The sequence below is a fragment of the Colletes latitarsis genome, chromosome 2, assembly GCF_051014445.1.
Source record: "Colletes latitarsis isolate SP2378_abdomen chromosome 2, iyColLati1, whole genome shotgun sequence".
Taxonomy (NCBI): Eukaryota; Metazoa; Arthropoda; class Insecta; order Hymenoptera; family Colletidae; genus Colletes; species Colletes latitarsis.
The window spans coordinates 8,267,316-8,410,322 of record NC_135135.1 but is presented as its reverse complement, the minus strand read 5'-3'; the positions used below and the strand labels follow the sequence as shown (position 1 = coordinate 8,410,322).

Below are 143,007 nucleotides of genomic sequence, written 5' to 3'. Positions count from 1 at the left end.
GAGGCTTCGTTAAAAAGTTATTATAAAATTAAACTAAAAAGTTTCATATCGTTTTGAAAAAATTATTTTCGGTTGCAGGGATCGATTACAATCATTTTTAGTCAACACGTATACCTCCGAAATCCTTCGCACTTTCAAGAAAAAAATTCAGGAAGGTGGACTTCGTCGACAGAATTAAAAAATTTCAAATCGTTCTAAAAAAATTATTTTTAGTTGCAGGGGTCATTTATAATAATTTTTGGTCAATAGACATACCTCCGAAATCCTACCCACATTCGAGAAAAAAATTCCTTTCCGAAAATATAATTCCCGGTCAGAAATGTCACTTTAAAATTTTTTGCGTATTTTTAAAACGTTATAACTCCTGAACGGATTGGAGGATTTTAATGTTTCAAAAGGCAAATAACGCGTATTTTAGTGAAGAATATGTAGAAATTCTAAAAATATTCGAAAAATTGATCCTTCACCTTGCAAAATAAGAACAACCCCATAAAAATGGTCCAATTTTCAAACGGTCATAACTCTTACAATAGTGAATAGATTGCATTAAAATTTAGTATGGACTTAGAGTTCATAGATACCTACAAAAAAGTATTAAACAACTTTTCTATAGAGCGTCGAACAAACTTACTAGAAATCAAAAACGAATTTTTAAGAAAAATCGACAGGCGGTAGATGCCTAAATTTTTCGACAAAATTAAAAAATTTCAAATCGTTCTGGAAAAATTATTTCCTGTTGCGGGAGTCAATTACAATCATTTTTTGTCAATAGACATACCCTTGAAATCTTACCCACTTTCGAGAAAAAAATTCCTTACTGAAAATATACTGTGTGATCGGAAATGTTTCTATAACTTTTTAACGAAGCCTCAATCAACAAATTAGTATTCTTGATTATCGTCTTATTTTGGCCTCTAGAATCTCCCATTAAAATTTTTCCTACTGATGGCCGAACACCCTGTATACATATAAAGTATTCCAGACGCACGATTTTTTTTTTAACAATTTGCGGCCATGTAATAAGGAAAGTTTGAATAAAAATTTATCGGTATCGAATGCATAACAAATGATGATAATAATAATTTAAATCAAGATTATTTTGAGTTTTTCAAATAGAATAATGTGTTTTCTTTTTATATTCTAGGTCCTACAATGAATACGAAAAGCACATTGTATGATATTTTTATTAACATAATAAATTGTTCGAACTATTTGGTCATGAATAAATTGCTATAGGTTGATCTTACTGGTTAACTATTATTCGAATAAAGTTTTACAAATCTCTGGGGGGACAGATATTCTGCGTTTGCAAACAATACCAATTCCTGTGACTCAATTTAATATAATTTCTAAAATTGCCGTTCTTAATAAAGAGATTGCTCCAATTCCACAAGGTCGGTACTTTCGTTCGTTGCATGTGAATTCCTATTCATATACAGATGTATCCTATACCTCGTCTGTAGAAAAAATATACATGGACGGATAATGAGACAAAACATGTTATGATATTGAATTTCACCACTATGTGGCGTCTTATTCTCGATTTAAAGAATGATTTCTTAGAATATATATAGTGAGATATGTGACGCCAACGTTACATTGTTACAAATCAGCTCGCCAAAAATTATTAATATGGATATGATTTTTCAACACTGAGTATTGCATAAATATGATTGATTTTACGATTTTTTTTTTCGTAAAATCATTATATCCATTTTCGTTTGAGTAGAACGTGCGGTTCTACTCAAGGGAATTAATTTGATATTAATAAATATCAAATGTAATTCCCACTATACTAATTCAATAATTAATTTAATTTCATATACTGAATTGTTGATGTAAAATATTCCAGATACAGACATATCAGTTAAATAATATTATATAAAATTAGTTATCAATTCTTTATAACAGTTTGTACTGCATTATATTACAACATAATTTATATTAGATTTTTGTATTTGGTTTAGAAACGATCTTGTATATTATACATTGTATAATAAGCAATGTGTTCTAAAGTGTTATCAAAAAGAGACAATTTTCATTCGGAAATTACTATGAATTAATTATTCCTATCATTATTATTTATAATTATTGTGTTTGTGTTATAATTCCAAACACAACTGTTGTAACTTCTCTCTTTCTTTTTTAAAGAGTAAATTTATTATTTTGAAAATTTTGCAAGATTAAAATATAAACAGATGATAACTACATATGTAGGTGCCTTGTTTGCAGTAGACAAAATTAGGGATCTATAACAAAAACTAATAACAATTTTATTTGCATGTTGAACCATTCTTCATTGTAAACAAACGTTACAAATTTAATACCGCACTGTATTGACTCTTTAAATTAGTGTTTACTATGTCCATATGACCAGAGATGCCAGATTGAGCACCGGGTGCACTACTCACACTATGCCAGATCACGCGTACGTGAGCTCGTAGAGTTTCGGAAAGTCGACAAAGGGAAACTAATGCATGCCCTCTTTCTCGATTCTCTAAAGCTGCCCGATGTAATTTCGGACCGCCTTGTGGGAGTCGAGAGAGAAAGGCTAACATTTGCTTCTCGCTCTTGAGCAATTGAAATCCGAACTCACATCAACGGCATACGATTTGGAATCTCGACTGTCCAGGCATTTTTACTTTGTGATCTATGTAGGCTAACATAAGCAAAGTACTCCCTCCCCCATCATATTTTAACTATTGAAAAAAAAAGAAATTTTTTTTTATTATTCCTATGTATGAGCGTACATATGTATATTATTAATACGATTTTTCAAAATCAAAATACTTTGAGTACTTTTGAATTTTCTTGCAGGCCACTGCTGACCATTGCTGACCGCTGCTTGTATTTCTGACAACGTATAACGATTACTACGGACTTCTGCCACCCTCCGTTGGCTTCTGCTGGCCTCTGCTGGTTCCTGTTGACCACTGCTGACCTTCATTGACAATTACTTACATGATCTATATGTATTAAAGATTTGTATAATGTAAATCTATAGCAATAAATGATATAATTTAAAGAATTCTATGTGTTCTCATCATTTTCACCTTTCTTTTTCTCTCCTCATTATTCCCTTAACTATAAAATACATGCCACCTTTTTGCAAGGCCGCTAGCATTTTGGAAATGTTCCGGGCACTTTGGAAATCCGGATGGCAAAATGTTCAAATTTGTCGTGGTATAGTTCGTTACTTTCAACGCTAGATGGCGCTTATTTTTCGACCTCAAACCCTCTGGTGCTAAAACGCCCAAGTTTGTCGTGGAATAGTTCGTTACCTTCACCGCTAGATGGTACTTATTCTTCGACCTCAAACCCTCTGGTGCTAAAAAGCCCAAGCTTGTCGAGAAATCCATCTAGCGTGGACGATACGAACTATTACACGACAAACTTGGGCGGCTCTTTCGACTCCTACAAGGCGGCCCGAAATTACTTCGGGTAACTTTAGAGAATCGAGAAAGATAGCATGTGTCAGTTTGCCTTTAACCCTGTCAGTTTTTTGCCCCTGCTGGTCTCTACTAGCCTCTGCATGCCACTGCTGGCCACTGTTGACCGTTGCTGATAACTTCTGACATGATATTGTAGGGAAACGTGCCTGTAAAAGCTATTAAAAATTAAATTATGAAATCGCGCACGAGTTTTGGCCCAGCAACGAATCGTTCGCTGTCCGACACGAGCGAAGACTGTTAGACATTGTCGAGCGAGTCGAGAGAAAGAGTAAAAAGCAGCGTAACGTGCGAGTAAAGTATAGTTAACGACCAAATGAATTGATTAATTAATCGAATCATTGCCACTTAGATAAATCCTACAATATAATATAACATAATACATTTATATGTATTAAAACTTTGTATAATGTAAATCTATGGCAATAAATGATATAATCTTAAAGAATTCTATGTGTTCTCATCATTTTTACCTTTCTTTTTCTCTCCCCATTATTCCCTTAGCTATAAAATACATGACACCTCTTTGCAAGGCCGCCAGCAATTTGGAAATGTTCCGGGCACTTTGGAAATACAGATAGCAAAACGCCCACGTTTGTCGCGGAATAGTTCGTTATTTTCAACGCTAGATGCCGCTTATTTCTTCGACCTCGAACCCTCTGGTGCTAAAACGCCCAAGTTTGTCATGAAATAGTTAGTATCGTCTACGCTAGATGGATTTCTCGACAAGCTTGGGCTTTTTAGCACCAGAGGGCTTGAGGTCGGTAAATAAGCGCCATCTAGCGTTGAAGGTAGCGAACTATTCCACGACAAACTTGGGCGTTTTAGCACCAGAGGGCTTGAGGTCGGCAAATAAGCGCCATCTAGCGTTGAAGGTAGCGAACTATTCCACGACAAACTTGGGCGTTTTAGCACCAGAGGGTTTGAGGTCGAAAAAATAAGCGCCATCTAGCGTTGAAAAGAACGAACTATTCCACAACAATGTGACAATGCTCAATCTGACACCTCTGCATATGACGTGCAATTGAAAGCACATGAGAGTGATAAATTTGAAGTAAAAGTTTTGATAACAACAGTATTAGATAAACGCGTAATTTAGCTGGGACATAACGAAGAATTTTATATAGCTGCACAGTTTTCACGGTAAATTTGGAAGATTTTATTTCATTAGTTTATCGAAAGAAATGCTCACATGTAACCTTAAAAGATACCGGCTGTTCTGTTCATTTACAATGCATTAATCATTATTATGTTACGAATCGTTCTACCGATTATTACGTAGAGTATAAATACTTTATTTAACTTTTTATATTTTTATGATTAACTATAAAGTGTAATTCTAGAATCTGGACCATGACAGTGGAACAAGATTAATATCATTGCTTTACTTAAGATTCATTATTAAATTTTTCTTATTTATAACATAAAAGTACTATTTTATTGTAACATTTTTATAGATGCTTAAATATCATGAACCAATATCTGCATTTGCTGTGCATGCTATGAAACGTAAAAATACAGAATTATCTGCAAAGTCGAAGAAATTAAAGAATAAGCATTATCCTCAAAAAAAAGTAACTTTAAGAAATGAAACAAAACAGAAGGCGAAGCAAGCACTTTTACACGAAAATTTGAAAGAAACAAATAAACCTTTAGTAAAGAAAGTTCAGAATGTAAATAAAAAGAACAATGTAAAATCTAAGAACACTAATTCTTCTGCCACTAGCAAGAAGAATAAATCTATTCAAAAACCAATATTTAATAGAAAAGATAAAAAAGTAACGATAATGTCTAATTCGAAAGGTTTGGCGTCAAAGACTCAATTAAAGAGTTCTGTTTTAGCAATACATACAGGTGTTGCAAAAATAAAACATGTTAAACAAAAGCAACAGAAACAAACTAAAAACAAAAAGATAGCAAAAGGAGTTGTTCAACAGCCTAGTTGTCCTGTTACTGAAACGACTGAGGAAAATCATGAAAATCCTTTGGATATAAGTCGTTCAATGTTTCAATGGGTAATACATCCCATGAAGATAGAAGAGTTTTTTGAGTAAGCATGGAATAATTAAGATTCATTATGTTATAAATTTTATGTGCGTTAATTGTAAATATGTAATGTTTTCCAGAAAAAATTGGGAACAAACACCGGTTCATATAAAAAGGAATTGTCCCAATTATTATAAGTTACTTATGTCTACTCCAATGTTGGATAAAATATTGAGGGATTCTTGTATTCTATTTTCGAAAAACATTGACATAACTTCGTACGAGAATGGTGTTAGAGAGACACATAATCCTATTGGCCGAGCAGTTCCAACTGTTGTTTGGGATTATTATATGAATGGATGTTCCGTTAGAATGTTAAATCCCCAGACATACATACCAAAATTACATTCGTTAAATGGTAGGTATTTTTAATTTCGAGTTAAATGAATTTATTTATACATTTTTCATGCTCCTAGTTAATAAAAACTATGAAATCTATTCTCTGCTTCCAGCCACGCTTCAAGAATTTTTTGGTTGCTTTGTTGGTGCAAATTCTTATTTAACACCTCCTAATAGTCAAGGTTTTGCACCTCATTATGATGACATTGAAGCATTTATATTACAAGTTGAGGGTAAAAAGAGATGGCGACTGTACAGACCAAAAAATGAAAACGAATATTTGCCGAGGTATTCTTCGGGAAATTTCACGGACTCTGAGATTGGAGAACCGATATTAGATACTATTGTAAATGCAGGAGACCTGTTATATTTTCCACGAGGAACAATACATCAGGGTGAAACTATCGATACGCATAGTCTTCACATTACTTTGAGCGTTTATCAAAAAAACAGTTGGGGTGACTTCTTAGAAAAGTTACTTCCAGAGACGTTAAAAACTGCCATGGAAAGTAATAGTGAATTTCGGAAAGGTCTACCTCTTGATTACTTAAGACACAGTGGTTTTGTACATTCTGAGAATCAGAGTAAGACCAAAGAAGAATTCAAGGAAAAAGTTAAAATTTTTCTTACAAAATTAGTTGACTACATTGACGTAGACAAAGCTGCTGACATGATGGCCAAGAATCATATTCATGATTTTTTACCACCTGTTCTATCAGAAAGGGAACAACAATGTTCTATTGTTCAAGATGGTGAACAAATGACTGCAAATGGAATTGTTGAGAATCGCGTAGAAATAGAACCTGACACGAGAATACGATTAGTAAGATCTCATTGCATAAGGTATGACTCATAATAGTTATGTTTGATTGTTCTTCCGAATGGAATCCGTGGCCAATTTGGGAATTGATGCGGCGTATAAAATTTTAGCTTCGGAAATTTAAGTTTCCAAGAGAGGTTAGGTTTGGCCATTTTTTATTTGGTCTGTTTAATTCTCTAAAAATTAAGAAACTAAAATTTTATATTTAGCATCCATTCCCTTTCCAAATTTCATGTCGATCGATCGCGGGTGACATTCAGAAGAATCTGTAATCCTTTAAAGTTTATTACTTATTATTTACAGATTAGTCAACGAGAATGACACGTTTAGGGTATATTATTCTAGTGAAAATACTAAAGAATATCATGAATACGAACCACAATTTTTAGAAGTTGGTGAAGTATTTGTACCTGCGATTAAAAAAATGATACTGCAATATCCTGAATTTATACGCGTAGAAGACTTGCCAATTGAAGGTGAAGATAATAGGGTAAGTTAACTGAATATGCCAAGAGTTAGTTCGACAGAATTTAATATAATTACGTTTCTTTAACAGATACAAATAGTTAAAGATCTATGGGAAAAATGCCTTGTTGTAACAGACAATCCACTAGATGCATTGGAGTAATTGTAAATTTTATTTTTAAAGATTTTGTAAAAAAAGTCGATGAAAAATTAAATATTAGAACCTAAAATTTCCCGAATCATTTACTATTCTAATATGATATTTATGTCTTAAGTGTGTATATTAACAAATTATTTAAATGCACATTTTTAACATATTGAATACATTTACATAATTGTTTCTTAATCTTCTCCTTTCCACTGCTGCAAAGAAACATTGCTGGCAGACCTCCTAGATTAAAATTAAATTAACACTTTTTTAATATATTTTCAGACTGATTTTTAAATGAATGTATTCGTGTTTTAAAACTATGCATTTAATTTGTATGATTTTATATTCTTTAATTTGAACTTTTTATACGTTGTTTATTAAAACAATGAAGAAAATTGGCAAACTTGTACGGGACTTTTCGAGATGTATTATTTACTGATAAATTGATTTTTTGTATCGAATAGTACCAACAAATTCTAATTATTTTACTTTCGAGTAAAACGGTTTTATTGCAAATACGTTGTAATTTTTCGATTAGAATTTAAATATTTACGCTAACGGCAAGACGATGCAAGTCCGAGTAGCATAAGGAAAGGGAGTTGGAAAGAAAATATTTAGTTAGAAGGGTTGGTACATTGTAATATATTTTGGTAGAAGAAAACAGTTTTTTTATAAAGAAATCGATCGAAAGGAAAGTATATCTTCTTTCATACACATTTTCCGTAGATGTAAATTTTTGTTGCGTAGGCTTCTTTTTTGTTTCTCTTAATACACTTTGTTGATGAGAAACTTATATCGGATTGAATTTTATTTTCCGATTCTCAGATTAGTATCCCTCTTAGCTTGAGCAGTATGATCTCTTTGCCTTCCGAGTACGTATTCGATATATCCAAGATATCCATCGTTATCTAGATCATCCTCCTTCAATACTTTGTCTATGAGATCTTGATAATAGCAAATAATAATCATTATTGTTTCACATTTGTACAATTTGAGTTTAATTAATATTTAATATATTAACCCCTTGCGGTGGAAGGCCGTAATGTTTATGATTATCACTATTTCTATCGCAGTTTTATGCATACTTATTTCGACCGAAAGTTTAAATGGAATTAAAAATTTTAAAAGGTGTCTTTTAGTTGAAATACTGTTAAATATTGTTATTTATATCAGTTACGGTGTAACTGATTTTCGTTGACAATTTTACGATAAAAAGCAATAAAATGTAAATGTTATTAACTGCTAAATAAAATTAAAATTTCCGTAATAACATTTCCACCGATAAAAGGTTAATTTTATCAATGATAAGGCAAGACGAATACTGTTATCCATAAAACCAATCATTTGCCATGTTTATGTGACCAGTAACCAACTATATTCCAACTAAAATAGAACGTGATTTTATATACACGAAAGTTTATTAATGTTTGATCGTTCTCATCAATACTCATAATAGTAAATCACATAAAAATGTAAATTCTTTTTCTAGACCTATGGATTTATGTTACTATAACAATTTTCACCTTGTTTTTATTATAGAGTACGCTAATTCAACTAGCAGCTCAAGGCCACTGAAGTCCCTACCATTGGGTGTCCCATTTAAACCTTTGGACGCAATTGTATTCAAATTATTCGTTATTCCAAAAAATATTTCAAGTAGAACATACTATTAACTCTTTTTTTAAACGGAACTATGTATTTTTATTTAGATACAGAGTGTTCGGCCACTCTTGGGAAAAATTTTAATGAGAGATTTTAGAGGCCAACGTAAGATAAAAATCAAGAATATCAATTTCTTGATTGAGGCTTTGTTAAAAAGTTATTCAAAAATTAAATTAAAAAATCTCGGTTGCGGGGATCGATTATAAGCATTTTTGGTGAATACACATACCCCCGAAATCCTGCGCAATTTCGAGAAAAAAATTCCTTATCGAAAATATAATTTCAGCCCAGAAATGTCACTCTAAAATTTCTTGCGTATCTTTAAAACGTCATAACTTCTGAACGGATTGAAGGATTTTAATGTTCAAAAATGCAAACAACGCGTATTTTGGTGAAGAATATATAGAAATTCCAAAAATACTCGAAAAGTTGTTCCTAGACCTCGAAAAGTGAGAAAAACCACGTAAAAATGGTCCAATTTTCAAATGGCCATAACTCCTACAGTAGTGAATATATTTCAATGAAACTTTTTTTTTAAGTAGAGCTTATGGATACCTACAAAACATTGTTAAACAACTTTTCTGTGGGACGTCAAACAAATTTATTAAAAATGAAAAACGAATTATTATGAAAAATCGACAAGGAGGTAGGTACCTAAATTTTTCGGCAAAAAATAAAATTTCAAATCGTTCTGGAAAAATTATTTTCGATTGCGGGGATCAATTATAAGCATTTTTAGTGAATAGATATACCCCCGAAATCCTACGCACATTCGAGAAAAAAAATTCAGCACGGACGGAACTTCAAATGTTAATAACTTCTTAACGAAGCCTCCATCAACAAATTGGTATTCTTGATTTTTGTCTTATTTTGGCCTGTAGAATTGCTCATGTAAATTTTTCCAGGGGTACCCGAACACCCTGTATAGTCTAATTGCTTAGAGTGTAATGGGTTGATGTCTTATCAATCGGTCAGTAAAATGGTATATTTGCAGACTGTGCTTATGGTATCAGTTGACATTAATTCGACCGTGTGATCATCATAAGGTGTCTCCCTTTAAACAAAATAAATTTTACTTGATACATTATTTTTAAATAATACATAATTTGGAAGATAATTACGTTCGAATGTTTAAACGGGACAGTCAGTATAGTGATGTTTCATCGCTCTATCTTTCGTTGCTTCTCGCAAACTTGCTCTCTGTCTTTCAAATATGAAGGTATGCAACGATACCGTAAAAATGGAGGCACTTGTGCACGTCGTGACAGTCAGGAAAGGGATCTTGAGGACCAATTGAATTTTCGTTTGCTATAGTAAAGCAGATCGGTATATTTCTATCGTTTAATTCTGGTACATTGTGCGTTATGTTAACGAGAGTAACCGAAAACTAAACGCTTGGTCTACTCTAGTTATCGATAAATTTATTCGATCGAAATAGCATAGAATTTTAATTACAAACGATAAATTTACATACCAACAATCCAAGGCAGATCGTCTTCGTGTTTCGCGTGTTCCGCCTCCTCGATTATACTTTCACGTTCAGCGTCGGCGAGTCGATTTTCATGGAACGTATGCTGAATAGCATGTAGAATCTCCAATCCGTCCAATTTGGCATTATTATCAATATCGTGAACTCTACGAGTAATACAGTAATTATAGTTCCGTGATTAATGCAATTGTTAATGGTAACGCTAGATAATAAATTAATCCTTTCAGTGCTGGTTTTGGATGTTGGACGATAGATTTATCGAAAATTTGCATACATACATGGAATTAGTGTCGCAAATAGAAACTTGATTTATACGTTTCCAGCAGCACGAAAAGTATTTCTGTGGCATTAGGGGGGAACAAGGATTTCGTTAAATGCGTGAACATACTTAAAGTAGTGGAATTCTATTTCCTGTTCAGTCATGTTTGTAAAGTCCAGTTGGTCTGCCATAGATCCCATATCTTCTTTCAAATGGCTGAAATTATATACTTATGTTTCTTATTTTTGCTGCGTTATAGGATTCGAAAATAGCGACATTATTATGACTTGTATACAAAATAACTTGTGTTATGCAGGGTGTTCGGCCACCCTTGGGAAAAAATTTTAATGGGAGATTCTAGAGGCCAAAATAAGACGAAAATCAAGAATATCAATTTCTTGATTGAGGCTTCGTTAAATAGATATTAAAAAATTAAATTAAAAAATTTCAAATCATTCTGAAAAAATTATTTTTGGTTGCGGGGGTCAATTACAAACATTTTTGGTGAATACACATATCCCTGAAATCCTACCCACTTTCGAGAAAAAAATGCGAGTAGGTAGTGAAATTTTTAGACAAAATTAAAAAATTTCAAATCATACTAAAAAAATTATATTTAGTTACAGTGGGCAATTACAATCATTTTTGGTGAACAGACATACCCTTGAAATCCCACGCAGTTTCGAGAAAAAAATTCATTACCGAAAATTTCATGTCTGACCATCCATTGATATGTTTCACTGAAATTTCATGCAAATCTTTAAAACGTCATAACTTTTGAACGGATTGGACGATTTTAATGTTTAAAAAAGCAAACTACGCGTATTTTGGTGGAGAATATGTACAAATCGCAAAAATATTCGATAAGTTGGTCCTTGACCCCGCAAAATGAGAAAAACCCTATAAAAGTGGTCTAATTTTCAAACAATCACAACTCCTACAATTGTGAATATATTTAAATGAAACTTTTTTCTGAAGTAGAGCTCATGGGTACCTACAGAAAAGTATTAGGCAACTTTTCTGTAGGGCGTCAAACAAAATTACTAAAAATGAAAAAGGAATTTTTAAGAAAAATCGACAGGGGGTAGGGTGCCTAAATTTTTCGACGAAAAAAAAAATTTCAAATTGTTCTGGAAAAATTATTTTCGATTGCTGGGGTCAATTACAATCATTTTTGGTGAATAGACGTACCCCCGAAATCTTACGCACTTTCGAGAAAAAAATTCGAGAAAAGTCGATAAAATTAAAAAATTTCAAATCGTTCTGGAGAAATTATTTTTAGCTGCAGGGGTCAATTACAATAATTTTTGGTGAACAGACCTACCCCCGAAATCCTACCCACTTTCTAGAAAAAAATTCAGTACGGGCGGAACTTTAAACGTTAATAACTTTTTAACGAAGCCTCCGTCAACAAATTAGTATTCTTGATTTTCGTCTTATTTTAGCCTCTAGTATTACTATTTTTGAGAACAGTAACTGCACTATATTATATTCTACGCTTTTTATTATTATCTATTTTATAAGTTATCATTTAAGTAAAATTGCGTTATAAATATGACGTTGATCGTTGCAATTTCATCTCAGATATTAAATATTTATATTATACAATAAAGTATAGAGTACTTAGAGTCGTATACGATCACGAGATTATAAGTTGAAAGATAACTAACGTGGCATCCTGTAGAAGATTTGCATCCTGTGTTATTTTAACGTTTTTCTGCGGAGCATAATGGTGATGAGAAATGGCGCTTCGTGGATGATGCGGGCCACGAAAACCATTAGAGAATGCGATACATAGACTGATCAGAACTGCGGTTATCATTTGCGCGCCTGAAACAGTTTAATAACATGTTTTTTTAAATTCTCAGCGAACTAATTAGAATGGCTCTACGAAGGAGTTAGATCGAGCAAACGTGTGGGTGGAAACGTCACTTTGGCTTATTCTGGACAACTATCTATAGCTACCTTCGATTATTATACAGAGTGTAACGGAAAGAGGTGGTGAAACTTTTGGAGCGTGGTTCACACTTCTTAAGGATAAGTGAAGGTCGTACAATTTTTCTTTCTGAGAAACACTTTTTGTTTAGGATAGAATTTCGCAAAAATGTCTACCAAGTTCTTGTTCTTTTATTCACGAACATTGAAATTATGGTACGTTGCATTAAGTATGTAATTTATCAGTTTTTATTTAAGTATCGAATTCCACAGGTCCCCATTAAACTGTTTAGATGACTCTATAAGAAAATCCCATAATTCCCAAAATTAGTAGAACGGTATCAGTATTTTTTACAGACAAGGAAAAATTTTGGCAAGATTGAATAATAAAATTTCATAACAATCATCGGTAGATTTCCGATTCGTAAGATTTATGCCGTTTTGTGTGACAAACTTGAAAAAACAGTAGTCCCTGTATAACTGGAACGATGTTTCCCCGGATAATTGAAATTATCTTCGCCATTGTTTATGTTTATACAGCATGAAAGATCCGTCGACTCGCGCAGCCGACGGTTCCAGCCGAAAGCAACAAGACAAAGCAATTTCTTTATCTAAATGAAAAAACGAAAAGTGTTCGTATCTTATAAATGACATTTATTCTTTTATTCTTAAGGCGTGTACTACGCTCCTAAAGTTTAACACGTTGACTGCCATGATGGCCACTGGTGATCACCAATGAACAAACTCTAATAAAACAACACACCGTTGAATTATAGAATATCTCTACGTTTGACACTATAGTTTAAACAAATGTAGACATCTTTAGAGACGGAAAATCGACAGTCATCGTGTTAATCGCTTATTTTAGTTACTTGTCTCATTAACGCCAGAATTGAATTCCATCACTGGTTTTAATGGTCATCGATTTGTTAAAATTGAGTAGCTTTCTTTTTAAATTTCATGAATATATTTTTTTATTTAAATGCGTGAACGATTAATGACGATGCGAATGAATCAACAATAATATTTACTGTATAAACTGTAAAATTCAAAGTCAATTACAGATTTTCAATTCTACTTTTAACGTCCATTCGAATGGAAAGGACAGTTCGTAATCTCCAAAACAATGAGCAATATTTCCGCCGACGAGAGCTACAATTCAATTGCTCAAACGCATACTGTCCAAACGAATTAATTTCATTACCGTTAATAATATGGTAAACGTTGCATTTTAGAATACATTCGAGATTTTACAGTATATTTTCGATCCCTTTTACACGGATAAACAGGATGTGCGAACGTGAAAGGAGGTGACAACTGACGAATGACACTACACGACATTTCTTACTATGCCCAATAACAATAGGACCTGCTGGGACACTTTCATCGCCTATGTTGCCGTAGTAGTGCCTATTACCACTTCCAGGGGGTTGAACACCCCTTAGCTAGCGACAGATGGGCGGTAGAGGGAGTCCCAGTAATTATTATGCGATTACCCACAAGCCCATTGATTTAGATTGGACCCGGGGGGCGCAGTGCACGGCACTGGGCCCGTCTTCAAATTTGCTACGCATCACTCGTCAGGGACTTCAATAGATTTTCAAGAAGGTACCAAAGAAGAGGTATGTCACTTTTTTAAAAAGAATATTTCATTAATTTTTTGCCTCTGTCGCGCAAAATAACGTTTCTATCCAAATGCATTTTACGAAGTATTAAAATTATCGAAATCTTTCGATTCTTCTAGCTTTAAAACACCGGAAACGAGCGTAACGCGCTGGGGATAGATTTTAAGGATCATGGCAAGAAAGCAAACCGCTCTGTACGAGGGTCGCAAACCAGTTTTGGAAGTTGCGAAGCCATGGAGGAGCGAATAGATAGTGTCACTTTTTGTCGTGTTTGTTCTCGAATTTAATACTCGACGCGTTGTGTACGGAATAAACGGAGATAGGTGTTAAAAAACACGCAAAGACAGATAGGAATCCGGGGTACTTACGAATCAATTTTATATAGGCTTACGGCGGTTGAGTGAGAATGCATATGTTGAGGGTGCCTCAAGGGGCTTTCGATGCAAGTGGACCCCCCGGGTACGCACCCCAGTTGGAACAGAACACTCTCGGTCCCCCTTCCTCGCTTTGGTGTCGAAATCTATAAATAATTTATATCATTTGGTCCATTCACCGAGAGAGCCCATATGTACCTGTGTCGCCTTACAGGGGATCTGTGACCAGTTCAGATTTTTCAGAACATTATTAAGAACCTTCGATCGGAGTCTGGTTATGTTTGCTTTACAAATCGGGGACACTCAGTAAGAAGCAAAACCGAACATATAAAATTTTATGTAAAATAATATTTCATTCAACCGTTGCGTACGACACGAAATGAAAATAGCTTCTCAAGCTAGATTCTCGAACAAAAGGAATCGTGTTTTCATTATTATTTAAGTCTGTATAGATTTTTTCTTAGAATTTTGGCAATCAATAGTCATAAACACAAATGTTGTCAACGACCACTTTTCGTAATCGAAACTGTATATATATCCAAAGTGTTAGTCTATCGTAGTTTTTTCAGTGGTAGATATCAGAGTACCTGAGTCATTTAATAAAACATGCGTTCAATAATCTTTTCGATATACACAATTTCTATCGTTCATTCAACAATGTATCATTGGAAAGCAGCGTTTCGTGATGGGATTCCCGGTTTCACGAGATTCTCAAACCATCTGAAATTTATTTCTAAGTGTTTATACAGTACAGTATTCCTAGTATAAATTGTGTTCATTTTTACAAGTGGATCGAACAAGAGTTACCTATATGCAATATATGAGACGATCAATTGAACCTATTCAGAGAGAGCCAATTTGTTGAAAGAACAGGGCTTGAAAAGGCATAAATGGCCAGCTCAAACGTAATTAACAAATCTTTGACGAAGTATGGGGACAGCAGCAATAAGTATGCAGAAGTGTATTTGAGACATTATGAAGACTAAAGGGCTTAAGTCTCTGAGAAATGAAAAATCAGTTGGGTAAAATTGATTCCACGAAACAAATATATATCAGCTAAAATAACAAGAATAACACGATCGTTTCATTTTTCATTTGAGAAGCCATTGAAAAAAATATCATTTACACGTGTTGTGTGTGTTTTCTTGCGAGTTTGAAATTGATAAATACTTGGCCAATTGACACACTTTCTTGCTCATAAGCGTGGATATTAAAATAAATATTTGCCCGTGAAACGTTTTCTTTTTAAATAAAATTGCATACAAATATAACATTACATAAACGAACTAATTTCCTCGAATATCAATTATAAGTTACATCGTCCAATAGGACTGAAAACTTAATATAGCAATTAAAAATAAAACAAATCGCAAAATTTTGAAAGCAAAGACAATCGAAAAACAATTTACAGCCACGATCGAAGACTTAAAAGTCAGACTTGAAAAGTTTTAAACGACCTGGGAGGATCGAAATCGGGGGATAACGTTGTATATTTTTCAATTTTGATTCAGTCGGACTTTCCTCGATCGTTAAATCTATTCGTACGAAAGGCGTATCGAGCCATAAATTCGGATAGCGATCTATCCGACGAGTGTATCTTTAAATAAACCGCGCTCTTTGTCTTTCGATATCTGGCATCCGAGACTATCGGAGTGCGATCTTTGGCGCACCATCGAGAAGGGTAACTACCCTCGTATCCGCTTCAGCTCGAGTTAGGTTAGACTAACCTAACGCCGAGACGAAGCCGGAGTTCGCTGTTCAACTCGATTCCAACGGATTCACGTTCGCGTGGACAAATTTTAGAGTATAATGGGACTTTACCTGGGACTCGACGGGTTCGATCGGCCGATTATCGATCCTCGAACGTAACTCGAACTGCCGTTCAACCTTTTTTCGTCGATCTTTCGGACGGTGTTTTCGACTGGGCTTCTTCTCACGGGGAAATCGCGTGACATTTATCGACGTTCTTCGCGGAGTTTGCGTATTCGAAGAGTTGCTCGAAACTGTTCCTCCCTCGAGCGGGTCACTCGGCTTTCGAATTTTCTAAATAAACGAAAAGGAACGCTCCAAATAAGATTTATACGCTACAGCCATTCTGCTTGCGTGAAAAATTGTTAAGTCGTACCCTTATGCGATGTAAAGAACGCGCATATGCGTTATTAAAACACTGAGACGAAGGCAACCGTGGGTAGTTTAATTATTTAAAAAATTATAGCAGTTAGGGGGTAACTTGTCGAGCACAAGTTGCACGATAGACTGTCGTTACAATGGTAATGATTATTTTTATATGTTGCTTTGGGATATAAAGACACTGGGTTCTTTTTTTAAACGGGGTATTTTTATTTTTACCTTTCGATAATAACGATTAAGAAACAGAATATCTAGACCAATGGAAATGGTCAAAATCTAAATAAAATATAAACGATAGCTTATTCGTTGCTCGTATAATAAACATTAAAATTGAATGAAAGAAATTAGAGAATGCAACAATAGTAAATATAAGTAACTTATGGTTTAATGAATTATCTATGTAAAAAGTGACCAATGACTTGAACCAATTAAAAGGAGGGTTGTTTGTATAGCATTAATACAAATATTTAGTATATTTCTGATTTTATTCAGATTTTTAAAAAATAATAGTTGATTCAGAAGATCTTTTTATATAGATCTTTTTAAATTTTCAAAAGTCAATCTAATTATTATTAACACTGGCAAAAACGAATATGTTTAAAATTGTATTATTCTTTGGAATAAGTGACAAATTAAATACTTCTTATTTTATGGAAAAACTCTTTTCTCAATTTTTAATAAAATTTCGGTATTATATTTATAACGATCACTTGAATTATTAACGATATTAAAAAAATATAACTTCTTCTTTTCCTGAAAAATTATATATTCAATTAAATCAATTTTATTAATTGAAAAGTGATAAAATGCGTTTTATGTTTGCCACTAACTTTCTATTCTGCTGTTTGGTTAAAGCTTCAATTTTCATTCCGCAGGTTAAGAAAAATAATCAACAAACATTTATTGTTAGAAATGGTTAGCATAAAATTTTCGGAAGCATTTTGATACAAAATTCAATATATTTTACATTGTACTGGATGCACTTCATCACATAAATTGCATTATACTCCGGTTTTCTATAACGCTTCACTTTTTCGAATTTTGAGGTGCGTTGAAGTCCATCAAGATTAAAATTAGTTGAAAATTGATGGGACAACCCCTTTTCACTCGTTTATTTTATTAAACATTTATTAATAAAATTACAATTTTCCCTTTCAATTTCTTATTATTATTCAAATGAACATTTATTAATACAAACTGTTGCTTAATAATGGCATGCTGTTGTTATTCATCTATAAAAGAGTATCGAAGTAAAAACAATTAGATAATCAATCATCGCGCGAGTCATATTTGGTAAAACGGTAAAATTCAATATTTTCTCGAGAAAAAATAATTATAAACATTTCGTGTTTTTCTACAGAATATTTTTCCATATACAGATTGCATCTTTTGTCATATTTAAGTAACATAATTTTAACGCGAAATAGCATAATTTTCAATAACACAAACAAAACTTTTGAGCGATAGCGTGTATGTTTATTCCTTGTTTAGTTCTGCATATACTACTATTACAATTAGGACAGTAACGCGTTACACTCCATTCGTTCCCTAAGGACCAACACTAAACTTTCCATTTGATCCTTGGAAACCAACAGTATTAAATTTAAAAAATAATACTTTACAATTTATGTAACACTAAAAAATAAGTCCACGCCTTTTTAATGGATTGAAACAATTTAAATAGAAATGAGTCTTTTGTTTATACACAGCATAGAATTTGCTATATATTTACATATTTACATAACTTCTTCAGAGATACTAACGCAATACGAGTGTCTTTAGTTTCCAAATTACTATAAATATCATAATATCGAAGTAATTGCTAAATTTTCAAATAAATATTCATGGTTGAGTTTCCTAATGGTACAATGATGCAACACTGTTACAAAATCGATGCAATTTTTATTTGTTTCAAATAGAACCAATTAATTTGCAAAGGGGTTGTACAAAAAAGATTTCGAGGTAAGGTTCGTTGAATACGTTGCCACGGAGCGTGGTTTCCGGCTTGATTTAATAAGGATTCTCTATGTTTTGAACATTAGCATGAATCGCTGACTTGAGATTGTTGGGTCGATGGGTCGATTTTCGAAGTTAGCGCGGGAGATTCCGCTGAATCGTTGTCGAGTTGCTAACAATAAGACCGAGTATCGCGAACGGGATGTAACCCGAGCAAGATTGCTGAATTGCTACCCTGTAACACGAACGATCGACGGAAAGGAGCAACGTGCATCGAGACACAACACCCAAATCGTCGTATCTTTGCCAAATAGGGTAAAGGACCGATTTACTACCACCTTAAACTGTTTCACGTAAAATACCAAACAAACCATTCAAAGTTACACACAAAAAACACTCCAACATACAATAAGCACAATATGATAAAGAAAGCAGCAATTAATTTTATTGTTATTACTATTTTTTCCCAAAAAGATAACAAACTATATGTTTTACACTATTATTGTAATCAATTTTTATTTACAGACACTTGCAGTACAAAAGTATCGATCATTAATACACGAATTTGATTTTTGGTTTAGGGAATACATTATTCTTAAATTATTGAATTTATAAATGCAGATAGAGATAATGAAAATGGCGATATTTTTTACCTCAAATTAAAAATGTTGGATAATAGCAAATTGGAAAAAAAATAATTATAGTATGTAATCAATTTTCATTTACAGACGCTTGCACTACAAAAGTATCGTTCATTAATACAGGAATTTGATTTTTAGTTTAGGGAATACATTATTTTTAAATTATTGAATTTATAAATGGAGATAAAGATAATAACAGTGGCGATATTTTTTATCTCAAATTAAAAATATTGAAAATAGCAAATCAGAAGAAAAACAGTATTGCCAGGGCTGATCGTTCAGATCACAGTGATTGGATTTTTTATCCTAGATCAGCACAATGGGGAAGACGGTAAAAGTTCGCAGGGTGTTTCGTAAATACTGTCGAGAAAATTTTGTTTGAGGCAAAACTGTTTATAGAATGTAATGTAAACTTTGTGTATAATATTAATGTGTAATATTTTTTTTCAAATTTCGTAATTCTCGGAGGGAGAGGGCCAATCATCCCCCCTCTCCCCTGTAGCCCTTTCCCTGGATCCACCCCTTCACCGAAATGGGAACCACACGTTATGAAACACTCTGTATTTACATGGTTTAGAGAAGGTATACAAACTAGACATATCGCACCGCACGATTTGATTGATAAACCACAAAAGCCAGAGGTGGCCGCATGCATTTCACCGCGTCGCCTAATGGTGGATTTTCTCCAAATGATAGCATTTTAAAACACGATGAAAATCCGATAAATACCTTAACACTAGATTTAGAAACTCGTCATTTTGACAGCTCCATTAAAACGCGGATAAAAGTCAAAATAAATTGCTAACGAATAATATTTATGAATCTGAATCAAATTTAATCGAATTGACGGATGATTATGCATTTATGGGAAATTTTAATTGTCGAAAAGCTACAGAGTGCACTTAACATGCAAAAATATAAGCAATATTTAAAGTAAGATACAAATTATTATATTTAGGGGGTGATACAACCCTTTACAAAGTTTCCACTTCATTAATTCTATTAATAAAGATATGAATTTGCACAGAGATTCAAAGTCTATTTATAATATAAGTGAGTTACAATATTAATTGTCAAGAATTGAACCAATGAATAGAAAATCTTTTATGTTTTCGTTGGACTCCTGTTGGAATCTCTCAACTCTTAAAACAACAATAAAATCGAAAACGACAATAGACCGTAATAGTTTCAATTTTTTCAAGAAAACAATATTTGTGAACATCTAAAGATACTATAGGATCTCTAATTACTATTTGGTGGAGTATTTTTGCAAAAACATTGATTTATTTTAAAAAGTCCTTTCGAGAAAGGTTAAGAACCACTGTTTGAGAGGATTGGAAGTACAAAGAGGAAAAAGGGTCGAAAACGGAAAATGAAAAAGAGATATGCGTATGGACGATCGAGGGGCCAGAAAATAGCGTGCACGCATTTGCGTTCATAAGCCCCGAAAGGGGTGAATGGCGTGTTCGGAGGAAAAAGAAGAGGCAACCAAAGCACGGATAGACAAAAGGAAAAGACGAACAACGGGGTGGGAGGGGGAAAGTGTGCGAAAATGGAGGCAGAGAAGAAAACAGAAAATTGGACAGCATGTGTACAAGGACCAAAGAGTCAAAGAAAAAAACAGAAACACAGGAGGGGGAGGGGGTGTAGAAGGGGGAGGGTGGATGGAGGGTTGGAAAGGGCAGGGATACGAAAATAGAGAAAGAGGGGTGAACAGAGATGTCCGTGAAACGGGAAAAGAGAGCGTAAGAGGGAATAGACGGGGTACGCGTGTTCAGAGAGAAACTGAGATGGAATGAGGAACTACGAGAACGACAGAGACAAAACAGGGGGTGAGAGAGTAAGCGATAGCGAGAGAGCGAGAGGAATAGGGTACACGGATGGGTCTCTGGTTGCCATGACGACTACCGTCGCCTAAAGCTATGCTTTTATTGATTCCAAGCCACAAACAATGTACAGGAGTGAATGTTTCGCTCTGTTCTCTCTCTATCCGTCTGAATAGTGAGGTATTAACGTACCCCGAAATACCGATATCCATGGGCACGTGCCCCAGAAAAGCAGGGTCACGCGAGGAGCCCTTCGATTAATTTGCAGAGGAGCGAACCTTGTTGCCTATCCTTCGCATTAAAATGCACCAGCTACAAAGGTAAAGGATGCGCGGGGATGTATACTTTATGCCTATCGGCGTACAATTCGCGGCTCGAGACTCGATTAGGAATGCCTCCGTAATAGACCCCAGTGACGTCTGAAGCGACCAAACGAACCAACGAATTCCAAAACAGCGCGAATCTATCTTTCCTCGCTCTACGAGTCATTTTCGCAGCGCTGACAAAACGATAGGACACGTATTTTTCGATTTTATTTAGTTACAAGATCGCGTACACAAACAGAATTACAAGATTCACTCGAAAGCTTAGAATAATTCTAGTTAACTTCGCCTTCTTTCGTTGATAATCGTTTAGTTCTAAAGAAGTGTAGACTATAATTGTACGAAATAGGCGGAGATTCCCAGAACTTGGGCAAAAAATGTGAATAAAGGTACTTTGTTAGATTATACAATAGTTAAATTACAATTACAGTAGTTAAATCGCTGTCAATCGAAATATAATTCATATTTTTTGTATTCAATTTCTGTCAAACTAAAAAAAAATTAGCTATTATTTATGTAGAATAGATTACGAGTCTACAGACATATTAATATGAATTTTTCCAACCTCTCCCTTTTTTTTCTGAAGAGGACTACAAATAGTCATAGAGTCAATTTTATAAATTACAATTACAGTAGTTAAGTCGCTGCCAATCGAAATATAATTCATATTTTTTGTATTCAATTTGTGTCAAACTAAAAAGAAATTAGCTATTATTTATATAGAATAGATTACGAGTCTACAGACATATTAATATGAATCTTTCCATCCTTTCCCTTTTTTTTCTTGCAAATATGTTTGTAGATTTTTTTCTGAAGAGGACTACAAATAGACGAAGCGTTAATTTTATAAATAATTGTTCTGCTTCTATCACTTAAAAGCATCTCATTTATTTTATCGAGATTTCCAAGAGGATGCAATAATTACAATTACAAATTATTAGAATAGAATATTTGATTCTTCGGAATGTAGAAATTCTTTCTAACGAATGTTACAATATTTTTACAGACGAAATAGGAGAAGAAAAATCGAGAGGAGGAAAGTAACGAGGAATGCGTGGGAGAATAGGAGAAAGAGGCACGGAAACTTAGGACGCGTGATGGACAGGAGCAGCGAGATTAGGTGCATGCCTATAGTAATAGGCGAGAGTTAGAGTGGCTCACGAACGTAGGTGGGTACGTTAGATGAGAAAATTATGACGTTTCGACGGAGACGAGAATGTATTTAATTATGAGAGGGAAATTTTCCTAAATGCAAAACTGATAACCGTTGGCGGTCTGTGGAGCGCCAAACAGCCGAATCAATCGACGGATCTTTTATTTTTATCCGTATCCATCAATTTAAAATCGAATCAATAACAATGAGTGGAACCACCGATGCGAAAGTCAGATCGCGATTGAGTTTTCTACCCGATTACAACGAACGGGACCTCCTATCGAGATCTCCTGGATGAACGGTTTACCGCCTAGGGAATGCGTTTCATTCGTATGGCGAACGAACAGCCTTTCCTTCGAGTTCTCATCATGCTGAGCATTAGTCAAAGTTCCGAGCTCTCGAATCCTCCGTTTCCTCTTCGTCATACTTTTTCATTTTTTTTCTAAGAGCGATTGGACTCATTTTAAAAACCGAACTAGTATCAAAAAATACCTATATTATATTTATTTTAAATGAAAATATTCAAATCTCATGTATCTTGATTTATTTAATAATAACAGAAATAAGATTTGGGTTTGATCCACGAAAATTGTAATTCAATAGAAAAGCTCTAAACACTGATAATTATTTAGATATCTTAATGTGTTTATAGTATTTGTAACTCGTACCTATATTATATTTATTTTAAATGAAAATATTCAAATTTCATGTATCTTGATTTATTTAATAATAACAGAAATAAGATTTGGGTTTGATCCACGAAAATTGTAATTCAATAGAAAAGCTCTAAACACTGATAATTATTTAGATATCTTAATGTGTTTATAGTATTTGTAACTCGTACCTATATTATATTTATTTTAAATGAAAATATTCAAATTTCATGTATCTTGATTTATTTAATAATAACATAAATAAGACTTGGGTTTGATCCTCGAAAATTGTAATTCAATAGAAAAGCTCTAAACACTGATAATTATTTAGATATCTTAATGTGTTTATGGTATTTGTAATTCGTATAATCGTTATACATAGCCAAGTGAGAATCAAAATTTTATAAAAAAATATATTTTAGCTAAAATTATAGACATACAGTGCCCAAAACAGGCTATCCGAATAATTTGTTTACTTTTATACAGGAAAAAATGAAACCAATCCTACTTGGTTTAGAATGGAGTAAATATTATGTTACACAGAAATTTGCATACATTTTCAATTTTTAGACTAGGCTCGAATTTGAATTATGCAAATACAAAATGGCAAAAATAAAAAAAATAGACGGTTTAACAAATATAGGAGATATTGGTATTTCGAACAGAATGGCGTATCATTGCGTCGACCAAAAACTAAATTTATTAACCGATAACTGCAACGAATTTCGAGCACGATAATTTACGGCCTTCCGCCATCGTTCTGAAAGCAATTGCATTCCTTTGCAGCGCCATGCCCGGTTCTTTGGACTTAAAAAATTACGCACATCCACGTTTGATGTCGTCATTATTATTGAATCGCCTCTCTTTCAAAAGTCCGCCATCGCTCGGGAAAGTCGGACGCGACGAAGCCTGGACACTGGACGAATTGTAGTTTCATTTGTAGAATTATACTTTATGGAATTATACGTTTCCAATGACGGCGCGAAACCATTGAAGATTGAAATTTTCGCGAGTCATTATGACGATTAACCAAACGAACAATAAAATCGCAAACGAACGCAAGATACATACGTTTTCGTAATCAGCACAAAAATAATTCGTACGTCACGTTTCGACGGGCAATTTAAAAATAATTAGTGAGCAAAGTGACTGGTAATCCGAAATATTGTCTGAAACATTTTAATATTAATAACTTCGACAATTATTTAAAAGCAAAATTACGAATCTTCTTTTACGACACGATGCGAATACTTGCATAGCCAATAGTTTCGAAGAAAGCACCGGAAGGCTGAAACTTTGGAGGGTAGTTTCCTCAAACTTGATCTATTGTGATCAAAAAGGAAGTATTGACGTTTGGTTTGCTTTATAAACTTACGAAGTTTCATCAAAATCAGGAAAGGGGTGCAAAAATGACGAGAAAGCAATCTGAAAAAATTGGTAAACTATGGACATGTCTAGCAACGAAAGATTTTTAAATGATATGATTCTACAAGACGATGGGAAAAGTTGGTAGAAATTTGAGAACACCATCGTTAATAAAATTTGCTGATATATCAATAAAATAATCATTCAGAAAATCGGTAGATTCAGTAAATTGATGTCGAACATATTAGAAAAACTAAAAACTGTTCACCAATTTTTCGAAGGTAGTTTGAAAAGTTTGAAATATTAATGTATAAAAAGTTTAGATATTGTGTTTGTACAATAATTATGGTTACATAGTTGAATCACGTAAAATGTGAATCATGTAAATAGGAAAACATATAATAATGTTAGTATGCATATTAGTAGACTATGGATCTTTATACAAATTCATATTTCTATTAATAAAATTAATGAAATGGAAGCTTTGTATAGGGATATATCAACCCCTTGATATAATAATTCGTATTTTACTTTAAGTATTTCTTATATTTTTAAGAATTAAAATTTCCTATAAGTGCATAAACATCCACAGCCTACGTATCGGACATATAATTTGGTTACTCATTTTCCAAGTTACGATCTACTATCAACTAGAGTAAATCCGTTTCTCAATTTTCAAAATAGCTGTTTACGAAAATCGTCGAGCAGGAAGAGATTTTTTCAATTTTAAGAACGCATGAAAGTTTGGGGGTACAAAATTTGGCTAATAAACAGACTTTGGAAATAAATAGAACTACAAGTTAGCACTGTAAGAAACTTTTGTCGCCAGCCAGCTCGAAAATTGGTCAATTTCTAGCATTGTCCTCTCCATCGTTGCCGTTCTTGGTGTTTCGAAGGGATCACCGATTAGGCGAACCGTTGTTTACGCGTGCCCCCAAAAACATACGGGGTGCGTCGCCCCTACCTGTTGACCTACCGTCGAACCCACTCGTCGTGTAAAGTAAGTGTACACGGGGACTCTGTATATTTTTAGATCGGGCAGGAATCAGGTTGCGCTCATTCCCTGAAAACTATACCGTTCGTTTAATAGTATTTTTGTTTTCATTTCGCAGCAGCCGCTCGATCGAGGTGTGTCGTATTTGACGCATGAAAATGGCCCAAAGGGATGCGCCAGCCATGATCGACGCTCCATCCGATCGGAGACTACCGAAACTGCCCGTCAAATAATATATTCATAGCTTCCGGATGGTTGAACACGACTCTCGAAATCCCCCACTCTCTAGCCCAGCTCGGTAACTACCTTTCATCCCGCGTTTCACTCCGCGCGCAAATCGACTGTCGAATAATTATCGAAAATACACGGACGAACAGTTCTTGCTATCCCCCCTTTCCCCCCACCCCACCCACACCCACCTCTTTTTTCCATATTTTCTATGATTCCGTTCCACTCGCAGCCACGAATTAAAACGAACATCCGATGTTCGATCGACGATTTGAGGGCGGTCGAAGCGGACTCAGAAATTCGAGGACCGGTGGCTCACAAACCCTAAAAAGTACACAAAATTAATTTTTACCCCGGACATAGAGATAATATTCGAGTTTTTTTTGTTTCAAGATCTATTAAATATTGCAATGCTTGACCCCTTAATTTGTTAGTTGTGGAATTTATTGTTAAAAGTCTACTCTTGGGCGAGGAATTAAAATCAGATTATTTCGAATGATAGTTGGAATATCGGTGGCTCAAAAACCCTAAAAAGTGTACAAAATTAATTTTTTCCACAGAGATAGAGATAATATTCGAGTTTTTTTTGTTTCAAGATCTATTAAATATTGCAATGCTTGACCCCTTAATTTGTTAGTTGTGGAATTTATTGTTAAAAGTCTACTCTTGGGCGAGGAATTAAAATCAGATTATTTCGAATGATCGATTATTGGAATATCAGTGGCTCAAAAACCCTAAAACGTACACAAAATTAATTTTTACCCCGGACATAGAGATAATATTCGAGTTTTTTTTGTTTCAATATCTATTAAATATTGCAATGCTTGACCCCTGAATTTGTTAGTTGTGGAATTTATTGTTGAGGGTCTACTCTTGGGCGAGGAATTATAATCAGATTATTTCGAATGATCGATTATTGGAATATCAGTGGCTCAAAAACCCTAAAAAGTGTACAAAATTAATTTTTTCCACGGAGATAGAGATAATATTCGAGTTCTTTTATATTTCAAGATCTATTAAATATTGTAATGCTTGACCCCTTAATTTGTTAGTTGTGGAATTTATTGTTGTAAGTCTACTCTTGGGCGAGGAATTATAATCAGATTATTTCGAATGATCGATTATTGGAATATCAGTGGCTCAAAAACCCTAAAAAGTGTACAAAATTAATTTTTTCCACGGAGATAGAGATAATATTCGAGTTCTTTTATATTTCAAGATCTATTAAATATTGTAATGCTTGACCCCTTAATTTGTTAGTTGTGGAATTTATTGTTGAAAGTCTACTTTTGGGTGCGGAATAAAAATCAGATTATTTCGAATGATAGTTGGAATATAAAATGTAAGGCAAGAGTATAACAGAGATTTAGAAAATATAGATGATGGTAATATTTTATTCAATAATTCCGAATACGTTGCCGTATGGCTACAATGGGAATGAAAGGGTTAGCTGTATGTCATTTGCCTGCACTTTACTGGAGGACGAGAATAAAGTACTATTTTGTTCCTTGAGTACATACTTCATAGTAACATTTACATAGACTCTATTTTTCTTTTCAAATGTATAAACTGTAAATACTTGTTCTCGAGCCATTATATTCAACATCGAATTAGTATTATTCTTTTTCTATAAACCGTGACATCAAAAAATACTGAAGAGCATGAGTTTATTTCCGCAGCAAAAGATTCGAACAACCCTTAAATTTCAAGCTTGAAAATGAGAAATACCTCCGAAAGGAATACTTTAAAAAATATTTACCAATTCTTTTGAAAATTTGTTTTAAACTGTTTAAATAAACTTCAAACGCTTTCAAAATCCTCATTTTCAACTGAAATACGTATACAGGTGTTCAGCCACCCCTGGGAAAAATTTTAATGGGAGGCTCTAGAAGCCAAAATAAGACGAAAATCAAGAATATCAATTTGGTGATTGACGCTTCGTTAAAAAGTTATTAAAAAATTAAATTAAAAAATTTCAAATTGTTCTAAAAAAATTATTTTCAATTGCAGGGGCCAAGTACAATCATTTTTGGTCAATAGATATACCTTCGAAATCCTAACCATTTTCGAGAAAAAAATTTCTTTCCGAAAATATAATTTCCGGCCAGAAATGTCACTCCAAAATTTCGTGCGTATCTTTAAAACGTCATAACTCCTGAACGGATTGGAGGATTTTAATGTTTCAAAAAGCAATCAACGCGTATTTTAGTGAAGAATATGTAGAAATTCCAAAAATATTCGAAAAGTTGTTTCTTGGCCCCGCAAAATGAGAAAAACCTCATAAAAATGGTCCAATTTTCAAACGGTCATAACTCCTACAGTAGCGAATATATTTCAATGAAATTTTTTTCTGAAGTAGTACTCATGGGTACCTACAAAAAAGTATTAAACAATATTTCCGTACAGCGTCAAACAAATTTATTAAAAATGAAAAACGAATTTTTAAGAAAAATCGACAGGGAGTAGGTGTCTAATTTTTTCGATGAAAAAAAAAAATTTTAAATGGTTCTAAAAAAATAATTTTTGGTTTGGGGGGTTAATTACAATCATTTTTGGTGAATAGACATACCCTCGAAATTCTAACCATTTTCGAGAAAAAAATTCATTACTGAAAATATAATGTCTGACCATAACTGTCTGTTACCCTGAAAGTTGAAAAGTTTCAAATCATTCTGAAAAAATTATTTTCGGTTGTACGTGTCAATTTCAATCATTTTTGGTGAATACACATACACCCAAAATTCTACATACTTTCGAGAAAAAAATTCTTTACCGAAAATATACTGTGTGGAAATGTTTCTATAACTTTTTAAAGAAGCCTCAATCAACAAATTAGTATCCTTGATTTTCGTCTTATTTTGGTCTCTAGAATCTCCTATTAAAATTTTTTCAGGGTTGGCCGAAGACTCTGTATATTTAACCCTCGAATGGCAGACTCTGGGTCCATTCCGACCCAAATATAAATTTTATTATTTCACATTCCAGTACAAGGTTTACGATATAATGTTTGCATTATTGTATTTGTAACTTTATTTAATAATGTCGTGAATTTTGAAAAATTTAGTATTACTATTATAATTTATTAATAATCCAAAACCTGGCGACTCTGATAGAAATATGTAGATTCAGAATCCGTTGGGTTAATAACAATATTGTTTCGACAATATCGAGTAATATAAAACTTGTTCTTACATCGTGCTTCAGCTCGCCGTCTCATTTTTCAGCTAAATACACGTAAGAGGGTGGAACCGGGGGAGGAGCGGGGGCGTCTATAAAGCTTCGTCCTCCCTTTTTTGTTTCGCCGTTCCTCTTCGACTCGATTCACAGGCCATTTCTCCGTCCAGCTTGTTGCACCGAGGTAAGTACACAATTATTTTAAAAATATTTCCTTAACCACGTTACTCTGAAAGCTGACCCCATCCACCCTGTGCGTACGTAAAAAGAGGGACGTTCGCTGGCAAAAAGAATTGAAAATGCCGCATCGCGGTTTCCGACTTACCGCGGTTTTTATACGCCCCTCTTTCGTTTTTTTCTTCGCCCTCACGAACCTTCGCGCGACCTTTCGCCGTTGTGCGCGCGGAAAACCGCTGGATTTCAAAATAATCTTTCGTAGGATAACCACCAATCTTCGGGGAAGTCCCAACCGGCCGACATGTATAATCGCTGGACCGAGGGTTAAGTATCCCCCCTGGATAAAACGCGTTAAACCTTCGAGTGTTGCGCAATTTCAGGAAGATAGGACGCTTGCAAGTTCCGTTATGGGTATTTTAAAAATAGCTGGGAGCAATTTATCCTACTAAAAAGTGTTACGCGATTATATTACCGTAAAGAAGATATATTAGATCCCGATCAGTAGGGTGTAGGTACCTAACATAGCAAAAGTTGAAAAAAGTAACATCGCTGTCGATCGAAATGTAATTCATATTTTTCCGTTTAATTGGTCTCGAAGTAAATACAAATTATTCGAGTTTCGTAGAGAATAGGATGGAATAATCCTTTCGACCCCTTATTTTAGAAAAATTTATTTTACTCGAGCATTCGTCGATTGCTCGGAAATCGTCTTCGAATGTTCGACGAATGCTCGGTGTACGTTCTGTATTTCGCGAGATGCGTTTGTAATAAAAAATACAGTTTGAAACCACCCTAACGACGAAACAAATTCCTGTTCAGGTCCCACATTTTTATCCATTTTTTATAAAAATATGCATTGGTACGAAGTATTCGCGGTCTCGTAATAACAATAGTAATTGCAATGGCGCGTATCGAGAACAAATACAGTAGGCACGAAGGGGTTAATCGTGCACCAATTGATATTATCGCTCGAAAGGATTGTTTCGGAAAATATGGAAACTCCGAGATTTCTTTTTCTAGTTTTTCCAATTTTTCCGTATTGTTTCTTTTCGTTCGATGCCCCCGCAATTGGTTTCGAAACGAAATATCTATTTTCTCACTATCGATCGATGTACAGGGTGCGGCTGAATTTACGATATCGTCGGAAAAGGGGTGATTTTTTCTACAAAAATAAGTCGAAAATGACGAATGAAAGTTTTTCGTCCGGGGGTAGGCTTCGTTTTCACGGAAATCGGTTTTGAAAATGTACTACGCGTGGACGGTGTTCGAATTAGTCGAGCAATTATTACTATTATGTTCGTATATAACGTTTGTATAATATTCGCGAGTGGCTAAGTTTAAGAAAATACGAAAGAAAAATTTGTTCATTTCCTCGATTAAGAAATTGGGGAAAATGTAATAGTAATTTGTAGAATGATTCTTGAATAAGAAATATCTTTATCTAATCTAAAAAAGCTAATCAAGTTTAATGGCGTTTTAGGAATCGAAACTTTGTCCATCGAGGGAATTTTGCAAACAACGAAACAGGTGATACAAAATTCTTATTTTAAACAAAAATTTCTGATGCACGTGTTCTTCACTGGAATTATCACCGTCAGTTTTGCATAAATTTTTACACAGATTTTCCTTTTCAAGATACAAAAGCATATGCTGAAAATACTTTCTTTAGTCGCCCATTTGTACAATTACAAAACAAATTCAATCTTAAAGTTTGTTACAATACACAGTTAAACTATTAAATAACCATGAGCTCTTAATACTCGAACTGAATTTAGATAGCCAATAGTAGTATTTAATAATTCTTCGAAAAAATGCATACTTGTCAAAATTTTCACGTAACGTATCAAACTGATTTCAATAGACTGTTTATTTACGTAAGTTTATATTTTTGCAGTAGTGCCCCGTACATCCTTCACACACCTTTCCCATTCCACGTACTTTTAAACCATCCTCTCTCGAAACTCTGCCACTTCGATGCTTTTTACGGCGCACTTTTTCTCTTATTTTGAACCTCTCGTTGCTTTGGCTAAGAGTTTTCAGTCAGCGTTACGTAGAAAACGTTGAACTTGTTCGAGAGTTCCTTTTTTTTTTCTAGAAAAAAAAGGCAGTAGCAGAGGAGACGAGAGATATGGAAGGAAAATGTCAAACAAATTTATCGCGTCTTCGAAGACGCTAAACTATAAAAATTATCCTCCCTCCCCGTTTGTGTGCAACATTATTTTCGAACGAACGAACAAAGAAGAATGTAATTGCAAACGTGCAATTATATCAAAGGCTGGACATAAATCAACAACATTATCATTACGGTTAATGGATTCATTTCCTTCGGGATATTGAAACAGAATTCGTATCCAATTGAATAAGATATAATTAATGCTGTACCGTTCTAGTTAAAATTAAGCTGCAAATTGTGCTGGAGTACAGTCATAAATTGGTATTCGCGATATTTGACTAACTTTGGAACAAAATATGTCTGCAATCGGTCGATATACCAGTTTTTATACCTTCATATTTTTTCCACTATAATCGCCATGGGAAATATTGGAATAATGAAATAAGAAATATAAAAGAATAAAAGGTTATAATTAATGGACTATTATTTGTCACCAAAATCTTAAACGTGAAGAGAAAGAGCATTTATAACAATTAGTTCTTCCAGGTTTGGAAAATAATTAAAAAAATGGTGAAAAAAACAAAAAGTGTTATTTGATCCAATACGAATGTTAAAAATTATTCCCTTGTTCGTTATGACACTGGGATAGGAAATCAATTAAGTTGATAGAAAGGATATTTTTGCAGATTTACACGAATTATTTATTTGCGAAAGAACTCGATTACCTGTGCTTCCGATTTATCTCAAGAGGAAGTCCATCTATTAAAATCAGTTTCACGAACGTTAATTTTTGTCTTATTTATAAATGAAAGATATTCGTTAATTATTTCTTTTTAAAAGAATTGATATTTTAAAAAATTTACACTTTTTGCGATTGTAAATATCTTTTTGTATTTATTTAATTTCATGTTTTTTTTTTACCAAATTTATATTATATATTTTATTTTCTTCACTTCTATATTTTTATTCCAGAATTAATATTTTTTAGCGGGAAAGGATCTAAATTAAAGGTCGTAACGTTTTAATAGAAAAATGGTGAAAACGGGATTCTTTATACTTGGGTATAGATCCATTGGTGAATATCAGTTTCATCCATAAGGTCGATCAAAATATCTTCATCGAATACTTAATTACTTCGATATCGCTATCTTGTAGATGGCTTGCTCTAACAGCCATATACATTATATACCATGAAGACTTATGATGGGGTTCCAATTTGCCGCAGGGCGCCGTCAGGCTGCGTTTAACAACTTTTTAATGGAGGCTTGGCGACCATCACCCCGCCGCCAATGTTGAAACATTAATTCTAACGGGTGTCGTCTGAAAAATAAGTTGCTAACTTTTGTAATTTTTTCATATTCAATTTCAATATTTCCAAATAAATATCCAGGTAAATACGATATTAATATTAATTCTTCTAAAAATAATAAGCCTTATAGTTAAGGTTCGATGACAAATTTTTTATTTCATAAAATTTGAAATGTATATTAACAACTGTAGGAGATATTTTCAAATTTAAATCTCTACTAAGTCTTTGATAATTATTTTATTTGATAACAGAAATTAAAATCACAAGATAGGAGAAATAATTTTTTGGTCGTAAGAGATTCTTCTTTGGTCTACATTGAAAGCCTTTCTAAGGGTTCTATAACAATATAATACAAATAAAAAATATATAAAATACAAAAATCATAAAGCTTGCTGCGTGCAAAATAATTTCGAGGCAAAAATATTTACAAAGTCTCTTATTTTACGTTTTTAAAGTCTAATCTCTAATAATCCTAATAAACCCAGCCTTCGATCTCGTCCGTAAATAATTTCTAAGCCTAGATATAACAAAGTGTATGATTCTGTATAAAAAGATTTGATTGCTCGATTTTATGAGCAATTTAAAGAAAAGCAAAAAATAGAAAACAGAATAAATTTGATTCGAAACGTTCTCTGAGACAGCCACTACATTTGAAACGTTCAAAATGGAGTATGATGTACATTCTTTCACGGTTCATGCGTTCGTAAAAATTTTAGGAATTCCTTTCGCGACATCTCGAGTTTAATTCTTCGAGTGTTCGTCTCACAGTTTGATCTTAGACTCGATTTACAAAAGGAGAAACTGTGAACCCGATGGAGGGGGTTCTCTTCCATTTACATCCCTAGAATCATAGCTGCCCGAAGCTCTGTGCGTCGAATGTACCGATTGATTTTTCGTGCACGCACGCACAGATACGCGGAGGCACACATTCGGGCCGAGCTATCGCTCCGAGCTCTCGCAAAATCAACCCCGAACCCGACCACCCCCGCGTCTATGACAATTCTCCACCCCTGATAAGCGTTCACCTTCTCTCCTCCCCTGTCCCGAACGCGGTTCCCTCCATCCTGTTATCCGGCGTACCCATAGATGGATACCGAGGTTCCAGAGCCCTGCACTTCCATCTTCTGTTCTTCTTTGGGAATTTTTAACGTATCTCTTATTCGAGGTTACGTTAATACAGCTGCTACCTTCCCTTTGTACCGCGCGTATACTTCTTCCTACTCTACAATGCTTTTCTTCGTTCCTGTCTTCATTCGATAATGCATTCCTTAATGCATACCATTTTGATCGAGTAAAGACGTATCGTTATTATTGTTATTATTTTCTGAGTTATAATTCTATAGAAACGTGTGCTTCTCTTTCTCTATCCCGTCGTTTAATAGTGGATTTCTTGATGTGTAGAATTATTATTATTTTTTGGGGCATAACTCGATAGAAAAAATTCTTCTTTTCTTTGTTCACTTACTACTACATTTCTTGTTATACACAGTATTATTACGACATATTTTTTGGTGTATAACTCGTTAGAAATATTTCTTCTTTTCTTTGTTCACTTACTAATACATTTCTTGTTATACACAGTATTATTACGACATATTTTTTGGGGTACAACTTGATAGAAATATTTCTTCTTTTCTGTGTTCACTTAGTAATACATTTCTTGTTATATACAGTATTATTACTACAAATTTTTTGGGTTATAACTCGATAGAAATATTTCTTCTTTTCTTTGTTCACTTACTACTACATTTCTTGTTATACACAGTATTATTACGACATATTTTTTGGTGTATAACTCGTTAGAAATATATCTTCTTTTCTTTGTTCACTTACTACTACATTTCTTGTTATACACAGTATTATTACGACATATTTTTTGGTGTATAACTCGATAGAAATATTTCTTCTTTTCTTTATTCATCCAGTACTACGTTTCTTAATGTGACCATTATTGCTATAATAAATATATTATTTTCTTTTTTTGTGTTATAATTTAATGGAGGTGTTTTATTTTTTTTATTATTTGTTTATTCGATACTGCATTTCTATTTTTTTTATTATTTGTTTACTCGATACTCCGTGTACACAATCCTGATCTGACGAAAACATGCCATTTCAATTAAAATTATTTTCTAGCTTATAACTCGATGGAAATCTTTTTTTTTATAGTTGCAATTTTGGTATAATAGAAACGTATTATATATTTATATTTTTTAGGGTATGTCACGATAGAAATATTTTATTTCCCTTTTCTTCTGTCTGCGCTCAATAGTAAATTTTGTAACATACACAATAAAGATGTATTATTATTATTATTTTCTGGGGCATAGCTCGAAAGAAATAAATAAATTGCATTTTTTACCAATATATTATAATATATATATTACAGAAGCAACGTGGAAAGGAATATAAGTTTAGTTCCGATAATAATAATTTACAGGTTTATTTACGTTCTCTGATACAAATAAAATTATATTATTATACGTATTGTGCTCTGTCTATAATATATAATTTAATAAATTAGCATTCGGTGCTTTGTGCTTCAGGTAGTACATCACGTGATTGGTAAAATGGAATTTAGCAATGCTGGAGTCAAACAGTTGCTATAGTTTTTTACACGATTTGGTTTAAAAAGTGAATTATGTATTTTCAAAAATACAAAAAAATAAAATAAAACATAAAATAATGGTAGAAACGATACGTTGTTTCAAATGAAATGAATTACAAAACGGAATGGTCAATGCTATTAATATTATGAAACCAGCTATAAATCACCATAGAGTACGTGACTGTGAACATGCTAATATTTTATTGACATAAAACGTAAGTTAAATCAGTTAATTACTGACAGAAATTGTAATATTATTTAAATATATCTATATCGCGATTCTGCAGTTTTAAAAGTTTTTCAATTTTTAATATTTCAAATAATTCGTTTTTGCTTTTTAGTTTCTTGGATTTCAAGATTTACCACTACTAAACAATCATTTTGTACTATATTCGTACGAATATCAATAGTAATTTTTCTTGGATCTACAACCGATAAATATCGAATCTTACAATTTTATTTAATTATTGTCTTTTTAGGTCGATCGTCTTTATACATTTTCTAAATGCAATCGTTGAAGAAATTGTTTCTTTGATTGAATAAACAGTCTGCTTCCGGAAGCTTTAAACGTTGAGATAGTTTGGATATTGATTCCACGTTTGTTAGGCTATCAATGATTTTCTTTTCTAAATTTCTATCTCGTGCCATGTTAAAATGGATTTAAATAAGGATATAATACAATATGGTGCAGATTGTAATCTATGCTTGCAAATGAATGGTCCGAATACTTTCGTCCAGTTGTACAGGGTGTTCAGCGACCCCTGGGAAAAATTATAATGAAAGATTCTAGAGGCCAAAATAAGACGAAAATCAAGAATACCAATTTGTTGATTGAGGCTTCGTTAAAAAATTGTTAACGTTTAAAGTTCTTTCTGTAGAACGGCAATCTGCGAACAGCTGCGTGCATACGATAGTGGTTCTCACTCAGCATGAGAAATTCTACTTACTGACTCATCGACAGCCTCACAGTTTTCTGAGTGAGAACCACTATCGTGTGTACGCAGCTGTTCGCAGATTGCAGTTCTACAGGCGGAACTTTAAACGTTAATAACTTTTTAACGAAGCCTCAATCAACAAATTGGTATTCTTGATTTTCGTCTTATTTTGGCCTCCAGAATCTCCCATTAAAATTTTTCCTAGGAGTGACCGAATATATTCAATTCATTCCCTGTATATAAACAAATTTATTTTATGCAAATATGTTATGTTTATCCGATCTCTACGATAATTAATATCGAATTAAGAAAAGCGATAGGACGTTTAATTGTACAACATTCAATTATGGTCAAATGTACATTGAAATATAACAACAAGCATTAGCATTTTATTTCAATTCAAAGTTCCCCTCGTTCTCATTAGAAAACAGAGTAAGAAGTTCATAAAAGAGTAAGGAGAATATTTTTTCAAATTTTATTCATTTAATTCTAGGCTTAGGATGACTTCCAGTTTACATGTTTACTTTTTCTATCTACTGAGTTATATTCCCTTCTCAACTCTATCCATTATTTACAGTACGATCAATGATTTAATAAACTCGAGTAAAGAGAATAAATACCAATAAGAACGTTTGTCCAGTACAATAAAAATCTTGGAAAAATCGTGCAATTCGAGGCAAAATCGCAATTTTATTTGTACAGGTAATTTTGATTGGTAAGGACCCAGCAGCTTGGAAGATTATTTTCTTCGCAGAGGGTAGAGCGAATAATTTTTAAGCCTAGCCGTTATATAGATTCAGCCCCGAGCCAACTCTCTTTCCCTCGGTTCTCTCTCTTTCCTGTATCCTCTGTTGTCCGCATCCCTCATTCCCCTGGTCCACCCTTGCTAGGCATCCTCCACCCGCTCACACAGCGTTCTCCACCCAACCTAGCGCAGCATCCGCGTTCTGGAGCTGCTCTCGCAGCTCTCGTAATCGCATTTGACGTCGCTACGTTTTTGTTTCAGACCTGTACGTGACGCTTCCGCCCGTGAGGGCTCTTGGCTAAACACGCGGCCGGGGAAAAAAGAAAACGGGAGAGCGAGAAAAGGGAGACCGAAGGCGGAGAACGACGATGACAAAGGGAGGCAGAGCGGAGGAAACTATTTAGAAACCGTGGAGGATCGAGGGATCGAATCGGACCTTCCCTTGGATCGATTTCGACCCGCCACGGAGTTCGATGATTTTTACAGACATAAAAAAATAACGGTTATCCCCAAAGGTTTGTATGAAAAATCTTAACATTTCGACGAATGGCTATTTCTGGTTTCGAGTATCGCAAAACTTTCGACTCTTTTATCGTAGAAGACAAAAAATAGCAATTCTTGGTTTTTGAATCTAATGGCGAGAATCAGATATCGAATTTATTTGATGCAATTTTGTTAGGTTGAAGAATTAATTATTTTTCACTTCTTCCTTGATTAATGTATCGTGGCATATTTTCTTCATAGAATAATGTAATATTATTAAAACCAAGCATTTTTAGTACATATCATTTATACCTATATGATATAATAGGATTATTACGATTTCGTATGCATTGTTCATTTATGTTGTTATTAACCTAGCTTTGATACTTTGCAGTCAGTTAATACGTTTATTTTAACCAGGTATGAGCAAAATTCTTGTCTAACTTTTAAACACTTATTTATCCAAGAAAAATTGTAATCTGAATTAAAAAATGAATTTATATTTTATATTTATCGAGCAAAAGATTTGCGAATAAAATTCTGCTCCTTTTTGATTACAATAATAAATATAATTCGTTAAATATATTGTAATTCTAAAGGTGTACTGATATCTCGTATATTTGACTATTGTATACAGGGTGTTCGGCCACCTCTAGAAAAAATTTTAATGGGGAATTCTAGAGGCCAAAATAAAATGAAAATCAAGAATAGCTATTTGTTGATTGAGGCTTCGTTAAAAAGTTATTAAAAAATTAAATTAGAAAAATTTCAAATCATTCTAAAAAAATTATTTTCAGCTGCGGGGGTCAATCCCAATCATTTTTGGTGAATAGACTTACCCCCGAAATCCTAACCATTTTCGAGAAAAAAATTCATTACTAAAAATATAATGTCTGACCATAAATGTCTGTTACCCTGAAAGTTGAAAAGTTTCAAATCATTCTAAAAAAATTATTTTCAGCTGCGGGGGTCAATTACAATCATTTTTGGTGAATAGACATACCCCCGAAATCCTACCCACTTTCGAGAAAAAAATTCCTTACCAAAAATCTAATGTGAGGCCAAAAATGGTACCTCGAAATTTCATGCGTATCTTTAAAACGACATAACTTCTGAACGGATTGGACGATTTTAATGTTTCAAAATGCAAACGACGCGTATTTTAATCAAGAATATGTAGAAATTCCAAAAATATTTGAAAAGTTGATCCTTGACCTCGCAAAATGAGAAAAACCCTATAAAAATGGTCCAATTTTCAAACAACCATAACTCTTACAATAGTGAATATATTTCAATGAAATTTTTTTCTGATGTAGTGCTCATGGATACCTACAAAAAAGTATTAAACAACATTTCCGTATAGTGACAAACAAATTTATTAAAAATGAAAAACGAATTTTTAAGAAAAATCGACAGGGGGTAGGTGCCTTTTTCCGGCGAAAAACAAAAATTTCAAATCGTTCTAAAAAAATTATTTTCGATTGCTGGGGTCAATTATAATCATTTTTGGTGAATAGACATACCCCCAAAATCTTACGCACTTTCGAGGAAAAAATTCGCCTGTGTTCGCAGATAGCTGTTTAACCTTTTAAGCTTTATTAACATTAATAACTTTTTAACGAAGCTTCAATCAACAAATTAGTATTCTTGATTTCCGTCTTATTTTTATCTCTAGAATTTCCCATTAAAATTTTTCCCTGTAAAACTTACAGGCTAGTTGTAAATTTAAAAGAAATTTAAAACATGGGAGATCTATGGTTATATACTGCAGATTTAACAAAAGATTTACTGTATACGTATTTACTTTTATTTACAATACTTGTTATTGGGATAAAAATTTTATGATTGTCCTACAAATTTATCAATTGCCATTTAAATTATGTATGAAAATAAATTTTTGTAACGTGTATATGTAATATACAATTACGAATTACGGAGTCATTCTTTAATAAATGGCACTGATTGAACAATGTTTGATATTAGCTTTAAAAATCCTGATACAGTGGCCACGTAAGGGGCGGTTCACACTTAAGGGAACGTTTAAATTGAACAAAAGCGGCCATTATCGGAAAGTTGAAGGAGTCAAGCGACACGTGCTTGCCAATTCGATCGCCGCACGTGTCACCGATAAAACCATGTCAAAATATTGCTCGCTATTTGAATAGGCCAATTATGAAAATAGAGCCCGAAATACGCCCATCCTTTTCACGATATAAAAAAATATTAACGTCACCGACGCTCTGATTTTATTTTATCATGTGACTTATGTGCACGTTGGTACACTGTTTCGACCACATAGTTACAATGACGTCTACCTTTGGATTAAAAAATATCCAAAAAAGAAATTTGCAAAAGATATAACTTTATTTACGATCGAAATCAAAGATCAGAGAAGTAACTTAATTCTTCTGTGGCTTTGCGTTTAAATAAAATAAGATTTTAACGTGAAATCGTCAGCACAGTCGGTTCAATGAAAAGGAAAATTATGTTAAAAGAAAATACAGGAAAATAATTTGAATCCACTACGATTTTTCTCTTCACCAAACTCTTGTAAAGAAGAATACAAAACATAGGAAATTGTAATTATTACTAATTTAAAGCAATTTCAACATACATTTATACTTATATTTTCATTAAAATAACTGTGTTACAGTCCTCTTTCTCAAACTATCCGTGTGAAAAAAATAAACACATAAAAAAGAAAAATAAAGACTTAATTAATTCTAATCGTTGTCAATTTTAGGCTATTCTAATAGACTTTCGTTAGACATTATGGATTGCTCCAAGCCTGTTTACGGGTAAGGTTTTGCGATATTCGACCGTAAATGACGTTTCTACTTCCGTTGCGGTCCATCGCGCATGCAAATAAGCCATTCGATAAAACGGAGAAGAAAGTTTGCGTTGGACGTTTGAACGTCTTTGACGAACATTCGTCGAAACGGAGACATCACGTACGATCCTCGAAGAGGCACTGCGTGCAGATAAAGGCTAGTGAATTTCCAATGCACTGATCGAGGGTGCAGGGATATTCTGAAAAGGGGGGTGCACACCATATCGACAGGGCGTGGTCGAAATCTGTCACACTAGCCACGAACAAACTGATGCATTGTCAGCAATAGTATAGAATTTCTTTCAAGGAGTACGCTTCCCTCGCTGTACGCTGTAACTTTCGAAAATATGACGTACGAACGAACCGACCTTCCAATCCAAAGTACCAACGACAAGATTTTTCTATCGTTAAAGCATTTTTTTTTTTATCGACTTTTTATCCACTTAACGAGTCACGCTTCGAACGTATAGTTTTTCTTACCGTAGCTATTAATTTTAACAAAATGTTTGAAGTAATTTTAATCTTCATTTATTTCGACAAAGATACTTTCAAAACTATTTTCATTCGATCACGATGATCTTATTCGTTCGACCTTATAAAAATAAAATAATTCAAATATGTGTATGAAAAAATAGTTTTATTTTATGATAAACGGACTATTTGTAGAAAAGTGAGAGAATTCAGAATTTAGATGGATAGAAAGTTAGAATATGAATTATTGGAGAGTTTCGTGACAACGTTGACCATAATTATAATACTTAATTCACTGTCTAGTTATTATTCACAAAACATCTAACTTTGTTTTAAGCATACGTATTAAGCATGTGCTATGAATAGATTATAGCGTGAATATATAATATTTTCCGCTTTGCTGCATAAATATAGAGTATATAAGGGTACATATTTCCTGGCCAATAAGCTATATAGACTTATAAAACGAACGAGTGTACTTGTGACCGCGCATGCGCCACACGAGGAAATGAGTGGGCGGATATCCCGTATGGGCGAAGTATGATTATCAGCCAAACCAAAGCACGATTTCAATCAACGATCAGCAAGGTATTTTTACCCCAAAAGTACACCCCATCTGAGATATTTGTATCGAAAATAGCAAACAAGTGACTCTTATTCCCCTCTAACTAACATTATTATACATTAAATGCTCTTATTTGCATTTTATTATTCATCGACTAAGAAATAAATATGCTTACTAACGACCAATATCGTTACAATACACAATAAGAAATTACTATTAAAAATTCGGTCAGTTACAAGACTTTTCAAAACGAAAGGAAGTATAATCTGCTTAGAAATATAGTCAATAGCAAAAATTAGATTTAAAAAATACAAAATTTTAATATTACATGAAACGTTGAAGTTTGATTTTTAAACTTTGATCTCGAACTTCGAAGTTCTCGAAATCGAGAATTTTTTTTTACCTTTTCTCTTTATTTTTCAAGGAGTATCTATTTTGCGAGGATTTAAAATCTTAACATATTTTCAGAATGTTGTAGAATGTAAATAGACAGTTACGTGTGATTGTGTATTCGTTAAATTTATACAAGATTTGTACTGGAAAATAGTTAGAAATATTCGTAATAGAAATTTTTCCTCCGCGAAAGAAGGTTTCGAAAAATTGCGTAAAGTTTATCTTCACTTTTGCATCTTATCGATTAAATAGTGCGCTCGGAGCACCCTTATAAAGTACAACCTGCATATGGTCCATGTAGACCGTCGGCTTTCCAATCGAAAAGATCTGATCTAATCTAAGCGATCTACCCCTTATAAATTAGATCCGTGAAACGGCGATCATGTAGAAACAGTGGTTTGACGTTACATGGAAATCCATGTGGAATTCGCGTACGATGAATTTCAAATGCATGCATATTGAATCTTTTATTCTCCTACTGTTTGAATTATAAATTATTAAATTTTTAAGTACTTCTGCTCTCGACAGACTTCAAACCATTCCGCTCTGAAAGAAACATCATCTAACAACCTTTTTTTAAATTTTATAAATTAAAGACTTCAGAGTTCTCTCTGACATCTCCAATTAAGATTTGTAAAAAAATTTTCCATTAATACCATTTAAATGGACGATTTTCTTTAACTTACAAGCTATACTGGAACCGTGTAAACGTTATTTATAAATATAAATTACAGATTGTAAAGTTAGGTTCCATGATATTAATATTTCCAAAGTACATAGGGTATAAAGAATGTTATTTTATTTACTCTAGATTCAAACTCGATATACTACTTTTGGCTCAAACGCAGTGATACGTATCAATGTATAAGTAGCCATACTCTAATTTCGTTCAAATTACTTTTTATTTCTTATTTATTATGTTATCATTTTAATTTACGTTTCACGATGTTTTTGAGAACGTGCTATCGAATTAGATTATTTAGCTTTGTTGCGACTGGAAAGACAACTATGGAACTGAATTTCGTTTGGAATCATGAGAAACGTCAACAAAGAAGCGCGTAAAATAGATTTCAATGAATTATTATCAAAAGAAAAAGAGAAACCTCAATGGGGACGTTTTGATCCTCGAATTGGCCAGCTTTTGATACTGTCAGCCCGTAAGTTTTTTGGCTATTGTCAATAGTATTGCCGCCTTCGAGGACCGTGACACGTGTGGTGGGCGTTCTGTTTTCAAAGTGCGATTCAAAGAGATTAAATTGCTGTTCTTCGACGCGATACTTCATCTTTTATATGCCGTCGACAAATGGTGCACATTTGCTGACGTTGTACACTTAAGGCTATGTATAATACTCGACGTCGAGTCTTTGTGGAAATTTAATAATGAGAATGTTAATAAACAAGTAAATTTCACTTTAACTAGTTCCTATGGTCGTTTAATCAAAAATTATATAGCAACTACCATTTGAAGGTTGCAAATGAAATGAAATATATTTATAATGTTTATTAGTAACATAGAAAATAGGCAATTACGTATAACATATTTACTTAGGTAAGAAATTAATTTCTGCTGCAAATAAAAAATTATAAAAAAAGATTTCATAACTCGACTATGAGGTCTTTTGAGTTAAATTCTTTACACTTTTATTTCTTTCATTTTATTTCCAACTTAAATTCAAAGTAAAAAATTGAGGTTCGAAAGGATTGATATTGCCAATACTGGGTATTTATTAATCCTTAAATGGTATCGGGTACTTTAAAACATAGCTAGTGTTGTGGGCCATCTCAAAATATATCTACTATCGAAAAATAAGAAGTAACGAGTTCCTCGTATAATTGTTTCAATTATAATAAATTTCTGGGATGTCGAAGTACCCCACGTTACTAGTTAGAATTTAAGGAGAAATATTTTGCAGAAATTATTTAATATTTTATTTTATAAAGTAATTTAGCGTAATATTTCAATAAAAATAATTAAGATATTCGTTAACCGCGTGATGATAGTGTGCAGGCAATCGCGTGTTTTTGTCGTCTCGTAAAATTGTATGCTGTAAAACAAAATACGAAGAGTTTCAGGTAAAATATTCGACGTAACTATGTAACTGCATTATGTTACAGTGATGTGATACGTGGTAGACGCGAGCAACACGAAACGTTATTGTGCTTCTAAAAATGTGAAACATTTTGTCCCTTGCGTACGAACATTTACACGCGTATTTATCTGTTTCAAATATACATCTAAATTATGATCGTAGCTTTCCAATATATTCAAATTAAATTTTATATCATCATGACAATTAGAATCTGCTTTTTTTTGCCAAAATACATATTCTTCAAGTGTCACGAATTATTCAGAACCCAATAAATGTAAATCTCACCTCTATTGTAATTCCCATTAGAAATATTCAACAAATTATTTTTAATTAATCAAGTTTAGAATTAAAACTAAATTTCATTATTTTTTTCTTAGGGGAAAAGCTATTATCGCCTGCTTAATATTATCGTTTAAGTATTTAGGAGTCGGAAGAACAAAATTTGAACGAGTTTAAAAAAATGACGATATTCGATTAATTAATTAATTTCGGTGTACATACGGCCGAACAATGCTTTTATCGCGTGACCCAGATATGGAAAATATAACTAACGAACTGACTTTTGCTATCACTGCGGAAACGATGACCAAACTTCTTTTTCTGTCTTTTTTTTTTATCAAACTTGGACAAACTTGGAAGACGCTGAAGCTCTCGAAACTTTGCGTTTCTCCTTCATAGCCGTTCTTTCTCATACTCTTCGGTTGCACGGTTGTTCGATCTCACCCTCGGGCGAAGGAACTCTCTCGCCACGTTCTGAAGGAGGGTCGAACGAAGAGGGCGTCAAGTAAGTAGACGAATCGAAGGGTTTTGTGGAAGTTCGTCGGAGAACGTGGAACCACCTTCGACTTGGGCTAGCCTGAGCACGTGAATCATTTCGGATAATGGAAGGGGTCGAAATTACCGAAAATCACTATACCAACATTCCGATAGTCCGAACAGTTTACTTGTAAGGGGTGAATAACGGAAAAATTCTGTGCTAGCGGCTACTGAGCTATTATAGTTTCCAACGTTGCGTTACACTCGAATAAAAATACAGGAATCGAGAAAACATCCCTCAAAGACGATAACTGTTACAATCAAAATGAGAAACCATATTGTATTCTTTTCAAAATGATTTTGGTTACTAATTAATTTTCATAAGTAAATATGTTTTCATTTCGTAACATCGAGCAACGAATTCGTAAATAATCTCGTTCTAATTTTAATTATATTTTTATATTCGTCATACGTCGAATAGGTTTGTGTTTATAATAATTATCGATATTGTTACAATTTTTAAATATAGTACACTATATTATGATACAGCAGAGTCGAAGAACGAATAAAGATTCCAAAATCATTCCTGAAATCGTAAATTACTATTTATTAACGGCTTTTTTTTAATCGAAAATGAATAATATTATATCGTAAAATGTGCAACTTTATTCTATTACACTTTTCATTGAATTTGACCGTTTTCAGATTCATAAGTAATATTTAACTGCTCGAAATATAAAGTGAAGTGTTTTCGTATCGAGCTCCGTTCTCAAATTTATGAAAATTTGCTTTATGCGCGATCGGGTCTGTTACGCATTACTTCTGTCTGCGTGGGCGTTTGTAAGCATCGACGACGGCACGCTATTATATAAAAATCTGTTTTAATTGGTTTTAACTATTCATAGAGTAAAATGGACGGAAAACGGATAGCATCACGTCGGCGATCAATTTTTACGCACACTGATAAAGTCGGGACGAGTAATAGGCACAGCGAAGTCATACTCAACCGAACACGTGGCACACGAAATTTGAAAATCGATTTCCCCGAAAACGAGGCACTGCGCGAAGAAATTTTATTTCACATTTTCGATTTATTTTCAGTGTTATGCTACAAATTTCTACCTAACATGTATACAATCTTTTATTCATGCAATCTGTCAATCATATCTGCAGACTCCAGAGGGTATCGAGAAATACAAATTATATTAACAGGAGCACATACTATCGATCGAAGAATAATTAATTATAAAATCATCTTATAATCGGTCATCCATCATTTTAATTTGTATCTTGAACATTCATTTCGGAAAATTTTGTTATCGTTCGTATTAATTATCAAAATTTTTATCTAATTCTAATCATATTTTCAATCTGTTCCCTCTTTTTTTCAAAATTTCTTTATTAGCGTTTATCGTATTCGTATATTTTATGTTTCCTCGCGGTTTATACGAACTAGTTTTTTACATTCGTTTAAGATTTTCCCGAGGAGGGTCGAAAAACATGGCCTGGAACGTACAGGTAGAGGTAGATTAAACTAGTTACCCTCATCACGGCTTTGTTCTCCACGACCAATCCTCTTCCGAGTCAGATTTTATTTCATTCGTCGCTACTATTATTTATTATATTTTCCTCCGTTGAAATTTATAGGATTGGAAGTTGTTTCGAAAATAACACGATAATTAAGAAATACTCATCTTTCCCCAGTGGCCACCAAAATTTCCACGTTCTTGTTTCGGCCAGCAGCTCATAATCTAAACGAGTAAAAGTTGCACGATTCACAATCTGAATCTCGACCTTGTCAATCTCTAATGACGTACGATTTCATCACTAGAAATTTTTCAAACGTATCTTAAAAGGTTTCGACGCATTTGCATTGACTGTGGAAATATTAATATAAATTATGCTATTTTTAATATCGTGTTATCCAGGAAAACTGATGAAACTTGAAAGTAAATACAAGTTAAAATTTACAATCTTGTATTTTAGAAAAGGATTATAGATCCATCGTTGTCGTAAAGGAATCACTCGTAGAACCGAAAATAACAACGAATCTACAAAGAGGCTGGAAAAAAATTAGCGATAAGACAAAAAATTCTCTCGTGGCGCGATAAATTAAAAAAAAAAAAGTACAATCAACATCCACGGACACCTCTTTGCGGCGCGGAATGTAATTTCCCTCCCCCTCCATACTTTGGTATCAATGAGAGCCTGGAACTAGAGAGACGCAGAAACACGTACGTTGCAACGAAATAATGAAAAGCACTGTTAAAAGCCTGCCCACGATGATGGAACGAAGAGAGCCTAAACAAAATAAAAGAAGAAGCTAGAAGGAAAGTAGGAAATAAATGTTCACGCACGATACGCGTAGAGGCGCGGGCGAAAACGGTGTGGCTCACTTACCGAATTACTAGCGAAAAGCTGAGTCCGGTGATACAAAGACGGTCGGGGCTGAAAATTCGTTAGAAAACCTATCTTTTTCATTACTAAGCGCGAACCGAATGCGGTCTCTCGCGGATAAACGATGCGCCGTATAACAAAGGGTTGCTCGCTTACAAAAGTAGCCGGATCAGACGCGCGGGGTGTACGTTACAATCAAATACCGAAAACGGCGGGCAGTCCGGGGGTAGGGGGATAGGGGGGTTGCGTGGGGGGTCGGGCGACGGTGCAGGTGGGCCGAGGGTGGCGTAGGGTGGTAGGAAAAGAATTAAAAAAGCTATCTGCCGCGGGATAATAAAAAGGAAGACGGCGCCGGGTACGGTGGAAGAAAAAAGAGAGACCGAGCGTATAATGTTAAGGGTTGGGAAGAGTGTGACGAGAGGAAGACGACGAAGACGAGGTCGAAGCGGAGGGATAGGACCGTAGAAGCATAAACGCGACGATGGTAGAAGGGACGTCCTTCCCGTGCGATGATGGTGGTGACACGTACGCGGACGATTCGCTCGTGTGAGACGTTGGAAAAGCTAGATAGCAGGGTGGAAAGAAAATCGCTCGCAGGTTATTTTCCAGAAGAATTTTTATTGGTAAGTCCGCCATCTTGCCGCGTGGGTAGGGGTGCAGCGAACGACCGGCGAACGGTATTGGCGGTCGTCCGGGCAACGCATCCCACCGTCGTCCAATCGGTACGAGGGAACGAGCACCTCGTGCTTTCGACGCCGAGGCTGACTAGGGGGCGAAAGGGAGCGCTGGTTACAGCCAACGACCCCCTACCACCGGTAGCAACCCCTCTAAATGCTCTCTGTCGCCCACTCCCGTCCCCTCCTGCCCCTCGTTCTCGTCCTTCTCCACGTTTCCCCCGTACACCCCCTCCCTCTCCTCGTTTCTCTACTCCTCCGCACCCCCTCCCCCCCGCGAAGTCACCGGGATAACTGCATTTCGTGGACAGAATCCCACAAGAACTCACGGCGAGCGGTCGCCCCTCTAACACGGCCGATTCTCGTATCGTTTCGGCTTTTTCCTCTGCGTAACGCGTTATCCTACGGCACGAGAAGGAAGGGCGCGGAGTCACTGGGTGGACGCTTCCACTATTCGTTGTCGTTGTCTTCGCGACGCGCACATTTTCCTCGTAACCGGTCGCCAGGCCGGGCACGCGCCATTTCACGACAATTATTTCGATATTTGAATTTTCAAGAGCGGTGCCCCTCGTTCCTCGTGCTACTTACCGCGCCCCCCTCTCTCTCCCACTCCTGTGTCACCCTCTGGTTCCGACCCATCTAATTGCATTGACGAGATAATAAGATTTAAATTTCGAATCGAGGCCACGGTAGCGATAACGTCCGCCCGTGATTAACTGGCCGCGCTTCCTCGGCCCTTCCCGGTCCGTTCCCCGTTGTTTCCCTTTCGTACCGTCGCGCGTTCGACGTCCGCCGCGTACTTCGCGGAGCAAAAAGGCAATAGAGAAAAGAAACGGGACCGTTCCCCACACCCCCGGTTCTCATTTTTCTTTTCCGCTTTCGTCGATCCGCCGATCGAACGTCGAAGAATATATCGCGAACTTGGGAAACGGTCGGATCGTCGGAAGCCCACCCTGCGAGGATCGAGATCCAGAAGTACCAGGGACAGTGAAAGCACTGACGCCATAACCTTGCCGCCGTTCGAGGGACGAAAGAAGGACCCAGTGATCTATAACATTTGGAAGAAGACTCGATTAATGACGTCTCGAACCGCCAGGCAGCAAGATTAGTTCTCAAAACAGTGTCGTCAATATTGTGTTGAAAACGAAGTGAATCCTAGGAACATGTGTAGACTGAAAGGAGTTCTAGTTCGCTGTTTGTAGAAGGGATCGAGCAGCCGTAATGCTAAGGACGAATTCTGATACCTCAGAATAGGTAATACGCCTACCACTCGATCTTATTTACCAGAATTGAGTAAACTTTAACGGAAGTTTAGACAAAATCACCTTCTTCTTAAATCCAAGAGAGAGACATTGAATTGCCAGTCGAACGTTTGCGATGCGATCACTTGAAATTCGATCGAAATAACGAATCAAACGTAATCGATCGTTGAAGGTTCACGCTGATCGGGTGTTGGACGAAGACCGATCTCGGTTACTCCAGATTGGGGAGCGACGAAGGATGTACTGGTAGGTCGTCGAGGAACGTCGACAGCATTACGAACGCGAGACCTCGACAAGGTCACCCCGGCATCACCCTGGCTAACGATTTATCAGGAGGTACCGGGGGCCCCGGTGCAGGCGTCGGTTCCGTCGGGAGCACCTCCGTCGGCGGCGGCGGTGGCGGCGGCTCGTCGTTGCCGACGACCGCCCTCAGCCTCGACCATCAACAGTTCAACATATTCCCGGCGATTTTCAGCAGACAGCTGAATTTCTCGGCGGCTGCCGCTGCTAATTGTGGCCAGAACAAGCTGATGGACGAGCTCAGGCCGAATCTCGGTTTGCTCGGCGTTGGTCTCGTCGAGAACGACAGTTTCCATTTGAATCACAACCAAGAGAAGAGGAAGTGCAGCAGTACCAGCTCGAACGAGCAAGATTTCGGTCTCTATGGGGTACACCAGGGCCTGGAGGCCAGCCCGCCAACACCCGCCGCGACGCCCGGAAGGAGCAGCGTCGGTGCCACTTCCAGCGTTGGTAAGCATTTTCTTTCGTTTTCCTGCTAGGAGAGGATAATGGTAGAGATTGGTGGTTTTTCGCCTTGGTCCCGGAAACGGAACGTTCTTTAGTGGAGGAGGATATCTGGAAACATTTGATAGCTCGGTCGACCTAGCAGGTCCAATACTCAGATCACCAAATTAACACTAGAGCTACCAAAATGGTCAAAATAAACCATTCATAATTTCCAATAAAAATTGACTTTTGAAAATTTACCCTAATTTTATTATACGTTTCTTCCAGTATCTATCGTTTTAATTCCTTTGGTATAAATAAATACACCATAATTGTCGGTAGTTCTAGTGTTAGTAGAATTAATGAAATGGGAGCTTTGCAGAGGGTTGTCTCGACCCCTAAATATAATAATTCGTATTTCTTGTATTTTTGCATATCAAGTGCAGTCTATAGTTTTTTGAAAATATAAATTTCTCATAAATACATACATATCCGTAGTCTACTGACAACTAACATAACTAGACACGTTTGTAGACTCGGAGGACTGGAATTGAGTGATTCTAATTAGCGATATTGATTGCATTAATAAACGTCAATAAGAGGAAGCATGTTTCTACGCATCCTTAGGAGCAAAACAGTGTAATATGCAGTGGAAATGCATTTAAACATTTTTTTTAGGTTTCTTCTTTAATTTTCAAATTCTCACGATCTCACATACACCTCTCTGTGATACGATAAAATATCTATATTTTTCTAAATTAATTGTGCTGAAATTTATAGACCTAAATTTTCAAAAAGGTGTAATAACCATCGATCTAAGAATTGAGTTTTTGAACAATGTAAAAAAAACTATTTTTATTTCATCGTATTCTCCGTTGAAGAGCCCCTGTTGTATTCGTAAAAATAAGTAAAATACTGTTAGTAAACAATGGTATTTAACGACCTCTTCTGTTCTTCTTGGTTGTGATTGTTTTTCAAATTTCTCTTGTTACGAAATAGAAGAAAAAAAAGACGTTTCCAACACCTACTGATAAAGAAATGTGAATTTCCATAAGAACTCTGAATCTGTCGAATTCTAGATCGATGTTTACCAACACTCTCTTGCTCATATTGATGCATACTATATGTATCCAATGTATGTATTAGTACACAAGAAAGTTTCAATAGAGAAGGGGGGAGAATATTGAACAAAGATCCACTGTACTCAAATAATAGAATCATAAAAAAGTTCTATTATATTTTGTTTTATGTTGTTACTCAACCGTACTTCAAAACAAGACTTTCCTTGTAAAAAGTCTATTTTTTGTACTTAACGCCGTCCCCAGAGACCGCACAACTGTGGTTAAGGGTTAAATACAGTCCTAATTAATTATAGCAACCATCACGAGACCAACAAAATTTTCTCGGTATAAATATTAGTATATTAGTAACAAATTAGATCTGTCTTTCATCTATTTCTATTTTTAATAACTGGATAAAAAGGCGAATTTCAAGTAAAGAAAATAATTTCAAGCAAAGAGATAATATAATAAGTATCATAATCTTGTAACCATAAATTTATTACTGAACGCAATCTGTTCGATCTGAATACAATATTAATTAGTAATAAACACTGTTGCAATTACTTCTTTTATTCAAGATGTTCGGAATCGATGTTTCGAAGATTTTGCTTTGATATATCTCAAATTTCACTCATTAATTTGTTATATAAGTAAATAATTGTATGCCATGGAAATTACACGTGAATCTTAACGTGTTTTTCGAGACCACTTAATTACTAACTTAATATGCGTAATTTTTATGCAACTGAAAAAGGTCTGCCATTTTCCAAAATTGAATAAAGATAGTTCAGAAAACAGTCTGTAGAAACAAAAATGTACAGTTTTTACAAATGGGATTTCGACATTTCTCACTATTTTATTTTCGAGTAAAGAGTCAACTTTTCCTTAACATAATGTTTATGAAAATTTATACTTCAAGAAATACTTATAGTTATGGTATAAGAAAGAAATGATTGTTGGATCCAACTGTAAAAGATAACACAGCAACGTATACAAGAATTATAAAGTAATCTGACAGTGCTAAAGCAAATGCAGCATTTTAATATTTAAAAATAAATATAAAATTAATTATGCACCTATTGCAAACTGTTAAGATATTTACCGTGGTTATTTATGCATGATCTATGTTCTATAAACAATGAAATATACAAGGTGTTCAGCTACCCTTAGAAAAAATTTGAATGGGAGATTCTGGAGGCCAAAATAAGACGAAAATCAAGAATACCAATTTGTTGATTGAGGCTTTGTTAAAAAGTTATTAAAAAATTAAATTAAACAATTTCAAATTGTTCTAAAAAAATTATTTTCGATTGCAGGGGCCAATTACAATCATATTTGGTCAATAGATATACCCTCGAAATCCTAACCATTTTCGAGAAAAAAATTTCTTTCGTATCTTTAAAACGTCATAACTCCTGAACGGATTGGAGGATTTTAATGTTTCAAAAAGCAATCAACGCGTATTTTAGTGAAGAATATGTAGAAATTCCAAAAATACTCGAAAAGTTATTCCTTGGCCCCGCAAAATGAGAAAAACCCCATAAAAATGGTCCAATTTTCAAACGGCCATAACTCCTACAGTAGTGAATATATTTCAATGAAATTTTTTTCTGAAGTAGTGCTCATTGGTACCTACAAAAAAGTATTAAACAACATTTCCGTATAGCGTCAAAGAAATGTATTAAAAATGAAAAACGAATTTTTAAGAAAAATTGACAGGGGGTAGGTGTCTAAATTTTTCGATGAAAAAAAAAAATTTTAAATGGTTCTAAAAAAATTATTTTTGGTTTGGGGGGTTAATTATAATCATTTTTTGTGAATAGACATATCCCCGAAATCCTACGCACTTTCGAGAAAAAAATTCAAAAAGGTCGACAAAGTCGACAAAATTAAAAAATTTCAAATCGGTCTAAAAAAATTATTTTTGATTGTGGGGGTCAATTATAATCATTTTTGATCTATAGACATGCCCCCGAAATCCTACGTACTTTCAAGAAAAAAATGTTTCTATAACTTTTTAACGAAGTCTCAATCAACAAATTAGTATCGTTAATTTTCGTCTTATTTTGGCCCCTAGAATCTCCCATTAAAATTTTTCCCAGGGGCGGTTGAGCACCTTGTATATTATTTAAAAAGAAAAAACAGAAATTAGAGAGAAACAAATACGAAATGGGTTAACGAATCTAAACAAAAATAGTGTTATAAAATATTTGGGAAGATCGTGAAATTTCTATTTGTCCGTAACACTTTTTGATAAAATCAACTTATTATGAAAATTTGATAGACAAATACAATTACCATGAACTTCAAACACGCGAAACAAGATTTCTGAACAAAGTACTTGTAACAACATTTGGAAGAGTACAAAAGAACATAATTAATTCTTCAGATTATTATATTATTATTCATTTCAAAAATTTTATAATTGTAATCATTACTAATTTTTATGTTTCTCAATTGTGAGTTCATGAAATAATGAAGACAGTATTAACTTTCAATCGGTTTACTATTACAAAATTATTATTTATTAGTGTTTTGTCATTTTATATAGTAAGAATAGAATTTTGAAGCTTAGATACAGGGTTGAAATACATAATAGCAGACGAATATTTTTTAACCTGTACGATTATTTCTATTCTTGACGAGACAGTTACATTTAAAATTCGTATTCGAAATTGTGAGACATCTTTCAATATTTTAATTGATCGTAAAAGTTCAATATTTTTAGGATGACTTTAGGAGAAAAATGGGCAACGTGTCATCTCGATATAGATGAATTTTCCGCTTGTTAATCCTCGAGTACACATGTACATTGACAGAGGATTGGCCAAGGTGTCGACAATAGGGTGCGGGGACTGGACCATATGGTAGTACCTGTTCTATAGGCTATTATTATGTGTTCATGGGGTTTAAGAGAGCTTAGTGCTAAGGGTGTCCTGATGGGGGTTCGCCTATTATCGTCAGACGCGCGTCTGCGTCAAGTACTGTCACCGAAGCGTGTTTTGGTAAATCGAAACAGTGAACAGTCTCACCTATTGTTATCTCCATATCTATAAATTTAGTGACTTCTATCTACAGTGCTTCGAATAATTATACACTCCATTACGTTCCTAAATTTTTATATAAAATTAAAGCAGAAGTTGTGGAAACCAACAGTACTAAACAAAAATGTGGAAACGATAAACAGAAATTTTCTCCCAAAATTGTACTTTGTACTGTGAAAAGATGTAAACTCAATATTAATTCTAATTACTTTTCATTTAATATTTAGCGGGGATCTTTTTAGTTTTGATTTTATTTTGTCTTGATTGTAAATTGTGAGTGACAGAAACAGGAAAACTAATAAGTACACTCTCTTAGTCTAATCTAATGGGAAAGGATGATGTCAATACAATGTTTTATGGAACTCTTTATAAAAACTTTTCAACGCAACTTCACGTAAACACCCACGCCGCCATACTTTTCTTTTTGTCACAGATGTCATATTACTAATTCTCGATCGTTTCGATAAAAAATATTATTTCGAATATTGTTGTTATTTTAAACGTTACTAAATAGGTTCGAGTGTGCTAAAAATTTACACAAATAATTCACATAGTTTCAAAAAATGGACTCGCGCTGTTCTGGAACTCGTGTTTTACTTCCTTTGTTATGCAAATATTATTATTTGCAAATTATTATTATGCAAATTTTAATCTAGCACAGGTATTAACTTTTCTGTTGCAGATTTTCGTGAACATTTTTAATATTTAAACTTACCAGAATCTACAACCTACTTTTCTACAAGACTCCTCTTGAAACTATATTTATTATTATATATCAGTTTAAATACTACTAAAACATAAAGAGTCTAGGTATACTTAATGAACTACAAATACACTTCAAACGAATTACAAATAAAATTCCATTCCTACATTACGATTTTACATCACGTGCTCGTTGCACGCATGAATGAGCTTCTAAAAACTTTAATCAATTCATTTACCGTCCTAGACGTTCTTAAAATAGTTTCGTCGACGTAAAAATAAAATACGGAAACTAATTCCGACGAATATTGACTAAATACGAAGTTCAACAGGTCGCGAGTAGAAATTCCGTTACATCCCCCCGTAGCCATTGTTATTCGATAATGAATTTCGTACGACGGGTCCAATTTATCGAGAGAACGTTTAACGTTTCATTTTTTTCCCCCCTCCAAGGTCAGACTTTCCGGAAACAAGACGGGACTGCCGTAGTATTCATGCAAATGAAACGAGAAGAGAGAGAGAAAAAAGAAGAGAGACGGTAGACGACGAGAAGCGGAGAAAGAGAGAAACGGGGGATGGAAAAATTAATTTCGTTAACCCCCTTGCGTTCTCCGGGGCATTAAAAGTACTCAAGCGATGGTCTTCCGCGCGATTCCCTTACTCCTTTTTAAAATGTGAACCCGCGAAATCTCTCCGCTACAAATGACGGCTTCCGGCTTTAAAAAGGAAGATCTAATACTGCCACTCGGACAAACTTGCCCGAGAAAGTCCGGCCCCCGTCGCGAATGACGAAGCTTCTTTTCCTATTTCGAGCGAGCATTGTCGCGCAAACTTGCATCGTTCGCGATACAAGCTGCATAATACCGCAATCTGTACGCTTTTTGCATATTTTTGCAGCACAATAGGGCGGTCCTTGCTCTGGGCGAGTCACCTTAAATTATTTATAAACCGCGTATGGAAAATTTCTGTACAAAACTCGCGGTGCAGGGGAGGATTTGACTATTTCTCGAAATTAAATTTAATTCAAAACTTGAATGTTCGATGTATGTCTAATAATACAAAGTACGACGTTGGGAAAAAAGATTTAAATACATTGGAAAGTAAATTATCTACTTTTGGAATACACCTTGTAAAACTGTTTTTAATATATTTAACCGAGTTAACTCATTTTTTCAAGTTTCAAGCTCCCATTTCAGCCCTCGAAAGTTATTAAGTTGCGTAATAAGTCTTTGTTCTCCAGAACTTATTCTTTCCTGAGTCAGATTTTACTTCATTCGACGATACTATATTTGTCACATTTTCTTCCCTTGCGTGAGTCTGAAAGTTGTTTAAAAAATAATACAATGATTAACATTTTATAAGAATATTAAATACTGTTAATTTTATATAGAACATGTTCTATGATATTTTCTAATTTCTTAGGTAATTCAAATATTTATTTACGACGAAACTCGTCGCTTTATTTGTTAAAAAATCCAGATATGCGCGTATTTGTTTATTTAGTGTTTTTCAACGATTTTTTGACGTGCGAAATAAGTAAAAATCAGGCGAGACAAGGTCTTGTGAATATAGTTAGGGTAAAACACTCTAATCAAGCTGGTCAATTTGTTATCATTGTGGAAAACAATTCCTTCTTAAATATGACATACAGGTACTTCTTTTACGCGATTATTTTTAATTTATCCAGTATTTATCCAGTATTTTCCAGTACACTTTCTCTCAAAATTTAGAACTACTATATAAATTTCACAAATTCGAATTCAGCATAAACAAATCTATATGGAGCGATAAAGGATCTATTCTATCGTAAAAATCTCGTTAAACAGTGTAATTAAACCACGTACGATAAATGTTAACAAAATAACGTGCAAGCCTTTATACTAAATCTGGCTCGTTTCACTGATAAATATTGCTTTCGCTCTAATTTATTTATATACGATGACAAACATTCATCCACAGAGGCGTTTTATTTTGGTGTAATTGTTATAATTACTGAGATGAACGATTGACATACTCCAGCATGAGCCATATTTTATAGTCATGGCTTTTGACGATTATTTGGTATTGTTGAATTACTACAGAATGGATATAAACTCTGAGTAAACGTGATCTTTTGTGTGCTATTGATATATTATTTTTTAGATTGATTCAAACTATTTTTTAATGGAAGTCAGGTATCATTAAATTGCAAAGAAGTTTCTCCAAAAATATTAATTCTCAATTATTCTGATAGCGAATGATTAAATTTCTTTTTTGGAAGGAAATAAATTTTCTTTAAAGGCTAATACAAAAACTAGTCATCGATTATACTTGATGAACTAAAAATTATGTTTTTATTGTTATGAAAGTGAAAAGTTTTACAGAATGGTCCACGGGAACACAAACGATGAACGTTTGAAAAATGTATTATTTAAAAAATGAGCAGATGATGAAATTCAAAATACTAAATGGCATTTTCCTATTGTTATACAATAAATACATATTTTTATTATTTTTTATAGTGTTCACTGCACAAACATATCAAGTATATGTATATAGCAAAGTTTATCAATATGAAAAATATTAGTGTGCTACAACATGGTGATTTTTCTCGTTAAAAAAAAATATATTTTGAATGGAAAATATGAATTTATCTAGCAAATAAGACCGTACATAAAAAATCGTAGCTACGAAGAGATGCCTTAGGTTGCTATAATTGGCTGTATATAATAGAGCAGTTCGATACCTAATTAAAAATAAAATCAGTCTATAGAGTGAAAAGCGTAGGGTTGAGATTCGATGCTAACTGGAATTTAATGGCAGATGTCAACGGGGACAGCTGCAAGAATTATGGGAATCTGCATTATTGGAGATCCTATGGATCATGTGGTTTGTCACGGTTTCACATAGTTGAAATCGTTGGTAATTATTTGGAACACATTATTCCGGGACAGATGTTATTTGCAAGCAATTATACTTGACCACCTTTTCCCAATTACTCCAATTTTTTGAAACGATTCCTTGTTCGGTAAAATCGAAAACCGTATTACGATTACAATTTTTTACGGTGGTAATTAAATAAACAAACCTATATTATTCGCGTAAGAATATATTTAGTAAAAATAATTCTGTTCTATTGAATATATTTCTCCCATTAGTCTCTTTGATACTAAATAGTAACATAAGAGTTTTTCAATTAGGTTAGAACTATTAAAGTAGCAGATCCTCCCCCAAGAGTTACGAAATCTTAAAAAAATATATTATTGATTTTACACTACATTCTGTGAATGTTTCCAAGCATGGACTTTTATGAATTATTTTTGGGTTGAAATAATTGACAAATTAGAATTATTTAAAAGTATATTTTTATATATTCCTTCCCCTCCAAGAAAGGATTCTGGATCCACCCCTGACCTATTAGCCACGTTTGCACTGCCTCGTTAACCACTGCCCCAAGGTTCTCCATTTTATACTCTCTACATTCTTAATTCCATTGTTTATTCTGTTATACTGTTTTAGAAACAATGTTTCAGCTGTAGCTTGTCTCTTCAACGTAAAATGCTTCAGAGAGTTTAATAAAATACGTTAAATAAAAAATAAATTTAATAGGTATTTCAAACTTTCAAGAAACAAATATTCCTTTCATTGCTCTAATTAGTAATTGTGTACTTTCTTCGGAAATAACGAGCATCGATGCTGCGTGTAATAGTTTATTCCACCCACGTTTTCGCTCTTCGGGAAACGATAGAGAAACCTTAACCGCGGTACCTTTACTTATTTAATTGAGGTCTCTGAGTGCCCAGTTTCTCGAAACAATGCGTTTAAAAGCACAATTTTGCACAAAAATAAATGCAATTATTTATCTACTATTCATATGTAAATTTACAAAAGAATCAATTTTACCGGAAATATCAACAGAAATACCACATTTCTTGTGTGTGAATTTACAAAAACTATTATTCGTCATTCGAGAATAAAATTTACCTTTACTGTACATCGACTAGACGAAGACAAGGGAAAGTCGATTTTTCGGCAAAATTTCTCGATCCAGACCACCGGTGGCTGTTAATAAATCTTTATTCCATCGACGAGGATACGAACAGAGACGTCTGTACGTTTCTCCGATCGAAACTGTCTTCGAACGTCCTTGGAGATTGAAATATATTAGCAGAACGATCGTCGTTTTATCAAGAAACGGATCGTAAGAGGTTCCCCGTCTTCCCGCTGAACTTGACCGAGTTTCACTGTTCACCGGGAGACGGGACAAGGTATGTAAAGTGGTCAGCATTCATCCTTGAACATTGAATCAGCATGTAACATGATTAGGTCATTAACGCCCTAACCAAGTTAGCATAGTGCGAGGGACTTCACTCGCCACGGTTACCCCGACCGTACGTTCGCACGTTCGTTCATAAAGCCGATACCGTGAAACAACCAAGACGAACGCAGACTTATCGAGATAGTGCGTCGCGTTAACTATCTCCTGTCAAGCTTTCCACGGTCCAAACGACGAAAGCATTCCGGGCATCGCGTTTACATCCACCGAAACCAGACGCGGTGAACATTCTTATCTGAACAGACAGACTTCGAACGACGAATAAAAAATAAACAACCATCGTTGAATAAAAATAAAGATAATTGCAATTCGTTATTTCAAACAGAACAGGTACAAATTCAAACCTTCGTTGATTATTTATTATCTGAATTTTGATTAGGTTTTTTTCGTTTAGTTTAGACTGTGAAACTAGGAAAGAAAATATTCTATATACAATGAAATTGACTATTTCTGTTAATTGTTAACATTGAGGATGTTTTTTGTATATTTTACGCGGAAAAATGAATAATTTTTAACTAAATTATAGCCTCGTCGGGTGGTAGTAAAATGAGGATTATAGGGGTTGTATGCAGTGATGCGATCGGAATTGGGGATGATTCTACATGAAAAAACAAATAGGAAATAAATAATAAAGTTTGTTCGATTGAGACTTTGTTTTCGAGATAATTGAATTTGAATATATGCCTGGAACAAGTGAAATTCTTTACGCTTTGGCTGACGCGTCCGACCATTATCTAATCGTTCTACTTGAGACTTCTAACTTTCGAGGTCGATTTTCTCAAAAACGAGGACTTAAATGTAAAAATATAATTCTTTCTTTTCTGCTTACTTTTGCGTGTAAAATCATCACTCGTTCTTATACAGCCTGTATAACTATTATTGAACATTGGTGCGTCTGACTATTATTCACTCTTTCTACTTGAAACTTCTAACTTTCGGAGTCGATTTTCTTAAAAAGGAGGACTTAAATTTAAAAATGTAATTCTTTCTTTTCTACTTGGTTTTGCGTGTAAAATCATCACTCGTTCTTGTACATCCTGTATAATTATCATTGATGGAGTTTCTCTCAATTGGAGCGTTTAATCATTATTGATTCTTTCTACTTGAAACTTCTAACTTTTGGAGTCGATATTCTTAAAAAGGAGGACTTAAATTACAAAATGTAATTCTTTCTTTTCTGCTTGTTTTTGTGCGTAGAATCACCACCCGTTTTATGCATCCTGTATAATGATTATTGAACGAGTTTCTCATGGTTATTATATATGCCAACTTAATACCAGTAACGAGTCTCTAATTATTGCAGATACAATCGTACAGGGATAGGAAAATTTCAAATAACGAGTAAAATATAAACTGTTTATCGGTTACTCGTTAAATAAAAATAAAAATTTCCATCGGGGAGTGAATTATTTCATAATTGAGAATTTAATCATTGAATTCAATGAATATCACAAATCAGTTGCTATACGTTGGTTTTATTGGTTATCTATTATTAAAATAAAATTCTTAAAAATAGTATAGACTAAAAATCGTCCAACTTTTAAGAAAAACCACATTGGTTGATTTTCAAAAATGTGTTCGAGTTTGTATAATTGTTTACTGCAATGTATCAAATAGGTTTGTCCGTAAATGAATAAAAAGATGAATATAACAGCAACTAAATACACATTCTGACATAGGTTTGCTTTTTAAACGTTGCATAAATTATTTTAAGCAACTCTTCGATTTCAGGTGCGGAAGGGGCTTTTAAAAAGTTGAAGCCTGATCCTTGTGCTTCGAGTCCTCACATTGGTCATACTCCTACCACCGCCAGTTGCCCGACACCTGCCCGACGGCGACACAGGACCACCTTCACGCAGGTTCGTTCTGAAAGGTATCATTTTACTAAGGGTGAGGGTCCCAGTAATCGAACGATCAAGGAAAAATTAAATCTTACATCCCCAAGAAATGAATTAAAACAACTGTTCATATCATTGTTCGTTCTATGTTCGTTTCTATATTTAATTTCTGTATTCGATTGGTTAGTTGAAGAACCTTTTCATTTGCAATTATTCTGTAATCAGAATTAGTATTCTACAAGAAAAATTGCACTTAAGGATATACAATAAAAAACGAGTTTTGGAATTTATATTTAAAAATTCCACGTAAACGGTTTTAACAAAGGTCGTATTATTCTTTTGTTATTTAGAAATCTTGTCAAACTGCATAACATTTGAACCTTTTTTTAAATTGTTCGATTTTATAAATACAGTATATAAATACAGAATATTCTGTATACAAACATGCATTTCTAGATGTGTATTTCAACAGAATAAATTTGTCACATTGGCTCTGTAACTACGCACAAAAAAAATATGTTATCTGATTTGATAAGCGTTATCGAAATAACAACAAAATAATACCACCTTCCATGTAAACAAAATTTCCCTTTTCCCTTCTAATAGTCACTCTAAAAGAAATTGTACGTGAAAAGATTAGCCCCCTCCCTTAAACCATTTAATTAAAGAAAAGAAAGTAGAAAAGAGGTCGATATCTTCATTAGTTTCTAAAAAAGACTTTTTACCTTAACCAAATAATATATTACTAATTCTTCAACGATAATTTTTTTTTCACTACTTTATAATACACGTCTATAACAACAACTAAATACATTTTGAGTATTAGTGTACCTTTCACGTAATTCGAGAATCGACTGTAATTGCGAGGAAACAGGATCGAGATTCGTGTAATCAATCAACCCTCTGTAATCGTTCCTCTTTGTTCTTCTTCCAACTTCGCAACAACGAGGTGCAATCGTCACGTGCAATCGTCGAAGTTGCAATTGTCAGTTAAAGAATTAAACTACCATGCTGGACACAAATTTTTTACATATTCGTGAGCGTCTACAATTCCTAACACACGATATTGTATTTTCGTAGAACGTAAATTGTTAAAGAATTCTCAAGTTTTCTATTACGTGTTTGGCAGGCGTTTGTATCAATTGTTTCGATCTTCGATGCTGGGATTACTTTCATACGCGTTGGTTCCCTATTTTTTTTTTTTTTCTTTTTCGATAACGACATTTCAATTACCTCGATCCGGGAGCTTTCGTATAGCGCTCAAATTTCCTGCCGGGTAGTTCAGATCGGCTTTACTATGGCCTTCTAATTGTTTCGCAGGAGCAGCTGGCAGAATTGGAATCGGCATTCGCAAAATCTCATTATCCGGACATATACTGTAGGGAGGAATTGGCGAGGTCCACCAAATTGAACGAAGCTAGAATTCAGGTGGGTGTGTTGCACTTCATAATTCTGAAAAAAAAAGAAACCAAACGACAATGTAGACGATCGAGTGCTCCTCGACTATATTTTGCAAGATAAAACGTGCTGGTGTTTGTTTCGAAGTTGCGCCACATTTTTCGAACGATTGCCAGTACGGAAGCATTTATTATCGAAATCTGTTGGCTTCCTTGATATTTCTAATCGATATTTATTATAATGATATTTTTATATTATAGCTAATTATAGTTTAGTCAAATAATCCTTTCAACTGATTCTATCCTCTTTGATATAAAAGGTCAACCACAAAAGTAAATTCTGAAAAGTTAGAATATACGTTCTTTTTCACTTTTGACCCTTTTAACGGTGAAATAAAAAGAAATATGCGAATGTTTCTAATAATATTATTATACGGTTAAAAATTTTAGTAATATTTAGGATTATTTCAAAATAATAATTTAAAAGCACTGCAATCCTCAAGAAGATTATTAAACAATTTTCGATAAACAGAAAACATTTAATGATAATGAATAGTCGTCGCAATATGTATAAAAGATAGAAGCATTTCATAAATATAACTACAAAATGGACGTTAATCGAATGTATGAAGTTTCCTTATGGAACGTATTCCTTATTTAGATATAATAATTTCATTATTTGGTAGAGTATTCGACACAATATTTTAAAATTCTGTTATGGTTAATGTAAGTTTGTTGCTCCGGTTGCTCGAGTATTATAAAGATTTGCAACTGTATTTCCCGTGTGTCTATCTTTTTGACCCTGACTCACACTGTAATCAAATCAAAGACGCATGTAGGGTGATGAAATGAAATTACAGGCGCAAATGTCGATTCAGGGCACCCCGTGTCTTTCGAGGGTTTGCAGAATCGATCAGAGAGAATAGTAGAGTTTCGCAGAGAGTTTTTGATACCCGTATCAAAGTTGTAAATGTAAAAATTTAAATACACGAAAAAAATTCACAGTAAAACGAAATTCTTTTTCAAACAGAAAACAAGACGCGATACACTAAAATTAGTGACGATTTTAGTCACTTGTTACTTGATTATTTTTTACGTAATAAAAAAAATCATTTATTTTAAGTAATAGCATTACACTTGTAACCCCGAATATATCATCTCATTCGATTTTTATAAATTTATTTAAATGCTATTCTATTATAAAAAATAGTATTGCATGGCTCAGTATATCGTTTAGAGATATTTATTCCGTGCTTAAACAAATTTTTGTTAAAAATATGTTGAGCTTAATATTTTGCAATGGCCAACTGTCCTGTGCAGCTAGAAATTGTATTGTAAACATAGAGCAGACAATCTTTTATCGCTGCAATATTTTAAAATCGACTCATCGTCTTAAAAAAACTACAATTTTGCTCGTTTTTAGTTTTTTCAATTCAAGCACTGGATATACAAAGTAATAATTACTTTGGCCCCTTTGTTTCTGATCACTGGAAGTGTTCAAATCACGTCAGACGTTTATTAAAACATATTCTACAAACTAAGACAACATGACATATATGGAATATTTAATACTCTACGATTAAAGAATTTTAAAATTTATTTAGAATAATAACTACACCCCATATTCATTTTCAGTCGACACTGATCTCTTTATTTGGTTTCACTTCCAATAAGCTTGAAAAGTTTTAATACAATATTTTACGATAAAATGCATTAAAAAATTAAAAAATCAATTTTTAAGGAACCCTTAAGAGATCTCTCCAATTTCAACCGTCCATAATTATGTAATTTTAGGGATCTACTCTCACAAAAATATACATTTTATACGTTTTCATTTAATTTATTTTTAAATTCGTTGAAAATTGCCTTTCAAATCTGTAACGACATTTCAAATTTCAAACTTCCAAAAAACCCTGCACGGAGGAATCGATGTTTTCTAGTTTATAAATTGATTAGATTGATAGATGAATGTCCGCGTCTATGGTCATCGATGCATCGATAAAATATGAATAGTTTGGGATTGAATTCGACGGTAGAGGCGTTCGGAAATAATTCGTGGGAAACACGAGACTTCAACAAGTAGACGAAACGCAACAAATTCGAGGGTAGCCGTGCGGTTTTAGACGGCATTAAAGAAGAATGGACGGGGAAAGCATGGTGGCACGGTACACCATTCGCGTTATGTCCCTCTGCAACAGCCATGGCTGGCGGAGACCTCCGAATTCTGAGCGGTACATATTAAAACAGTTGCCAGTGCGTTTCGCTCTTTTGATATATAATGCATGATGGCGTTGTTTGAGTTAAAAGCCCGGGAACCGCGGCGACTTAACCCTGTTAAACTGCGATGCCAAGTAAAACGCGGTTTGCTTTTGCTCGCTGGCTGTAATTCATGCACAAAGTGTCCAGGCAGGAAGCGACTTCGCCAACAAGCCGGAGACATTCGAACGCATTCGTTTCATCTGGGAATGCAAAAGCGAAATCTCGGTGACCGATAGCTACGGGGACGAGGGAGCGGGTGGTCGATCTGTTTAAATTGATTCCTGATCGAATTCTTTCATCGAGTTGCAGTTTCGCCATTACGTTTAAGGGGTTCGACGATCCTGAAAGAAATTCATTTCAGATTTTTTTAGTCGAATAATATTGTTAATACTTCAAATTTAATTGTACATTGTCCCAGGATCCTTGATTTTTCAGATTCTGTTTATTCAAAATACAGAAATTATATAGTTTTAAATAGTACCTTATACAGAGTGTTCGGCCACTCTTGGGAAAAATTTTAATGGGAGATTTTGGAGGCCTAAATAAGACGAAAATCAGGAATATTAATTTGTGGATGGAGGCTTCGTAAAAAGTTATTAAAAAATTTAATGAAAAAATTTCAAATCGTTCTAAAAAAATTATTTTTGGTTTGGGGAGTTAATTATAATCATTTTTGGTGAATAGACATACCCCCGAAATCCTACACACTTTCGAGAAAAAAATTCGAGTAGGTGCTGAAATTTTTCGGCGAAATTAAAAAATTTCAAATCGTTCTAAAAAAATTATTTTTGGTTGCAGGGGGCAATTACAATTATTTTTTATCAATACACATACCCTCGAAATCCTACGCACTTTCGAGAAAAAAATTCCTTACCGAAAATCTAATTTCAGGCCAGAAATCGTTCCCCGAATTTTCATGCGAATCTTTAAAACGTCATAACTTCTGAACGGATTGGACGATTTTAATGTTTAAAAAAGCAAACTACGTGTATTTTGATGGAGAATATGTAGAAATTGCAAAAATATTCAAAAAGTTGATCCTTGACCTCGCAAAATGGGAAAAACCCTATAAAAATGGTCCAATTTTCAAACAACCATAACTCTTACAATAGTGAATATATTTCAATGAAACTTTTTTCTGAAGTAAAGCTCATGGGTCTCTACAAAAAAGTATTAGACAAAATTTCCGTAGCGCGTCAAACAAATTTATTAAAAATCAAAAACGGATTTTTATGAAAAATCGACAGGTGCTGAAATTTTTCGGTGAAAAAAAAAATTTCAAATCGTTCTGAAAAAATTATTTTCGGTTGTGGGGGTCGAATACAATCATTTTTGGTGGATAGACACACCTCCAAAATCCAACGCACTTTTGAGAAAAAAATTCGAGTAGGTGGACAAATTTTTCGAGAAAATTAAAAACTTTCAAATCGTTGTGAAAAAATTATTTTCAGTTTTGGGGGTCAATTAAGATCATTTTTGGTGAATACACATACTCCCGAAATCCTACGTACTTTCGAGAAAAAAATTCTTTACCGAAAATATACTGTGTGGCCGGAAATGTTTCTATAACTTTTTAACGAAGCCTCAGTCAACAAATTAGTATCCTTAATTTTCGTCTTATTTTGGCCTCTAGAATCTCCCATTAAAATTTTTCCAAAGTAATCCTGTGTCAACGTCCTAGTATTATGAGAATCTTTTTTGGTAATATTTACAACATAAACACGTTGTTCATAATTTTTCACGCAATTGGACATAAAATAAATGCTCTATAGAGACTATAAATTAGAATTAAGTTGGAAAGTAGCCTCGTTTGCTGAACCTTACCCATTCACTAAGTATACTTCTCTGTATACTTTTTACTCTTGTTTTTGTAATGTAATATAATCATAATATAATGAAAATATAGTAAAAACAGTTCTTATAGACAAACAATATATAGTATATAATATAGAAATACGCATAGGACAAAATACAGTTGACATTGAGACTTATAATTTAATTATAAATTGTAAACCTGATTTTTGAATAGTTAACAAACCATTAGTGTACGAGAGAAAATATAATTATACTTTTACAGTTGAGGCAGAGAGCAATGGTCATAGATAAATAATACATAATATACAAAACAAAATTAACATCGAAACTTATAATTTAGCTATAAATGGTAATCCTGATTTTTGAACAAAATTATTAGATAAATATAAATTCCCCAAGAACAGCAAATTCATAATTCTCTTTAACTATCGCCCCAAAGCTTCTCTCATTTATTATCTCTGCTAGTCATTGTTTCTAATAAAGTAGCATCGGGCGTTAAAGGTTCGTAAACAAAGGAAGACATCGGGAAATAATGAATTTTGGTTGTGTTAATATTTTGGTCGATGGAATTCTTTAAAAGCTCCCGCGCTAGTTATGGCATTCTGTATCTTGGAAAATGACGACACGCGAACAGGGTGCTTTCGGATGAAAGAGAAATAGGTAGGGAACATCGGTGGCAAAGTTGAGATGAGTTGGGGGGAGGAGGGGGAGGGAAGATGGTTGGGTGGCGCTGTACCGGAGGCTGCCATTATATCTGAGCCGCCATTTTAAATTGAATTTTCTCCACCCTAGATAGATCTGAACCGTCTCGGTCTTGCCGAGGTTCTTCCTCGGCTACGAGACGAGGGGTAAGAAGATAGGGAAGAGAGAAGAGAAAGTATTGAGGGGAACAGGCCTCTTTCCTTGGGTTATGTCTGTCTTTTTCTTATCATTCGGACTCCCCCTCTTGCGATGAATACCCTTCAACCTTACACCCTTGGCGAGTAGCGTCGGCGAAATTTTGACTAGGGTTTCCCTCGCATGCCTGTACGCCAAAGAGAAACGAAAAACGCGAAGTTTGTTCACAAATTCATCCTAAAACCACAGAAATTCTAGCTTTCAAATTATATAAAAAGATGAGACGAACAAACAATTATATTCGGGGCAAGGAGAAACAATTTTTTCTATTTTTTTTTCTATATTGAATATTTAGGTAATTATTCAGGGTAGGAAGAACTATTGTGCAACCTCAAAAAGATAATTCTTTTAGTTTAGCCTCAAAATTTGTATATACAGTAGAGTTTACGATGTTTATCATTGGATAATATGTGATGGATATGTAATTTAGAGAGTTTTGTATGAAGTATTCAATTTAATCTGTATAATTGATTTGAAAAGTTTTTTATGTACATATACTACCCTTTTTTCGTCGATATTATTATACATACGAACATCAGTATTATTTGTTAAATCAATTTTTAATAATTCCTCAATGTTTTAGACGTGTTTAGCGAATCTTTTAATCTAACTAGTAACCTAACTCAGTAATCCAATACTTAATAATGTTGGACTATTGGATATAATAGTAAATTACGAACGTGCTCTTCTAAATGAAATTTACATTTTAAAAATTTTATTTATTACCTTGGAATTGCTATACTTGTATACAGTAATGGGACAATTAAAGAAAAATAGAATGTTGTGTTCTCTAGGATACAATTTAATTAAGCTAAAAAACTAAATAAAAGACACTAAGGTCGACAGAAAACAAGTAGTACGACAGTTAACGTTCGCAAAGTCAGACGCAAGTAGTAGGAACGGATAATAATCAGACACACATTTAAAAATTATTAAAAATCACGAAACACGGTAAAGACTAGGATACAATTTAATTAAGCTAAAATTCCAAATAAAAGATACTAAAATCAACAGAGAACAAGTAGTACGACAGTTAACGTTGGCAAAATCAGGCGCAAGTAGTAGGAACGAATAATGGTCAGACATACAATTAAAAATTATTCGAACAGTTACTTCGATCAATAGACACTGTGCACGGCAAATTCAGTACTGTAAATAAAATGTAAAAACTTTATTAATACTTGTCTGTCAAGAAAAATTGACCAGAAATGATCAAACTTAATTAAAAAATTTCTCAAATATTGGTAACGATTATGAAACACGGTAGAGACGGGCGAATTTTTTAACGCTATGGGAAATCTGTTGAGAATCGATTCAAGACGTAACGACAACGTTCGCATTAATGATAATGATAAAAAAAGGGGTAGCATTGTGGTAAGAGAATAATTCTCGAATCACCGCACAAGAAATCCCATTACGCCAAGGAAAAAGAAAGGTGAACCCGAGCCCCGATATTGAGTTAGCTGAGTTTTCATTCGACCTTTTTACTTCGATTCGACTTCCGATCGAAGCCTATCTACTGGGCGTTTTACGAGAAAATCGACTTCCTATTTAGGGAGGAAATAAGAGAATTCGTGGAAAAAAATTTGTCGACCCGTGTTTTCTTTTTTATCGTATCTTTCGTGTTTTTCGTATTCTCGAGACATTCGTAAAACAAATCTGTCCTTCGTTTATGAACACCACGTACATAAACATATTTAAAATACATACGTTTGAAAAATCGTAATTAAATCGTACAAGGGTGAATTAAAAACAGTTATTCGTTCTATTCTTTCTTAAATAACAGATAAATCGTTCAAGCAGTTAATTTTACTTTCAAGATGGCGTCCATGGGGGACGCGTGTTCCTGTTACCACTGCTTTGCCACGGTTCTGTGGGCACCGTGTATTTTCTTAGCCGTTTATGAAATTACTGCACGACATTATTCCACTTGGTCTTGGTCGGAAATGGTACAAAGAGAGGAAATGGCGGCCACGCTATCTGTTAGAAAGTAACCATTATTCCCAGATCCATTTTCTGCCCGTACACGGGTTTAGCTATCAGAGTGCACGGTATTCTCTCAGGCATACAGAAGGATAGTTTTCTGGGTCGTGGTCCTCAAAGTAGCAGACATTTTGAGCTGTTCTCCCCTCGAGAGGGAGATGCACTTTCGCTATCCCATCTCCTCGTACTATCTTCCTCTATGGGAGAATCGTAGTTCGAGAGAGAGAGAGAGGCAAGGTTGGAGAGCACGGTTATTGAATTACGAACTCTTAGCTTTCCAGTTCTTGCAGGGTGCGCGCCTTAAGGGACGCGCGCAAGTATGTTCTCAAAAAGCTCTTCGGAGCAGTCGCAAATAAAAGGAGTCGTCCACTTTTACCAGATCTCCGGGAAAGATCTGTTCTATCCAAGTAAATGCATCTACGCGTACAAACGAAGTACGCGCGGATCGCGAATCTTTGTATCTAGAAGGCACCAAGAGTTTCTCACTTATGAACGAATCTTTAAATAACTCGATATCAGCTAATTATAAAAATTACAAGTTTAAGAGAAACGTTTCTGTTTTCAATTTCTCCGTCCAAGTATCTCAAGTGTAGGAAAAGTGTAAAAGTATTTATCATTAACCCTCTACGGTCGACCATTTTGGAGTACGAGTATCAGGGAAACGCAGAAAACAATTGTATTTTAATTTCACGAATTTTTGTTTATTTATGGCGACGGGTGTCTGAAGAATTTTCTGATGTAAAGTGTGATATTGTTAAAGCGTTCTGCTTGTATTTAAACTGTAATAATTAAGCATGTTTAGTAATAACACTGGGTACCGAATCAAAATGTTTATGTATTTTATATTTATCGGGAAGAATTCTCATTAAATCAACCTAATTATAATGTCTTTTACTGTACCAAACGATTGAAGTGACCTAGAAAGCACACAGATTTCATGAATAAATTGGGAATAAACAGTTAAGAGATAAAACTAATCGATTAAGAGACGCGAAGCATGGTTTAGAATATTGAATGATCCAATTTGCAGCCATAAGTTTATCGGTATACTAAATAATCGATGGTCCAAACAAAGTAGATGTTTTCTTAGAAACCTATGAAAATACCAACTTAATTTCTTTTTATTAAATAGTCGATGGACATTAATCTTTTGCAACAAACTCTTTTTACAGAAAATTAATAAATTCTAAAAGTTTATTTTTATATCATTTTGCTGCAAATTTGTCTATAAATCAGTTTTATAGTATTAGAAGAATTTTCAATGGAATTATTTTACATGGAAGGTGGAATTATTATTTTGTTATTTGAATAACTTTTATCAAGTTGAATTTACTTCAACCAAATTGTTTTTATCGTGCCTAGTTACGAAGTCAATTCTGAATCATCAAAGAAAACTTGGTGAATTTGTTAGTAAACGACTTTTCTTCCATGATATCGATAGTACAAAGTTGGAACTGTTTTATTTATCGATTCGAGGCTTCCTTTGTTCACGAAAACACGCATTGACGAGTGCACGCGGAGTAAAACGCAGTTATATTTGACGGTTAACGTGATTTGCGACAACGTATACTCGAATACTTTGAACTTTGACTTTTAGATCGAGGTTATTTCGTAGGTTAACTTATTTACACGACAGTAACAACAAAAATGCTCCGAACGAAGCACGAATTATTTTCGATACCTTTCGATGCGACTTCGAATAAAATTTGCAATGGAAAAAGAAATGCTTAAGGAATTCTTTCAACTTACGAAGTTTTAACTGATTAAATTTGAATTCTGAAGGCCAATACTTAAATTGATCGTTTGGGGGGGTTAAACTTTCTCAAATCAAAGCTAAATTACATCTTAAGAACATAAAAATACCAAAACAGTTGTCGATATCCAATTTTTTAATCGGTTCTTACACAACATCTGACAACAACGCTATATCCCTATTTTAACCCTATAATATTCACTACAACTCGATTTAAGGTTTATGTATAGTAACATAAACTTAACGAAACAAACGAAGAGATTTTAAGTTCTAAACATTTATCAAAATTCGCTGGGGCAAAGGACAATTTTAAATCCTTAAAATGGCGTCACAAAATTCCAATTGCTTCTATTAAAATAAATTCTTGCATCGCAAAGGGCTTCGGAAAACTGTGAACGCGTACATACACGCTTTCCATCGAACGGTTAAATCGATCGTACCGTTTTCTAGTTATCAACAAACATATTAGAATTTTGAGATGCATCGAACAATTTCAATTTTTTCTCTCGCGGTCCGTTTCATCCTCCATTCGACTCTTAAACGCGAGAGCATCGCCGCAGGTATTTCGCGAGACACATTTCGGGGCCGGCGCGCTTCAACGTGGAAAAAGAAGCAAAAATACAAATACAGAGACGCGGTTAAAAAGCGATAAAGACAAGAGCAATAGGTAGGGAACGAGTCGGAGTGAAACGGAAGAACAGCGATACTGGTGAAAAGAGCAGATAAAGCGGAGGAAGCGAGATGGGTAAAGCCTGATCAGACCACCCTCCTGTGTCACCCACTTTTGTAATGGCGTACGGCGCGCATGCGTGAGAGACAGAGACAGAGACAGAGCACGCAGACAGAGAGAGGGAGAGAGGGTGCACGGTAGAAATGTCGATAAAACGTGTTGGCCAATGAGAAACCTGGGAGTGACGTCACAGCCGTGGCATTGGCCAATCAAGGGGCACCGGTAACGTCACCACGAGGGTGGAAACAACCCGACCCCAACCAGAGGAGAGGCTTTTCCTCTTTCTGGGGGGGGGGGTTGCTTGGAAAGAGAGGCTTGGCTGCTGGAGAACGATAAGAACTACGCGAAAGAGGGGCGAAACGAATGAGGAAGCAGAAGTAGGGATGCAGGACGTTCAGGGATTCAAAGTAAGTAGATGCCGGAGAATCGCTGGTGGCAGTTCAGGCAACCCCCAATATGGGGGTTTACTAATTCCGTGAAACAATGGAAATTGCCCGATATAAAATGGCGATATGTAAACTACTCCGTCTGGGGAAGCTTCCGTCCTGAAAAAGAACGCAGAGACAGACGATGGTAAAGGACCTTTTAAGTGTATAGTAGATTTTGGGAAAAGTAAAATCAAATTGTGGGCCTTTGGTGAGCACAAAAATCCACTTTGATAATGGATAACGTGTTGTTATACGGTGATATAGTAAAGCATTTTCAGTCTGAAAAAGAATGTAGGGATAAGTAATGAACATTAGAAAACAAGGGATGATTGTGGCTATTGAGAAGCATGGAAATCCACTTTGGTAGTAGATAACGTGTTGAGCTGTTTAATTATAGAAACTTTTCAGTAAATCGTGATATTTCAATCACTAAGGAGCATGGTCCTCTTGAATAAAAAATTAACAGGATTGTAAACATATATTATTGGAAACACTTATAAAATACAGCTCCTATGCTTACTTACTAAATCACAAAATACATTTAAATAATGAAATACAGCTTTGGGAGAACGATTTCTTGCCGTCTTTGGGGAAAAATATAATCGAAGACTTAAAAACAGTTCAAGGAAAATTGTTTATTGCCCAAGTAATCAATTATTTTCATGACACCCAGTTCCCTAATTATATTCCAGGAAAATAAAATTTATTCTTGTTTTGATTTGATCAAAAAGGCACGATTTCGAAACTTATGGCAATACGACTCAACTATAATATAATATACACAGTGGTCACGAAAGTATTCAAAACAGCAATATAATTATGATTTTTATGCTTTTGTATTTCAAACGAAAATACACCAGTGCAGTTGCTAGTTAAAGGCAAATAAAAAAATCTTTTCATTTATCGTATACAGTTGTTTAACTAATAAAAGAGTCATTAATTAGACCCTTCAAAACTTTCGAAGTGCTCGAATTACGGATGAAAATGTGATTGAGAACTTTTTCGCTATCGATGAAGAAAATGTCTGTCCTTGTTGAGCGTGAACGTTTATTTTCATTTCTTAAAAATTTTATTCAAATTAAAACTTTTATTTATCTGCTTTAGTCGGAACTTACAAAGTGAGAATGTTTATTATAAAAGTTCCATTTTAACTGTTTCAGTGGAACATGTTGAAAAGGTCCCATAACTGTTTCGAACCTTGGTTATAATTTCAATATTACAGATGGGTATAAATAATGGTTGATCTACGAAAACTCAAAGGGAAGGGGAAGGAGGGTTAATAAATATTGAGAAAAATATTTGAGATTTTGAAAATTCGAAAATCCCACTCTTAATAATTATAAATTGAAATAGGAATATCAAAGTTTTATTTAACATTTAATAAATTGGTTGAAACGATTAAAATTCAGTTGACAGGTTTTTTGGTCAATCTTAAGCCTGTAAAAATGTTAACAAAAATGATCAAGCTTGTGGTCACGTAAAATGTAAAACCCCTGTTAATGAGATTAATTAAATTTTGCGAACAAAGAAATAAAAAACAACAGTAGATACTGAATGTGTTTTGTGCTCAAGTAAATGTTTGTTAGTTATGTTATGTTTAAATAAATGTTAAGTATACGAAGATCGTTTCAGCACTGTTCTCATGTATAAAACGTTACTCAAATCCTGTTTGTTTCTCTGTTAATAGGTCTGGTTTCAAAATAGAAGAGCGAAGTATCGAAAACAAGAAAAACAGCTTCAAAAAGCTTTGACTCCGATTCCTGCTTGTCAAGGTGCCATGATGAGGAACATCTACCCCGGTGCTAGCAGAGGTTATCAACCGTATCCTCATCCTCATAATAGCATAAACGGAATAAATCGTTACCCTCAAGTAAGTCTATTTTCTACAATAAATAAAAATTTTATTTTTTAAAATTCGACTTTTTGAATAAATATATTATCACTTTCGTTCCCAATGAAATAGATAAATACTCCTCACAGAGAAAAAGCAATAAAACAAAGTACAATTTTAAGAAAATATTATATTTTCTTCAGATTTCCAAAGCAAACTTTTGACACATCCACATTTTTGTCGTTTCTCATTGCAATGTAAAAACACACGAATGGTTCCTTAAAATTTTGTTCCAACGTTACGGAAAAATGTCGAAATATGATCCGTCTGTATCTTAAGCGCATAAAGATTCACAGTCTATCGATAATAGTAACGATACGTTCAACAAATCGACTTTCGATTAAAGAGTAAATCGAGTAAATGGCAAAAACGAACGGGAGTAGACGCGTCGCGTTATGTTTACACGTTCTGATTTCGATTGCTTGCACGACAATCGATACATCAAATCCAGCAGCCGACGTATCCGTACCCCAACAGATGAGTTCGATGCGTTTCTCGTTAATGGTTTTAACCGAGGTATTAAATTGAAGTGCACCTGAGCGTCCGGCGCATCGCTATCGGTCGATGTACCTAAATTGCATTTAGACTGATTAGTTGGGTCGGGCGGATTACCGAATGCCTACTGGTTTAATTAAGCCAATAATTCTTCGAATGTGCCGATTTGCCAGCGAAAAAGCTTTCGAGATCCTCGTAATCGATCTTCGTAACCGCGTTTCGAATTTCAGCGTCGCAAAACCGTTCGCCAGTACTCGTGCAAATACTTTTTCTATGTTATTTACTCGATAAACTAGTTTCCATTATAAACTGCATAATATGAGAACCGTATGGCATAATTCAAGGGACAGACTGGTATTTTTATTTTATTTTCTACGAAGAAATATTTGCATTAGAATGAAAATTAGTATAGTACTTGTTCAAACCTTTTTTCTGTGTTGTTTACTCGATAAACTAGTTTCCAATATAAACTGCATAACATGAAAATCGTATGGCATAATTCAAGGGGCAGTCTGGTATTTTTATTTTATTTTCTACGAAGGAATATTTGAATTAGAATGACAATTAGTATAGTACTTGTTCAAACTTTTTTTCTGTGTTGTTTACTCGATAAACTAGTTTCCAATATAAACTGCATAACATGAGAATCGTATAGCATAATTCAAGAGGCAGTCTGGTATTTTTATTTTATTTTCTACGAAGAAATCTTTGCATTAGAATGAAAATTAGTATAGTACTTGTTCAAACCTTTTTTCTGTGTTGTTTACTCGATAAACTAGTTTCCAATATAAATTGCATAATATGAGAATTGTACGGCATAATTTAAGGGGCAGACTGATATTTTGATTTTATTTTCTACGAAGGAATATTTGTATTAGAATTACAATTAGTACAGTACTTGTTTAAACCTTTTTTCTGTGTTGTTTACTCGGATAAACTAGTTTCCAATATAAACTGCATAACATGAGAATCGTATAGCATAATTCAAGAGGCAGTCTGGTATTTTTATTTTATTTTCTATGAAGAAATCTTTGCATTAGAATGAAAATTAGTATAGGTATGAGTTGTGTAATATATTTCAACGGTGGAATGATACAGAATATTTTTATGTCCATCAGAAGATAATTATAGTATGAAATCTTTAATTCTGTCAAATAAATGAGCATCCTCTACCAGACAATATTTATAGAATAACGATTCTTCATAATTTGATTTATTTTTACTATTTTTTATATATATACTTAAGTAATTAATTACAGTTTATTATAACTATTAGTGAAAATTACTCTGTTCAATAACTTCGTCGTTTTGTGGAATTCAAACGTACAAAATAAAATTTTTAAATGATTGTTTGACTTCTATAATTAAGAACACCGCCTTAAGAACGTAGTTTATTCATCGACACGTTTCGTATTCGTTACTAATGACCAGTTACTATTTTGAATTAATTCGTCCTAGTAAAATATGTTGTAATATCGGTTTCGTGAAATAAATAATTCACTTACACGCGAATCTGTTTCTGCAGATGGGTACAACGTCTTATCCAAGTATGACACAACCATTTTCTATGTCGCATTCGGCGTCGAATATGTCGGCAGTTACTGGTATGAGACAAGATGCAATGGGTGAGTACATATAATTATTATTAAACTAAAATAAATCACTATCTCTTGTGTATACATATTTTTAAGAATTAATACAACTAAAAGAAACGTTTTACCTTCAATTTTACTTTTTATTTAATTTTATTTTAAGTTCTGTTGAAATTTAAATATTTAAACGTACCCCCATGAATTTTTAATAATCTTGAAAGTTGTTGGTTTCACAATTGAAAATATAGTGCTAATTTTTGTCAAATTATATAACTCGTAAATCAAATGAAAACTGTTTTTATTTATTTATTTAGTATATCAAGTAGTGTGTAATGGCAAAATCAGCTGTGACACAACTTCACCCCAATTAACGAGTTATTTTTAAAAATGGTTATACTTCCATTAAATCATACATATTCGTGACTATTGTATTCGTGTATTAAAATAGTTAATCTTTATGGATTGTTTTTAAAAATTGTAAATTATTTTATTGTCGTGTAAATAGAACCAAACTCAGACAATTACGTAGGAAAATTAAACGAAATCCAATTAGTAAGGGGGGTACACACTTTGTACACTCACTAGTAAATGTAAATGATTTACAAACCACTAAACAAAAATTTATTTAAAATAAAGTACACTATCTATAATAATTGTATACACTCACTAAAATTTCCACATTCACGATGACATACAGGATTCAAACTCTACAAATTAACTACACGAGCGGAGGATTATATTATTTAAAGTAACAATACTTGAACGCGTCGAAAAACCAAATTAAAAATAGTCTTTTCGATACGATACGAACGTTATAACAACAGAGATTTTCTGTAACGTTAAAGAAATTAACCGTAATATTTTTAGCGTCACACCTAATATACAAGAACGTTAAATAATGCCATATTATATACAAATATAATACTGGGCGTAGAAAGAGCCGAACCAATGGACAGTGCCGGTGACTATAGTAACGGGGCACAAAGTGAGGGAAGCGCTTTGCTCCCGGGAGCAATTCTGTATAATCTAATTGGCTAAAACTTTAACATTGTTTTGTGAAAAAAACGGTTCGTTTGCGACGTGCGCTTCCTTTTGAACTTATTATTCTCCTGTCGAGTAGAATACATCGATATAAAAAAAATTTCGCTCGGCCATTTTCGAGGCTCGCATGAATTTCATAGCAGAAATTTTACCAAATTTTCACTGGGTATAATTGGATTCTTCTACGTTAGGAATCTTTTAGAAACATAACTGGTTACTAATATACTTTATGTAAATAAAAATTATAAATATAAACTTAAATATAAATTTATTGATGCTCTATAAAAATAATTGGAAAAGATCAGTCCTTTTACCAATTAATAAAGAAACAAAAAAATACAGTAGATATCCTCGTTGATTTCTTAAAATATTTAATTTGTCGAGGGGTGCGTTTACGCAAGATTATAACTTACGAAAGAAAAATGTTATTTTCAACATATGCCACTATTTATGTACTGAACGAATAATTTAATGTTTATTATTTCACGTGATTTTGTACAATTAAATACCAAGTACTCGACATAGGAAATTGAAAACGTGAAATACAAGTCCTTTTATATTTTGTGTCTCCCTTGGGTGTTGACACGAGATTATCGAATGATTTTGTAAAAAAAGCTACGCCGGAAATGACGGGAATCGGACGTCCGTGCAAACGTGCGTTCAGTCCAAGACGTTCTCTCTATTTCCGCTCCAGCGCCGTCTTACACCATTTCCGGTGCAAGATGGAATATCGCTTTTAAATCGAATCAAGACTATTCGCGAATTGGCTGTCTGCTACTCTTCATATAGACATCCACGTTGGGCGTAGGTCTTTTACCAATATCCCAGATTCTCGTAACGATTTAACGTCTTAATGCGATAGCAAATCTGTCGATTAGTCGCTACGAAGAAGGTTCTGGGAAAGTCTTTAAATCGAATCACCTGATTGCTTTCGAAGAAAAAAGAAATTTAGTTTCCTTCGTCTAACTGTTCCCGATACGGAAGGATGGATGGATATTTTCATATTTATATCGAACGTTCTTCTGGAAAATTATAATATAATCTAACAACCTTTAACCAAGTTTCATTACGTAAATTTAATTTTTACAAGAAACTATTCGATATGAATATTTTAGTATTTAGTATTAGAAACGCCTGTTATTTTTTTTAATTCTTCAAACTATCCAAGAAATCTATTATCTGAATATATAAATATAATTTAAAATATAGAAGAATCGTCAAAACTCTATCGTTTCTATTACGATTTAGAATTTTTAGGAGTAGAATTTTATATTAGTTTTCCTTCAAGCTTACACGCATGCAGCTCTAAAACCACTAGTGTCTTTTGACAAAGCTTCCCCTTTGAAATGATTTTTGGTTTTTGTCGATCCGACTTTCGAATGTAGAGATATCATAATTTAAATGAAGGGGTAATTTTTAAAATTTCACCCTCCGTATTATAAAAGTCTATTAATGTGTATTAAAAGTAATAATACTTTAGACGTGTGCAGTTCTGAAACCACTAGTGTTTTTTTCATAATGGAGCCACTGTTAGAAACGTCAAAGCTTCCCCTTTGAAATGATGTTTCGTTTTTGTCGATCTGACTTTCTGTTTTGGAGATATCGTAATTTAAATAAAGGGGTAATTTTTAAAATTTCACCCATCGTCTTACGAAAGTCTATTAACGCGTATTAAAATTACTAAAACTTTAGACGCATGCAATTCTGAAACTACCACTGTTTTATCAATAATTGAGCCACTGTTGGAAGCAATGAAGCTTCCTCTTTAAAATGGCTTTTAGTTTTTGTCGATCCGACTTTTCGTTTTCGAGATATAGTAATTTATGTAAAAGGTAATTTATTTAATTCGACTATCTCTTTCTTCATCTAACGCATCGGACCTCTCTCTCGTACGTGCGATGTGACAAACGTGATCGAGTGACGTAGTGTTTACTATTTACTACTGCAGTCAACGACCTTGCCAAGACCGTAGTAAAAGGTCATTGATCTCGCGACGTAAACAAACGCTTTGGAGCCTTATATCTCCGGAACTAACCACTCGATCGACTTGAAACAAAAATCGTTATATCTCCGGAACTAATTACGCTATTGACTTGAACGAACGCTCATTTTAAAGGGCATTTTATTCTCTATCCAATGAATATAACTACTGTTATAATTTATACTGTCTTCTATATTTATTTTGATATTTACTTTGACGCTATATACCTGAAGAAGTTTCAGCAATTCCTATTGATAATAGGACTGGTGCGCGATAAAACTGGATGATAAATTGTTTATTTAATTGAATTTAAATTTGTATACAGGATGTTTGCATAATTGCTAGCCAGCATTTTATCGTTAATAATAAGTTTACTTCGTAACTAACTACGGTATCGACTTAAAAAAATTAAAAAATATCGACGTAGTTTGTAAATTTTCTGTATGAAGTTAAAGTTCTAGGTATGCACATTTATAGTAAAATTATTGATTATTTAAAAAATTTTCGGCATAAAAAAGAAAGATATCTAACGAATGAACTTCAAAACATAACTTTCTATATATATGCAAAAATTAGAAGTACCTTGCCTCGTAAAAGAGAAAAAGAAAGACTGGTCATTTGATCGGCCTTGGTAGGAATGTGTATACATGAAGTGTCCGGTAGGTTTAGTCTTAACACTTTCATGGAGCCATTTTATAACCGAGCAGAGTACCGAAAAGACACAGAATATTCGAGTAACTAATTCCCTTGCCAGTTAATTAAGTAAACACGTCAAATATAAAATAAGATCTCTATTAATGCATGTATTGTCTCGTTTTAGGAATGTCAGCGGAGGATGAATGGTACAACAAGAGCATCTCCGCTTTAAGAATGAATACAGCTCACCATCCAAATCTCGCTGCCCCGATGCTGCAATATCAAACATAATTGTAAACGTGTATTGGTGGGGTTATTCGAGAACTCCACACAAGTATTTGAATGCGTATCTTCGTTTGGACGACTCAGCATTGCCGAAATTGTGTTGTCGAGGAAAGGGGAGTAAAAAAAAAGTAACAAAAAGAACAATATTTCAAGACACCACCAAGGAGACGTAAAGAAACGGTGAAACGAAAATGGAATTTAACGCGATTCTCGTGGCGTTTTTTCGAGAAACGAGAAATTGAATTTCCGATGGGCACGAAATGCATCGTGCCGACGTTCGAAGTTTTGTCAAAATTATTTGTTTATTAATATTACGATAGGAGGACGACTTCTGGCGAATGAGTTGAAATTAGTGAGACGTTAACTAACATTTCGTCATACTGTTAATGATATTTTGGTAAAGTACTTTGTTAATGTCGCAATATCTCCCATTAAATATACGTATTCGCGCATAATATAGGACTATTAGTGCAAATGTTTATGTAAGCAGATTAAAAATGTTTTATACAGGGTGAGACAAAGAATAATTGCCATGGATTTCGCGGATTTATGTACGCGTCTAGAATGGCGATGATTGAAAAGGTAAGGGGAAAAATTCTTATTGATCTTGAAATTCCCGTGTAGAGTTCTACTCGAGAGAAAGATACAAAGTTTAGAAGGTACCATACCAATCGAATTGTGCAGAGTTGTTTCCGGGGTCAAAGAACTTCTCCACTTTGTTTCTAGTTAATCGATTCTTAATCATCGGGTCGAGAACTGCATCAGGTTTTCTCTCTTCTGAACCAGTGTTTCTCAAACTTCGTTATTACACGAATTGCATAGAGTGGAATTAAATTATTATCTTCCAAATATATTTAAAAACTACTTTTAGAAGGCTGCATTTGGTTCTTATGCAATTTTATACAATTAAAATGTTTTTGTACCTTTTCTACGTTGCTTGTCACAGCAATGGGCAAAAACAATTTTGAAAAAAGAATTATGATTCATCTTAAAATTTGTTTAATACTATTTGATAATAAATTTTTCTGATTGAATAGTATCAAAAAATTCTGTGTACATGGCTTCGAAATAAAACTATCTCGTTGGAATAAAAAAGTTCAGTAAAGCTTCTTTTATTTGTAACAGAAATAAAAAACAATTTCAACTTTTCGACTGATAATACACACTTTTTGTTTGGTGTTTTTAATTAGGCTAAACTACACAAATACATTTTCTATTTTCGTTTGGAAATTTGCAACGCCCTATTAACATAATCTTGGGATTAATAACTGTTTGAAAAACACTGGTTTAAATTGTGTCAGAAACCCAAAATGGTTAAGAATCATTCCCCTAAACTATGCCACGAGTTTAAGCAGTATTGTTCTTTTTGTAGCATAATAATTTCCATCATACCATGATATTCATGGAAAATTCATTTTGATCCTAAAGTACAAGACACATTTCTTCTACGATTTTACGTATTCTACCTAATAAGAGGATGAAAAGTTCAGAAGGAATAATAGTTCACAGACGAACTGTATTCTCATTTTGATGAAATTCATAAACTTTTGACATCAATTACAACACTATTCTTTTAACTGTCGAAAAACGATCGAAATTGGAAAAACCATTTCGTCAAGTTGAAGCAACTGGAAGAGCAACACTTTACTGTTGAGAGTTGAAGACTATAGTTCTGGAAGAAATACGGATTTCATTGCTCAGGATTTTCGACACCTTTGAAAACTCACACACACACAACTAAGCAAGACTTGCAAAGACTATCATCTATTGGTCAGTATTAAATTTAAACTTCTTAATAATTACACTTTGGTTTCTAAACTTTGTAACTCACCCACCTTAGATAAAAGATATACTCTAACGATTATTAAAATTTGATTCGTTCCTACCTTTTCCATTTTGAAAAATACTATTTCACGCACAGCTACTGAACAATCTCTATTCTACGGGACCATTTTCTTGAGCTCCAAACTATAGTTCTGACAGATATCTAAAAACTCCAAGTATTGCAAGAAACTATAAAAATTAGTCCTCACTTAAGGAGAACGCGATCAATGTCTTGTCATTTTTAATAATCACACATTTTATACCCTGGAACAAGTGTGCATAATTTAATTGGACAAAATGTTAACTCTTTAGTTAGCCCCAGAACATGCTTTTCATCCTTCTATCGAGAAGAAAATACAATAATAAAACACATTCGAACGTCTTTTTCACATCTACCAATCTCGATGAGTTTTATTTGTGAAATCCGTGACAAATACTGTTTTATACCCTGTCCAAAGCATAGTAGATTTCACAGTATCTTTGAAATGGAATTTTTTCGTAGTATTTAGCGTTTTAATCTTCGATTATTGTTATAAATTTTGCCGTTATTCGTCGAGGATATACGAGGATACATTTCACCGCATAGCCAACGAATTTTTAAGCATTTCTCGTATCGACGCATCTCGTGGTTTGTTTCAAATTGTTTCTTTTTTTGCGTTATCTTTCGCTGGTAAACAAAATCAGGAATTAAAGGGTTAAAGAGGTGTTTCTTGTTTCACGATATGGTACGCGGTTCGTATACATAATCGATATGCATACGCAACGTGGAACCCGACGCCGCAAACGGTCCGCGCGATCTTTCGTTAGTTTCTTAACAACGATCCAGAACATTTTCGTTAATGGAAGGGAACTGTAAATAAGGGCGAGATACATATACAGTGTACTCAACAGATATTCTAGCATATGCGATTTTTCAATGTCCTTTTAAGAATGTAAGCCATACCTACCCTTAGTGGAATATTAGGCATTGATTTGTGTGCTTATGTTTGCCAGAATTTTAAATAATCGGGAAGGGAGGGTAGATGAGGGTAACTGACGATTCTTGCGTTCGAAATTTGAGGGGCGCCAGGTTTCAAACCCAAAACACGAATTTTCCTTCGCGTCTACGACTCTATCATAGGAACTCTGTCTTTTCGAAATAGGAACGATATACATATATTTCGATGATCTACGTCTTCGAAATGTAAAAAGATCCTCGTGAATTTGACTTAGAAATTTTTTAAACTTCGGTCATATATTTTGAATCTTTCAAAAAATTAATTTCGAAACGCTTTAAGATTCTGCTTTGGCAAAAGACTGTTTAAAAAAAAATAGTTAAGATGTTGATAAAATAAAAAACGATACTAACGACTCGAGAGTTACAGTTTTTGTTTCGTTAAATGTGAAGCTTCTTCAGTTGTATATTATTTTGAAGAACACGTTTCCCTTTTCTCTTATTTAAAAATTACCAAATTGGCAGTTCTACCTGGCGCCTTTCAGTGGTGATATTTGGAGTCTGTCCAATCAACAATCGTCTATATTGGTGTCATTTTTCGATAAGTGTCTAATCCATATATTGATCGAGAATGGAGTTGCAGACGACTGCATTGTTTTCATGTAGTTTCGCTGCGACCTTAATACTAATATCACTCGCGGTGTTCCACGCGAAATGTTCCTAAAAATTTGTAACATATCACATGACACACGAGCACACATGCACTTACACATACACGCGTGTACGGTACAGGAGCGCATGTATGGAGACGTATACACGTGTGTACGGTACAGGAGCGCATGCATGAAACGTATACACTTCCACACACAACCACGTATGTCGGGGGAAAAAGGATTAGGGGGCGTTAAAGATTAAGTGGAAATGCATACCGGGCGACGTAACATAGTTTTAAGCAAGGGTCACGTATTGTACGTATGTGTTGTACATAGCCTAAATAAAAATTACATTTAAAATTACACGCTGTTTGTGAAATATTCCCACTGAAACGACGAAAATAGGTACCGTGTGCAGCGATAATTACAAAATGCAAAAACTTCGTTTGCTGTAAAAAAAAAGCATAGAAATATGAATTATCGTTAAATGGAATAGCTACAGATGTGATCTTTTATACTAATATTTATTATAACTGATCCACGAAACTGATATGACAAGCATCGAAATGAATCTTACATTTAGTCTTTCGATTCTCAGCAAATTATACTAAAGTTAGAATGGATTTGCAACCTCCAATTTCACGATTAATTAATATCTTTGAGTGTAAGTTTAAAAAGAAACTAAATGAAGAGCATCTATTAAAAGATGGTTTATTCTGAACAGTGTCTTTACAGTGAATTTTTATGTTCCTTTTCTACAGCAAACAAAACTTTTGTAAGCTTCCTAGTAAGTCAAGACGTTTAATTTGTTACTTATTTAAACTCCATTACGTGTCTTCATATGCAAAAAAATTAATACAAAAAAAAAATTAAAGAAAAAACGATTTGTTCGTCTCGGGGAATTGAACATTAGTCTACCGCGTGGGAACTCTGATCTGTTGCTACTAAACTAAAATATTAATTCGTAAAAGTTTCGAATACAACTGAATTAAACCGACAATGAATATTCAATTACAAATATCTAACAAATTATTGAATAATAATTTTATTAACAGGGTAACCAAATCTACCATTCTGCAATATTTGACCTAAACCAGTGACCTCAAGGCCGTTCCTTCAACAGTATTGGGTAAAAGGAATGTATTGATCTTGAAGCACATATTATATATTCTATTTATCGTATCTCATGTTTTGGGCACGCAATGCAAAAAAGTTTTTAATTACTGTAATTTATTCTTACTAACTATTTTCATTTACACAGAAATGGTGACACGTTCGAAATGTCATGGAAACTAGGGAATTATTTTGGTGGACTTTCAAACATGGCAGCGTAAGACAAGTCAACCATTTATGTAAGTACATCATTATTATTGATCCATGATGGATTTAAATGATAGCAAAAGGGATATCATAATTTTTAAAAACAACAAAAGGTATATACAGAAGCAGGTTATTGACATTGTCCTTAATGCTCATGCGCAAGAAACATAGCTGTCCCGCCATTTTCGAAACTATCAATATTTTCTAAATTAGTACAATTTTGACGCATGCTGATCTGAAAATGGCATGGATAAAGCGTATGATCGTATGGACCTTTATTTGTTTGTGTAAAGAATTATTTAAAAATTGTTGGTATATTTACAACGAAAGGGAAATTGTTAAAATAACTACGCCATGGATTAGACTACTGTGAGGTAGACATTCAAAGAGACGACATTTCTGCCTTTCATGTTCCGTCCTAAAAACATAGGATCTTGCTTTTTAGTATAAGTCCACGCCTTGCAAACGATTATGGTTGGTGGCGCAGCAAGCGCCACAATGCGACACATAATAATTAAACAATATCAACGTACGTCGAGGTTAAAACTAAAGCTTGGCCGAAGTGTTAGTGAAATAGACTTCGTTGATCTACGTGAAAACGTTTAGAAATAAATAATTTAACAAATCAAACCAAGTATCGTTGTGGTGCATTCAATTCTAGGCAAATGAAGAGATACCATACATATATCTTCAGCATAAATAATATAGTTGACCAGTGTTTCTCAATCTACAATCCACAACGCAATGTGGGAGTTTGTGACTCACAAAAGAAAGAAAGAAGATTTTCTGAAAGCAAAATTGCTACATCTCTTTATTACTTTGTATATTAATGAAAACAAAATTTTATGTATTATATTAGTACAAATCATATTGACGATTTTTAAATATTTCTATATATTACGCAACATTGTACTTTCAAATACAATATGGAGAATTAAAATCTTAAACGTGTATTAAAAATAGCAAAATGAACATAAGAAAAGTCACAGTTTAAATAACTTGAAAGTTTGGAAAAACTAAAATTTGTTGCATAGTTTTATCAACATTGTTGCGTATTTATAACATATCACTCTACTGATTTTTTTCTGATACTCAAAAGTAATTCATTATTAAATATGATTAAATAAATTCCAAAAAAGACCCGTACAAATACGTAATTTCTTTTAAATAGTTTGAGTTAAATTAAAATTGCTTGGATACGAATAATAGTTTTTTAATCGATTGTTTTACAACGTGTTTAAAAAATAATATTTTAATGCATACTCTAGATGAAGTTTGAGATACACTGCTGTGCCGGTGACAGTGTATTTTTAAATATGAAATTCTACGATGAAAACGTTTTTCAACCGGAGTTGAAAGTTGTGTGTTTTATGTGATCATATAATAAATGTATTAAAAATTGCAAAAGTAAACGAGATGCATAGCTTTGGTGTGAGAATAATCACTAAAATTAATGTAAAAATGTTCGCGTTTACGATCGTACGATCGGAGGAGTACTTTAACGGTAGTTTCAGTGACACAGATTCGTGCCATGTGAGAGAAAAGTTACAGAGTCGTGCTATCCCTTCTCCTTCACGGTAAGTTACTAGTTATGGCAGAAATGAAACGCTAGATAGTGAATTTTATACACTATATTATCAATCCAATCAACAGATTGTTATTTATCAACTACATATTACGTTTTAATATATTCGTATGTGCTTAAACAAAATCTGAAAATTATCGTATCAAAAATAATTCTCAAAATACTACGAGTTTCATAAAAATTTTTCAATTAGGTTCTGAATGTATTCTAAAGATTAAATATCGAAAAGGTGCTGATAATTTTTATTCTATAGCATTTACAGAACGTCACGATACGCATTTAATAAATAATTACTCTATTTACAGTGAAATAATATGTATAGTATTGCATTCTACAATGAGCTCAAGTATATGGTGACATTAATTTTTATAAGTCTATGGGAAATTATGTAATTCCACACAGTATTTACTTATGTCACTTTACTGTTAACGACATAGAGAAATAAAACTATAGTTACGCAACGGCAGATATATGTAATTCCTAGTTAAGTCCTACTGCTAGTAATTTCTAGTGGAACCTTTTCCTGGTGGAGGCGTTGGCGCTCCAGTAGAATTCCCTAGGACGCCATTACGAAACACCTTGGTGAGAAAATCACCACTTTAGAGGCAAATATCTACACGTTTTATTTTTTTTTATGTATACAGGGTGTTCGGCCACCCCTGGGAAAAATTTTAATGGGGGATTTTAGAGGACAAAATAAGACGAAAATCAAGAATACCAATTTGTTGATGGATGCTCCGTTAAAAAGTTATTAACAATTAAATTCAAAAATTTCAAATCGTTCTGGAAAAATTATTTTTGGTTGCAGGGGTCAATTATAAGTATTTTTGGTGAATAGACATATCCCTGAAATCCTACCCACTTTCGAGAAAAAAAATCGGGTAAGTTGAAATTTTTTGGCAGAAAAAAAAATTTTTCAAATCGTTTTAAAAAAATATTTTTCGTTTGCAAGAATCAATAATAATCATTTTTGGTCATTACACATACCCCCGAAATCCTACGCATTTTCGAGAAAAAAATTCCTTACCGAAAATCTAATTTCAGGCCAGAAATCGTTCACCGAATTTTCATGCGAATCTTTAAAACATCATAACTTCTGAACGGATTGGACGATTTTAATGTTTAAAAAAGCAAATTACGTGTATTTTGGTGGAGAATATGTAGAAATTATAAAAATATTGGAAAGGTTGGTCCTTGACCCCGCAAAATGAGAAAAACCCCATAAAAATGGTCGAATTTTCAAACAGCCATAACTCCTGCAATAGTGAATATATTTCAATGAAACTTTTTTCTGAAGTAGTGCTCATGGGTATCTACAAAAAAGTATTAGACAACTTTTCTGTAAGGCGTCAAACAAAATTATTAAAAATCAAAAACGAATTTTTAAGAAAAATCGACAGGGGGTAGGTGCCTAAATTTTTCGACGAAAAAAAAAAATTTCAAATCGTTCTAAAAAAAATATTTTTAGCTGTAGGGGTCAATTACAATCATTTTTGGTGAAGAATCATATCGCCGAAATCCTACTCATTTCCTAGAAAAAAATTCGAGAAGGTGTGAAATTTTTCGACAAAATTAAAAAATTTCAAATCGTTCTGGAAAAATTATTTTCGGTTGCGGGGGTCAATTATAATAATTTTTTATGAATAGACCTACCCCCGAAATCCTACTCACTTTCTAGAAAAAAATTCAGTAAGGGCGGAACTTTAAACGTTAATAACTTTTTAACGAAATCTCCATCAACAAATTAGTATTCTTGATTTTCATCGTATTTTGGCCTCTAGAATCTCCCATTAAAATTTTTCCCAGGGGTGGCCGAACACCCTGTATATTTAAGCTTGTAATAATATTTAATAATTTCTAATTTTCTTTCGTTAGATTTCATTGTCTATTTTCTTTGTAAATAGATTGCAAATTCAAAAATTGAACCATGACTTATTAAATGTGTATCATTATGATTTGAAAAAGAATTCGGTACTAATCTAGATACAAGTATTACAAAATAAAAACTGTCGTCTGCTCTTTAATATTTCCACTCCTCTACAGAATACAAATATAATAAACTTTTATGAAATTATATTATTTTATGAAGTAATTCTGATACATTATTTTGCACATAGATATATGAAAAATGTTCTTTTGAGCTTTATATAACATTCTTTTCTTATTTTTCTTCATAGATGAAGTCTTGCTATTCGCAGAGAAAAACTCAAGATATCTTGTATAATAATATTCATATATTACAATGCAATCGTACGTATTTAATGAATAACAATCCCTTTATTGGATGATACCATATTACAGCTTCGATAAAACGTAGTTTACGATCGAATTAACAAATTTTATTTATTATTCGCGAATAAAATTTGTCCAACTCCGATCATCGATCGTCATGAGAGTATTGTTAATTGATTGGCGAAGGTCTTTCGATGAAATTGAGATCAAATACGACAGTATGCGGATTATTTTGACTTATATGTTAGAAATCAATCTTGATCCGGCACAGTTTCGAGTTTTTCTATTAATTATTAAAGATTCTATTTATTGGACAAGGAAACTTTTAATCTTTCCCGTAATCTACATTCTTTTAAACCAATCACTTAACAAATGTAAGAGTCACTTCTACGTTTTATCGAAGCACTGTATAAAGTTTAAAAACGAGATCTAGCGATTAAAGTTTGTCGAGAGGGAGAAGAGGATGCATTTGGCGTGTGATATCCCCCTGGAACCGTAGAAATTCACGAACACGCGTGTGCACGCGTGTGTGATGGTGAATTATGTGGCTTTTTATACTGTACTGGCTAGAATTTAAATAGCCACCGCTCCAGGAGCTGGATCCACCACAGATCGCAAAATGGTAAATCACTTTTCAATTTCTTTTTGTACGTTTCGGTCTGTTCAATAATAACCTGTAGCTATTTTAAACTTACATGTTACAAAATCATTTACAATGGAAGATAGCTAACATTTGTCAAAATATAAATAGCAAATCTATTGTATCATTGAACATTTCTATTTTTCACAGTACACTTTGAACAAATGTCAACGTATACTCAACGCATTAACCTGCCTTATAATAAACATAGAATTACGTATGCGTCTAAATATTATATTATTTAAAAAATCTGAACATGTAACGAGATAGGAAAATATCTACTTAGGTTTGCAAAATTGCACGTAGGAGATTTGTAATCATAGTTACGTGTAATAAATGGTCCGTGACACCATTGTCGAAGATTCTTGGATACTAGAGCCTAGGTCGTTTCAACAATTAGCTGCAGTAGTCCGATTTCCAAGAATTCCGGAAAAAATATACGCTGGTGGGAAAGCCAGAAACTTTCCCTCTGCATAGTGACACACCCATGGATACAAATATGCCAACCATGGTCGATTGCATTCACCACCACTGTGTAAAAAACGCCAATAGGAGCCTCTTACTGTTAATAACGTCACGCACAACACGCCCCGACTGAACGCGTTGTGTTCATCGTTATTGTTTAAACATATTTAGTTCTGTTGAAACACGTGTGAATCACATCACACAACGTGTCTTCTGCGCACGAAAAAGCCATTGACAGTGTCCTTGAGACATTCATTTATCGCGAGATCTGCAGCGTTTAGTGAGCTAACCGACTATCAATTGAATCTCGTCTGGAACAGATTCATCCCACTATTTTAATTCGCAATCATTCAATTCGAATAAATTAATGCCTTGAAAACTGATACGTAGTCAGAATTAAATTTTCAGAAACTATTAAGCCCTGCAACAAACACCAGGGGCAGTGTTTTAATTATTCAGCTGCCTAATTTGAATAAACTGATGCCTCAGAAAGTAATAGCTACGTCTGAAGGATATTTTACCCCCGAATCTTTAAAAATTACTAGGTATGGAAGCTTTAACAATAGAACCAGGATTGGAACAGTGACAATGGACGAAGAACAGTTCAGTAATTCACTCTTTAATTGCCTAATTGACGAGACATCGAATACGAAACGAGAGTTTGAAAATTAATTTATGGCAATATTTGATTGTTTTTGTTAGCTTTGTACTGCAGTGCCCCAAGCAAGTGTTTATTTTGTTTACTGATTGATCCAGTCCTGAGAAAAATACATTCATTATTTCAATTGTTCAGCTACCAAGAACCAAAGAAAAGAATCCTTATCTATTTTAGTGCGTCATTCGACCTTCCTGTTGTTGAAAACTGCAATATTGGCTAATCGTTAGGTTTTTAACTAAAAAATACAAAAAGATAAGATAAATCACTATACACCTGGTAATTAGTAGCTGCGAAATTCAATGAATTTGTAGTATTCTTTTCTTGCATAGTTCCTTTTATTATGTCGTAACAGTACAATGCGCATTTCTGAAAAAACAGTTATTCACGGATGCGTAAAGAAAGAAACTTGTGACTGGTTTTTCTGTAACCTTCTACATAGCATGAACGTCGAATTAGGCAAGGTGAGCGAGACTTGCAATGCGGAACATCTCAGCCACTGATTCACTGTTACAGTCAATTCACCGCCTCATTAATACGATTTAGTGTACAAAGCGTTTTATTAGAACATGTGGTGCCTACTTCTTGGACGAGGGGGCATCAAATAATGCAAGAAGTTCGTATAAACATTTGCTCCGGGTAACTTTGTCCCCAAGTTATATTTTTATGGTTCGACAATTCTCAATCAGAAATTGAGCCTAATAAACTATGTATGTAAACTATGTATAATTATACAGGATATTTTTTAAAAAGCCATTCAGAATTTATATGGAAGATAGCAAAGTTGAGTAAAAATTATTTCGAATATAGTTTATGTTATTCGTGATCTTCCATTTATTTTTCAAAGTAACCCTTGTTCCTGACTAGTGTTTTGTTACTGTCTTTTAATACTAATCGATATTATTGACGGTAGAGTTGGACAGACTTTATTCACAAATAACGAATATTAGAATTATTCGTAAACCAACCTTACGTTTTATTTGTCAATTAAAATCTATTGACATATTTTTTTAAATCGATATCATTCAAGCTAATTTATTTACGAATCTGAACATTTGTTATTCAAGAATAAAATTTACTGAGGAATGAAATTCGATGCTGTGGCAATTAAACAAATAAACATCGATTGTGTCGCGAAAAAGATATACTAACAAGAAAGATATACTATTTCTTATTAAACCTGTGTGAAATGATAACAAGAATATCACATTACCTATAAGTTAGTGATATGAATGAGAAATTGATCCAAAACCAACTTGGATCGAGTAACAGGAACATTTTTTTAAAACGACTCGCTCGTACACATTGCGTGTTGCAACAGTAAAGTTGCATTTTTCCACAACTGCATTGTTCTGTGAAATGTCGCAACATCCAGCATGCTCGACGAACCGTTCTCCAACGGACGATTACCTTTTCCGCCATTTAGGACTGTTTGAAAGAAACGTTGGGGAAAACTACTGACGCTAATTTCGATCAAATTTGAATTTTTCGAATGTACCGTGTAAAGCATTTCGATCTACAATCGATAATTTTAGTTCCGTACAAGTCTTCTTTATAAAATCTTTTTTATACGCACCAATTTTCTCAGAATGATATTACTCTTTCTCTTCTTTTCATTTAAAAATCATTGACGGAAGTAGACGTTACCACTTAGTTTATTTATAATTATATGTTTTATTAATCTCATTTGAAAACCAAAGATACTGCCACTTTTAAGTCCTGTATTATTTTATTACACTTAATATCAACACAAAAGTATTACATCTCTTCTTTTCATTTAAAAAATCATTGACGGAAGTAGACGTTACCACTTAGTTTATTTATAATTATATGTTTTATTAATCTCATTTGAAAACCAAAGATACTACCACTTTTAAGTCCTCTATTATTTTATTACACTTAATATCAACACAAAAGTATTACATTTAATAGAATTAAATTGACCTCGAAACGACCTACAAACCGAAATTTAGAATACCATTTGTATCCAATCGAATTCCACATTGGAAGCTAAAATCAGTAATTTAGGTGTTACTTAAACTTTAGCACGCACATCCGCTATAAGACATTTTATATCATGCACGACAATGACTTTGTACAGCTTATGTAAGCCGTTCGAATGTGTTGGAAAATAGGATTCACAGTCGAGATTAGGTTGGTAATTGATGCAGTTGCTTTTTACCAGATCAGGATAGTACTGATTGTGTCACGTCATCCTTCGAAACGCGTTAAAAACATCGATTTCCATTTGTATTGTTCCGTTTTCCACGAGCGTACAGAGTAAATTAGTTTGTCGATCAAATATAATTCACAAAGCACTTCGTAATGGAATCGGAAAGGGGGCCATTCTTCATGAACGAATAAATCTTAAATGCAGAATACGGACTTGTTAGACGAGCATTTTTCACGCTATGTTCCTGTTACATTTTTCTACAATGTTTGAAAAAATATATTAATCGTTCTGCGACTAAATGTTATCTTAGAGATTATTATCATGTCGTAAAGGATAACAGTTTAAACTACCAAATTTTTCAGCACTTTGTTTTTTTGTTTCTTAAATATTTAAATCTATGTGCATATTTGTCTGTTTTTCCTCTGTTTAATTTTGGAAAGATAAACTTAGTGTTGTCTAGGAAAAGTTTTGTAGAAAAGTGCCAGAGTTGGGAAATTTTATTCTTTCCTTTTAAAGTATCCTATGTGTACCATACTCTTTGCAAATAGAAATAATATTAATAGATGTTATCACTGGTATGTTATTAAAATAAATCCTTGCAGTACCTCTTAATAGAAAATGAAGAAATTTTATTAAAGAAATATAATTTTGGCTTTTTATATTTTTCTACATTTTTACATTCTCAAGTAAAATTCTTTTTTTCCCACAAATTCATATATTATTCATGCATGCATTATCAACCATGCAGATAAATCAAATTTTGTTAATAATCTAAAATCAGCAACGTCTTTTCTTCCTCTTAAAAAACGAGATTCTTGGCACTTGCATTGTTTTCTTCGCTTCTTTCCAACAATTGCATTTACACGATTGAAATAAATTTTCTATTAACGTAATTGCATCAATGACCAATTCTAATTGTTGCCATGCTTGGCAAGGGAACTCCAATAATGAATACTTAATCTAGAGATGAAACAGAAATAAATCGAAAGTAAGAGGTTTCATAAAGCCACATAAAACGCAAATTCGTTCAAAGAACTTAATTTAATTGTCTCCAAACATCAGTCACTAAAGTATGTGCAACTTGACATTGATAGCTAGAAAGGAATGTGGTACACTAACAACGTACAAGCGTCGAGAATTGAAAAGAGCTATCTATTAACATTGTAGATTGGAGACTATGGTCGATTAAGGACTTTCCCACAATCCCATGCATTATCGAGTCACGCTCCAGCAAGGAAGATAATGCAGTGTTTATGGCGTATGCGTAACATTTTGTGGTGCACGTGATACTTCCGTGGTGTGTGTCTGTCGTATGTATGCATCGATGTGTATGTGCTATATGTTTCATACGATACGTACAGTGTCGAATTTTCGACTCAATGCCAACAATAAAAACAATACAATACTCTCACATATTCTCGAGCTTCATTTTATATATTTCATAATTATAAATATAATCTCTAGTCCCTTTTACTAAAGAATTGAAAAACCTATTTCTCAATGTAATACAATGTCAATATGTACATATGTGCATTGTAGTTATCTCGACCTACGTATTTTTACGACTAAATTACGACCGCAAAGTTGGGCAAATTTTATGTACTAATAAAAAATGAAAATTGTAGCTTCATTCGTTTGGATATTTAACACATTCGCTGTCAGATTAATACTGCATAATATTCTGCAAGATTAAAACTTTGATTTTAGCCATTGTAAACTACGTAATCTAAAATTTGTTTCAGAATTTATTTCCTAAAATTCACGAATCTTATATAAATTTATTTTTCTCAATATCTCGACTTGGGAATTAATTTTTCTAATTCCATAGTAGGAAATCCTGTCACCCATCCGTGGGTGACGTGGCAATCAAAGTATTAAAAAATCAATTTACATTATATTATAATTAATTATATCACTAGTGAAAGCCCAACTCTGTTAGATGAAATGTTTTATAGACAAAGCTGTAATATGGGTCACTAATGACCCATTTTTGCAGGTACGATGGACTGTAAAAAAGAATCCTTCAGTTTTGAAGCTGACTTTTGTGTAATTTATATTATATTATAATTAATTATATTACTAGTGAAATCTGCTAAATGAATTGTTTTATAGGCAAAGGTAGAATATGGGTTACTAATGACCCATCTTTATAGGTACAATGGACTGTAAAAAAGAATCTTCCAGTTTCGATGCTGCCTTTTGTGTAATTTACATTATATTATAATTAATTATATCACTAGTGAAATTTGCCCAAATCTGGCAGATGAGTTGTTTTATGGACAAAAATAGAATATGGGTTACTAATGACTCATCTTTATAGGTACAATGGACTGTAAAAAGGGATCTTCCAGTTTCGATACTACCATTTGTGTAATTTATATTATATTATAATTAATTATATCACTAGTGAAAGCCCAACTCTGTTAGATGAAATGTTTTATAGACAAAGCTGTAATATGGGTCACTAATGACCCATTTTTGCAGGTACGATGGACTGTAAAAAAGAATCTTCCAGTGTCGACACTGAGTTTCGTGTCGGTACGTCGGGTCGCGCACGAGATTAACCAATCAGGCGGTTGAGTTTAAACAGCCTTAATCCCGCGAGGAGTGGGGGAAGTCGAATTATACCCGGGGCATCACAATGCGCGCTTCCCGCGTCGCTCAGTGTGCGTTGAGTCGTCACCGCGGTTGGATGGGAGGTTGCGGTTGGTGAGAAGTAGGCGCGCGCGCAAAACAACGAAAAGAGGAGGAGAGAGAGAAAGAGTCGGCTTTCGGTCAATAGTGTGTTGTGAGACGAGCACGTGTGCGTGCGCGCTTGCTTCGAGTGCTCTAGAAAACGTGCCGAACGTCCGGGAGGATATTGGCTAACAAAATTATTTTTACACGGATAACGTCTTCCTTTCAAATTTTCACACGACTTTCCAACCAGTTTACACCTTGTGGCTTGCATCTTGGAAAATTTCTTATGCATTGCGCGTCGCCTTACTGGATTACAAAATTCGTAAGTGTCTCTCTATATTCCCTCCTATCGCTTGGTGCCCTAGACATCCATCGTTATTAAAATTAATTAATTCATCTATTCGTTGATTTCGAAGAGTTTGTATTTTTAAATTTTCAGTATATCTGCCTCCTTTCCTTTCGTCTGGAAAAATTATTGTATTGAACACAGTCGTTTGCTGTTTCGAATATATTGTCGTTAGGTTACGACGATCGGCATATGTTATGTTTGTATAACGGTTAGATCTCGGTGATCAAATTTAATTTTTCTAGATTATAAAAATATTTTCTAAATTATAAAATTTATTAGTACCACAGGTTTTATGAAATGTTTTATTGTTGAGCTAGTTTTTCTCTCGCCAGTTGGATAATGCGTAAAAGAAATTAAAGTTCGTTGGGTTCGCTCGTTATAGAAACGTAAAATTTCACAAGGTACACGGGAATGTTTTGTTGATGTTGTTTGACATTCGGAACTTTCGAAATAGTCTAGATGCTCAGACTTCTTAAGCCCATTTAATTACCAGAGATTTCCTAACACTCTGGGAACAGGTTTCGAGCATGTAATCGAAACAAGCCCGTAGTTTTAAACTTCTGAAAACATATATAATATATAATTACTATAATTTAGTTAAAAATTCTATATTAAATAATTACTATAAGTTCTTTAAATCATTGTTATTTTTTCGTTATCTTTTCTGAGAACTTAAATTTTATGTTCTTGAAATTTTTACACGAAACAATAATGTTTAAATTTATTTTATGAATATTATGTTTGTTTATCGTGTGATAAACTGCGTTGTCACGTGGCATGAGTCGCCTGATGGCCAGAGATGGGCAGCAGTTTGTTCGTGCGACAGATAATCAATAAAATCAATGTATAGGAATTTATTTGTGTCATTTATTGGATCGAACGATTAAACGTTTATTTGTTCGTTAAGAAATACTTAGCCCCACGCGTACAGTTACAAAATCGAGCGTATACTTATGTTGGTAATGAAAAATTAATTTTTACACACATATTTAAATACATTATTCATTCACAAAGAAAACCTTCAAATAAAATTAACTATTTGATTTTGTTTAATAGTACACTTATTTTCAATGATAATTAGTAAATTCTTTATAGTATACGGTGAACAATTATAATAATTTTTATTCATAATTTCAAAGCCCTCAGTTGTGTTAATGTCTATTTAATGATAATGATGGTCACTAAAATATGAATTTTGTATTAGTTTAGAGAGATATGTCCTTTACGTTTTTTTTATTATAAATTGCGTGTAGAATATATAGTCAAAAACCACTTACAAAACAGTTCATTTTCAGCTCGATATACATAACAGAATGTACTGCTGAATCTATGAAGTCATTGTATCGTCAATGTGTCGTAATCGTGTGAGAACTGTTACATATTATGTTCGTTCACTAGTTCTAGTATGGCATTTTGTATTCCGATGTAAGTCGGATAACTATACACCTTTAGAATTTTTAAATCACAATTTTCACCACAAGAAACCCACTGGAGAACATTCGAACAAAAAGTATGCATATATGAAAGTATCACCTGAAAGTTGCGTTTGTTTACTATTTTTTGACGCGCGATACATTAAAATATTTTTAATCGTTCAAAAGTTATGAATTTATTTTGATTTTTATCGAATGGTATTCTTTGACCTTTCATAGACGTAGAAAATCATCAAGTAGATCTATTAATAGTCAAAATTATTAATTAATAAGAGTTGGGGGACAATTTATCGATTTATCGATCTGTTGTAAGACACGAACTCGAACCTTTAATACAATTTGAGTAGAACATCTTCATTTATTTATGTTTAAATAATTTCTATTCAAAGAATTTTCAAAAATGAAAAATTTTCGATATGGCACAATAAGGAAAATTCTGTAAAAATTCACTGAAATACATTCAAGTATGTAGTTTAAGCGTATAAAATTTGTATGTTCAAAAAAAGAGATCTTTTTTATTCCCAATTATCTCACAGTTATTACACAACCGTGTCAAAATGGAATTTAGTGCAATACAAACGTAAAAAAACAATCGGTTCTTAGATAAGCTAGTCCCATCGATGACAAGATAATTACAGAAAATTGGAGATAGTGACAGCTGTCACACAAAATATTGAAAGGCACTTTCTACGATTTACAGGGTTTGTGTTCTATTACATAATATCAAAGCTGCAATTTCTTTTTTTTAACGAGAAAGTATAAAGATTAAGTTACGTAATCTTATTTAAAAATATCCTATTATTAATCCTTGGAAACTAGAAACGTAATGTCTGTCATCAACTATCGCTCCAGTCATCGGGAAATTATATTTAAACACATATTGGTAACGGTGAGATTACGTAACTCAAACAATGAAATCTATTATTAACTCCCTTTATTTAATCTAATTGCGAGGTTATTAGGGATGTTGGTTCGATTTTTGTCGATTAGATTAATTTCATGAATGAACATCAGTAGGTTATGGATCTTGTTAGTCACGTATTTAAAGGGGGGGAGTTCCAGTTTATTAATAATTGCACCTTGAACAGTTCAAGATTAGGTGGTCCCTTGTGATCGAATTTTTACGTATCGAAGTGGATTCTTTTGATAACAGACTTTTGGTTAATGTCCCACCAGTGCCCTAATTCTTATACGAGTTTTGGTGGCTTGTTCTTTTCTATAATAGTTCGAGATATCGCTTTTACATTCGTTAGAAAAGGACTAGCGTAGATTTCTTATCTGTGGAGAGGCTGGATTTTTCCATTCTATTTCCCACTGGCACATCACTTTGGTTCTAATTGAATTAATTAAACAGTCTTTGGCGGGAAATCTGCGATGGTTAATCCATACAAATATTATTAGGATCCATACAAATATTACTCTGTATCCATTTTAGATTATTTCACGATGCATTTCCTGAGTTTGAAGAAGAAGTTTGTGAGAGTTTTCGTAATTTTAAAGACACGGTCGATGATAGTTTTATTGTGAAAATTGATGAATTCGATCGATTCCTCGCCATTTCCTTAAACATTGGAATATGTTTCGACACGATGCGTGCTAGATCATGTGGCTAAAAGTACAAGAACAGATTTAGACTAGAAATTTCATAGACTACGACGATAAGGAACTTCGAAATAACGAACTCGTTTGCCAGACTTTCTCCATCAGACAGCTTTCTGTGAAATGATTAAAAGATTTATCAGAAGCGATCTACCAGCTATTTATTACCCCAGATAATAAGAAGGACGCGTGTGGCTCTATTACAACACGCGTCAACGGAACACGCTACACTCCTAATTTTGAAACTTGAATATTGCTTAGGGTTGCCGTGAAGAACATCTTCTGATATTGGGTGGGTGGATACAAGTACATTGTTGTTGGTTCTTCCGTATTTTCAAGCGTTAAGCAACACTGGAAAATTAACAGAGACGAATACTTTCATATTATTTTAATTCAAGATAATAATTGTGTGAAAACAAAATAATATAATTCGTGTTTAATATTTTACGAAAGGTTAACCAAATTATTCTTAATGCCTTTGTCACACAATGTGCACGTTAAATAAATTTATAATAAAATAAGGAAGATTAGATTTAGTTAAAGATTAACTTATAAAGAATAAGATTTTGGGAATTCCCTCACATTTAGAATGTTTGAATCCCTATGTTGTTACAAGTGTTGTAAAATGATGAGAGCTCGAAAATACTATCGAATATTCCTGTTCTTTACAGTAAAATTTGAAGAAGTGATATTTCTATTATAGATACGGAAAACAATCAAGGAGTTAATGTTTTGTGTCGTTTTCACATCGTTATGTCTCGATTGTGTGGCACGCTTATGGCTGCACGATGGCGTTTTACGTTGGAGTACTGGTCGGCCGTAGGGGAATCCCCAAGAAAGGCTCGCCAGTCGGTTGCGGTGAATTCCCGTGCTTGTGTATTACTATCGAAAAGTTACGTTAGTTAAGAAACAGTTTTACAAAATATCTCTTCTTCGCTACCTTTATAATTTCGCTGTATGGTTTATTAGACCTGAATAAAATACATTTTACCATAATTTGAATTAATAAAAAATGAATTAGTCGAATTTTACAAAAATCTATGTCCCAATTTGCTATTAGACAGACTTAATCTTATCAGCTAATCAGAAGTGCTACGAAAACAATAGACCGTAAAGCAAGATGGAATCTAACGATTTAATATTTAATGGTGCATGTCAGAGATTCGAGCCTTCGTCTAACCCTAACCCAAACCAATAATAACCATAATCCATCCAAAGGAATTATATGGTAACTCATATTGATCATTAGGGAACGTAAACAAATATAGAAATTTAAAAAATTAGAAGAGATAATCATAATCAGATCTTGACATAGAAATATGGAACTTAAATATGAAGTTTAGTTGAAATGCATTCAAAATTCTCTTGCTTGGCAGTATTGCAAAATGACGTCATATAATATAATTATCGTTCCCAGCAGTCATTTTTAATTCAAAGTATATATATGTGTGTGCAATATTTGCGTCTACGAGTGAGTTCGAAGCACGCGAGACTATTGCTATTTGCACAGTGCTATTTGTAGAATATACAAGGCGGGCCACGAGAAAAGGAATACTCGATCATCTTTCCTTTGAAGGTCATTGTTTCAAAATTATCAAAATCCGAAAGTCTCAATCTGTATTCTATGCCACGAATTATTATCGTATTCTTCGAATAAAATAAGGTAGAGAAAACATTTTATTAACCCCCCTGGAACTCAAATTATGTTTTTCTGAAGAAATATTTGATAAACACTGATAATGAGATATGAATTGAAAGGTAAATTCTAATAAATACAAATAAATCAAAATCCAAATTGTACTCATTCTCGTGTGAGAAATTCTAAGTAATAATTGTTGTGTTCGAACTGTTAATTATTCTTTTAAAACCACAGGTGATATATGTATCGATCATAGGATTAAAACAGTCTTAAAGAATGTAGATTTTTGTAAGTAATGGATTCAGTGACTGTGATTAATTTTATCAGAACAACGCTTAGGTTAGTCCAGGATGAAAAGTAAAAAAAATTTGCAACTGTCTCCATTTTAATGTAAAGTATAGTAAAATAGTTGTACAGTGACTATTAAATCAGAAAAAAATGTAGATAGCGAGTATGTAATTTCGTAATTACGCAGAGTTATGGAGAGTTAAGAGAATCATAAGAAAAATAAAATACATACATTTGTATATACAGAAATATTTTGAAAGAAATGCAAAAAGAGATGTTGCAAACTAAAATTATATTTTCACAAAATGTAATAAATATACGTATGTTTAAAGGTATATCCTGCATTCACAATGTATGTATGTGCCTTCCAGAATAATACTTTTCTTGTAACTCTTGTATTATGGTTTCTGGTTAGCAGAAATTTGAAGTGTGGGAGGAAGAAGAGGGAATTTTCAGTTACACGGTACATACTTTAAGTTATACTGTATACATAACTGTATTATACTGGTTCAGAAGCGCTCATATCTATTATGTCATTTTCTGCTTACTCCTCTGATGATATGGCTATTAGATCTTTAATATGGTCCCCTCTGTTAATAGACACACTCCGATTATTTGAAATGGTCGTATAGTTATTCCTCTCTATTTTACACGTAAACGTTACCCCCTTCCATCCACTGCTAGGCAGATATTGCTAAAATTCATGATTCAAAATCCATTTTTCTAGGAGTGTGTCAAGCATGAAAAATATTAAAATATCAATAAGAAAATTATCCAATAAATGTTATTCTAAAATTGACATTTGCGTAGCAAAATTTATAAAATTAATCAAAGATACTTAACAGCTTCTAATCTCTATACGATACATATTATTAGGCAACAGTATTGGGCAACGTTTAATCCGATTAATGCTTAAGTAACGACAGTGATTAATTAACGACATAAATAATCACAGAAAATGTAATGCTCGGAAGGGATCAATGGAATAAAATTAATTAAAAAACAAATTCGTTGATCTTTATCGAACGATTGCAAGATTTTGAATGTTATTTGCGACTACCGATCGATTTCAGTAGGAATTAAACGATTAACGGTTATTATTATCATGATTGTTTTCGTTTATTAACTACAAAAGCAATGACAAAATGTTCAGTTGCTCTCCAATTCTTGGCAAAGTTCCTTGCAATGGAATAAGTTCGTTTCCTCGATTGTACAAGTTTCGAGGTTAACGCAGCCTTAGCCAGCGACGTATCAACTCGTGACGAGTTCGTGTTTAAATAGGTATACAAATTAAATTATATTTTAAATTCGTGAGGGCTTGAAAATGACAAAGCTTTTACTACTAAATTTGTATCGCTGTATTTACATTTTGTCATAATTTCTTTATTTTATGATACTAAGTATATTTCAAATTAAATTTCGTTATCTTTAATTTTTATTAAATCACGAATTTTTGGGCGAAGAACGATTCTAATTTCTATTTGTACGTTTTAATTTATTAATACATTGTCACAAACAATTTTTACATATTTTTCGAATGCTTAAGAATGGTACAAGTATACCTTAAATTTTTGCATCTTTTATAAAAATATTCGGAAGAAAATAAATCATTCTAAAAACTAGAAAACAGAAAATAACGTTACGAAGAAATTGTTTGTTACTTAAGTTGAATATAATAATCGTAAAGTCTAAAACAGAGATACTACACATTGGAAGATTATAAGACATAATTTTGAATTTAGAATGAAATTAGAAACTATTGTATTAAATATATAGAATGCCCCAAAAATATAGTAAATTTTAAAAAATTATATATTATTTTATTGTAATTATATTATATTACTTTAAATAAATACAACCGCAAGGGGCTAGTAATCTGGTAATTTAGTTAGGGCTAGTAATTTAGAATAATATTTTAAATTCGATTGTCTTAAAGACAAAGTTTTGTACAGAAAGATTATTTTGTTTTTATACATTTTAACAGTTACTGGTAGAGATCGTTTCGTCTACACTGTGTATGTACGCCAGGTCAAAATGATTCCTGCTAAAGTAGGAGAAAGTCACTAGCTCTGACACCAACCAAGACACCTGCACGAAGGTAGTTGGTGCTGGAGATGGTGACTTTCTCCTAAAGTGACAAGAATCATTTGGATCGTGTGTAATGGATTTGAAGAAGGCACACTCATGCGATATGTAAACTAATATCTGTGAAATTACAAACTGCCAAATATGTTTTTATGTATTTGTATCTTTCCTATGTGTAATACGTAAAGATCAGAATATTTCACATCGTTACCATTTAAAATAATAAACTAAATTAACAGATGGAACATATATAATATTTTAATAATCATTTATATAAAAATTGCACTTTTGCACTCTCATTTGATATTAATAGTGAACCCCTCAAAATGTATTTAACTTCTGAAGAAAATTATAAGATAAACACTGATAATAGGGTATAAATTAAAAGATAAATGTTAATAAATCTTCAAATAAATTAAATACGGGACATGATGCGATGTATTAAATAAAAAAATAATAAATTATAATCTACTGGTCTGCTTTAAAAAAAAAAAAAAACTACGGAATTTTTCGATCGGAATATTTGAAAGAATTTTGTGATAGTAATATCGTGTGTAGTTTTGTGTTAAGTGGAATTACACTGTATATAAAGCACAATACTAATAACATTAAAGTGGTTTTGCATTGATTAGAGTGCCCAAAGAGAAAATCGATATGTGATGATCGTGTTAGAGAGTTCGCCTGCTAGAAAAAAAAGAAACATATTATATGCATATTCTAAATATGGTAACTGTGTACTAATATCGTCCAAGTATTTATTTTTTCGAGATTTATTGCAGATACATTTTTTGAAGAATAATTTTCATACACGTGCAATATAATATTAACTATAATTAATTCGATCAATTGGCAATATTAATATATAGAGGGTTTAAGTAAACGATTGTTGCTTTTAATTTACATACAAAACAAAGTATTGTAAATATTGAAAATTATAGTAGAAGCCCCGAAAAGAAATCGATCAATCGGATTATTGCTAGATTGGAATTCGAACACACGAATCTTTAAACCGACCAATTAAAAACTGCTGATGCTGTTCACGAATTCTTCGCTTCCAAAGTCCCATTTACTGTATGGCGATCGCATATAAAAAGACACAACTTTCGATGATCATTTAAAATTCCATTACCCTCATTCGTGTTATTATTATACAGTGTGTTCGACCACCCCTGGGAAAAATTTTAATAGAGGATTCTACAGGCCAAAATAAGACGAAAATGAAGAATACCAATTTGTTGGTGGAGGCTTCGTTAAAAAGTTATTAACAATTAAATTCAAAAATTTCAAATCGTTCTGGAAAAATTATTTTTGGTTGCAGGGATCAATTATAAGTATTTTTGGTGAATAGACATATCCCTGAAATCCTACCCACTTTCGAGAAAAAAAATCGGGTAAGGTGAAATTTTTTGGCAGAAAAAAAAATTTTTCAAATCGTTTTAAAAAAATTTTTTTCGTTTGCAAGAGTCGATAGCAATCACTTTTGGTCATTACACATACCCCCGAAATCTTACTCAGTTTCGAGAAAAAAATTCCTTACCGAAAATATAATTTCTGGCCAGAAATGTTGCCCGAAAATTTCATGCGAATGTTTAAAATGTCATAACTTCTGAACGGATTGGACGATTTTAATGTTTAAAAAAGCAAATTACGTGTATTTTGGTGGAGAATATGTAGAAATTATAAAAATATTGGAAAGGTTGGTCCTTGACCCCGCAAAATGAGAAAAACCCCATAAAAATGGTCGAATTTTCAAACAGCCATAACTCCTGCAATAGTGAATATATTTCAATGAAACTTTTTTCTGAAGTAGACCCCATGGGTACCTACAAAAAAGTATTAGACAACTTTTCTGTAGAGCGCGAAACAAATTTATTAAAAATGAGAAACAAATTTTTAAGATAAATCGACAGGGGGTAGCTGCTGAAATTTTTCGGCGAAAAAAAAAAATTCAAATCGTTCTGGAAAAATTATTTTCGGTTGCGGGGATCAATTACAATCATTTTTGGTTATTAGACATACCCCCGAAATCTTAACTACTTTCGAGAAAAAAATTCAGTACAGTCGGAAGTTTAAACGTTAATAACTGTTTAACGAAGCCTTTATCAACAAATTGGTATTCTTGATTTTCGTTTTATTTTGGCCTGTAGAATCCCCCGTTAAAATTTTTCCCAGGGGTGACCGAACACCCTGTATAAAACTTAACGAATCTAAGAAACTATAAGTTTGATTTAAAATTAGTATTAAAAAATGTCGTATTTCGAGCTAAATTATTTCTTTTGAATTTATTTCAAACTATTCATTTTTATTCTCCTGGTCTTGATTATTTTAATTATTTATGTAGAGTAAAGTAGAGTGTTTTTGTAGATTTAGTATATGAAAAATTGTTTATACAATTAAGAATTGAGTATTTTGTTTCACAAGTTTAAAAAATGTTATATTTCGAGCTAAATTATTCCTTTTGAATTTATTTCAAACCATTAATATGGTCCTGATTATTTTAATTATTTGTATAGAGTAAAGTAGAGTGTTTGTGAAAACACAGTTTGTTCAATTAAAAATTGGGCAGAAAACATTCGAGTATTTTATACCACATTTTTTAAAAATATATTTCGAGGTAAATTATTTCCTTCGAATTTATTTCGAGCCATCGATTTTTATTTTTATGGTCCTGATTCAATTATGCATATAGGATAAAATGGAGTATTTGTGTAGGTTGAGTGCATGAAAGATTATGGAGTTTGGAGAATTGGAGAAAGATTATTGAGCAGAATTTGTCTAATTAAAAATTGGGCAGAAAACATTCGAGTATTTTATATCACATTTTTAAAAAATATATTTCGAGCTAAATTATTTTCATCGAATTTATTTCGAGCCATCGATCTTTATTTTTATGGTCCTGATTCAATTATTCATATAGGATAAAATAGAGTATTTGTGTAGGTTGAGAGCATGAAAGACTATGGAGTTAAGAATTGAGCAGAAAACAGTCGAGTATTGTCACACATTCAAGGACAGTTGTGGGCCATCGACGTCTTTACGGAAGAAAAGATCCGTCTGAGAAAGTGTGGTTGTCGTAGTCCTTTTGCCACAGCCTGTTTCTGAAGTAAAACATTTCAGAGCAAGTTTTGAATACGCATCCAAAGTGAATCCGGGGGTCTCCGTGAAGTTACTGACGATGGCAGTCAATGACGTCACGGTGAGAGAGAGCGAGAATTAAGTAGGTTAGGTGCTTCGGACATGGGACGATCGCCTGTTGGTCACGAAACATGATCATGGACGATTCGTTGAATGGATACCTTACATAAAACTGGTTTCTTGGAAAAAAATGTCGTTTTATTAATATTCTGTTGCCATGTCTGAAATGCCAGTGCAACGACAATGTTTAGGGTCATCACCTTTCTACGGGTGTCTCATTTTTTTGTTTCAAATTTTTGTTTTTATATCAGTGAAAAATAAAAATTGAAACACGAAATAAATACTAAGTTTGTACAGGTAATCATAAAATTGGAAGATTATTTTTCTCTCTAATAATAACTTGATCCTTCAGGATGATTATAATTGTAATCATTATTGAGGGATTCCTTTGTTTCATTATTCGTGACTTAATACGTGATCATGAAAAATTCGAGACTCTGTATCTCTTTTTTTTTTTAAATAAATTTCATTTTTTTAAATAAATATACTGCTCCTTTTTTTATGATTAATTCTAATTTAGTTGCTTTATAATATCTGCGGTTTTTTAATCGGACGATGACTTTTAAAAACAATTTAGTAAGTAACTGACAAAGCATTTAACAGTTCAATGAATGCATCTTATTACTAAACTGGTTACTAAAGGTCAGTGTTATCATGAAAGTTAATTTTTGTGTTTGTGTTACTGTCTATAAATACAATTTTTCTCAATATCTCCACACTAACACTAATCGTTAGCGTAACAACCCGCATAACAATTAAACTCTAAGTGTTTTCGTTTATCATACATTGGTTATATAAAATTGAGAAATTACGAAATTTAAATTTCCATGAATTTTATATCGTTGATATTAAGAAAATTAAATATTCCAGGCTCAGATAAATTATTCCTGAAAGTGGACACAGTCAAACGAATAACAAATAACGTTCGATTTTCATTTGAATCTTGATTGTTTAAATTGACTAATATTATATTTAATTGGAAGAGTTGAGTAAAATTAAATTAGGTACTATTCGTTTCGAAACAGGCTGATTTGAACTCTGTATGGATTCAGTTTTATCAGGAAGATAACAGGAAGTCTTTGCAAGCTCGTAATGAGTACTTAATTTTGTCTGGTCTCGTTTCATTTATTTGCAGAGATTAAATAATATTTCTGAGTTGATTGCTCTCATTATCATTTTTCTTTTTTCGAATATCTACGTCAAACAACGTTTGCCTTTGTGCTGATTACTTTCATTACCATTCCTTACTTGTTTCGATATTCTTCAATGCGACCTTCTGTCTGTTGGGTTCTTGTTTCAATTATTATTGTCGTAAAGAATGTTTTAATTTCTAATTTCTTCAATAAACTTGCCTAAATCGTGCCTCAGCTGTATTTCGAATTCAGTTTAACGGTAAGAAACAGAACTACTTATACTAATGTACGTTTAATTGTCGCGTTGTTCCGGTACGCGACTCTTAGACAGGGAGGTAGGCGATTCAAGTGCTGCTAGAGAAAACGCTTGAAAATATAAACAAAGTTACAGAAAAATTTAATAGTCTGACGATACGTTAAGCCCTGATAGAAGACGAAAAAATGAATAGTGTATTTTATAAATTAAGTGTCCAATTGCACGCTGAAGTTTTTAAATAGATTATTACAGATGTAGTGCTTAAAATGAAACATTTAAGAAATTTTTAAAGATTGCTTAAAATGAAATCGATAACTCATTGTAAGTAAAAAAACTCTGTTTCAAATGCTGCAATTAACTTAAAAATGAACTCCAAAAAGAGTTTTGGAGCAAATAGAGATTTCAGAATCTTAAACGATAACGAAACGGTAGGAGAAGTAATTGAAACAAAAAGCAGAGAGCAGAACATTGACGTCAAATAAAAGTTTACGTTTGAAACGTTTTACTACCGCTTGCATATTTATGCAGGCATCATCCGTCAGGATAGGCCTTAGTTTTATACCGCGTTCTGGTCATAAAATATGGTTTGCGATGTATTCGCTAATAACATAGTCTCGTCACTTCTAACGACTCCTGTTTGAAACGCCTAACTGTTCATCCGTTGTTATTGTCATTGATAAAGCGACAGGTAAGAGTTAGAAAGTTATCGATGGCGGTACTTATCCATTATCATCTGTTCTAATACAGATATTGGATCGAGAATTCTCACTTCGCTCTGATTTCTTTCTTTCGATCTACTTTGTAAACTATTTAATCGTTCGACTACTTTCTGACGCCGAACAGTGGCGCGTCTGTAACGTATTTTAGTTTCTTTGAATTTATTTTATAATATTTGTATATAAAATTTATTAAAAATTTATATTCAAGTTTACGTGTTAACGCTATATTTTATTTACGTTTAAGTGTTGATTTTTTATTTAGTTTATGATAAATTTATGTTTAAGTGGTGTTTTTTTACTATTCTATTGTATTTTCTTTTATTAATCTTTGGTATCTAAGTAAAGTTTATATTAAAGTTTACGTGTTAAAGCTATTTTTTATTTACGTTTAAGTGCTGATTTTTTATTTAGTTTATAATAAATTTATGTTTAAGTGCTATTTTTTACTATTACATTGGATTTCTTATTTCTTATTTCTTATTTCTTATTTCTTATTCTTGGTTTCTTATTATTAATCTTTGGTATCTAACTACAGTTTACATTCAAGTTTACGTGTTAACGCCATTTTTTATTTAGTTTGTGATAAATTTATGTTTAAGTGCTGTTCTTTACTATTACATTGGATTTTCTTTTATTGATCTTTGGTATCTAACTAAAGTTAAAAGAATTTTTGTATACATATATCAGTGTAATGCAATAGCACACGAAATTTTAAAATATATGGATACTTTTTAAATTAGTTATATTCGTTGCATGGATGATATTTATAACTCGAACATAAATGAATTTAATACTAGATCTATCGACGATTATGGTGTATTTATTTGTACCAAGGAAATTAAAATGATAGACACTTAATGCAACGGAAGTAAATGTTCATTCATTCTCTGATAGAAAATTACGATAAATTTGCAAAAATCTAGTCGAGTAAATTTTGTACAATTTGTATAAGAAATTATACAGGCTTAATTTTTCTAAATAGTTATAAAGATTCGATAAAAATGCTTATAAGGTGATTGCACGTCCATGTCCACGTTTGGTATATTATCGCTTAGCAATAGTAAACTGAAACGATACTTGAAAGTTTAAATTTCGTAGTAATATCTTGGAAATGTTGCACGGTTAACTGATGATATGATATACGTTGAATTGATAAGATATTCGTTGAATTCTAACAAAGAGAGTGCCGATAAAGAGAGTTCCGATAGAGTCCTAACAAAGAGAGTTTCAAGAAAGAGACTTCCAATAGAGAGAATTCCAATAAACAGAGTTTTCAATAAATATAATTCCCAATAAAGAGGGTTTCCAATAAATATAGGTGCAATAAACAGAATTCTAATAAAAAGAGTTCCGATAAAGAGAGTTCCGATAAAGAGAATTCCAATAAAAAGAGTCCTAATAAAGAGAGTTTCAAGAAAGAGACTTCCAATAGAGAGAGTTCCAATAAACAGAGTTTTAATAAACATAATTTTCAATAAAGAGGGTTTCCAATAAATATAGTTGCAATAAACAGAATTCTAATAAAGAGAGTCCTAATAAATAGATTTTCAAGAAAGAGACTTCCAATAGAGAGAGATCCAATATACAGAGTATTCAATAAACATAATTTCCAATAAACAGGGTTTTGAATAAACGTAGTTGCAATAAATAGAATTTTAATAAAGAGAGTTCCCATAAAAAGAGTTCCAATAAAGAGAGTTCTAATAAAAAGAGTTCCAATAAATTAAAAATAGGAGTTTGGTAGGGGTTCAGTAAATCAGTCCTCGAAAAAAATATCAAATTTAAAATTCAAAATAGTTTTCTTCTAAACAGTATTTCGATAAACAGAGTTCCAATAAACACTGTTTTGAATAAACTGAATTTTATTAAGCATAGTTTCCAGTAAATATACTTCCAATAAACAGCGTTCCAATAACCATTGTTTTCAATAAACTGTGTTTGAGTAAACATAGTATCCAATAAACATAGTTTCCAATAAACGAAGCTGCACTGTAGACTAAATGAATCCGTTCCTAGTTGGGACCGGCGCCCAGACTCCGAAAGTAACCGCGCGTGACGATTTCGTACTGAATGGGCGCGAAATACGAGCATGGCCGAAGTGTCTTCTTTCAACAGCCAAGGTCCCTGGGTGGGTCGAATAACGGTCAACCGCTTATTCCACTTGGCTGTTTTACTCGTTCCTACCGTTGGATTCATCACTCGGACATTTGGAATTCTTCCGTGCTAGAAAATTCAAAATAGGTTCGACGGACCGTTATTTCGTTGACAGGATTCGATCGGAGCCTCGACTTTATCCAGACTATCGAGTCCGAACGTAAAATTACCGCCCACCATCGTATCGAGTGGACGGTTGAGTGGAAAATGGGACGACAGGCGGTCACCATTTTTGTCTTGATTCGCTGTTTTACGTCCGTTATTACGAAACGTGGAAGAATTTTCGTTTTCAACGCGGCTTCCTAAGAGAAGACGACGTAATTACGCGTGTTCCCTCGGACAAAAACGATATCTATCCTTCGAATTAGCATCGATCGATCTTTGTCAATCGATGATTTGAATTTGCAAATTGCATCGGTGCCTCGCAACGTACCAGCGAGCATTTCCAATTCGCTTGGTCGCTATTAATTTGCGGTGAAAGCGTAACAAGTACGCGCAAAAATGCTCGGTATCCGCATATTCTTGCTGGAATACAACGAGTTACCAGATAGATACTTGAGCGGCATGTTAAACGATAGCCTTGAAAGTATAAATAACCATGTTTGATCTTGACTACTCGTTCTTTGGACGATAGAGCATAATCCTTACACCCTCGATCCGTCCAGGACCTTTGTACAAAATTAAAATCTTGAGATTTTGATTCGTGTCAGTCGAGTATTTTGGGTTAATCAAAAAATAATAACAGTAACGGTTGTCTGAATATTGGAAATTTTAGTAAGCGACGTATTCAGCATTTTTTGCAATCTCAAAGGGGATTTCATAATCCTTTCACAATTGCAGAGTTGGGTAAATTTTATTTACTTAATTTTGGTTGATTTGGTTACGAACGAGTTTGAAATTCTTATTCGTTGTTCTGAGCATCCATTTTGCAGGCTTTCAAATGCAAAAAACAAATGGTAATTCGATGATAGAATATTAGGTGAATATGGTGGATAGACGAGATCATTCCACAATTTTTTATTAGTTTGCCATTTTCCATAAGTACTTGACAAACAAATGGTTTAATTAAAATTTATCTAATTTATCTCAATTTCTTTGTTCCAGTTAAAAAACGATTTGTTATTATAGCGTATCCAATTTAAATAGAATTTAAAAGAGCATGCTCGTTACTGAATCCTCCAACGAGTATATTGCAGCAACAATTCGACGGTTGTTGCTTGAATGTCAATTCCGAGTAGGTATTTATGTGTGACCTGGATAGGAATAACAGTAATTAGAAGCGGTGGCCAAAATTTAAAACGTCTGCTTACACCAATGACATATTTACGAAAGTATTTGTCAACATGTCGAATTTTGTATGAGGTTCCGATCCGCGAACAGATTCTCCTTTCACTTTTCATTTATTACAACATTTTTGCGCAATTCCATTCTAACATCCATTATCGAAACGATTTTAAAGCACCTGGACGAAGTTACAAAATCCGTATAATCTTTTCAGTTAGATTTAATCTTACTATCAATCAGTGTAAAATAACTAATTTACAATATTTCATACAATGTTTATTCAAATTAACCTTCCCATTTATATCTGATTATTAGTATCTACCAATGGACATATTGTGTAATTTTTGTCACGTGTCAAAATTTGCGCTGTAAAGGATTAAACTACATAATTACATTAAAAATTGTTAATCGACGCTTAATAATTTGACTGAAAAAATCTCCAACTAATTGTACTTCTCCGTATTTTTTATTAACTGTCTTTGAGTACTGTACGTATTATACAGTGTTCAGTCAGCCCTGGGAAAAATTTTAATGGGAGATTTTCAAAGGCCAAAATAAGACGAAAATCAAGAATATCAAATATCAATTTGTTATTAAAAAATTAAATTAAAAAATTTCAAATCATTCGTGGAAAAATTATTTTCGGTTGCGAGGGTCAATTACAATTATTTTTGGTGAATAAACATACCTTCGAAATCCTACCCATTTTCGAGAAAAAAATTTGAGTATGTGTAAAATTTTTCGACGAAAAAAAAATTTCAAATCGTTCTAAAAAAATTATTTTCAGTTATAGGGGTCAATTCCAATTATATTTGGCCAATACACATACCCTCGAATTCCTACGCACTTTCGAGAAAAAAATTTTTTAATGAAAATGTAATTTCAGGCCAGAAATGCTTCCTCGAAATTTCATGCAAATGTTCAAACTATCATAACTCCTGAACGGATTGGACGATTTTAATTTTCAAAAACGCAAACGACGCGTATTTAGATGAAGAATATGTAGAAATTCCAAAAATATTCGAAAAGTTGATCCTTGATACCGCAAAATGAAAAAAACCCCATAAAAATGGTTCAATTTTCAAACAGCCATAACTCTTATAATAGTGAATATATTTCAATGAAACTTTTTTCTGAAGTAGAGCTCATGGGCACCTACAAAAAAGTATTAGACAACTTTTCTGTAGGGCGTCAAACAAAACTACTAAAAATGAAAAAGGAATTTTTAAGAAAAATCGACAGGGGGTAGCTGTTGAAATTTTCCGGCAAAATTGAAAATTTTTAATTAATTCTGAAAAAATTATTTTCGGTTGCGGGGGTCAATTACAATCATTTTTGGTCATTATATATACCCCCGAAATCCTACCCACTTTCGAGAAAAAAATTCGAGTAAGTACTGAAAGTTTTGTGTGAAAAAAAAGACTTTCAAATCGTCTTGGAAAAATTATTTTTAGTTGCAGGGGTCAATTGCAAGCATTTTTGGTCAACGGACATACCTCCGAAATCCTACTCAGTTTCGAGAAAAAAATTCTTTACCGAAAATATATCGTGTGGCCGGAAATGTTTCTATAACTTTTTAACGAAGCTTCAATCAACAAATTAGTATCCTTGATTTTCGTCTTATTATTGCCTCTAGAATCTCCCATTAAAATTTTGTTCAGGGATGGCCGAACACCCTGTATATGTAGTATTCATAATCTGTTTTCTCATCTAAATGTATAAATACCGAAAGGAAATATGTTTAACTAGAATAATGAGTTGAAAAATGCATATAACCAAAGACCATTTGCAACGAGTATTTAATAAGGAGGATGTGTTGCATTTTTTGTTGCAGTTAACAATACCAAAGTGCCGAAGGTAGCATGCCAAATCACAAATGGATCGCAATGAACATCTTGCTTTTGCTCCTCATTGGCACATTAAAGTCTACCGTTGGTACGTATTTGATTTACTGTTTATTTAAAAATAATTGTACATCGACACATAATTTATATATATTAAAATTCCATTTACTATTTTCCACTTCCATTTATAAATTACCAAATTATATCATTTCCGATGGATTTTACTGTCAATTTACTTTAGTATACACTCAACCCCCATACAGCACAATTTCATTCTACTAGCTCTAATAAATATGCCCACTGTGATTACCAAAACGAAATATGTAATTTCGTTATTCATTTGAGATCTACTTTCGTCGGTTTTAACAATAAAAATATAATTTCAACTGACTTTAAAACTCTCAAATAATGTCATCGACATTGGAATAACTGCAAAATAACAATACTTTATCGAACATGTTGAATAGTTCTATTTGTTACGTTATAATTTTAAAAAATGTCAAGGTTGTCCCCGGACAAGGAAAACTGGTTAATGCAATAAAATTATTTGGTGACTATTTTTGTTTACCGTATATTTGGGTGTTGTGAACTATTATAGATTGGATCCCACCACTATTTATGTTTGTAACTAATCATTTATGTTGAAAACGGAGCGAAACACTTGCAACCGCGTAACCTCTTTTTGTAGAGAAAGTATTTGGGATTAGCATTCGGTTCGATGATTTCAACGTATGACTGTGTATTACGCGATTCTTCGAGGCACGCTTATTGTGGGACATTTCGAGGGTAACGGAGCAATTATATAATTATTTCGATACTTAGTGCAAGTATCTCGAAAATCACATCGACACAATGTATGGAATTTTTTTAATTCTTTCGTAGTTGATTAAAACAGTTTGAGAAACGCGTTAGTTTTTTTTTATACTCTAAATTGTTCGTCTTTTCCCATTTTTCGCGCGAATAAATTGTTTCGAAACACGGTATACGTAGTCTCACATTATAGTTCTGGCAGTAAAATCTTCTTTCTGTTCTACTTGCTGACTCGCTGGTATCACTTTTAAAGCTATTAATTAAGCGATCACTATCCATTCGCAGTGAAAATACTACTTTTATAGAACTGTACTAGAATCGATGCCATACTGATCTAAAAAACGGACTCTTCCACTTTAGAAAATAATCACAACAGTGCGAGAAAGAGAAAATTAATTATGACAAAGTAAATCGTCCTATATTTTCAGTAATTTTCGCTGCAAAATCGATTGTAATTTCTTGATTGAGTCGATATAAAAAGAAATAAATATTTGTGAAAAATTAAACACTTTGTATCGGTTTGTCCGTGTCTTTGACAAATTAAAGCACGGAAAATAAAAGTGAATTATGTAAAACATTTTTATTTACTCGAAGATAATATTGTTAAGTTACAGAACATCTTCGATTCATGAATATTATTATACTTTATTCGTGTTAAAAAGTTCAGACACTATAATATTTTGATTCAGCACTATCGATTTATAATTATTAAAAAAGGTAATTAAAATCAAGTATAACTTTTCGTTAAAACGTGGGAAATAAACTTTTGTACGTGTAGTAATAATTTAATCAAATAAGTATTGACATAAGTGCCTCTGAATTTCAATTTATAAAATTTGTAATAATGTAGCAAATAAATTTTCGTACGTATAGTAAATAATTTAAGTAAATGAGTATTGACCTAAGTTTCTTTGAATTTCGTAAATAAGAAAGAACCAAATAAATTTTTGTACTTGTAATAATAATTTAATCAAATTTAATCAAGTTTCGACATATGTGCTTCTGAATTTCAATTCTCAAATTTTTATAATTAGTACAGATTTGTGTCCTATTGTTTTATGGTTGTAATACAAAGATCACATTTTTTGGTTTCTTTTTTAACTCACTTTCTTAGCTTCTTTTAATCTGTAGATTCACTCCTTAGTGTAAGAATTTTTATTTTACTTTATTAAGAATATTTAATTAACAGATACTTGTTTAATCATATTAATTGTCATCGATTCTTTGACCTATTTGTTTCATGCTACAGGAAAACCTCTTCGAGACAGATTAAAGAAGGAAGAGGGAATAACTGCGACTAACTGGATGCAACTCGCAGACGAATGGTTCGCTGCCAGAGCAAAGGCCGCAGAAGAAAATGTGGAAATCGTTACCATTCTACCACTAATAAACAAATTGAGAGATTTACCACCGACCGCAGAAACACTCATTAATGGCACCAGCCCTAACCAACTTGCACGGGTATCGTAATTCATCCTAATCTAAACTACTCATCCTTTTCTAACAATAGTCCATTTTCCCTCAATTCTTTAAATTAAATTAACATAAAATCAACACACACTTAACCAACGTTTTATATTTTCTTTTTTACATCTTCGATTCGAACGCCATTTAAATAATTTTATTCTATAATTCATACTCAAGTTTGGAAAATTTCAATAATTTTCTGTAGTCCCAAATCGAGCCATTTGAATTATAATCACCGGTGGACCTAAAGAATTAATTTTAAATATTTTTGATCTTCTAATTAAGTAATATTTAATATAAATTAATATGCACTTAAATAACGTTTCATATTTTATTTTGAATATTTTTGGTTCGAGCATTATTTAAATTATTTTGTTTTATAATTCTTACTCAGTTTTGGAAAAAACTCTTGCATTATAATCACCGATGAATCTAACGAAACAATTTAAAATATTTTTGATCCTCTAGTTTAGGTAACTATCGATAATATTTAAGTTTGGGATCTAGAGATATTAAAAATGTTTTATTCGAAGGGAGGAAAGAGAAAATTTAAATTCGTTGCAATTTGAATATTATAATATTTCTAAAGAAAATTGTATATAATGAAAATAGGAAAAAAAGTAGAGGTATTAATACAGGGTGTTCGGCCTCCCCTGGGAAAAATTTCAATGGGGGATTCTAGAGGCCAAAACAAGACGAAAATCAAGAATACCAATTTGTTGATGAAGGCTTCGTTAAACAGTTATTAACGTTTAAAGTTCCGACCGTACTGAATTTTTTTCTCGAAAGTAGTTAAGATTTCGGGGGTATGTCTAATAATCAAAAATGATTGTAATTGATCCCCGCAACGGAAAATAATTTTTCCAGAACGATTTGAATTTTTTTTTTTTCGCCGAAAAATTTCAGCAGCTACCCCCTGTCGATTTTTCTCAAAAATTGCTTTTTCATTTTTAGTAATTTTGTTTGACACCCTACAGAAAAGTTGTCTAATACTTTTTTGTAGGTACTCATGGGGTCTACTTCAGAAAAAAGTTTCATTGAAATATATTCACTATTGCACGAGTTATGGTCGTTTGAAAATTGGACCACTTTTATGGGGTTTTTCTCATTTTACGGGGACAAGAACCAACTTTTCGAATATTTTTGCTATTTGTACATATTCTTTATCAAAATACGCGTAGTTTGCTTTTTTAAACATTAAAATCGTCCAATCCGTTCAGAAGTTATGACGTTTTAAAGATTCGCATGGAAATTCGGGCAGAGATTTCTGGCCAGAAATTACATTTTCGGTAAGGAATTTTTTTCTCGAAACTGAGTAGGATTTCGGGGATATGTCTATTGACCAAAAATGCTTGCAATTGACCCCTGCAACTAAAAATAATTTTTCCTAGACGATTCGAAAGTCTTTTTTTTCACCCAAAACTTTCAGCACTTACTCGAATTTTTTTCTCGAAAGTGGGTAGGATTTCGGAAGTATGTGTATTCACCAAAAATGATTGTAATTGACCTCCGTAACCGGAAATAATTTTTTCAGAACGATTTGAAATTTTTGAATTTAATTGTTAATAACTTTTTAACGAAGCCTCCATCGACAAGTTGGTATTATTGATTTTCGTCTTATTTTGACCTCTAGAATCCTCTATTAAAATTTTTCCCAGGGGTGGCCGAACACCCTGTATAATAATATAGAAATTAATAATACAATTGAAATATTCTAGTATAGGAAATATTTGACACTCTAAATTACTGTTCGCGAATATTTTGTTAAGTAATTTCTAATGGTGCAATAACTGCAGCTTATCTTTTGATTCTTCCGTATTTCTCTGGCTTTTTTCAAGTCTAACGAGACGATGTCGCCGACTCTCACTTTTAGTGCCAAAATACTTTCACCAACTTGATCGACGAGGATACCAATATAGTGTATCCTTATCCGCGTTTATACGGATACGCACAATCCCAATGTCAGTGACTTTCCCCCGCGAAAGTTCCACGATGATCGATACAATTCTTTTATCCCAGCATAAATGTCATTCTGTAACCGTGATCTTATATAGAGATCCAGGATACGGATATTATTTAACATTTGCTCCCTGAAATCAAATTCTTCTACATAATTTTTAGAAATTTTTTTCTTAAATTTACGTTTTCGTTCATTAAATACCTTATTATTACAAGATATTAATTTTATATATTGCACACATTGTGTTTATTTCGAATAAAATATATTAGATAGTAAGAAACTAATAGTTTCATAAAACGAAGAGTAATCTTGTGAAAAATGACTAAAATAATATTCTGCTTAGAACTCGATGGAAGCAATATAAAAATTATATAATATAATATATTATATCTTGTATTTTGAGCGAATGTACAATAAGCAACAAAATGAAAAATGTTATGCTATATTACAGTTACTGGTTAACAAAAACGATCGGGTATTTACGAAGTTATAAATTTCATTCTTAAAAAGACCCATCGGGACTTTCAAAGCACACGGATTACGGATGTAAAAGTAATTAAGAACTTGTTTGCTATCGACGAAGAAAATATCCGTTCCTGTTACACATGATTCTTTATTTTTATTTCTTAAAAATTTTATTCGAACTAGAACTTGTATTTGCATTTCTCATTGGAATTTATAATGTGAACATTTTTATTACAAAACTTCCATTTCACCAAAACTCCATCTATTGAATAAGTTTCGTAACTATTTCGACGACTGAATTAAATATCGAAGGCAAAACGATGCAGTCATTTTTGCAAAATTGAAATCATTTTTCACCAGCCTTGTCGTATGCTTGAGATCATTGCAATTTGATTAATTTAAAAGAATATAAAATATATAGTAAAGAACTTTAACTTATAGAAAGAAATAGATAATAAAGGATTAAATATTATAAAGAGTCTATGTATGTTACAGTATAATTATTCCCGAATGCTATGGGACATGGAGTCCGTGCAGCCAAGTGGCCATCTTTCAGGCTTCGTGGATAAGGCTTTAAAATTGTTAGATTTGAGGCAAGTCATGATGGAAGTTGAAACTTCCGTGATGTCGAAGGTGTCTTGTTCAGCGTGTAAAATTGGCGCGGGGCTTCTTCAAACGTATATAAAAACTGGCAAGAGCGACGAAGAAATGATGAACAGTATTTACCAATTTTGCGTATCCCTAAAAATCCAGAGCCCTCGAGTTTGCAAAGGAGTAACCTTGCTTTTTGCGGTAAGTTTTACTTTCGATCTTCTCGTTATTCATTTCAACATTCCGCGTTTGAAATAAATCAACTTTAAGTATATGGAAAATTTATGCAAAAGCAGAATGTACTGTTTTTCTGGTCATTCGATTATACTTGATGGAGAACGTATCTCCTTATGAATGTAACATTTCCTTTTTTGTTCGTCTCGAGCCTGACATAAATCAATTTTAAGCATTTTGTGATCGTGATTGTTCAATTACAGTTGAATCCATTTTTATTTGTCCGAAATATGCACACAAAATAAATCAGTCTTAAGTAGGTACATATTTGTAAAGCTAATAAAACTAGATTTTTGTCATCGTTTGGTTGCACTCGAATGATTACGTTCCCTTATTATATTTGCTTCAAATATACATATACACAAACTAAATCACTTTCAAATATTTGTAAAGTCAATGGGAGTAAAATCTACAATATCTGTAACCGTTTGATTGCAGTTGCATTCGTTTGTATCTGTCTCAAACATGTTCCCAAAATAAATCAGTTTTAGGTAGGTTTTTGTAGAGTCAATAAATCTAGCATCTACAATGTTTGTAACTGTTTGATTGCACTTGAATTCGTTTGTATCTGTCACAAACATGTACCCATAATAAATCATTTTTAATTAGGTGTTTGTAAAGTTCTATCTAGAATCTACAGTCTTTGTAACTGTTTGATTGCACTTGAATTCGTTTGTATCTGTCTCAAACATGCATCCAAAGTAAATCTAGTAAAACTAGTATCTGTAATGTTTGTAACCGTTTGATTACGCTTGAATTTGTTTGTATCTGTCTCATGCATGTTCCCAAAATAAATCAGTTTTAAGTAGGTTTTTGCAGAGTCAATAAATCTAGCATCTACAATGTTTGTAACTGTTTGATTGCACTTGAATTCGTTTGTATCTGTCTCAAACATCCACCCATAATAAATCATTTTTAATTAGGTGTTTGTAAAGTTAATAAATCTAGAATGTATAATGTTTATAACTGTTGGATTGCACGTGAATTCGTTTGTATTTGTCTCAAACATGCATCCAAAGTAAATCAGTTTCAAGTAGATATTTGTAAAGTCAATGAACGAGAACATACTTTGTGTTATCGAGGAACAAGGAAAATTTTGTTGTTTTAAGTGACTCTGACTGCTTTTCATTAAATTGTTATTAAATGCTACGTCCTGTTTCTGTCCAGGGAGAAGTGATTTACGTTCTGAAGCAAGTGGATATGGGTCCAGCTCAGATCTGTAGTTTCGTGATTGGCGACGCTTGCGAGGACGCATACAATCCTTTGCACGAGTGGGAAGTGGCCTTCCCGCCTGTAAATAAACCACCAGTTAAACCTCCTATACCACCTCAAGAAGGTGCGCCGACCTTCAAAGTCCTTCATATCTCTGATACGCACTACGATCCTTATTACCAAGAGGGCTCAAATGCGGAATGTGACGAACCATTATGCTGCAGATTGACCAACGGTGCACCCCTGACTCCAGCAGCGGGTGCTGGCCGATGGGGTGACTACAGAAAATGCGACACCCCGAAAAGAACGGTCGAACATATGCTCAAACATATCGCCGACACGCATTCCGTAAGTAACTTCGATTATATTAATTTTTAACTTTGATAAAAGGAACTCTTCACATTGAGTTTTCATTTTCTAATCGATACTTTGTGACTTAGCAGAGAAAAATTAAATTTTTTAATATTTGTCAACCGAATTTAAACAGTTACGCACCTACAACCATGGAGAAATTTTCAAAATCACATTTTTTATTTTTTCACGCGGAATCACTCGTTCCTCGGTTGTATCATTACTGGGACACCGTGTATACTATCACAGATAAGTACAGGAAGGAGGCTAGACTTTCGATTGGTAAAATTAGTCAGATTGGTGGCGCAATTTCTACTAATTTGAAACGCCTTCCGTATGCATCCGTGACAATGAACGACATTACATCGTTCGAACTGATCGATCGAACAATTATATTTTTAGTTGTTCGGTGCGAAACATTCTATAATTTAAATTCTAATTTTTGCCCAGCAAGTAATGGAGTAAAAAGTTATTTATATTTTATTTGATATTTTTATTTTATAGGATCTGCCATTTTATTCGAATTTATCATCCAGCCATGATTTCGTAGTATTTTCGTTGATCAATTTCTATCATTTGGTTACGTCTTATTTAGTGTCAATTTTACGTTATATCAAACTATTTTCATTATTAATTTTATTAGGGACAGTATTTATATTTTATTTTTATTTTAATATCTTATTTTGTACAGTTTTATCAGGGACAGTATCCTTTCAATGCTCAGTGAACAGAAATATATTTACAATAATTTTAATGCATGTTTTATGGAAACAATGGAGATTCTTAAAAAAATAATAAAAAGAAGTTGAATAAAAAGTGGCTTGAAAATTGTTTCTAGTTAAAAATTTTTAATTTGCAATGTAGGATATAGATTACATATTATGGACTGGAGACTTGCCGCCTCACGACGTGTGGAACCAAACGCGCGAAGAAAATTTGAAAATTTTGCACGACACTGTAAATCAGCTGATCGAAACGTTCCCCGGAATACCAATCTTCCCAGCTCTAGGAAACCATGAAACTTCTCCCGTTAATAGGTGCGCTCCTTTCCTTCTCGAGACTTTCTCCGAAAGTTTAACACAATTTTTGCACGGTTTAAAAATTAATAGAAACACCAAACAATGTAACAAAAAATTTTAAACAGTAACGTTAAAAATATTTTGGTAGAAAATTTATATAAATCATTAAGACCTTTTATTTAGAAAATATCTTTTACTTAACGTTTATATTAAGATCTGGATTAGTCAGTCAAGCGAAATCTATAATTTATAATTGACAGTTTTGAATCTTCCGCAAAGAATAGAAATAATATTTTACGCGAATTTAAAAATTGCTCGTTTCTTTCGTAATTTTATATTTGTTCGTTCTAGCTTTCCACCGCCGTTTGTGCCAAAGGAAAATGATATATCTTGGTTGTACGATGCTCTTGACAAGCATTGGAGACGCTGGTTGCCAGCAGGCGTCTCGCGAACCGTTCGCAGAGGCGCCTTTTATTCGGTCCTGGTTCGTCCAGGTTTCAGAATTATTTCCATAAACATGAATTATTGCAATAACAAAAACTGGTGGCTGTTAATCAATAGCACAGACCCAGTAAGCGAATTACAGTGGCTCATATACGAGTTGCACGGGGCTGAAATGAGTGGTGAGAAGGTTCACATCATTGGGCACATTCCGCCTGGTCATTCGGACTGTTTGAAGGTGTGGTCTCGAAATTATTATCACATCATCAACCGGTTAGTGAATTTACATTAATTTTCACGAAATCATAATCGACCTAGTACATAATATACAGGGTGTTCGGCCACCCCTGAGAAAAATTTTAATGAGAGATTTTAGAGGCCAAAATGAGACGAAAATCAAGAATACTAATTTCTTAATTGAAGCTTCGTTAAAAAGATATTAATGTTTAAAGTTCCGTCTGTAGAGCGGCGATCTGCGTGCATGCGATAGTGGTTCTCACTCAGCATGAGAAACTTTACTTACTGACATCTCGACAGCATTGCAGTTTTGTGAGTGAGAATCACTATCACGCGTACGCAGCTGTTCGCAGATTGCCGTTCTACAGGCGGAACTTTAAACGTTAATAACTTTTTAATGAAGCCTTGATCAACAAATTGGTATTCTTGATTTTCGTCTTATTTTGGCCTCTAGAATCTCCCGTTAAAATTTTTCCCAGGGGTGAAAACATTTTTTGTTTTCATAAGTGTAACGGTACAACTGAAAAATGCAAATTTTTCTTTTTAAACGGAATTGTATTTTTTTTTACTTGTATCAGTTCTTTGGAACATTCTACATAAAAGAGTTTTAGAGTAAAATATTTGAAAAATCAATAGTTTGTGAGATATAGCAATTTTAATACTTGCAAACGTAATGATCGACAAGATTCCTTCAATTACTGATAGTTTATAACCATAGAAAATTAAAATTCTTTGTTCTAAACATTGTATTTTAATAGTTTTTTTTACACAGAATTTGAAAGGAGTAGAAAAGAGTATATGACTCCATTCAAGAAGAAAAGTGCATTTACATTTCGAGGTGTATCGTTGCACTTCTGAAGAAAATGAAGTTGTGGAAAAGTAGAAATTATTGTACTATTTAACTTTTTACTTTACAGTTTTTTCCTATCTTTCACGAAATTCGAAGTATAACCTATCGCAATTGTATCAATTTCATTTGTTCAACTATTAATATCGTTAATAATAGTTAATGAAGAAAGAATTAGTATACATTGAGTTTCGAACGAATACGCGTTTAATCTATTTCAGTGCTCTGTAAAGTACGTTTTAAAATAATTAACATTTTCTAATTGAGAAGTGAAAATGAAGAGGTTTTTAAATAAGAAAGTATTAATACGGTCGAGAAACAGTATAATAAGATTAGAAATCGGTATTTCTAAGACAGATATTAAATTTGTGAAAGACATTTTAGAATATACAAGAAACATACAAAAGTTTACACACGGAAACTGTTTTTTGAAAATAGAGATTAAAAATATTGTTCTTACACGCTGACTGTTTTTCAGTTAATTTTATTAAACGTACAGTATTTTCAGAATTTAGTTCGTTATATTTTCCAAATACAATAGTTTTAATATCCTGAAAATGTTTTACGTGGAAAAAGTTTTGATAGATTTTTTGAAAGTTAGAGAACAGTTTTAAAATTTTAATATTAAAATTAAAGTCTGAATAAAATTTAGAAAAAATACTTTAATCCCAGGTACGAATCAACGATCACGGCACAGTTTTTCGGACACACTCACAATGACGAATTCGAGCTCTTTTATGATATTTCTGATCTTGGAAGAGCTGTTAGTATAGCTTACGTTGGTCCATCAGTTACACCTTACAATGATCTTAATCCAGGATATAGAATATATTATGTGGATGGCGATCATCCTAAAACTACTAGAGTAAGTTGCACTAACGTTTGTCAACTGCAACTGACAAATACAAAATAATATTTCAACATAAAATCGATAATGTCTTGCTAACTGTCGCGGCTCGATCTCAAGCCTGTGACAATTAACGAGACATGTTACACAACAATTTAATATACTGCACAAAATATGTGTCTATTTGTTATATGAAAAATATTTCTTCATTTTATTAATCAAAGTACTTAAATTTTTTTCAAAACTAATAAACAATTACTCAGACTACAAGAAATGATTTCAGCTTGAATTGGACTAGAAATTTCTTAAACACAGTTAGATATTACTTTATTTTTCGTACTAGAAGCCGCTTTTGAAATGCAAAATGATTCTCCAACGAATCTCGTAACAATTACACACGACACGCAAGTATAGAGGAAAGTTAATCATCGTCAGAAATTATGTTTCGGGAATTAATTAAAAATATTTTGCTTCAGTTAGTCGTGGACCATGAAAGCTGGGTTATGAACCTGAAAGAAGCGAATCTGTACGATTACCCTATCTGGCACAAAATGTATAGTGCTCGACAAGCATACCAAATGTCATCTCTCTTGCCAAAAGATTGGGATTCCCTAATAGACAAAATGAGTAACGAACAGTCGCTTTTTGATCTTTACTATAAGTAAGTAACTTTATAAATTTCGATTTTATTCGTATCTTTAGTCTGATAGATCGTTTCGAACATTCAAGTTATAAAAAATTCTTTTATTCAATATACAGAGTGTTCAGCCACCTCTGAGAAAAATTTTAATGCGAGATACTAGAGGCTAAAATGAAACGAAAATCAAGAGTACCAATTTCTTAATTGAAGCTTCGTTAAAAAGATATTAATGTTTAAAGTTCCGCCTGTAGAACGGCGATCTGCGTGCAGGAGATAGTGGTTCTCACTCGGCATGAGAAACTCTACTCACTGACGTATCGACAGCATTGCAGTTTTCTGAGTGAGAACAGTTATCACGCGTACGCAGCTGTTCGAAGATTGCCGTTCTACAGGCGGAACTTTAAATGTTAATAACTTTTTAACGAAGCCTCGATCAACAAATTGGTATTCTTGATTTTCGTCTTATTTTGGCCTCTAGAATCTCCCATTAAAATTGTTCCCAGGGGTGGCCGAACACCCTGTATAGTTTAAGACTCACTGAAGATGATTACATATGTTAAGTTATTAAATACTAACGTCTTAAAAATCTGGGATCTCTTTTAATATTTCAAAATGTTTGCAACTTCAAAATAAATTAAAATGTAGCTTTTATTCGTGAATATAACATAGATTTTTAATTCGTTGTAAAATAAATCTATGCAAATACCTTCGATAATTAGATCGAGACTTTTAAAAGTATCTGTAACTTGCTAATTGTGGTTTCGTTATCGGTGTGTCGATGCTATTTTAATTGATATTTCAGACACTACTACAAGAATTCACCCGTAAGACCGCAGTGCAACGACGAGTGTAAAAAAAGGTTGCTCTGTGATTTGCGTAGCGGTAGAAGCCATGATCGCAGAGAACTATGCCAGAGCCTCGAGTCCAGAATAGATAACGAAACAAGAACAGGGTGGCGAGTTTGGATTTACAACGGACTAGCTTTGTCGTACGTACATGATTGGTGGCTTGAAACTTACTCTTCCAGTAACGATCGTAACATAATCGAACCGTAACTTATAGATAATTCTATCCTGCAAATATTGTACCTTACAAACACTTCTACGCAAATTTTTAACAAGAACACCGCCGCCTTCTTTGGTGCAGGCAATTCTCCCACACATCACGCTTACTACTTGCTTCTTATAATTTTAAAAACAGCAACATTTTAACGAATATTTCGTACATGCATCTAAAATTTCATCTCAATTCAAATGCTATTTAAATTTGTTATTCTATATTATTTTAATCTGTTTTTGTAATTGTTACAGTAAACTCGTGTACTTAATAAATATATGCACTTACTTTATGCACGTATAAATTTTATCGATGAACCGTTGACATAATATATTATTTAATAATGTTTAGTGCAAGTTTATAAGTAAATAAAATAATTATTTTTATTTTTTATCATTCGTTATTGTGCTCGTCTTAACGTCTTTAAATGAATTAAACAAATGTAAATAATGTAATTTCTAATTCTTTTAATCCATAATTGACTATTAGAGTTGTCAACAAAAAATTACAATCATCCGCTGATAAGTTAAATTCGTTCGATTTAATTTTTAACGTGCACTTGTAATAAATATTAATAAAAAAAAGGACCATTCCCTAAACTAACGTACAAATAACAGTAATTTAGTATACGCTTTCATCGATGAAATTGATACGTGTACAAATTTTCCAGCATGTATTTATTATGATTTATCTTTTTACTGCAACATATTTTCAGTTACGTCGAATACGGTATTACAAATAATCTTTTACGTAGACTGTTTAATTATAATTTTTTTTATATTACTATTGATGTTATATAATTAATATATTTAATTCATTATAGATAATGCTGTAAAATGAAAATATATAGCTATTTTATAATAAACCTAACAGGTGAAAGTTATTATTTTACTAACCTATTCGCAGCCATTTTTTTTCATTGTTTGCTTATATTACTGTAAGGATTCTATGAAAATTAATTAATTATGAAATACATTTACAGGCAATAATATTACGTACTAATGACCATTAAATACTTAAACTTCTGTTCATTAATTTAGTTTTATTAGTCAGCGTCGCATTTGCTTAAATTTCTTTCATCATGCATTTCCTTTAATTGAAAATGTCAATTGTGTTTAATCTGTGCATGTAAAATGCCACTTATATGGAATTATTATATGTAATGTAAGATTCGTGCACTTTTATGTTTCAGGGGTAAATTCTTTCAAAACAAATAGCATCGTAATTTTTCGGCACAAAATCGTTTTGTAGCATTAGTACGTTGTGTTTTTGTTATAAGTATTAACCCTTTTAATACCCTTCAATTCTGTTATACAGAAAATATGTAATTTAAAAAAAGAAACAATTATTTTCTAGGTATTGAAAGGTTTAACATATTTTAAAACTCACATAAATGTAAATATTATCGATAAGGGAAGAATACTATTAAGGAGATGGATATTATTAAGAAATGCCTATGTATATAAAATAGCAAAACTGTAAATATTCTTTTATAATAAAATAGAAATTTTTTAATATTTGTATATTCACTGGATCTGTTATGCTTGTGCACATATTAATACTTTTATTTTTTTCAGTGGTGCAGGACTTATTGATTTAACATGGTTTCTCTAAGTTCACAGTATGCTGGTAATATTTAATGCACATATGTATAAAAATTATCTAATATATTGCTTAAAATAATTAGAAATTCACCCTCTTAATTTAATTTCTTTACATTACACAGACTACCGAGAAAAAAAATACCAAAATACCTTTCTGAAGTTAGTTTTTTAAAACTTTCAGTTGTTATTTTTTCAAACAGAATAATATTTTAAATTAATGTCTAAGTTATCGATTCTAGGATTTTGAATTTGGATACATTTACACATATTTAACGCGTCAGAATATATAGAATGAGCAATAAATCGAAATTTAATCCTTGAACTATTAATTTGTTTTAAATATATTATAATATATTTCTGTAAAATATATGAAAACAAAATTAGTTGCAGAAAAGTGTTTCAGAAGGTTCGAGCTGTTCCAAACACAACACACAGTACATTTCCCCAATATCGCGATGATTTATTAATTATAGAAAGTAATTATTATTTATTTTTTTTTACAGAATGTCCATTTTCATGGCAATTCCACGATTCGCGTACAATTTACCTAAATATGTGCTAGGTCTAGGATAAATGAAGATATCATTGAACAAATCGGTGTAATTCGTAACGTTAAATTAGTAAACATTTAAAAACACTGACAGTGTTGTTTCGGTGCTCAGAAGTTACAGCAACATATAATAACAATCACGAGCATATACAGTATAAAATAGTATGGTTGCACGACCGTGTGCATCTTTCAGGTGCACGTTTAGTCGAATTTGTATTCGACCAAGGAACAAGATTTTGTACTATAGAATTTTATTCTATAGAAAGCATTTAATTATATTTGAAATGTCTTTCTTAATTGTGATCGGTTAAATATGGTACAAAACCTCTTAGTTTGGTAAAAAGGTTTCTTCGCAAATATTTGTTTATTATTTACTCTTTAGACACGATGCCTCACGTCTGAAAATCCAAATGCACCTGCCTGGAAGATTTTTGTATAAGTTACATTTGTGCCCATTTACTTTCATTTATTTATTTCACTTGCATCGAGTTTATGCTGCAGCTACATTTGATCAAACAGAATTTAAACTTTTCAGATAAATAATTACTTTTAAAATACACTCATTGTGTATTCATTTTATGCAAAGAATTCGAACGGTGATTTTATACAGATTGCTTTACAACAAAATTCTTAAAATAAATGTAAACTGGTGACACAGAAATGAAGCAAAATTGCTATGACGCAGAAGATTCAATATAGTATTTTGCATACAATTTTAAGTACATAGTACATGCTGAGTTTATATAGGTAAATACAGTAGTTATTCTTTTCAAAATTAAAAATAAATGATGAAAAATTATATTTGATCGTTATTATGTATAATTATTTCAATATACTTAGTGTCTCAGATGCATATATGCGTATGTACTTAGCCCAGTTTGCATAGAAACATAGCAATGTTAAGATCTTGTTTATAATCCATACGTTTCCATAGCATCTCTATTGAATAATAAAAAGTACTGTAATTGTTGATGTTATTTGTTATCTAGATCGTCGTTTAATAAACAAAATATTGCTGACAGGTTTTTAAAGCTTTCATAGCAAAAGAATTAGTTTCTTTCTATGCATATGTTGTCTGTACGAGAAATATTTTTACATATAATTTCGCTTCCTTAAATATGAATGATCAAGAAATATAATTCCAAATTTAACGTTAGCACGAAGCAGAATTTTTTTACATTATGAATCTCCTCAGGCTGTAAACTATAAGAATTTTATTCGAGTTAATATTAACTTAACGTGTGATAGTGTTTTACAGCAATACACATGACAATAAGAACTGAACTTTCTGTATTAGTATTTATAAATGCGTATTATTCGCGACACAATCATACTCATACCCCTCAGATCTCCTTCTAGATTATTCTTTCAGCCCCCAACTGTAGACACGACAGTGTAATTATGGCAGTTGCAGATGATTTTTCGAAACATAGTACTTCAAAATCATGAAATTTCTGTAACTTAATAATTTGTGTATCAGTGTTCTACAAAATTTAATTTTACTCGACGCAAATTATTTAAAAAATCTACGAAGAAATTTAACATTAAACGCATAGAAATTTGTTTATTTTATAGTGTTTGCATGCGAATGTAACAGAGTGAATCCAAATTCGTAAAATATAAATAGTTTGTACACTTAGTCATTTTCTAAATGACGAAATTTTTTAAAAATAGTATTGTAGGAATCCAAGAGATTATACGAATATATTATTTATAATGTTTATATTCCCACGTGATATATTCGACATTCCATATCACAGTTTCAATAATACGTTTATACGAATAATAGTGTATTTAACTGAAATATGAGGTGTCATGCGCTGATAAGTCGATCAAAATGTAACGAATTGTAAAATTTAAACAAATATTTTGTTATTTTGTAAGAGATACCTATAGCTCGACCATTTACAGAGTCCCTGTGAAATTGATTCGAGTGTGGTGGTGGGTGAGAATTGCAATTTCGTTAATTCTATACAAAATTTCTACGATTTATTTAAAGCGTAACATCATAAGTTAATATTTTCAAATCTTCATCGTTTGTAGATAACGAAAAATTAATTTCTGCGAAGAGTTTCGTAGATTCTTCAAAATTTAAACATTTAATATTTTAAAAAATCTTCGAGAAAGCTGAAATTAATTTTTCATCGCCACCTTCAGAATTTTTAAATAACAAAAAAAAATTGTTTAATCTATGGTGGTATTTGACATTAAAGTAATGTATAAAATTGTCAGGGAATTGTAAAGGGAAAACAGACTAAATGAAGCTTGATGAGAGAAAGTGCTGGACCACCTTTCTCCCATCGAAGGGGATCTTTTCTAAGTTGTCGAGCTATACATGTCACCTAATTAGAATGTCTAACAATAATCACCAAACGACGACGAGTAACAACTGTAATTAAGATTTAAGAGCAAACGAGCAATGAAAAGAAAGAGAATATATGGAAGAATTTTTTGATGATTCTGTTATACAGTGTCCTAGGATTAAACTACCAATATATTTTATAAATAGGAATAAAAAATGATCCTACAAACGTGGTCGAATAAATGCTTTATTAAATAAGTTATTTGATATTTATGATTTAATACTGTTGTTGTAACTCTTTAATAAAGCGATTAGTTGACTATGTTCATAGGTTTCGTTTTTATTTCTAATGATAAAAATTTGATATTGATCATCGATCAACGAGAATTGATAATCATACGTGGCGCCCTAGTGGAGATTAGAAATGCCCAAATAATTATCAATTTTCACTAGTTGTGTCATTTAATATCACAGTTTATTCAAACGTTTCTAAATAATCTCGTGTTTAAAGAACAAATTTAGAAGACCCACGACGAAGTATAAAATTGCATTTACTTTACTTTGCCCCCTTCCCCAGTTAATTTTTATAATTAATTATCGACGCCACCGGAAACTCGCGGGCAAGAAAGTAATCAGTTTGTATTTTACGAATAATACATAGTTACGTTTTACGTCTTTAGTTGTCTCCCGAGTTCCTCTGCGTTAAAAGTACATAGTTAAAAGTTGGATGCGTTACGAGTTCAATTGCGTTGCTTGAGTCATAGAGGATGCGAGTAATTATGTCGATCGTGTATGTGAGACTGTTGAATGATTATTATGAGAATAATATAATACTATGTTTATTGTTTTACTTTTGTTCTACAATTTCTTACGTCAGTACCTTGTCTATAGATCTATTATTAACCTTAATTATAAATTACAAACTATCTATCCTCACCTTATTCCCTTTTGTCATTCGTTGTAGCATTTTGTTTAACTTCCATTCCCATTGTTTCTATTTCTCATTCTTATACGAATTTTGAACTTTAATGATAACATATCATTTAGAAATATAATTATTTTAAATACCATCATCGTGTAAGGGGAGAAAGACATTTCCACGTTTGCTAACTTTACCGATTTCAATAGTTCATTTGACCCGTTGTTTTTTTTACCAGGTTGTACTTAGGTGAAGGGACAACTACTCTAATCGTGTAGTCTGCATTCATTCGTTAAAATTCATAATTTTGTGTTAATTTGAACCTAATTTAAATTTATTCAATCGTTTATCTGTTTTATCTTTGTATCATCATGTACGTTTTATTGTTTTCTAGCTAGGTGTGGTATCGAACAAGGGAGATGTCTTATAGTATGTTTAAATGTTTACTTTATTCATTTTTTATTGTTCATTGAATTTGTATGATTCTTTAGCTAGACGTAACATCGAAGGAAGAGAAGGCTTAACTGATATTTCATGGAACAATCATTGTCAGTAACATTTTTTAATGGAATTGTTCTAATGAAATTGTCAGTTTTTAATGAAATTATTCTAAATTAAATTATCTGAATAATTTACTTGCTGGTTATAATATTTTAATAGTCTAATAACACGTACTGATATTATTGAAACTTTACACCGGTGCAGTTTCGAAAATACTCATGTCCTTTGCATAACTGAATCATCGTTAGAAGCGGCAAAGCTTTCTCTTTGAAATGGTTTTTGGTTTATGTCTGACTTTCCATTTTGGAGATATCGTAATCTAAATAAAGGAGTCATTTATTAAATTCTACTATTTCTTTCTTCGTCTTTCAAGTCGAACCTCCCTCTCGCGCGTGAGTCATGACAATCGTGACTTAGTGACGTAGTATTTATTATTTACTACGGTCACGCATGGTCAATGACCTCGCGACGTAAACAATGAAAAGTAAACAAACGCTCGAATGATTATATCGACTTGTATGAATCTTTCCGTAGAACGTTAAACAAATTGATTTAAAATGAAAAACGAATTTTTAAGAAAAATCGACAGGAAGTAGGTGCAAAAATTTTACGGCGGAAAAAAAATTTTAAATCGTTCTAAAAAAATTATTTTTAGTTGCAAGGGTCAATTACAACCATTTTTAGTCAATAGACATTCTCTTGAAATCCTACCCACCTTCGAGAAAGAAATTTGAGTAGGTGTGAAATTTTTCAACAAAATTAAAAAATTTCAAATCGTTTGGGAAAAATTATTTTTGGTTGAGGGGGTCAATTACAATTATTTTTTGTGAAAACACATACCCCCGAAATCCTACGCACTTTCGAGACAAAAATTCTTAGGAGAACATATCCAAAGATGTTAGGATCCCTCATCAAAGGAGGGTGGTTAGGGTGAGAATAGGGTGGGTCTCATAAAACTTAGCATTGTTTAATATTCCAACGCAATAGTTTAAACAATTCTTAACAATATGTGGTATATGAATAATGAAAGGACCCATCAGTATGCATAAATAATAATTTTTCGTAAAATAATATGTCCACCGGACGAGTTAAGATGGCTGTCACACGCTGTGCTCTCCCCACTCCTCCGTCACTACATTAGCGGCTCATGTGGAGACATGTATGTCTCATCAGAATTAAGTCGCTGTTCAAAATTAGGAACAGCCGTCTAAGACACCGGAAGAGTTCAGCTGAAGCAGCTAAACCTGCTGCTTTGTAATTGTTGGATGCTACCCTGGAAAGTAAACGCGAAAAAATAATTGCAACACTAAAAACAATCACGTAAATTATTTGCAACTGTAACTAGGCAAAGAAACGCGAATAATTCATACTACGCAAAGTTGATAACAAACCGCTATCAAAATTCTTATTCGCAACACTACTCTGAAAGAAAACGCGAAAAATATTCATCGTTTGCAGCTCTAACTGTTATCATGATATACTGATCTTAGTCGCAACGCTATCCTGGAAGCAAACGCGATAATATTCATATACCGCGACACTAATAAAATCGCGTATTAAATAATGCGCAACGCTAATTTTACTAATGCGTACAGCCGTTCCAGGCTGCTTCGTGATGCTGGAGAAGGTACCATCTGAAAAACTACAAGTACTACAACTACAGGCGACAACAGTGACATAATAGGAACATGGAATAACTCTCCATCCTCATCCGAAGATGAAGGTGAAGAACCATTTGTTGCAGCCCACTCTTGCGACAGTTTGTCAGGGCCTCTTCGACTCTCGAAAGAGTCTCTTCTTTCTTCGGCGGTCCTGCCAAAGCCTGAAACTTAAATCTACGCTCGAGATTCCGTGCAACGCACAGTCCTCCAACGATTCTACGAATCGTTATCGGACCAGGTGTGGAGAAACTCGAACGGGACGAGCGTTTCGGGGATCCTACCGCGAACGATCGCGACCGCGAAGAGCGACTGTAAAGCCGCGCGATTCCAAGAACCGAAAGTAAAATCGAAACAAACGGTACAATCCGTTTGGATCGGCTAACGTTTCGATTCTCCAAATCGAACTACAGGTACAGGACCTGTGGCTGTCCTGCCCTGACCCTACCTACTTATATCTAACACACATGCCAGAAAGTAAGTTACCTACCTACCTAACCCTATATTTAAAAAATTGCAAAACTCATTCTCGCAAACATACGCTCCACGGTTCTCACACATAATATCCGGGCGCAAAAGCCTACACTAGAGAGGACGCCCCGGGGTTCCTCCGACACCCGAACATACCACACAACATTCACCCTCTAATGTTTACGTACCAATACCTGAAATCAACCGACAAAGACTAGCGATCATTGCGTATTTCAAGTAACTTTCAAATAATAGAAGCTTTGATAAAATGATTTTCTGCATTCTACCGTTTCAAATCAAGAAATTAATTTATGTTATTGTCTTTGAACATGCAAAATGTATGAGCAAGATGAAATAGAATTTTATTTGTAAATTATATTAAAGTTTTAAAACGACGCAATTCCACAGCCTAACCACACACACACACACACACACACATATGTGAAATTGCGTCGCGCACGATACACTAACTCAATGTCAGTCGCACATAGATATTATTAGGAATTTTTAGAAACTAAGTCATCGTGCTCGTTGCCTTCGCTCATGCAAGTAGCACCTGGGCACTTGGGTGAGTTTAGGCAATGAACGCGGAAAGGTATCCTGAAAATCCTCAATTAGAAAAAATGGTTACTGTAAATACTAGCGCATAACGAAATAGTATTTATATATTCTTTCTTATTTTATTTCTTTTACTGGACTTTATATTTCTGATAAATAAAGAGTAAAATTTTAATATACAATAATAATGAAAAATATTATTAGCAAAGCAAATTATTCTGATTAAAATTGAATTTTCTAAGACGAATGGCTTTACAATAAAATAATTTACTTTGAAAATGAAAGGAAAAATTATTGAAGCAAACTGATGAAAATATTTAACCCTTGAGCAATTCTGTTGTCAAAGCGTATTTTTTAAAGATGAAAGTAATACATAATGCATGTTACTTTGACTCAAGAATTTACCCATCGCGAAACGTCTTTTTGTACATGAATTGCAACATCAAACTTTTGAATAAGAAAAGACTTTAATGCCTTCGATAATAAGTCATCAACTTATATTTTCATATGAAGCACGAACAATATAAAAAACAATCGATATTACAAGTCAAAGAATTTATTTTTATGTTCTGTCAAATTTTGCGTTATATTAAAAATCGCGGAGCACAAAAAGACCCTAGCCTGATCTATAAAATAAAACATTATGCATATGTTCCTATTCACGGGTATAAAAAATACCCGTGGTCACTACTCGCCAAAAATACTACGTATACAACCGGGCACCCGTGTTGTTTCGGACCTTTCGCCCTACAACATGATTGGGGACCGGAGGGACAAAAATCACATGCAACTCACCAATCGTTGACTACGACGACAATGATGCTGCCCAGTGAAATACATCAGCCCAAGTTATCTGCATGGTCCTGCTGGTTTCCAGGATGTAAGGATGAAATCCATAGTCTGTAAAACGCAAGAAAACAATCATAATCTACTGTACAAATTATAGGTATGTATCTAATAAATTAATATAAAAGATACTACGTTCAAAACTAATTACAGGTTTTTGATCATTTAAAAAATTTTAAATCGTTGGCAAAATTTGAAAATACTATTTTTTTCTGAAGGTGCAGAGAATAAAATAGGATGATACTTACGATTTTTATTCGTAGACTTTCACTTAAGATACATATATTTCTGTTTGGTGATACAGTGATTCTAACACCGGCGTCGAGTAATTTTAATTTTTACAAGAAAGATGAAAAAAGAATATTAAAAAAATGATAAACTAACGCGACCGAAAATCAAAGTCGGCGAACAAGAGGCTCTACTATCGCGATTTCGAAAGCAAAGAGCCACGACGCTCTGGAAAAAATATAAAAATGCGCAATATACACTGACTCGACCTTTACGTGTGCCTAAAGTATAAACGAAACTCTACTCGAAGCAACTGTGCTTCGAAAAACAATCAACTAATCTATGCAACAAACACTGATTCTACCGACCGCATTGCGCGCGGTTACTAAAATTTCTGAAAAAAATGCTGAAATAAGAAATAAGAAATAATTAAGTAATCACTCAGACATGTCTATTTATAGATTTAGTATTAAATTTGACCGATAAAAACACAAAAATATGTAAACATCTATAGGTAAAAACTCACTTGTTGTAACGAAGTTGAGTTCCGCAATATTCCATTTTCAATTCCTTCCATTTGCAATTTCCAAACATGGCGTCGATTGCATGCCGATAGCGTCCCTTCCAGTCGGACTCGACAATCAAAATCTGTAACAGCAATAAAACACATATTACGATTCAATGCGTTAAAATAAATGTACCTATAACTTAATTAAACATCGACTCAACCCGAAATATGGTCCGTGAATTGTTAATTATGTTTACGGAGTTCATAATTGACGACGATTATGTATGGGAAGAGCACGTGCGAAACAGATGAAACATTTTTCGCGATTCCGATTGACTTGAACGTCAGAAACGTGTTAATATTAAACGAAAGCATTAACGGATAGTAAAGAAAAGTACTACGAGCGATTTTGAACATTAAGATGACAATAATTAAAAATTACGTACCTCATTAGACGCGAAGCTTGTCACTGCATCTCATCACACGAGTTTCCAGAGGACGAATGACGGACAGGAACGGACGCGTCTCCCTCGGGGGGCAAAGAGTGGGGAGTAGGATGAGATGGTCACGTAGTCCGTCTCGACTCCCGATCGGTATTTCGGAAGAAAAGGTTAAACCTGAACTGAAAAACTGAAAAAAACAAAGTACATAAATGAAATAAATACAAATAGATATCAGACTAACAATTAATTAATGATGTATTGTCTTTATATCCTTGTGACGTCACAATGAATAACAGCCAATCACAGGCGCTGCTTGAACCTCGAATAACGATCTGTTAATCGACGCACAAGTAACTAGATCGATTGAAATGTATTAATTATCACTATTTTAATCAATGCTTTTTATACAAATTTTGTGAATGCAACAACAATAGGCAAATAATATATATTAAATATAGAAAGACATTCATTTTTCACGATGTTTTTTCTTTGCGTCATAGGACTCTGTCTTCCACTAAATACTGCTGTATTCTATTACTTGTCTGTACCTATTTATTGTGTATTCTCCATTATTTTGTAAAAATAATTTTATTATTACCGTTGCTAGCATTCGTTAGCCTGAGTCAGTCATCTGATACGTTTGTTGTTTTTTCAACGCTCGGTTGGATTCTGTTTATATTCGCGAACGCCGGCCTCTCGACTTCACCTTGCAGCTGGGTTACAAATTCCTTGTCCGTGCGACACGAAAAAAAAGTTGCTTTACACATCTCCACTATGCATTGTCTGTGCCCTTAATCCGTGTGTTACGAAAAAATGTTCGTCTGGGATATCTATTCCTCACTTCGTTTATGTCGGTACTACCAACTTCTTACCATAAATCAAGCCCAATGATATCGACAGAGAATCAAGATAGATTTTTATGTAAATCTAGTGATAACTGAAATAAATAATTTTCGAAAATATACTATACACAAAAGGAACATTTATATGAGAAACTGATTACAATTTAGATTAAAAGTTAATATTTACATGATATATGTTTCTATAGTTATAATTAATATATTTCAATCGATCTAGTTACTTGTGCGTCGATTAACAGATCGATATTCGATGTTCAAGCAGCGCCTGTGATTGGCTGTTATTCATTGTGACGTCACAAGGATATAAAGACAGTAAATCATTAATTAATTGTTTGTCTGATATCTATTTGTATTTATTTTATGTATTTACTTTGTTTATTTTCAGATATTCGAGATATAAGGCTTAACCAAGTGGCGTGACCACCTCACCCCGCTCTCCACCCATTGCCCACGCGAGAGATGTGACTGTTCCTGTCCGTCATTTGTCTTCTGGAAACTCGTGTGATAAGATGCAGTGACAGGCTCCGCGTCTAATGAGGTACGTAATTTTTAATTATTGTCATCTTAATGTTCAAATTCGCTCATAGTACTTTCCTTTACTGTCTGTTAGTGCTTTTATTCAATATTAACACGTTCTGACGTTCGAGTCAATCGGAATCGCGAAAAATGTTTGATCTGTTTCGCACGTGCTGTTCCCATACATAATCGTCGTCAATTATGAAGTCTGTAAACATAATTAACAATTCACGGACCATATTTCGGTGTCGAGTCGATGTTTAATTAAGTTATAGATACATTTATTTTAACGCATTGAATCGTAATATGTGTTTTATTGCTGTTACAGATCTTGATCGTCGAGTCCGACTGGAAGGGATGCTATTGGCATGCAATCGATGCCATGTTTGGCAATGACAAATGGAAGGAATTGAAATTGAAATATTGCGGAAATTAACTTCATTACAAGTGAGTTTGTATCCATACAGGGTGTTCGGCCACCCTTGAGAAAAATTTTAATAATGGATTCTAGAGGCTAAAATAAGACGAAAATCAAGAATACCAATTTGTTGATGAAGGTTTCGTTAAAAAGTTATTAACATTTAAAGTTCCGTCCATACTGAATTTTTTTCTCGAAAATGCGCAACATTTCGAGGGTATGTCTATTCACCAAAAATGATTGTAATTGACTCCCGCAACCAAAAATAATTTTTCCAGAACGATTTGAAATTTTTGAATTTAATTGTTAATAACTTTTTAACGAAGCCTCCATTAACAAATTGGTATTCTTGATTTTCGTCTTATTTTGGCCCCTAGAATCCCCCATAACAATTTTTCCCAGGGGTGGCCGAACACCCTGTATATGTTTACATATTTTTGTGTTTTTATCGGTCAAATTTAATACTAAATCTATAAATAGACATGTCTGAGTGATTACTTAATTATTTCTTATTTCTTATTTCAGTATTTTTTTCAGCAATTTTAGTGACCGCGCGCAATGCGGTCGGTAGAATCAGTGTTTGTTGCATAGATTAGTTGATTGTTTTTCGAAGCACAGTCGCTTCGAGTAAAGTTTCGTTTATACTTTAGGCATACGCGAAGGTCGAGTCAGTGTATATTGCGCATTTTTATATTTTTTCCAGAGCGTCGTGGCTCTTTGCTTCCGAAATCGCGATAGTAGAGCCTCTTGTTCGCCGACTTTGATTTTCGGTCGCGTTAGTTTATCATTTTTTTAATATTCTTTTTTCATCTTTCCTGTAAAAATTAAAATTACTCGACGCCGGTGTTAGAATCACTGTATCACCAAACAGAAATATATGTATCTTAAGTGAAAGTCTACGAATAAAAATCGTAAGTATCATCCTATTTTATTCTCTGCACCTTCAGAAAAAAATAGTATTTTCAAATTTTGCCAACGATTTAAAATTTTTTAAATGATCAAAAACCTGTAATTAGTTTTGAACGTAGTATCTTTTATATTAATTTATTAGATACATACCTATAATTTGTACAGTAGATTATGATTGTTTTCTTGCGTTTTACAGACTATGGATTTCATCCTTACATCCTGGAAACCAGCAGGACCATGCAGATAACTTGGGCTGATGTATTTCACTGGGCAGCATCATTGTCGTCGTAGTCAACGATTGGTGAGTCGCATGTGATTTTTGTCCCTCCGGTCCCCAATCATGTTGTAGGGCGAAAGGTCCGAAACAACACGGGTGCCCGGTTGTATACGTAGTATTTTTGGCGAGTAGTGACCACGGGTATTTTTTATACCCGTGAATAGGAACATATGCATAATGTTTTATTTTATAGATCAGGCTAGGGTCTTTTTGTGCTCCGCGATTTTTAATATAACGCGAAATTTGACAGAACATAAAAATAAATTCTTTGACTTGTAATATCGATTGTTTTTTATATTGTTCGTGCTTCATATGAAAATATAAGTTGATGACTTATTATCGAAGGCATTAAAGTCTTTTCTTATTCAAAAGTTTGATGTTGCAATTCATGTACAAAAAGACGTTTCGCGATGGGTAAATTCTTGAGTCAAAGTAACATGCATTATGTATTAGTTTCATATTTAAAAAATACGCTTTGACAACAGAATTGCTCAAGGGTTAAATATTTTCATCAGTTTGCTTCAATAATTTTTCCTTTCATTTTTAAAGTAAATTATTTTATTGTAAAGCCATTCGTCTTAGAAAATTCAATTTTAATCAGAATAATTTGCTTTGCTAATAATATTTTTCATTATTATTGTATATTAAAATTTTACTCTTTATTTATCAGAAATATAAAGTCCAGTAAAAGAAATAAAATAAGAAAGAATATATAAATACTATTTCGTTATGCACTAGTATTTACAGTAACCATTTTTTCTAATTGAGGATTTTCAGGATACCTTTCCGCGTTCATTGCCTAAACTCACCCAAGTGCCCAGGTGCTACTTGCATGAGCGAAGGCAACGAGCACGATGACTTAGTTTCTAAAAATTCCTAATAATATCTATGTGCGACTGACATTGAGTTAGTGTATCGTGCGCGACGCAATTTCACATATGTGTGTGTGGTTAGGCTGTGGAATTGCGTCGTTTTAAAATTTTAATATAATTTACAAATAAAATTCTATTTCATCTTGCTGATACATTTTGCATGTTCAAAGACAATAACATAAATTAATTTCTTGATTTTAAACGGCAGAATGCAGAAAATCATTTTATCAAAGCTTCTATTATTTGAAAGTTACTTGAAATACGCAATGATCGCTAGTCTTTGTCGGTTGATTTCAGGTATTGGTACGTAAACATTAGAGTGTGAATGTTGTATGGAATGTTCGGGTGTCGGAGGAACCCCGGGGCGTCCTCTCTAGTGTAGGCTTTTGCGCCCGGATATTATGTGTGAGAACCGTGGAGCGTATGTTTGCGAGAATGAGTTTTGCAATTTTTTAAATATAGGGTTAGGTAGGTAGGTAACTTACTTTCTGGCATGTGTGTTAGATATAAGTAGGTAGGGTCAGGGCAGGACTGCCACAGGTCCTGTACCTGTAGTTCGATTTGGAGAATCGAAACGTTAGCCGATCCAAACGGATTGTACCGTTTGTTTCGATTTTACTTTCGGTTCTTGGAATCGCGCGGCTTTACAGTCGCTCTTCGCGGTCGCGTTCGTTCGCGGTAGGATCCCCGAAACGCTCGTCCCGCTCGAGTTTCTCCACACCTGGTCCGATAGCGATTCGTAGAATCGTTGGAGGACTGTGCGTTGCACGGAATCTCGAGCGTAGGTATAAGTTTCAGGCTTTGGCAGGACCGCCGAAGAAAGAAGAGACTCTCTCGGGAGTCGAAGAGGCCCTGACAAACTGTCGCAAGAGTGGGCTGCAACAAATGGTTCTTCATCTTCATCTTCGGATGAGGATGGAGAGTTATTCCATGTTCCTATTATGTCACTGTTGTCGCCTGTAGTTGTAGTACTTGTAGTTTTTCAGATGGTACCTTCTCCAGCATCACGAAGCAGCCTGGAACGGCTGTACGCATTAGTAAAATTAGCGTTGCGCATTATTTAATACGCGATTTTATTAGTGTCGCGGTATATGAATATTATCGCGTTTGCTTCCAGGATAGCGTTGCGACTAAGATCAGTATATCATGATAACAGTTAGAGTTGCGAACGATGAATATTTTTCGCGTTTTCTTTCAGAGTAGTGTTGCGAATAAGAATTTTGATAGCGGTTTGTTATCAACTTTGCGTAGTATGAAGTATTCGCGTTTCTTTGCCTAGTTACAGTTGCAAATAATTTACATTAATTGTAAAGTTCCATTTAGTGTTGCGAACAATGGGAATTATTCGCGTTTGCTTTTTCAGGGTAGAGTTGCGTATAAATACTTATTGCGGCTTGTAGTAGCGTTGCGAAATATAAAAATTACTCGCGTTGTAAATATAATATCATGAATTTTATCGCAATTGTTTTTAGTGTTGCGATTATTTTTTCGCGTTTTCTTTCCAGGGTAGCATCCAACAATTACAAAGCAGCTGGTTTAGCTGCATCAGCTGAACTCCTTCGGTGCCTGAGACGGTTGTTTGCCTCGTGGTTTGCGTTAGTGTTGCGGAACGCAAATGATCGCGTTTATTTTAAAAGTAACGTTGCACACAATTTGGATTTATCGTGATTACTTTTAGCGTTGGGAACGATGAATACTTTCGCGTTTTCAGAGTAGTGTTGCGAATAAGAATTAATACCGGTTTGCTTGTCTAGTTATCTTTGCAAATAATTAGTTTTATAGATAGTTTTAGAATTGTGAACTATGAAAATTTTTTGGGTTTTTTTTCAGGGTAGTGTTGCGTATACGAACTAATTTCGAATTGCATTAGTAATTGCATTAAAAATGTAGATATTATCGCGTTGTAATTACAATGAACCGGTTTTGATTACTTTTAGATTTGTGATCGGTTATATTCCTCGCGTTTACTTTTGGTGATGCGTTGCATCACTGTATAGTCACTGATCACATTTGTTTGTAGAGTTGCGACGTATAGAATGCCTCAAGTATAGCACTGGTAGTACGTGCATCAGCATCACGAAACAGCCTGATGTATTATAATTTAAAATAAAAAATAGAGGATTTACGGTGTACTTGTCAATGAGGTACATCCTTAGGTATCTTAATAATCTTAAAATTTTGAAATAATCTTAATCGATTGATTACTTGAATGAAATTAATCGATTGATGCTCAATTCTGGACCGTACAGCTTTCATTCCGTTAAAAAGTACTAAAATTGATGTAATTTCCTTTTCTATCTCACTTCCTCTTGTGTTTATTTCTGAATCTGTTGGTAACGTTGCGAGTGACATGAAAATGGTAATTGGGCTCTAGAGCCCCAGAAAAATGGGCTGAAAAATACATTGAGTGAAAGGTCTACTGTTATACCTCGTCTGTAGTACGGCTTTCATTCAATTAAAAAACAATAAAATTTCATTTTCTGGCTCATTTCCCGTTTTGTTCATTTCTGTAACCTGTTGGTAATGTTGTCACAGTGACACATGCCTCGTACATAGAGTGCGTTGCAAACATAATGGCTTTCTACAGAGTCGGTACTTCAGTTTGTGTGGCTCCAAGCTCCACGGATAAAGATATTTACAATTAAAACAAAAAAAGGCTATGGTCTGTAAAAAGAAAAGAAATACCGAGAGAATTTATTACAAGGTTTAGTAGGATAAGATGTAATCATCTAATCCTATCCTGTACCGTAACAAATTCAAAATTGAACCTGTAATTAAAGATACACCAACAATATTCATGATTTTCTTGAATACATTAAGAAAACCAAGAATGTCAATCAAATAGCTAATAATAATAATAATTTAATGACTCCGTAGCTATTAGCATAACTGTTGATGGTGTCGTTAAGGCCATCGTATACAAGGAAAATGTAATCACGAGTCAAACGAATCTTTAACAATCTCTGCGCACAAAACCTGTGGCATCAATATATTTTATTTGTTATAATTGGTTTTCTTCCATTTTTGACGAAATTATACTTTGTTAATTTACATCTTCGATACAGTTTGGATGCAAGATGATTGTCACCGATAAATTAAATAGATTTTTTCATTTATAATACCTGTCCACTGAAGAGAGAATTCTCTTGTAATAGCTTTAAAAGTAACTGATATTTTTGAATTTTTTCTGTTTAAACTATTTTCAATATTTGATTGTACTTTTTGGGGGATGTAAGGAGATACTTCCAAATTGTAGGAGAAATTTTTTTGATGTGGATTCTTTTTATTATTTATTAATTAATATAGAATCTTCTCAACGCTTTTGACGATGTAACGAAAACGTTCTTTTGACATGCCTATTACAGTCATCTGATCGTAAAATAAAAAGAAATTTCTTAAAGGTAGATAGTTCATGCCGGAACTGAACCTAATTTAAAATAAAAAAAACAGAACCTTTCTCTTAGATAAATGAACTTCATATACTATAAACAAAAAAATTAGACTTTTCAGATAATATA

The 143,007-nt window shown here is 33.3% G+C and overlaps 4 protein-coding genes and 1 long non-coding RNA gene across 14 annotated transcripts; 3 read left to right on the top strand and 2 right to left on the bottom strand.

Annotated features, from left to right (window-relative positions):
• The first annotated feature begins 4,456 nt into the window (after nt 1–4,456).
• Nucleotides 4,457–7,793, top strand: No66 (Bifunctional lysine-specific demethylase and histidyl-hydroxylase NO66). The gene is made up of 6 exons (XM_076779363.1): nt 4,457–4,592; nt 4,907–5,499; nt 5,576–5,853; nt 5,948–6,677; nt 6,958–7,144; nt 7,211–7,793. Exons 2-6 carry the CDS (start codon nt 4,907–4,909, stop codon nt 7,280–7,282), a joined length of 1,860 nt encoding a protein of 619 aa, XP_076635478.1. The 5' UTR covers nt 4,457–4,592; the 3' UTR covers nt 7,283–7,793.
• Nucleotides 7,794–7,887: 94 nt separating this feature from the next.
• Nucleotides 7,888–16,593, bottom strand: LOC143348935 (multiple coagulation factor deficiency protein 2 homolog). 3 transcript variants are annotated; one of them, XM_076779717.1, is made up of 6 exons: nt 16,436–16,593; nt 14,632–14,760; nt 12,351–12,510; nt 10,810–10,896; nt 10,407–10,567; nt 7,889–8,214 (listed from the first exon to the last, which is right to left on the bottom strand). In XM_076779717.1, the coding sequence occupies exons 3-6, from the start codon at nt 12,500–12,502 to the stop codon at nt 8,078–8,080; spliced, it is 537 nt and encodes a 178-aa protein (XP_076635832.1). In that variant the 5' UTR covers nt 12,503–12,510; nt 14,632–14,760; nt 16,436–16,593; the 3' UTR covers nt 7,889–8,077. The 3 variants fall into 3 exon arrangements, with proteins under 3 accessions (XP_076635839.1, XP_076635832.1, XP_076635823.1); XM_076779708.1 differs by having other exon boundaries at nt 7,890–8,214; nt 14,609–14,760; XM_076779724.1 differs by lacking the exon at nt 14,632–14,760 and having other exon boundaries at nt 7,888–8,214; nt 16,436–16,582.
• A 32,453-nt stretch (nt 16,594–49,046) lies between these two features.
• Nucleotides 49,047–83,444, top strand: LOC143351503 (homeobox protein unc-42). Of its 2 annotated transcripts, XR_013081753.1 has the most exons (7): nt 49,266–49,615; nt 60,445–60,572; nt 61,872–61,979; nt 73,501–73,683; nt 75,725–75,824; nt 79,634–80,285; nt 80,394–83,444. XR_013081753.1 is itself a non-coding variant. In XM_076783052.1 (6 exons), the coding sequence occupies exons 1-6, from the start codon at nt 49,396–49,398 to the stop codon at nt 79,738–79,740; spliced, it is 846 nt and encodes a 281-aa protein (XP_076639167.1). In that variant the 5' UTR covers nt 49,047–49,395; the 3' UTR covers nt 79,741–83,444. The 2 variants fall into 2 exon arrangements, 1 of the variants encoding a protein (XP_076639167.1); XM_076783052.1 differs by having other exon boundaries at nt 49,047–49,615; nt 79,634–83,444.
• A 5,301-nt stretch (nt 83,445–88,745) lies between these two features.
• Nucleotides 88,746–127,982, top strand: LOC143348719 (sphingomyelin phosphodiesterase). 7 transcript variants are annotated; one of them, XR_013080818.1, is made up of 14 exons: nt 94,882–95,216; nt 112,863–112,963; nt 114,932–115,143; nt 118,070–118,366; nt 119,567–119,959; nt 120,827–120,999; nt 121,333–121,695; nt 123,179–123,371; nt 123,830–124,014; nt 124,796–124,981; nt 126,242–126,305; nt 126,406–126,527; nt 126,627–126,678; nt 127,157–127,199. XR_013080818.1 is itself a non-coding variant. In XM_076779304.1 (12 exons), exons 3-12 carry the CDS (start codon nt 112,891–112,893, stop codon nt 127,224–127,226), a joined length of 2,145 nt encoding a protein of 714 aa, XP_076635419.1. In that variant the 5' UTR covers nt 94,973–94,990; nt 95,132–95,216; nt 112,863–112,890; the 3' UTR covers nt 127,227–127,981. The 7 variants fall into 7 exon arrangements, 5 of the variants coding, with proteins under 5 accessions (XP_076635428.1, XP_076635447.1, XP_076635453.1 ...); XR_013080817.1 differs by having other exon boundaries at nt 126,242–126,527; nt 127,157–127,201; XM_076779304.1 differs by lacking the exons at nt 126,242–126,305; nt 126,406–126,527; nt 126,627–126,678 and having other exon boundaries at nt 94,973–94,990; nt 95,132–95,216; nt 127,157–127,981.
• Nucleotides 127,983–132,064: 4,082 nt separating this feature from the next.
• On the bottom strand, nt 132,065–135,677 carry LOC143348997 (uncharacterized). Its single transcript, XR_013080856.1, has 5 exons — nt 135,641–135,677; nt 135,213–135,334; nt 134,707–135,092; nt 134,408–134,512; nt 132,065–132,198 (listed from the first exon to the last, which is right to left on the bottom strand). It is a non-coding gene; the product is annotated as an uncharacterized LOC143348997 (long non-coding RNA).
• Between the last annotated feature and the right edge of the window lie 7,330 nt (nt 135,678–143,007).

Excerpts from the sequence above, each read along its gene's own strand:
- No66 (XM_076779363.1), top strand. The coding sequence starts at position 4,907 with ATGCTTAAATATCATGAACCAATATCTGCATTTGCTGTGCATGCTATG. Across the intron at positions 5,854-5,947 it reads AAAATTACATTCGTTAAATG|CCACGCTTCAAGAATTTTTT; the intron begins GTAGGTATTTTT and ends CTCTGCTTCCAG. Across the intron at positions 7,145-7,210 it reads TTGAAGGTGAAGATAATAGG|ATACAAATAGTTAAAGATCT; the intron begins GTAAGTTAACTG and ends TTTCTTTAACAG.
- LOC143348935 (XM_076779717.1), bottom strand. The coding sequence starts at position 12,502 with ATGATAACCGCAGTTCTGATCAGTCTATGTATCGCATTCTCTAATGGT. Across the intron at positions 10,897-12,350 it reads AATCTTCTACAGGATGCCAC|CCATTTGAAAGAAGATATGG; the intron begins GTTAGTTATCTT and ends ATATAATTTCAG. Across the intron at positions 8,215-10,406 it reads CGATCTGCCTTGGATTGTTG|ATCTCATAGACAAAGTATTG; the intron begins GTATGTAAATTT and ends GCTATTATCAAG.
- LOC143351503 (XM_076783052.1), top strand. The coding sequence starts at position 49,396 with ATGGACGAGCTCAGGCCGAATCTCGGTTTGCTCGGCGTTGGTCTCGTC. Across the intron at positions 49,616-60,444 it reads CGGTGCCACTTCCAGCGTTG|GTGCGGAAGGGGCTTTTAAA; the intron begins GTAAGCATTTTC and ends CTTCGATTTCAG. Across the intron at positions 60,573-61,871 it reads ACAGGACCACCTTCACGCAG|GAGCAGCTGGCAGAATTGGA; the intron begins GTTCGTTCTGAA and ends ATTGTTTCGCAG.
- LOC143348719 (XM_076779313.1), top strand. The coding sequence starts at position 112,891 with ATGCCAAATCACAAATGGATCGCAATGAACATCTTGCTTTTGCTCCTC. Across the intron at positions 121,000-121,332 it reads GAAACTTCTCCCGTTAATAG|CTTTCCACCGCCGTTTGTGC; the intron begins GTGCGCTCCTTT and ends TGTTCGTTCTAG. Across the intron at positions 124,015-124,795 it reads CTTTTTGATCTTTACTATAA|ACACTACTACAAGAATTCAC; the intron begins GTAAGTAACTTT and ends TTGATATTTCAG.